Below are 114,409 nucleotides of genomic sequence, written 5' to 3'. Positions count from 1 at the left end.
CGCCCGCGCCCAGGGCGAGGGTGCCCAGGAGGCCCCGCAGGCCCCGGGGGCGGGGAGAGGGGCAGGGCCAAGTCGCCCGGAGACGGCTGGGTCCCCGCAGTCAGTCGCTCCCACACAAGGTGGCATCCCAAGCCCCACGGTCCCTCTCTTCGATCCGCACTGGAAGCCCTATCCGCCCCTCGTACGATCTGGTGAAAGGCGTCGCGGGTTCCTGATCCTCACTTACCTGCGGCCTCCGACTCAAGCCGAACACCTGCTGCGCTTCACGCTGGAGAACTGGAACCTCCGTGACCACCTGCGCACACCCACCCGGATCCACTAGGGAAGAAACCACTTCCGGTCCCGCGACAGCCTAGGAGGACGTAACCCCGGCTGGGAGGTACAAGTGGGTGACGCCATCTTGTACGGAAGCAGCCAGGGCTGCTGTTGTCGCCCTAGTTTTTCCACTGCTGAACAAAGGAGATAAAAATGGGAAAGATTTAGCGTTTCTTCAGAAAAGTAGTATTTTTGTTTTTGTTTGTGTGCATGTTGGTTTGGGTTTTAAAGGGAGAAGGCTTTGTAATCCTCACAAATGCATTGTGGAACATCTGTCATTAATTAGCTGGAGGAGTGTTTCTCTACATTAATTTTCTTAACTATTAGTTGATGGAGGTAAATAGGAGACCTTTAATAATGTATTCCTCATTAGCAATGTATTTTATCCTTTGCCTAACCTAAAGCCATTATAATAACTTATGCCATCTTTTGTAACAGTAACCACAATACCTTTCATTTATGTGTGAAATCGATCATCAAGCCAGTTTTTATTAGCAATCTTTATTATATGTTATATTAGCAGTCTTATTTTGTGTGAGGAAGCTTATGTGTGTTGTGTGCTGTAACTTTGTCATGGAATTTATAAAACAGGAGAAATGAGATGTGCATAAATAACCAGGTAAGGTGTAATAATAGCTGCATTTGTTGGCTGTGTGCTCACAGTGTGCTGGGAACTTTACAAAGTATTTCACACATTTTAATTTATTTAATCCTCATAACTGCCCCAGGAGGCAGTACTATTATTAGTGCCATTTCACATAAAATGGAGAAAGGTTAAATAATTTTGTCAAGGTAACTCAAATTTAGCATTGAAGCTGGGAATCAGGACTTAATATATCTGATTGCAAAAACTGTTGCCCTCATCCTCTACAATATATTGCTTCCAATACAGGAAAAAAGGGTTGTAAGTTACATTAGAAAAATACCCACAAGGAGGAAATTTTCAGCAATTGTACAGGATTAATCCCTTGCATATTTATCTCCCCACTCTTGCAACACCTGAAAAAAAAAGGGGGGGGGGGTAAAAAGGTCTCCATTAAAAGGGCACCATGCTCAGTGAAATAAGCCAGAAGGAAAAAGAAAGATATTGGATGGTTTTATTTATAGGAGGGATATAGAGGAATTAAGTAAGGGATCAGGAAATAATATTAATAATAATAAATAAATAAATATAATAAATAAATAAATAAACACAATTAGCAGGCAACTTTAAATCAGAGACTTTCTGCAGGGGAGGTGGAGGGAGAGGGATCAAAACAGGGGAGGGAAGAGCAAAGGGGACTACAGTGATTGCATCTTGCAGATATATACACTTAATATATCAGAAAAATTAATTCTGAACTTTGAAAAAACTGATAAAACAGTTCTGTGAGATTGGTCCAGGTAAAAGAGAAATAGCAATAAATCAGTAACACTAGGACTAAAAAGGAGGACAAACCAAAATTAGGAAACTAGAAAATATGGTGAACAACTTTATGCCCCCAAAAAATCATTAGATGAATAAAAAGACAAACCAAAAATTGGGAGGAAATATCTGCAAGATGCAAATCTAATAAAAAAAATTTCCATACAATACAAAGAACTTTAAAAATGCAACAATAAAAGACCACATTAGAAAATGGGCCTCCCCAGTGGTGCAGCGATTGAGCGCTGGGTTGCGAAGCTGCCCGCGGCCTTGCGGCGCCGGTTCGATCCCCGGCTGCTCCCCGGCCACCAGAGGAGGGTCCCACATGGCGCGCAGACCTCTCCTGCCGCTCGCTGCTCCCCTCAGCAGTGTACTTCGTCAGTCTGCCTGCTCTGCTCCCCGCTCTGGATCTGGTGGATTCTCTCACCCTCCCGCGCTTCTGACTGTACCCAGTGCTTGTATAAACAAAACAAACAAATAAATAAATAAATAAATAAATAAAAAAAAGAAAGTGGATGAAAGACACCTCACTGAAGAAGATACATGATGTCCAAACAAACATATGAAAAATGGTCAGCCTGACAGGTCTCTAGAGAATTGCAAACTAACACAATAATGATATATCAGTTTACATCTCTTAAAATGGCTAAAATTCAGACACTAGCAACACTAAATGCTGGTAAAGTCATATCTAATAGTCAGTTTCCTACAAACTGTGACAACATAGTTTTAGCATTCAACTCTGCTATCGTGCACTTAAGGTATTTATCCAAATGCATCAAAAACTTAGGTCTACACAAAAAACTTCACATGATTTTTATAGCAGCTTTAGACATAAGTTGGAAGCAATGAAGATGTTCTTCAACAGGTGAATAGATAACAAAACTCTGGTGCATCCGTGATATGGAATATTTTAGTGATGAAAATAAATGATCTGTCAAGTCACCAAAGATATGGAGGAACTGTATATACATATTGCTAAGTGAAAGAAGCCAGTCTGAGAATATGTGTGATTGTGTGATTCTGACTATGTGACATTCTGGAAAAGGCAAAATGATGAAAAGAGTAAAAAGACCAGTGCATGCCAGGGGGTCCAGAGGAAGAAGGGAAGGGGGACTAAGTAGACCATAGAGAATTTTTTAGAGCAATGAGACTATTCTGTATGATACCTTGATACCTTAAAGGTAGATTTATGACACTCTACTTCTGTCAAAACCCATAGAACTGTGCAACACAGAGAGTGAGCCCTAATGTAAACTATGGACCTTAGTTAGTAATAATATATCAATATTGTTTCATTAATTCTAACAAATGTACTGCACCAGTACAAGATGTTACGAATATGGAATCAGGGGAGAGGAGAAAGTATATGGGAACACTCTGTACTTTCTGTTTGAATTTTATGTGAACTTAAAACTGCTTTACATATAAAGTCAATTAATTTAAAAAACCCAACATGGTATGAACTGCTTGATTTATCTAAAAATGTTTTATTCATTGATTCTAAGGACAACTTAATGCCAAGCAGTGGGACATCATGAACAGAAAATCCAAAAGGAACTGTGGCAGGAAGTGCTAGTTGCCTACCCGGTAGTCATTCTTCCCTTCTGCTTAGTAACAGAAATCAAGGGACATAAAAAAGTTGTATTTAAAGAATGCATTTTTCTATCTCTAGTGTGCCTTAGGTATGACCATGTAACTAAATTCTAGCCAATGCGGTATAAATAAAAGTGTTTGCATAGGCTTTTGCCACAGACTTCTTTTGCCTTTTGTCTTTGCCCTTCCATTTTTTTCTTGTTTAGACTGGAAGTAAACAAGAACTGGAGCTCCAGAAGCTCTCTGCCGCTGCAGTAGTACTTTGAACATGGAAGCTATGTGCTCAGGAAGGGGGAGTGGTGAGCCTGAAGAAGCTTGGATCCTGATAGCTTCTCTACTTTCTACACTAGCCCTGAACTACCTACCTTTGGACTTCTTTTACATGAGAAAATAAGTTATTTTAAGCCATTGCCATCAAGTCTTTGGTACCAGCAACCCAACCCAACCTCTAACTAATAGAGGCAATGAAAGATACAAATAATAAATGCATGTTAAATAGTCTGCTAAAACCTGTTGAATACTGTGACCAACGCTGATGATATACAATAAAGGTGGAAACTCTTTACTGGGATTTGTTTAGTTTGTTAAAGATAAAGGTCAAAAATTAAAGGAAATAAGTAGGATCTTTCTGAAAATCCTCTCACCTTTCATCAAAATGTTATCCATCCTTCCTACCCACTGATCCCTTCTATAAATGTTGGCAAAGTTATTAGGTACTATACAGAATATAAAAATGTGTAACAACTCAAGTTTATAAGGTAGCTGGAAACACAAGAGGAATGCTTTAAGTGAGAAAAGATATACTTACTGGTGATTTAGGGAGATGATAAACTTTTTTTCTTCTGAGGAAATGGGAAGAGACAATCACTTGAGGAAAATACCTATATTCATTTACAAGAAATTCATGAAGACCCCTAGAATGAAAATCACACACACACACACATACAAACACACACACACACACTGACAAGTGAATCAGTATTCCTTTTGCTCTGCATTGAGTTGTGTGCTGGGAACCTGACCTGAACTGCTTTGTGGGGTAAAAGGGTGAGGAATTGGAAGATTCAGGGAAGCTATCAAAGGTCACTCAGAAGGAGTCAGCAAGGCTTCAAACTTCTTGAAAGAAAGAGGAAAAAATCTGTTGAATACAGACTTTCGGAGAGAAAGAAATGTTTGAGCAAAAAGAAATGTATGTTTGGGGAGCTGAGTAAGTTCCCTGCTGTGGTGTGTGTGTTACCTTCTTTCATAGGTATAAGGGTGGGGAGGAAAGTTCTGCCTATCACTCTAGTTTACTTTGGAAAAGGTCAATCAATCAGATTAACATTAGATTAGTAGGGGGGAAAGACCTTTAATTATAGTTTTATGGAAAATCTACATGGATGCAGAAAAGCCAATGGGGAAAATGTGCTGAGATGGATAAAGGACTCTGCTCCAGAATGTGAAGCAGTATTCTGCTTCCTTCATTGAGAAAATCTTCCTGCAAAAATGTTGAAGGAGGTCTGATGGCTTTAATGGGAAGTAGAGAGCAGCTCAACACTGCACATTTCAGACAACGGTAGTGATACAGGGCAGCAAGGGCACTAAAACTGGCCAAGGACAGTGCCCAAATAGTTTAGCAGTCACCATCTGAGTTCTTTACCTGAGCGCACAATTGTAAGACTACTCAGGTATAGAGAACAATAATGGAATTTATTTAAAAAAGAGTTATTGAGGCCACAAATGGCTATTTACCTCACCCAAAGTCATGTCCAGTGTTTGTCCTAAAGACAAACACTCCCAAGATGGCATCTTCCCACCACTGGACTTGGAGCCTGTGGCAGCCAGACTATAGGCCAGGTTCCAATTCACAAAGACAGCAGAAGACACAACAGAAGATGCTCACTGGAGTTGCTGAGATGCCCCAGCACAGCCCCAGACAAGTGACACTCAAAACAGCAGCTGCAGCAGCTGAACTACCTAAAAATGTCCATGTTTACGCAGCTCAGAAAGGCGCTCGGCTCCAGGTCTTTGTCTTCCCTGTCAGGCTATAACAGCAGCAAAACCGGGAATAGTTTCAGTCGTTTGGCTACTTGCAAGGCCTCGGAACTTTTCTTTCTGATATTGGCTGCTAGAAGCCTCTCCACATCCTTCAGTGGCCCGCAACAGCCTTCTGGAAAATCAGCATGGTGGGGTCAGAAATCACTGACCCCAGAATCGCTGAAGATACGAAAACGCTGAAATTCAGAAAGCTGAATCCTGAACACTGAATCCTGGGGGCTCCTTCTGTAGTCCCTTATATTTCTTATCAAAGTCTCCACCCTCCCCCCATACTTTCTTTGCGTTTTTCCTGGGGCTATACATCCTCACCAGCACACCTCTCCAGGGGGCAACACCTGTAACACCACCAGTTATAACAGGGGAAAAATAAGCTATTTCCAGCAATTCTTCAGGTGGTGAGTCCATTCAATACACCAATTACAAGTTCCCAATTTAGTTACTTACCCTAGAAACCTGTGAAATGTCTGATACTCCTGCCTCACCCTCATCCTTTGGTACGTAATCTGGGTAATTGTCTAACTCTGCTCGTTATAAGGACATTGTGCTTGCCTTCCAGTCCATCAGTCTTTGCTCTGCTTTGTAGTACTAGCCTAAGACTCTGCAGTTCACATTTTTCCTTTGGAAGACAAGGGACTTGCTTCTTCCTGTTCACTTCTGTTTCTGTCAGTTTCACCCAGGCAACAGTTTATACCAGCAGCAGTAGTTCCAGCTTTGGACTTCTCTCCATCAGAACAAATTTTCTCAATCCGTTGAGACACAGATACCAGTAGCCAGTGCCCCTCCTCAAGTTTTAAGTGCCAGTATTGCAGAGGCCATGCCTCTGAGCTAATTCATTTTAAGTTAGGCGCATGTTCTCCACAGGGCCTTAGTTCCAGCTCTCTAAGGTTGTTCCTACCAGTGTTTGTTTGATCCCAGTAATTCCAACCTTGACCCTTTATTTCCCCATTTACTTCTTGCAGTTACTACTTTCAATTCCTCAATATCTATGATAGCTCCAATAACTTTATATTCATTTTTTTTTTTTTCAGTTAAGATAGCTGTTATGGGGCCTCCCCAGTGGCGCAGCGGTTGAGCGCTGGGTTGTGAAGCTGCCCGCGGCCTCTGCGGCGCCGGCTCGATCCCCGGCTGCTCCCCGGCCACCGGAGGAGGGGCCCACATGGTGCGCAGACCTCTCCTGCCGCCCGCTGCTCCCCTCAGCAGTGTACTTCGGTCCTTCTGCCTGCTCTACTCCTTGCTCTGGCTCTGGTGAATTCTCTCACCCTCCCGCGCTTCTGACTGTACCTAGTGCATGTATAAACAAACAAACAAACAAACAAACAAATAAATAAACCATGCCTCTATTGAAAAAAAAAAAGTGGTTGTAGGAAAGACCTTGAGAGACAGGATTTTGGGTTGACTTGGTCATATCCTTAGACTCAAATGAAATGTTGAGCAACCTGGGAAAATGGGATGTAGTGACATCATAAATAAGCAACTTATTACCTTTAGTCATTTGTGTTGAATGCCTACTAAAGCAAGTGCTTTGGAGTCATTTGACTGTTTGATAATAAGGGTGACTATAGCAACTTTAGGTTGTGAGTGGCTTCATTTTCATGCACTGAAACTTACATAAAGAAATTAGCCTCTCTCCACCACCTTTCTCTGCATTGGGAGCAGCTCTTCTGCCACAGCTCCTTTTCCTTTGAAAATGTTCACCTATATCAAGTTTGACTCCACCCTCTTCTTAGTTAAGAGCAGCTCTCAGCTGCTGAGATCATTGTCTGTTGGGGTGCTGAAACAACTAAAAACACAGATCAGAGCAACAACAATTTGGTAGCCCTACCTCCTCCGGTCCTCCGGTCAACTAAGATTCTTCTTAATTGATGTCCCTGAAATGGCAGTGGTTTATTCTTAGTTGACCCTTCTAAACCAGTGCCATTTCAGGGACATCAACACAACAGTCATGTTCATTGGTGCTGAGATGGCCACAGTAGTGGTGGCTGGCTCTGGGGTTGGAATTGGAAATGTGCATGGGAACTTCATCATTGGTTATGCCAGAGTAGGTTAAGAAACCTACTCTGAAGCAACAGACCTTCCTCTCGACCATTCTGGACTTTGCCCACTCAAAGTTCTTGGGGTTCTTTTGCCTGATGGTCTAGAAGAAAGTCTGATGGTCTAGAAGAAACCTGATGATTGCCTTTCTCATTCTCTTTGCCATGTGAAAGAGCCATCTACACCTCCTATAGTTTTTTCTCCCCTGTCTCATCTGCCCTGTATATTTCTTTTCCTGTACCTCCCCAGGCAGCTGGGGAAAGTGGTTGGCTCAAGGTTTGACAGAGGGAAGAAAAATAAATACTGTATTAACAAGATGTTTTTAAAAATTAAAAGTTCAAGTCATTAAATATTCAGTTTGAGTCACAGTATTTTGGGGTTATGGCAGCCCCAAAGAATCCTGTATTTCTTTTATATGCAAACTAATCTTGCTGAAAATGAAATAAATTTAATTGTTCAGCTTTCAGAATTACAAAATAAGTAGATTTCATAGCCTTGTCAAATCTCTCTAGTGAAAGATAGCGCATTAGTTGGGAGGACTATGACACTGAGACTTGGAATGGGGAAATTTGGGCTAATTCAAAATTAAAATTCTAGAATGGGGCCTTTTCTGGTGGCCTAGGGGATAAGTCTCAGTGCTACCACTGCAACAGCCCACCAAGATGGCCTGAGTTCAATCCCTACGAGGGAGTGAACACACATGGCACAGCAGACCTCTTCTATCTCACCCGCTGCTCCCTTTAACAGTGTATTTCAGCAGATCTGCCTGTTCTGCTCCCCATGTTGTCTCTGGTGAATCCTTTCATCCCCTTACCTCTGGCCTACACCCCAGTTCTTCTATACAAAAATAAATAAAATCTTTTTTTGGAAAGGTTCTAGAATGGTTTGAGCTGACTGAAACCAGATGGATCTGGTTCAAGCCTGTTCAGGCTGGTTGGAGCCATTTGGAGACAACTGAATCCAGTTGAAGCTGGTTGAGTTTGGTTGAGCTGGTTTCGGCCAGTTGGAGCTGGTTGGAGCCTGTGGGAGCTGGTTTGTGATGGTTATAGTTAGTTGTAGCTGGTAGCATCCAGTTGGAGTCAGTTCCAGCCAGTTGGAGATGTTGGGAGCTGGTTGAATACAGTTGGAGCTTGCTGGAGCCAGTTTGAGCTGGTGTGAGCTGGTTAGAGCTTATTCAATCTGATAACAGCTGTTTAGAACATGTTATAACAGACTAGTGACAACTGGAGCCATTTGGATCTGGTTGGAACTGGTTACAGCCAGTTAAAGCTGGTTGTAGCTAGTTGAAGCCTGTTCTAGTTAGTTCCAGTGAATCTGGTTGGAGCTGGTTCCAACCAGTTAGATCCAGTTGTATCTGGAGCCCGCTGCAGCCAGTTTGAGCTAGTTGGAGATGATTTGAGTCAGTCTGATCTGGTTAGAGTTAGTGCAATCTGGTTGGAGCTGGTTGTAGGCAGTTGTATCTGGTTGGAGCTGTCTGAGCCAGTACAAGCTAGTCTGAGCAGGTTGGATCTGATTCAAGCTATTGTGAATTGGTTCCAGCAAACTGGAAGAGGTTCCAGTGGGTTAGAGCCCTTTTGAGTGGGTTGTCTCCATTTTGAGCTGGTTTTAGCTGGTTCCAGCCAATTAGAGCTAGCACCACCTGGTTTGAGTCCATTAGAGTTGGTTTGAGCCAGTGGAAACCAGCTGGAGCCAGTTTCAACCAGTTTGAGTTGGTTTGAGCTGGCTGGATCTGATTGGTAGATATGTAGCCTATTGGAACAAGTTTTGGACAGTTAGAGTTGGTTAGATCTAGTTCAAGCCTATTTGAGTTGATTCTTGCTGGATGGAGTCAAATGAATCCAGTTGGAGAAGGTTCCAGCCAGTTCGAGTCTGTCTGAGCTGGTCGTATTTGGTTATGGCCAGATGGAACTGGCTCCAGCCTAGTTGAGCCCACTGGAGTCAGTTGTATCAAGTTCAAATTGGTGCCAGCTGGTTTGGGCTGGTTGGTTACAATTCCAGCTGATTGTGTGTGGCTCCAGCTGGTTGGATTCAGTGTGAACCAGTTAGGTCTAGTTTGATTGGTTCAAGTTGGTTCCAATTGGTTGGATCTGGTTCCAGATGGCTGGATCTGGTTTGAGCTGGTTTGAAACAGTTGGACCCATTTAGAGTTGTTATGAGCCAGTTTGAGCTAGTTGGATGCTGCTTGAGCCAGTTCTGGTCAAGGAGAGGAGGTTCTATCTGGTTAGATCATTTTGATCTGTTTTGAGGTAGTTGGAGGTAGTTCTAGCCGGTTCAAGTTGGCTTGAATGATTTTGAATTGGTTGGATATTATTTATTTGTTTGTTTTTTTGTTTGTTTTGTATGAGTCAGATGGATCTGGTTCAAGCCAGTTTGAACTGTTTCCAGCCAGTTGAAGTCATTTACATCCAGTTCTATCCCATTGGAGATGGTTGGATCTGCTTGTAGCCATTAGAGGCAATTTGATTCCATTGGAACTGGTTGGATTCAGTTCCAACCTGATTGAGATGGTTCCTGTTGGTTGGAACTGGCTGGAGCTGGTTCCAGGCTGTTTGAACTTGTTGTAGGTGATTGTAGTCAGATGGAGCTGGTTGTACCTGGTTCGAGCCTGTTGGAACAGTTGGATCTGGTTGGAACAAGTTCCAGCCAGTTTGAGGTGGTTGTAGCTGGTGGAATCTGCTTGGAACCAACTGGAGCTGGTGGAGCCTGTTTGAGTCAGTTGGATCTGGTTGGAGACTGTTGGATCCTGTTCCAGTTGGTGCAAGCTGGTTGTAGGTGGTGTAAGTTAGTTGGATCTGAAGTTGTTTGCATCTGATTTAAATTGGTTTGAGCCAATTGGATCCAGTTGAAGCAAGTTCCAGCCAGTTTGAGAAGGTTGTAGTGAGTTGGATCTAGTTGGAGCAGGTTCAAGTTGGTTTTAGGTGTTTGGATCTGGTTGGAGCTGTTTGAATTGATCAGATTGTGTGGAGCTGATTGGAGCCAGTGGGATCTTTTGGGAGCCTGATCCAGCTAGTTTGAGCTGGTTGCAGCTGGTTCAATCTAATTAGAGCTATTTAGCACACACTAGAGCAGACTAGGGGAGGTTAGAAGTGTTTGGAGCTGGTTAGATCTGGTTAAAGCCTGTTGGTTACAGTTTTGGATAGTTGGATCTGGTTTGAGCTGGTTCTAGGCAGTTGTAACCAGTAGGAGCTGCTTGGTGCTGATTCTATCTGATTACAATGGGTTAGAGTTGGTTCAATATGATTAGAATTGTTTTAGAGCACGTTAAAGCCGACTAGAGGAGGTTAGACTTGTTTGTTGCTGGTTGAATCAGGATGGAGCCAGGTGGATCCAATTGGAGCTGGTTTGATACAGTTGTAACTGGTTGGAGGCTGTTGGAACTATTTGGAAAAGGTTTCAGCTAATTTGAACAGTTAGTAGCTGTTTGGAGTGAGTTGGAGCCAGTTGGAGCTGGTTAGAGCTGGTTGGAGCCAGTTGGATCCTTAATGTCTGCAATAGGATTCTCCCATTTTAATTTCTCACCAACATCATAATCAAAATAATATTCAGGCACTAAGTCTCTATCAAAAGAGTTTATAACAACTCAATTTAATATATGTAGAAAATGAGACATCATGTACTTTTATACAATACCATAACTGTTATTTCCTCATGTGAAAAATGGAATACTTTCTTGATAGTGATATTGAGAACATTAAATGAATAAATGGCATCGGAACAATGCCAGATATATAATACATGCTCAATAAATGTTAGCAATGATTATATTGTTGAAATCTAATATTTACTGCAGGACTATTTGTAAAGGCAGGACAGGACACAGTGCAGGTTTTCTGATTCCATGCAGACCGGGTAAAGGAGGAGTCAGAGTCCTCAGTAGTTTTGCAGGTTTTTTATTTGGGGTTCACCAAGCATATGGCAGGCAGGGGTGCTGGTCTTCACTCCAGCAAGTCTTCACTCTATCTGGGCTCTCTAGCGTTCGTTCTGCTGCTTCTCGGCTTCTCTTTCAGCTTCTGCTTCGGCTTCTACTGCTGCTGCTGGTGCTGCTGGCGTCCCCCCATGACGCCGCCCTTAAAAGCACAGTCTTAGCTCAGCTGAATCCCATCTACCTATGCCCACACCCTATTCCAGGTGCCTGCCATCAGGCATGCATTCAGGACAAGGATCCATCATCTCTCCTGATGGCGGAAGGGCAGAAAAGCCTGACATTCTCTTTACCCTACACTATTTTATTTAAGTCTGTCACTGTCACATAAATACTATGAACGCTGGTCAGGATCTTCTTTGTTGCTCACTTTCATATCCCTGTGTCTACTTAGGGCAATGGCAGATACTGGATGCTCAATCAACATTTCTTGAATGAAAGGATGATAATTAAAGTCTAACCAAACAAGATTTATAATTAGAAGCTCTTTTAAAGTATGTAAAGTATTTTTAAAAACTATACAGGGATATAGAAGTGTTAAAAATTTCAATGGTAAACTTTGGTGCTAACTATAAGCACGATAGGACTCTTGGGAAAGGAAAACTAATGTGGTTGATTTGCTGGGGAAGGGATTAATGGAAAAAGTAGACCTCAAAGTATGTACAGGATTTGGAGGGTTTAAGAGAAGATATAGTCCAAGCTGGGAGAAGAGTGTCCATATATGGATACATAGGGAAGAACAGGCTGTCACTCTGCTTGGTAGATTTGTAGTGAGGCGTAACAGGAAATATTATTATAAATATGATAGATACAAATCATGGAGGGACTTGGCAAGCAGACAAAAGAGTCTGGACCAGAAACCAAAGAGAAAACAGAGAGCTTGAGCAAGGACATTTTGGAAAGATTCCTCACACAACAACTGTGAGCCAGCAACTCTTATTGATACTGTAGATTTAATGTTGAGCAAAACAAAACACAAATGGGAAGATAAGTTTTCTGAGATCCCATGGGCTTTATCACTTTGTGATTTGAATAATGATTATTAAGCTTATAGATAACTAGGTACATCACCAATTCCAACTTAAATGGAATCTGTAGTCAAGAATGTTAGCTATATTTACCTTATGGCTTCATGCAGCTTGTTCAGAATGAAAGGGGAACACATTTAGAAATACATGCAGTTCATTTTCAGGGGTTTATCCTGAACCTATAAAGACAATTTAAATTTGACTTCTACATCAAAGAATTTTCTTCTTTCTTCTTGGGCATATTTTACTTTGGGAAGGGTGTATTGTCTAATTTTATTTTCTAAGTGGTGTTTAGCACATTGAAGGCATTCAATGAACATTTTATATCCATGGCACCATCTCTGATAAAGCAAAATCTTGGCTATATGACTACATACCCAATGAAATGAACAATAACTCTTTTTAAACAGTTTCTTACACCACTCACTAGAGGTTATTTATGTGGAAACCTAAAATTAAAAATAAGTAAAAACAGCTGGCTCATGATGATTTTGTCAGGAAAATTTCAAATATACAAAATCCAGATGGTTGGCATGGAATAGTACAGAAAATATCACTGAGTAAATATCAAATGAATAATCCTGGCCATTGAGAATTTCTGTCCACTTTCACTGCACAAAGGTTAGAAGAATGAAGAATCAAGCATGCAAAACATGAACCAAATGTCTGGAAAGATGGAATATGATTTAAAATTTTAACAACAAAGAGTCTTCTGTCTTTAGCTACTGAATTATTTCAATTATTATATAGCTTGGGAACTCGCTTCAAAGTGTGTGAAAATACTGCCTTTAAAAAATGATTAGAGCGCCTCCCCAGTGGCGCAGTGGTTGAGCACTGGGTTGCGAAGCTGCCTGCAGCCTCTGCGGCGCCGGTTCGATACCCGGCTGCTCCCTGGCCACCAGAGGAGGGTCCCACATGGCAGGCAGACCTCTCCTGCCACCCGCTGCTCCCCTCAGCAGTGTACTTCGGTCCTTCTGCCCTCTCTGCTCTCTGCTCTGGCTCTGGTGAATTCTCTCACCCTCCCGTGCTTCTGACTGTACCCAGTGCTTGTATAAATAAATAAATCAATCTTAAAAAAAAAATGCAGGAAAAAAAATGAATTAGAGGGGCCTGTCTTGTTGGTGGCTCAAAGGGTAAAACACAGCACTATGAAACTATCCACAGCCACTGCAGTACGAGTTTGATCCTTAGCCAGGGAGCTACCCACATGGCACAGAAGACCTCGCCTGTCTTGTACTCTACTCCCCTCAGCAGTGTATTTTGATACATCTGCCTGTTCTGCTCCCTACTCTGTCTCTGTTGAATCCTCTCACCCACAGCATCTCTGGCTTGCACCCCAGCTCTTATATGCATAAATAAATCAATCTTTAAAAAAATGAATTAAAAATCTGAAAAAAAAAAAGAGAAGACTCACATTACTAAAAACAAAAATTAAAGAGTTGGTATTATTACCAACTTTACAGAAATAAAAGGGAATACTTTGAACATGCCAATTAATTATATAACCTAGATGAATAAATAAAAACATGCCAACTGCTAAAACTGAACTAAGGAGAAATAGAAAATTTGAATAGAAGTATAACAAGTAGGGCCTCCCTGGTGGCACAGGGGTTAAGCACTGCACTATGAAGCAATCCGCAGACTCTGCAGCCTGAGTTCAATCCCTGGCCTATCAGGGATCAACCCACATGGTGCAGCAGACCTCTCCTGATTCGCCAGCTGCTCCCCTCAGCAGTGCGTTTCAGTCAATCTGCCTGTTCTGTTCCTCACTCTGTCTCTGGTGGATCCTCTCACCTCCCTCATCTCTGGCCTGTGCCCCAGCTCTTGTATGCATAAATAAGTAAATCTCTTTTTTAAAAAAAGTATAACAAGTAAAGAACTTGAATCTGAAATAAAATCTTCCCATAAAGAAAATTCCAGTGAGATGACTCCCCTAGTGGTCTTCTACCAAAACTGTGGGGGTAAATTAACATTAATCTTTCACACACTCTTCCAAAAAATATTGGAGGATGGACTTCCCAACTCATTCCATGAGGCCAGCATTATCCTGACATGAAAATCAGACAAAGGCATCACAAGAAAGCTAAAGATGAACATCCCTATGAATATAATAACAAAAATCTTCACAGAATACTAGCAAAGTGAATCCAGTGACATATAAAAGGTACTGAACACCATGGTGAAGTAGGCTTTATCTCATGAACTTAAGACTGGCTTAAGATTTGAAAAACAGTGTACATAGCATACCATATTATTTTTTTAAAGATTTATTCATGCACACAAGAACCGGGGTACAGGCCATAGGCGCGGGACGGTGAGAGGATTCACCAGAGATAGAGCAGGGAACAGAACAGGCAGACTGACGAAATACACTGCTGAGGGGAGCAGCAGGCGAGACAGGAGAGGTCTACTGCAACATGTGGGTTTCTCCCCAGCCAGCCAGGATCGAACCCACGCTGCAGAGGCTCTGGGCAGCTTCACAGTGCAGCGCTCACCTGCCTACACCACCAGGGAGGCCCAGCAAACCTTATTTTTTTTGTATTGTTTATATTTATTAGCCATTTCAATATAGCATATCATATCATAGAATTAATGACAAAAACCATATGATAATTTCAAAAGACAAAGAAAAAAAGCATTTGATAAGATTCAATAAACTTTCAAGGTAAAAACATTCTACAACCAGAAATAGAAAGGAATTTCTGCAGCTTGTTAAAGGGAACTGCATAAAACCCACTGCTAACATAATATTCAATGGTGACTAAAAGACTAAAATCTTTCCCTGTAATATCAGAAACAAGACACGGTGTCTGCTCTTATTACTTCTATTCAACATTGTACTGGAGGTTCTAGCCAAGGCAATTAGTTAAGGAAAGGAAATAAGACATGCAGATTAAAAGGAAGAAGTAAAACTATTTCTATTAGCATATGATGTAATTTTGAATATATAAAATTTAAGAAATTCACAAAAACAATTAGAGATAATAAATGGTTTCAGCAAGTTTGAAGGATACAAAGTCAATGCACAAAGAATTTATTATATTTCTATATACTGGTAGTTCAATGGAGGAAAGAATATTCTTTTTAAAACATAGCACTGGGATGACTAAATGTCCAAATGTAAAAGAATAAAGTTGGACTCCTACCTCTCACTACATTCAAGAATTAATTCAAATTGGATCATAGACCTAAATATAAAAGCTAAAACTAAAACTCTTAGACTAAAGATAGGAGTAAATTTTGTGACCTTGGATTAGGCAGTGTTTCTTATGTATGACATGGAATGTATAAGTAACAAACAAAAAATAGACAATTGGACCACAACAAAACTAAACTTTTATGTTTCAAATGATAAAATCAAGAAAAGACAATGAAAAGACAAGAGTGGGAAAAGTATTTGCAAATCAAATCTAATAAGGGACTTGTGTCTATAATATGTAAAAAAACTCTTACAACTCAGCAATAAAAACAATTAAAAATGAGCAAAAGAGGGCCTCCCCCGTGGCACAGCGGTTGAGCCCTGGGTTGCGAAGCTGCCCGCAGCCTCTGCAGCGCGGGTTCGATCCCCAGCTGCTCCCCGGCCACCAGAGGAGGGTCCCACATGGCGCGCAGACCTCTCCTGCCGCCCGCTGCTCCCCTCAGCAGTGTACTTCACTCCTTCTGCTTGCTCTGCTCCCCGCTCTGGCTCTGGTGAATTCTCTCACCCTCCTGTGCTTCTGACTGTACCCAGTGCATGTATAAACAAAACAAACAAACAAACAAATAAATAAACATAAAAAAAAAATGAGCAAAAGATGGGAATAGACATTTCTCCAAAGATAAGATGTACAAATGACCAACAAACACATGAAAAGATATTCAACATCAAGAGCCATGAGGGAATTTCAAACCAAATTCATAATGAGAAGCCTCTTCACCCACTGGTATATATGTAATAAAAAGGATGGACAGTAGCAAAGACTGATGAGGACATGGGGACATGGGGGAAATGGGCATAGTCATGATGTGGTTGAAGTGGCCTTGTCCTATAGATCTCGTTACAGGGGTCTGTATTGAAAAATATAACTGCTGTGCCTCCCTGGTGGCACAAGGGGTTAAGCACCGCACTATGAAGCAATCCACAGCCTCTGCAGCATGAGTTGGATCCCCAGGCAGCCAGGGAGAAACCCACATGGCAAGGCAGACCTCTCCTGTCTCACCCGCTGCTCCCCTCAGCAGTGTACTTCGGTCCATCTGCCTATTCTGTTCCCCACTCTGTCTCTGGTGAATCCTCTCACCCCCTGCATCTCTGGCCATACCCCAGCTCTTGTATGCATAAATAAATAAATCTTTAAAAAAAGAAAAACAAAAAAAATATAACTGCTTTCCCCAAAATTAATATTGACTGTTATTTATTTGAAATTATCAAATTTAAAGCTTAAATGACATTACAGTTAAATTACACATATACTTGAGACATTGATCTTTGTCAAGATCTCTTATCATGAGTAAGTTTACCTTAAAATTGAGAATATTCTTAAACAAAAACTTTTCTGAGCATGTTAGTATCCTTATGTGTAATTGTTAATATACTAAAATTTAGTAAATATTTGAAAAGGTGTTTAGTATTTTCTTATGCTAAAAAAAATCATTTTCTAATGTCTGAGCATTTCCTAAGTATTTAGTCAGTTTTTAAAGATTCTTCACTCTTTCTTCATTGATAGCTGGGCCAAACAAAATAAAATTCAAAGAATAATGAATTCCTGGGAATTCTACCTTTGATCAGTATTTAACCCATAGTGAAACAATTAAATAAGGATTTCCAAGTTATGCTATTTCCAATCTCAGTTTTTTCAGAATGAATGTTTAAAACATCTGAAGGCTGCCTAAGTATGAACATTAATGTAAAGAAATCTGTAGATCTCAGTAAGAAAATTAAGAATTTTTTATTTTTCCCCTTTCTCCACATATTCTGTGTAGAGGAGATTACTCAGGAGTCAAATTTCATTTGTTATTCTTACGCAGTATAGCCAAATCAGAAAGACCAAGCTCATGTGGTCACTGAAGTTGATTAAATGTTGTTATATAATTATGTATAATGATACTAATTTGTGATTAATGACACAAGGGACTATATTAAGTTCTTAATAAAAACAAATAGATATCAGGGGGCTTTATCTTCTAAAGCTGAATTATATTATAGGTAGGGTTGCCAAATTTAATAAATACGGATTTAAAAATATAGGATACCCAATTCAATTTGAATTTCAGATACACTACATATAATAAGTATAAGTATATCCCAAATATTACATGGGATATACTTAAGCTAAAAATGATTCCCTGTTTATCTGAAACTCATACCAAACTGGCTATCCTGGATTTTATCTGCCAATCCTAATTAAGGGTAAAAGGGAGGATTTTATGTACTCACCTTACAAAAAGCTACCCAGAATCAGAGTAAGATATAAACAGGTTTAGTGGTACCACATTTTTGTCTGGTTGATCAATGAACAGCTAAGGAAGTTTCCAGCAAAGTCCTAGAATTGGACTGGCATGTGACCAGATCCTAGTTTATTTTTAGGGTGAGGTAAATGGGACAGCTCATTCTAGGATTAGGGGAAAGCGAGTCACATTTGAAGTTGTAGGAAAAAAGATATGCGCTTAAGAGGAGAAAAGAGGGTGGGTCACATATGTGACAAGGCCACTTGCACCACATCATGACTGTGCCCATCTCCCCCATCCCAGGCAAATAAGGTGTTTACAGGGGATGTCCTATTAATTGGAAGGAACCAGAGACTCCCTTATTTGAATGTGTGGGCTAAGTCAAGCAAAGGAACAGTGAGACAAGCAATTGGACTGGAAATTGTCGCCCTTGGAATGAAATACAGATACCTTAAACTCAGTGCATTAAAAAAAAAATAAAGTTATTACCTTTCACTTCAAATTCCTCCATACTTCCTAAGTTCATTCTTGTATTCAACAAATATTTGAACGGCCACTCACTGCCAGTACTGGCTGGCCCTGGACGTATACGCACAAGCAGGACAGACATGCTCTCTGAGAGCTTACAGTACAGTGGGGGGCAGGGAGGGACGGAGACGGGACACTATGATATAATCATGAAGCTAAATGTTTACTTATGCATTATGATATTGCTATGAAAAAAAGCTGTTGGGTGCTAAAAATCAATAGGTTGGCATGCTACTGTGATCTTTACAAGGCGCTAGTATAATGAACAAACCCTCTGAAGCATCCTGAGAATAAAACTTTTTAAAAGGAAACTCCATACATTTTCCTTTTACGGAAACAATATTCTATTAAAACCATCATTTCTGGAATTGGTGGATTCTGTTTAATTCAGCAAAATTTGTTACAACCTTGACTTTTAAATTAGACTCACTTGGTTATTTGTTACTAGTGTGATTAATCTTTTCAAGATTTTGCTTGATGCATGTGACTGTCCTCCATGTTCATGCAGCTGTGCCATCTCTGGTGCAGAGGGTGAAATTCGGCTAAATTGAAAGGGCAAAACCGACATACCTGGCTATTCCAATGGCTTATTACAGTTGAATGGCAAAGGAAAAATACACTACTTCTAGGAAAAATACACTACTTCTAGGAAAAATACACTACAAGGGGACTTTTTATTGTTATCCGATAGCATTCCAAAGCATTTAACACCCAGTCTCTTCACTGGGGTCAATGAAGGCTCCCACCAAAGTGAAGTGCAGCTACTGCTGGCCTTGGCACGCAGCTGCTGGTTAACAGCTGTACTGCCTCTTGAGCTTCACACTCCAGAACTGGACGAGGAGAGCTCAGTGCACCAATTAAATAACATATATTGCGATTTTCAAATAATGCTTCTTGTGTCTTGCAAACGTACCTGGAACTAATGGACAGAAGTACTTTCTGCTTCTCAGAGCTTTCTTAACTCGATTTTGGCAATTTTCTCACTGAAGAATCGCTTTCTCCCATATACCACTCCATTATCTACCAGTGAAACAATTTCGCTTTTTCCACTGAAGGACTAGAGGAAGGGCGAGAGAACTGAATTTTGGAGGGGGAGGGGTAGCGCCAGCAACTTCTGGGGGGCTGAGGAGGGGGAAGGTCGGGTACACTGACAAAATCCCCACGCAGTCTCCCCGCACTGAGCAGCCTTCACTCCCACATCCCTTCGCATAGGTGCTCAAGGATGCGGCGAACGCAGGACGACCCCCCACCTCCTCACCACCTCAGGCCGCGTTTCCCGGTCTGAGGAGAGTTGGGGTGGGGGGGGGTGTGTGGAGACCCGAACCCGCGCGGGCGCAGGGCGGGGTGAGGAGGGCGAGCCCGCAGCCTCGCCGCCACTTTGATTGTTACGCGCCTTCAACTTCCCAGAGTGCGGCGCCCGGGGGCTGCCGCGGGCTCTCGGGCCGGCGCGACCGGGGTCCCGAGCGCCCGGTAGCTGCGGCGGGAAAGCCGAGGCGCCGCCCGCGGGCCCCCGGCCGGCCGCCCGGAGGGGGAGGGGCAGCGCCGCCCGCGGGCGCGGGGCTCGGGGCCGGCGGAAGGGCCGCGCGGCGCGGAAGCGCGGCCGCAGCTGAGGATCAGCTGCTGGAGGAGGCGGAGAAGGGGAGGGAGGAGCCGGGGGGGGGGGAGGGAGGGAGGCGGCCGTCAGGAAGCCGCGAACGCCGCCGAGCGTCTGCACACCTCGCTCTGTCTGCCATGGCTGGTTAAAGAACCGTCCGGATCGCCGCGCGGGGGGAGGGCCGGGTGGGGGAGCGCGGCGGCCGCGCGTGAGGCCGAGGGAGGGGCGGCGGCGCGAACGGCGGCGGCGGCGGTTCCAGCATGAAGAGGAGAGCTGGCCTGGGGGGCAGCATGAGGTCAGTGGTGGGCTTCTTGTCCCAGCGGGGCTTGCATGGGGACCCCCTGCTCACTCAGGACTTTCAGAGGAGACGCCTGCGGGGCTGCAGAAACCTCTACAAGAAGGACCTCCTCGGCCACTTCGGCTGTGTCAATGCCATTGAATTCTCCAACAATGGAGGCCAGTGGCTGGTCTCAGGTAAATCAACCTCCTTCCCCTCCCCGCGCCCCCCGCCCCCCTCCCCTCCTCGCGGCCCTCGCCCCCCCTCGTCCCTCCGTCCCCACCCCCTCCCTCCTCCACCCCCCTTCTGCGCGGGCAGAGTGGGTGTCAAATGAAAGCCCCGGCGGCGGGGGGAGGGCGGCGGGCGGGCGAGGAGGGAGAGGATGTCTTCAGTAAAAAAGACCTAAAATGGTTGACAGGTCCGTAATTCGCTTTATCCCGAGTGGAAAGTGCTGGCTCCTGAGGACGGCCCGGAAAGTGTGGCTTGGGCAGGGGGGCGAGGTTACCGCCCGGCAAAGTTTGACGGGAAACTCTTCCTCCGCGCACTTTAAAAGGGTGCGGGGGGCACTTGGGGGATGTGGAGGGGGAGGAGGCCGAGCGCGCCGCCGGCCCGGGCAACTCTCGCCCCCGGGGCCGGCGTCCCGGCCGAGGGGCCTCGGGGCCGAGGCGGTGACAGGGCCTGACGCCGGAGGGTCGGGGCGGCGACCCGTGCCGGCGGGGGCGGTGAGGGGGAGCCGGCGGGCGGGCGGGCGGAGGGCGGTCGCCCGCTGCGCGCCCTGAGGGGCCCAGCTCCGTCCCCGCGGAGCCGCGGGGGCCTCTTCCGCGTCCTGTTGTTATTATGGACTCGCGAGTGCCGGGGCTGAGGGCACTGAGGGGCGCGGGTGTGAATTTGAATGCGCAACTTGCGAGGCAGGGGGCGGGCGGGCGACCCCGGGAGGCGCGTTGGCAGGAGCCTCGAGCCCGCACCGCCCTTCCCCGCGGCTGCCGTCGCAGGTGGTCTGGGCGCCTCCTCCCTCCCGCCTAGCTGGGCTCGGTTGCCCCCGGGTACCCCCTCCGGTGTGGGGGAAAGGGGCGAAATCGAGGCCGGGGCTCCGGCCGGGCTGTGTAGGCCTCGCTCTCCCGGGGCTCCTAGCGACAGGCCGCTGAATCGATAGCCTATTGCTCCCGGGGAGGCCCGGGCCGGGCGGGCCGCGGCGACAGCTGCCCCCGGGGAGGCGCGCCTGCTGCCGTTGGGGGCGCTCGTCCCGGGGGTCGCGGGACCGAGGCTGGGCGAGCGGGGATGGGCGTACGCTAGGAGCGGGTCCCCAAAACTGGGCTGAGGGGTGGAGGGCGAAGACCCGTGATCTGGCGTTTCCAGCCCGTCTCCTGCCCTGCCGGGTCCCGTTGCCTGCACTGGGAGGGAGGAAGGGGCATTCCAGGGCTGGACGTGGCGCTTCGCTGCACCGAGGCCGGTCCCCGAACAGTTTTCTATTTTACGTCAATGGGCAACTCGCCAGAAACTTCTGGGATCACGGCAAAGCATCCGTCTTCTTCGCGAGAAGCGGTCGGAAGTGACACGGGGCAAGCCTGTCCAATTTGGGATTAGCAGAGATGAGATATGTGCGATCATTTCACGATAAACCGACTGGGGTTTCTTCGGAACGGACTTGACTTTGCCACCCCGGATCATTTTCTCTTTGATAGGTAGATTTTGGCCCTTCATCATTCCCTGAAGAAACCTGATATTTTACCTCAAGGCATACCTCAAACAAAAGCTGCCTTCCCCCACGCCAACCAGAATTCCAAGGGCAAAAATGGGGGTGATCATCTCTTAAAGCACTCACAGCCCACCTCGGCACCCCCCCCCGCCCCCTTTGCTTCTTCAGTATTCATAATATTCCTGTCCCCTTCCCAGACTGATGTATTCCAACAGAGATGTTTCCAGACACAAGTAAACTCACCCTCGTGGGTGAGGAAATTTGGTGGGGTATTCTTTAACACACCGAACTAATACTGTTTATTAAATCGGAAGTACAGTCATATATTGCCCGATTTACTATACTATTAATAAATAACAGATTTATTAAGGTAGTCACGCACCACACAACTCACTCATTTAAATTTAACACTTTTTTTTTTTTTTTTTTTTTAGCATTAAAAAGTTCTCTCCATCATCACCAGTTACTGTTGTGCAGGATCTTCCCTGTTTCTCAAATGAACTCCATTTTCTCTGGTCTTGCCCAGTTTATTTCCATTAGTTTAAATCTGCTCTGTAGAAGAGGAAGGTTCTTTCCAGAGGACAGTATCTGGCAAACCTGTGGTCCTGGGAATTAATTTTCTTCCTTTCCTAGTTGTAAGAAAAGTAGGATGTGAGCTTAGTTGCACATCTCCAGCAGTGCTTTCTTGAGCCTAGCCTTCTTTGCCGCTTACTCCTCCCCCTTCCCTTACACTTCCTCCTGCTCAGTTTTTCCTGTTTCCTTTTTTTCTACTCCCGTCCTTGTTCCTTCCTTCTGCTTTTTCACTCGCCCCTCTCCTTTTAGCCCTGGTAGACTTAGTTTATTTGTTCCCTGAACTACGAGTTTAGTTTAAAATCCCTCTTTACTAGTCATCTTCCATTATGAGTATAATTTATGCTAACTTAAAAGTTCCTCCTGTTTGCTTCAGATAAGGAAGCCCGCCCCCACCCCATTGGGAATCATAAATACACTTTAGCTTGTTAAAGCTAATTAAATTTTGTTCTGGGAAGTCCTTTGCAAATTTAAAACTAAAGTGTGTGATTACATTTTCTTTTTTTCTGTCACTGTCTTCTTTGAGCAGTTAATACATGAGGAGAGGGGTACATAGTATTTTGAAGCTAACCTGTTTCCAACTTTTCACAGTAATGGGTGATGGTAATAACATTACTTTTTTTTTAAATTTTGATACTGAAATACATTTTATTAATAGAGTGCTGATACGGTATGCCAATTTAAATACAAAAAATAGTTTTTAAACTTGACAATCACAGATTTGACAATAAGATTACTGTTATGCATATTGTTGGGACTGGTTAAAACCCTCAGGAAGCAGTGATTAAAAGGATAGTTTTTTTTCATAGTTTGTTCACTGTTTTCACTTCTTAATTGTTTGGGCAAGCTCACATTTCTTGTAAGTGACACATAGGATTTGTATAATTAACTAAGACCTTGAGCAAACACAATAGTTAAGTGATTCCTGTGGCCTTAATAAATGCTATTTGTTAAAGATGCCATGGATTTTTTTTATGCTAACAGCTAGCACCTTTTCCAGAGCTAATCCCAGCAGATATTAAGATAAAATCAGGAAGAAGAAAAGGTGCTCTGCTGAGAAGTGAGTGACAGCAACAAGTGGGAGAAGGGTTTTTTTTGTTATTTTAAAATATTAAAATACTGTAACCTAAAAAGTATTTTTCTTTATCACTGATCAGAAAAAGGGCATTGGTGTGATATCATGTAAGGCAGTGTGGTATAGCAGACACATGGTTAAAATCACTGCTGTGTGGTTTAATGTGTAGCCCTTAGTCAAGTTGCTCCTGTTCAGTCTGTTTCCTGATGTATGCAAGAGGAATACCAGTACCTACCTGAAGGGCTGTTGTGAGGATGCCATTAGGCAAAGTATAGGTTGGGGAAAAAACTCAGAAAATGCTGAGTTTGTTTTCTTTCTATTTTGTAGTTATTACATTAATAGCTGATACTTGTTCTTACAGCATTGCTACTGGACCCTGTGCAAATGGGACAGCGATGATAGTTTTGTAACTTTCTGTTGTGGAATGAGGAGGCACAATCTGGTTATGGAAAGGGCCTGGAATTTGGTTTCACATGATTTGAGTTGGAGGCTCTATCAGTCATAAATTGTATGAATTTAGGTAAATCCTTTTGTTAGGGGGAAAAGGATGACCCAAAGCTATTTCCATATAGGCTTTGTGGACTCCACCCCCACCCCAGGTCAAAGCCAAAGACACTGGGAACTCCAAATCCCATCACCACCAAAGGGAAGGTGGCTGGGACCTGAGGGTGGGGTTAAACAGCCAGGTGGATAGAAAAGGCAGACATGTGGACTTTGGGGGACCCCATTTTGGGCTCTCCACCAGCTCGCAGCGTCCGGCCAGCTCTGAGAGTGACTTTGGGTTTCCAGGTCGTCGGATCGGGTAGGACGCGTTAAAGACTTTATTTCCCTATTTTCTCCCTGAGTTGTACATTTTCCTTATTTCCTTTCCTCTTGTAAATAAACCTTTTATTAACCTTTTTGTGTGTGTCTGTAGTAGAGTATTCATAAGTCCCTTTAAAGCGCGCGGGTGAGGACCCACAGCCAGGAACCTGTTTAATATCAGGGTTGCTCTATAACACTTTCATTCCTCATCTGTAAAATGGGTAACAATGCCCTCACTACCTAATACCTGTCTTATTCAATGAAATGTTATGTGTGAAGGTACTTTGTAAACTATACGGGTTTGAGTAAACATTACTTTTTATGAAGATCAGCTTATGCTTCATGATGACAGTCTTTTAGAATATTTATGTGTTGTAGTCCTTTGAGGGTTGAGTGATACTATATGTTGAAAGATAGCATCAAGGAGGTTATGCGAGCACACATATTTAGGGGAAATCCTGGATTTACCTTTTATGTCTTTGATTGTCAAGAAGGTTAAATTGCCTCCTCTTATGCTTCTCCTTTTCCCTAGAATGGATTCCTTAAAGTCTTTTCTTCTTTGGGAAGAAGATGAACATCTTATTGGGATCTGATTGGAAGACCAATCAGAATGTAGCTCTTTGTAAGTCTAACTTGGGTTGTAACTCTACCTTCTAATATCTTGTAAATGGTTTGTGCAGTAAACAAACATATTTAGCACTTTGGTGATGAAAGTTGCTGGCATATTGTTTCCTCTGAATGGATATTAAAGGCGTTGGAACCTGTAGAGCTAGCAGATTAGTGGCTCATAAATATGAAGTTTTGAGTTACAGTGAAAGATTATGATCTCTCTTTTAATGCTTATGACTAAATGTAGGAAAATCATCTTGAGAAATTTTTCAAATAATACCAACTATATGGTTTCAAAGTGTTAAGTAGGAGTTGTGAATGGGGAGAGGTATTTAATTACTTGCTCATTCAAATAACTATTTCTCTTTCCATTGGTGATTATAAAATATATATAACATATATAGGCTTTTAACAGCTTATTTTACACATATATGGAGAGTACATATATTATTATATATATTACATATTTTATATATATAGAGAGAGAGTGAGAAGAGAAAGAGAGAAAGATTAAGAGCATGAATCTAGTCAGACTGCCTGGGGGTGAATACAAACTCAACTATTTGCTAACTTTGACAAATCACTTATCTTCTTTGTTTCCTCATTCATGTAATAAGGACAATAATACCTCACATGGTTGTGGTGAGGCTTGAATGAAATAATAGGTGTAAAATTCTTAGCACCAGGGCCTTGCTGTTGGCTCTGGTTGCAACTGCTGCTGTAATTCTTGTTATTGTTTTTGTTTCACTTCAGCCTCATTAAAAGCATTTAGGAGATTGACACCTTCAACATCAAACATTCATTACACTTGATACATACAGTAGTATATTGTGAAAAGGTGAGAAAGTTCTCAATGAGATGAACTGTTAAAAATGCTTTTTGAATAAGTGTGATTCCACTCATACTGCCTTTTATTGTAAAACATTTTTTGCCTGAAATAATAGCTATGATAATAACTATATGCTTAATTTGAACCCATTAATTACCAATCATTTTTCTATTGCCAAATCACTATTTGTATTACATTTGATGGAACCTTTTTTTTTTTGTAAACTTATCTAAGAGCATATTACTTACAGGTGAAGTGTTTGACTTTAGCCAGAAAATACTTGAAATGACTTTATTGAAACGTCCCATCAATGAATTTCTTGGTCCAGCTGTTTATCAGGAGAAATACGGCCATTGGTACAGCAGATGCCAGACTTTGAAAAACTTTGATTGCGCATGTATTTGACAAGGTGATGAAGGAATCAATTTCTGGATTTTCTGAGCTTTCTAATTAGTGATAATCCATTGCTATGAAGGTGTTTAATTTTATTCTTTGGTCCAGTTATTAGTCCAACAAATAGTTATTCGGTGCATATTATTTATGACAGCAGAAACTGTAAGAACAAAGATAATGAATCAGATATAAATCATGCTCTTAAAAAGCTTACAGATGAGTGTTTACTTATCTGTAACATTATCTCATCCTTTTTTTGAAAAAAAAAAAAAGATTTATTTATTTATGCATACAAGAGCTGGGGCACAGGCCAGAGATGTGGGGGGTGAGATGATCCACCAGAGACAGAGCAGGAAACAGAACAGGCAGATTGACTGAAATACACTGCTGAGGGGAGCAGCGGTCAAGACAGGAGAGGTCTGCCTCCCCATGTGGGTTTTCTCCCTGGCCGGGCAGGGAGGGATAGAACTCGTGCTGCAGTGGCTGCTGATTGCTTCACAGCGCGGTGCTTAACCCCTTGTGCCACTAGGGAGGCCCACAATTTTAACTTTTTCCTCTGCTTATGATACTTTGATACTCGATATTCCTTTGTTTTGCAGTACTTAATACAGCAAGAATCCTCTTGCCTTTGAGCTTTGGTAGGAAAGAAAGCTCATAGAGATGGCCTTGTAGCACATTGCTATGATAATTATAAAGATCATATCATAAGGATAGAATAACATAGACATTTTCCCCATTTACTCAGTTAATGAATTGTTACCTATCAAAGCTTTCCAAATTTAGAAGTATGCCTGGGTGTGTCACTTCTGCTTTAAAACAATCTAGTGAGGCTTAATTGATGACTGTCAGTCTCATTAAGCATTGTTAGCATGTCAAAGAATAGTCCTGTGTTCACTAATGTTCAAAGGATATTCACTGACTTCTCCTATGCCAATGCAGTTTTGATTACATAGAGTTCCTAAGAAGAGCAGTGGCCCTCAGTTATGTATCCTGGCCACTACATTGAAAGGTGTTAGCCCAGGTACAAATGTGTGATCACGTACTGATTAGTGATAGATTTAATAGTAAAGTAGAGTCAGTCATTTAGGTTGGGGACTTTATTGACCAGTAAAATTTAAGACACAGATAGATGCTGCTTTTCTGAATTCCAGGTTTAGGAAGTTTTATTTATTTGCTCATGGATCCAGCAGGGCACACAGAGCATGCTTATAACAGCACTTTCATAGCTAATAGTGCTTCATTTACATTTTTTACTTTTTCATGATTTCAAGAAGAATTGATTTTAGATAACTTAGGATGGAATTTAAACCTTTTAAGGCAAAATAAACTAAAATCTTAATTTAAATGATTATATAGGTTAAAAAGGGATCAATTTTAAATTCAATTTTTGGTACCTTTTTATATTAAAAAAAGTGTCATAATTAAAAACTATTAACCTGTTAGGATTAACCCTTGGAATATTGTGAGATTATGAAATTGCCTTTCTCTTCTACTCAAATCTGTCCTTTAAAAATTTATTAATTTATAAGGACTAGGTTATTGTAGTCATAGTGTAAGGTGCTGTTTAGGTGATCTTTGAATGATATTTAAAATTTAATAGTAACATTTATTTTTAGACATTTTAGGAACATTAACTAACATGTATAAAATATTTTAAATGTATTTCTTGCTTAAGGTGATAATACATTTTTAAAAGTCAATTTTATTTTTAAAAGTCAATTTTAAACAAAGAAAACTGGTGAATATTTTATATGGATATGGCAAAAACAAAAGGTGGGCAGTCTTTCATGAGCTTAAATCCATATCTTTATTTTACGTACAAGGTATTGGAGATACAGAGAGGTGAATTGTCCAGAGTGGCTCCATTAGTCCTTGGCAGTCAGGACTCTGGGCTCATTACTCCCAGGCAACTTCTAAATCGCCTCTTTATGTTTTCCTTTCCCTTTTCTTATAGGGACAGGTCACCTTTTCTGGCTCTCTTTTAATGAATTGTTAGCAGTTTCCTTGCACATGTACAACTCCAGTTTCTTCTCTTAGATAATCAATTGTATTTGTGTTTTGCTGTAAATAAAATTAACTTGTATCACACAGATATCTTGTGCTTATTTATGCATTAAAAATATTTAATGAGAACACACTAAGTGTATTTAATTTTATTAATAACTATATAATAATCATTTTAAAACACATATTTAGCATGTGCCAGGCCCTTCCCTAAACACTTTATAAGTCTTATTTTCCACTTGGAAAATAGCCGGTGTTATGTATAGTCTAAAAATATAAGGGAATTTGGAAGTTTTATATTAATTATCATAACTAAGTGCAAAGGAATCAAAAAAGACATTGATAAATGCTGAAGGTTCTATAATGCAGATAACAGGTAGGGCATTAGTGGAGAAAATAGATATTAGAATTAATTGTTTCTGGTTAAAATGAAGTGAAATATAATTCTAGAGAGGAAAGTAGATTTTTATTACTTGGGTCTTTGTAGAGAATTTGGTTCCAATAGCTGCTTCCTAAGTTTTTCTTCTTTTCAGCTTTAATACTTATTGCCACTGCCAACATAATATAAGCTTTCTGAAACTTGTTTCTCATCTCACATGCCCTGCTGATCCTTCAAAATCTGTATTGCTCCCTAGCATTTACAAAATTAGGAAGGCTTCTCCTAGAATTCAATTGAGACAGTCCTGTTTATAAAAAGTAGTGCTTATTAATGAAAATAGATAATATATGAGTAAGTCATTTATCCAGCACATTTATATACATGATCACATTTAATACTTAAAAGAAACTTTCCTAAGGTAGTGATTATACTATGATCCTTATTTTACATATGAGGAAGCTGAGGCTTAGAGAAATTGAAGCTTGTGAAAGCTGTGGTGGAGCTGCGCTGTCCAACCTGGGTTTGTGTGAATGTGAGACATGCTCATAAATGCTTTGAAATTTTTAGAATGTTACATTTAGAAGGATCTGACTTTTCCCCTATATATACTCATCTCTTGCGCTTTCACTCTTGATACTTTGCTAATTGCTTTTCTTCCTTTATGTATAAGCAGAGAAAGGGGACTAGGGTTGAGGGGACGGATGGAGCTGTGGACTTGGAGTCAGTAAGCATAGTTGTGGTCACAGCTTTCGTACTCACCCCTTAACGATCTCTGTTGCTAGAAATCACTTCACCTGGGTTTGGGTCTTGGCAGTCATTTAATGTCTCCTTTCTTATACTTTGTGTTTTTTTTCTGGTTTGTTTCCATAGTCTACATGACAAACTTCACCCTGGATTGAAATCACTTTAGTCTAATTAGCGACAGATGTACTCTGGTTACCAAATTGATACCTCTTCTCTATTAGCCCAACTGAATATATGTATTTACTGAGTCTGCAATTTGAGTTTGATATTTGCTGAAAGCATGCTGATTGAATGCATTTGGCTGAGTAGCAACAGAAACCCGTATCTTCGTAATTATGAATGGGGAGAAAAGGTCTATGCCTTGGACATACATGGACAACATTCTTCAGAATAAAGTTCTTTTTTAAATTTTTTTTTTTTAATTTTTGCATAGAAGAACTGGGGTGTAGACCAGAGGTACAGGGAGGGGGAAGGAGGAGAGGATTCACCAGAGACAGAGTGCGGAGCAGAATAGGTGGATTTACTGAAATACACTACTAAGGGGAGCAGTGGGTGAGACAGGATAGGGCTGCTGCTCCAGGGGGATTAGCTCCCTGGCTGGGAATCAAACTCAGATGGTAGCTCTGGACTTAACCCCTGGATCACTAGGAAGACCCCACAATAAAGAACATTTTGGAGAAAGGTTTAAGCAATGTAACATGGGATTATTTCCCCAAACAGCAGTGGTAAATGATTTGGAAGCACTTTTTCACTGACACAGTATCATAAAGGAAGATAAGACTCCTACCTAGACCAGATGATAAATGGGAGTAGTTCTTACTGAACTTGTAGTGTTCTTGTAAGTAAAATTTAACCTTTGTCACCAACAACTTCACTCTCATGCCTTCTGTGAAAAAGAAGATATCTCATTTCTAAGATTATTTAACTGATTGGGTGAACAGGGAGGGCTGCTCTGTAGGTTCTGGTCTTGGATTCCATTTGCTTTTCACATCAATTTTCCTAAGTCAGGAATTTAAGGAAAGACATGACAATAGTAGTTTGTCACTTTAGTTATCTGCTCTTCCCATGCTTTCATGTCACACTTGCCTTTTTTGTTTGTTTGTTTGTTTGGTTTTTCAAGATTTATTTAAACATACAAGAGCTGGGGTACAGGCCAGAGATGCAGGGGATGAGAGGATTCACCAGAGACAGAGTGGGGAGCAGAACAAGCAGATGGATCAAAGTACGCTGCTGAGAAGAGCAGCGGGTGAAACAGGAGAGGTCTGCTGCGCCATGTGGGTAGCTCCCTGGCCACCCAGGGATCAAACTCGTGCTGTAGCAGCTGTGGAGGCTGCGGACAGCTTCATAGGTTGCGTCTTAATCCCTGCCCCACCAGGGAGGCTCACACTTCCCTTGTTACCTTACTTGTTCCTTGCACCTTGCAGTGTTGAATGCCTGAGATTATATCTTGTACCTCTCAGGTCACAGAGTTGGTATGCTCGGAGATCAAATCCATATGCTTTGAGTACTGTTTTCCTATTAGTACCAATTTTAAAATAGAAATTATATTTCAGCAGACTGGGATTCACAGGAATCAATGAGAAAGGCCTCTGAAGTAATTGACAGGTTTATAATAGATCCAAGTGGTAGAGATGTTGGCAGAAAGGCTGATTCCCATCTTCGCCCTTTGTTTCTGTTGGAGTTCCTGCTGTTTGATTATGGGAGGTAAGCTTGTCTGATATCATTGATCAGGTAACTCTAGTACCCCTGCCTGCCTTGTTGCCTGCTAGGGTCCTTTATGACTAAGGTGACTGTATATTTCCTAGTTTACTTGGGACTGTCCAATTTTCCCATTATCCTGGCATAATATGAGTGCTCTTTTCATTCTTAAAAAGGTTCTAGTTTGGATTATAAATTATATGGCCATTACTTAGAATCATCTGAGTTTTCTGCTACTCTGGTAAAATGGAAAACCTCATATCTTAACTTCTCCCATTCACCATTGAATACCTGTGGTGGAAAAGCTTCCAAGCCTCCATTCTTTCCATGCCAGGTCTTTCAGCTGACATTTTTATGGTACTGGATTGAGCCTGAAAGGCAAACTTTTTGTCCCGTCTTACTAGAAAGAAAAAATTAAAAAAGCTAGAGTCATGAGGAAAATGCGAAGTTGAGAGGCTAATAAACTATTTCCTTTCTACATACATTCTCTTAATGTTCTTATTCTACTGTTTACTTGTGCATTTTTAATTTTTTTTTAAATCTCCCTGTGTGATGTTGCTTTTTTTTTTTTTTTAAGATTTATTTATTTATACAAGCACTGGGGTACAGTCTGAAGCGCAGGAGGGTGAGAGAATTCACCAGAGCCAGAGCAGAGAGCAGAACAGGCAGACCGAAGAAGTACACTGCTGAGGGGAGCAGCAGGTGGCAGGAGAGGTCTGCGCGCCACCAGGCATCCAACCTGCGCTGCTTCGCAACCCAGTGCTCAATCGCTGTGCCACTGGGGAGGCCCTGTTGTTGCTTTTTTGCAGTTAATTTTGAGGAATGATCTGTTGAATCGGGATATTTTTCCTGAGGTTATATCTTGTACTTCTCAGCACACAGAGTTGGTATGCAATGTCATCAAAAGTGAATATGACATTGATATTAAAATCACAGTGCGGGCTTAGTTTTGCAGAGTATCTATCCTGCACCAGAGTTCATTTGCAGTAAAAGTTGGCTCCCTCGAGTGTATAGATTGACCCTGAGAAGGGTTTTCAGTCTCATTTTTCAGGTATGTGACCATTTGACTGTAGAATGTCTTTAATGTTGTAGAATATCATCAATAAAGACATTTAGGAGATCTGGATTAGAGGTATGATTTTACTTGTGTCACTTATGACCTTAGGCTACTGATGTTCTCTGTGGAATAATAAAATTTCATTCCTGAAAAGGGCTAATGATCATAACGCCTTTAGAAGGACACAGAGAAGCAAAGAGATAAAGTGATGCACTCAGTAGCTCACAACTAGGAAGTAGTTAAATCAGGATTAAAAACTGGATTGTCTGATCTGTCTTTCCTGGTGGGGAAAGATTTGAGGTTCTGCATTTATAAAGGACTTATTCAAGTAAGGTGTTAAACTCTTCCAGTATACTTTATCTGGAGTTTATTGTCTCTGTATATGGCTGCTTTGATTAAGTTGGTGGCCCCCCATTATTTTACAGATGAGTAAGTAGAGATTTAATTCTTAGCATGTTGAGCTACATATGTCTTTACTTTGGGAAATTTGTTTCCATCTAAGAACATTACTCAGGAGGAGAATTTTTTATTTTACAAATTCAGATAGCTGTCAAAGTCTTGTTACACAACTTTCCTCATTTTGAATTCCCCTTCAAGTATTGTGTCTAAATTCCAGTTGTATCTTTTGTGTTACTACTTAAGGCCAAATGACTGATTGGAGTTTCTGAGGATTGATATCTAAGTAGCTTCAAAGCTTTCTCTCTCTCTCTCTCTCTCTCTCTCTCTCTCTCTCTCTCTCTCCCCCTCTCTCTCTCTCTCTCTCTCTCTCTCTCTCTCTCTCTCTCTCTCTCTCTCTCTCTCTCTCTCAACTTTGCTTTATCTACTGTACATATTGCTTGGTGCCATAGATATCTGAAACACTTATTTTGCCTTATATATATATTGGCGAGAAATAGCTGAAATTTGGATGTTTGACAGCCAGCTTCAAGTGACCTTTGATTTAGTCTCAGAGTTGACATCTCTGTTGCTACCTGCTCATATCTTTCTAGAAGGACTAAGAAAACAGTGGCTCAATATTTTAGAATTGACCAAAGAGGGAAAAAGGCTTTATTATGTTGTAATATTGCTTTTATAAAAGTCAGGCCAGCAGTGTACTTATTAAAAAAGAATTTAAAAATCAGCAACTACTCAATCAGTGAAAAGCATCTATGATATAAGCAGGAGAGCATACTGTTCGGATGAATCCTCTGGCAGAAGAGGGAACTGGACATGAAAACAGCCTGTGGTCTTGGTCAGTCTGGGAATACTTTACAGTGTACCATCCACTATCAGTAACTTTCCTATAAATCCTTACTGTCCTTGAGGCCCTAAGAATTGGTTTTTAGTGTTTTCCTAGTTTTATTTAAGGAGCTGCCTTTATTCTTGAACATTTCACTAATTCCGTAGTTTACTATTGAGAATTTCCTTTGAATCATATGTCATGAGAATATGGCACTTATGAGACAGACTTCCCATTTATTCATGTTAAAAAATATAGAAAATTTTGAAAATGGGGATACTTAAATAAAGAAGTATCCCACCTACTCAGGATAATGATTTTTAACACGAAGGATGGACATAGTTTAATCTTTTTTGTAAGCACATGTACATAAAAGCAGAATTAGGCTATTTTGTAACTTTATTAATATTAACATTTTTGTTATTGAATAGGTTTCAAAAGCAGGTTATTTTTTTCAACCTTAACAGTATTGCCTTTTTTTTTTTAATATATAGAATTTCTACTTTTTTTTTTTAGATTTATTTATTTATTTATTTATTTATTTATTTATTTATTTATTTATTTATTTATACAAGCACTGGGTACAGTCAGAAGCACAGGAGGGTGAGAGAATTCACCAGAGCTAGAGGGGGGAGCAGAACAGGCAGACTGTTGAAATACACTGCTGAGGGGAGCAGCGGGCAGCAGGAGAGGTCTGCGCACCATGTGGGACCCTCGCCAGTGGCCGGGGATGGAACCAGTGCTGCAGAGGCTGCAGGCAGCTTGGCAACCCAGCGCTCAACCACTGCACCACCGTGGAGGCCCAGTATTGCCATGTTAGACTGGATAATTCTTTATATGGGGGTTGATCCTGTGTGTTGTAGGATATTAAGCAACATCCTGGCCTCTAACCCATATGTGCCAGTAGCATCTCCCCAGTTGTGACAACCAACAAAGTCTCCAGACATTGCCAAATGCTCCCCAGGGGGACAGAATACCCTAGTTGCGAACTGTTGTTCTACAGCAAAAATCCTCATGTTCTTTGGTCTCAACACCTCTTTACCCTCTTAAAAGTCATTGAAGACTTCAAAAAATTCAATTTGTGTGGATCACATACTTGTCAATTTTAATTTTTTTTTAAAGATTTATTTTTATTTATTTATTTTATTTATTTATACAAGCAGTGAGAAGCGCGGGAGGGTGAGAGAATTCACCAGAGCCAGAGCGGGGAGCAGAGCAGGCAGAAGGACCCAAGTACACTGCTGAGGGGAGCAGCGGGCAGCAGGAGAGGTCTGTGTGCCATGTGGGACCCTCCTTCGGTGGCCGGGGAGCAGCCGGGGATCGAACCAGCGCTGCAGAGGCTTCCGGCAGCTTCGCAACCCAGCGCTCAACTGCTGCGCCACTGGGGAGGCCCTGTCAATTTTAATTTTATTGGAATTTAAAGCTGAGAAAGTTAAAAATTGATTTATTTGAAATTAACAAACTAAGAATAGCTTAATAAAACATAACTATATTTTTCCAAAATAGTAAGAGAAGTAGCAGTGTAAAATTTTTCCAAATCTTTCGAATGTTATAATAAACACTTTGGAGCCACTTTCATTTAACCTTTTGTGAAATATTAGTTTAACTGAAATACATGAAGAAACTTCAGCCTTGCACAGATATGTAACCTGAAAAGGGCAAAAGTATTTTAATGCCTTATTCTTTGATACTATATCAAAACTTTGACAAATGGAAGTTTCAAGATAAGTTGCTATCTAGTATCTGAAGCCTTATCAGAGAACTTTTCATAGTCTGTTACATTAAAATCCATTCATATACCTTTATTGTATACCCCTCATGTTGCTGGTTTCTTCTGGAAAAATTGGGAGATAGGGCAACCTTAAGCCTGCATTCCTCTAAGGCTATAACTGGCTGAGTAATGGCTTGTCTTTAAAAAAGGGTTGTATGTATCATCATACGGAGTATTAAGGTATCTAGTCTGGTTGTAATTTGATAGATAAACTTATTTTAACTGCTTCATCAAGAATATTTTAAAGTGAAGCTGACATGTTTTTACTACCATCTGTAGCAGTTAAGAATACACTCATAACTAGCAGTCTACCTTTTTAAGGCACCAGTAGTTTTACCCACCCTTGCTGGGTACCTTAATACAATGTTAACACCATGAAAAAGGCATATGGCACTTAGTGTTACTGTGAAGATAGTTTGACTTTGCATACCTTGGGGGGTTCATGGAACACACTTAGAGAACTGTTGTAAAGCATGCTGTTAGCAACATTGTATTCTATCAAGGCCTACTTCAGAATTTAACCAGTTCCCTCATATTCTATTTATTTTTTGCTTATATCACAATTCTTGTAGCTAAGTCTTTGAAATTTTATTTTTTCCCTTAAAATAAAATTTTAGAAATGACCTCTGTGTCAAAGGATATGAATTTTTTTTATTTGTAAAATACATTTGATGTATATTTGTTCTCTAATATGGTTGATCTAATTTATTTAAACTTGTACCAGTGTATTATGAGATTGCATCATGCCTGTTTCCCAGGCATCATTTAATCTTTGCCAGTTCATTCAGTATATGAAAATTATATCATTAAAACATTTATTATTAAGTTCTCATATAACTGGCCCTAATAGTGAGGCAGATTTCATTTACCATAAGTTTTGACATCTTGTAGTCTTACTTTAGGCTGATTATAATGTAGCTGATTAAGTTCTTTAAAAGGAGCTGATTAGGGTGTAACTTTCTTTGTTAAAATACTCACATTCTCCTAATACCTTTCAAGATTAATCCCTAGTTACCTTATTTGTATTTGGGTATCAAATCGAAGCCTCAGATTTAGAGACTCCCTCTTAAGGAGGTGTAAAGCTGTTTGGCAAATTATTTAAATTTTGGAAGTCTAAGCTAAACCTTTTTTTAAGATTTATTTATGCATACAAGATCTGGGGTGTGGTAGGGGTGGGTGAGAGGACTCACTAGAGACAGAGTGAGGAGCAGAACAGGCAGAGTGACTGAAATACAGAGTGACTGCTGAGGGGAGCAGTGGGCAAGTCAGGAGAGGTCTGCTGCAGCATGTGGGTTATATCCCTGGCCGGGGATTGAACTCGTGCTGCAAGGGCTGCTGGTAACTTCACAGTGTTGAGACTTAACCCCTTGCACCACCAGGGAAGCCCTCTAGTTGGGTTATTGCTGCTGCTACAATTCTTGCTTCCCACTTAATGTAAAGTGGGAAGCTGGGAGTCAGACTTTCGTCATTGAGGCAAGCCAGTGTCTCACTTTTCACATCTTTAAAATGGGGATAGTAAGTTTCTGCTTTACTTACTTAATTGGATATGTGGGAAAATGAATTATAGGCAGATGAATGGACTCAGCTTTCAGAATAAGTGTACTGTGTAGGGCAGGGAAGTTGATGCCTGTAGATGTTAACCCTCTTGTGGCCACTTCTGTGGTGAAGAGCAAAATTCACATGCTACCAGCTCCTTATCTTTCCATACCTACCTACCTGTACTCACCATTTGATTTCTTTCTCCTGACTTAAAGAAGTATTGGACCCCAGTTTGTGATCTTGGGTTAACTACCCTACCTTAACTTATCCATGGACCAAATGTTAGCCTGCACTGATGCTTGCATTATGCAAAAATCAGGTTGCTGACTTCTCAAAAACTTGGAAGATCTGGCAACTTTGAATCTGCATTCCTCTATGGCAATAATTGACTGAGCTGAGTAGTGACTTGTCCTTTAAAAAGGGTTGAATGTCTTGCAGTCTCCATTTAATCTGACAGTTTTCACTTCGGTGTCTGGCCCCTGTTGTATTTCAGAGGCCAGATTTTTAATTATTTTTATTTTATATTTATTTATTAGATTTATTTATTCATGCACACAACTGCTGGGGTACTGGCCAGAGGTGTGGGGGTAAGAGGATTCACCAGAGACAGAGTTGGGAGCAGAACAGGCAGACTGACTGAAATACACTGCTGAGGGGAGCAGCAGGCGAGACAGGAGAGGTCTGTTGTACCATGTGGGTTTCTCTCTGGCTAGCCCGGGATTGAGCTCGTGCTGCAGAGGCTGTGAATTGCTTCATAGTGCAGTGCTTAACCCCTTGCGCCCCCAGGGAGGCCCTAGATATTTATTGATTTTTTTTTAAAGATTTATTTATTCATGCATACAAGAACCGGGATACAGGTCAGAGGTGCGGGAGGGTGAGAGGATTCACCAAAGACAGAGCGGGGGACAGAACAGGCAGACTGAAAGAAATACACTGCTGAGGGGAGCAGTGGGTGAGACAGGAGAGGTCTGCTTCGCCATGTGGGATTCTCGCCGGCCAGCTGAGATTGAACTCTCACTGCAGAGGCTGCAGACAGCTTCACAGTGCTGTGCTCAACCACCTGTGCCACCAAGGGAGGCCCCCTAGATTTTTATTTTTGAGAGGAATTTGGTCTCTGGAGCCAGATTAGCTGGATTCAGACCACAAATCCCACTCTTGGTAGCTATGTGCCTTCAGATTATGTAGCTTTTCTGTAGTTTCATCTGGAAAATGAGGACAATTATCTACTTCATAGGATTGTTAAAAGGACTAGAAGAACCACTACATGTAAAACCCTTAGGATGGTCCCTGACGCCAAGTAAATTGAGCTGATGTTAGTTTAGCTATTGCTTTGAAGTTCAAATAGCAGAATAATTAGCTAACATTTATCTAGCTCCTACTGTGTATCAAGCAATGGGCCAAGCTCTTTACACATTTCTCATTAATCCTAACATAACATTATAACATAGCTAGTTATAGTCTCATTTTGCAGATGAGAAGATACAATTTGGAGTGATTAAGTAACCTGCCTAAAGGCAGATAGCTAGAATAAGTGATAGCAACATTGAGAGTTGAAACTATGCATGAGTATCCTAAGTCTTTGTTATGGTTGTTTTTTAAAATGTGTCAAGCAAACACTACTTTTTAAAAACAAGTCTTTGGTTTTGAATGTTGTGATGCCTCATCCCATACCCATTTAAAAGATTTATTTATACAAGCACTGGGTACAGTCAGAAGCGCAGGAGGGTGAGAGAATTCACCAGAGCCAGAGCGGGGAGCAGAGCAGGCAGAAGGACCGAGGTACACTGCTGGGGGGAGCAGCGGGCGGCAGGAGAGGTCTGCACGCCATGTGGGACCCTCCTCTGGAGGCTGGGATCAGCCGGGGATCGAACCGGCGCTGCAGAGGCTGTGGGCAGCTACGCAACCCTGCACTCAACCTCTGTGCCACTGGGGAGGCCCCCATACCCATTTCTAAAATAAGTCTAAGTGCAGAAGTGGCAGGTTGGGTAAGTGAAGATTTGTGCTCTTAATGTTTTTGTAAATGATTTGAGGAGAGAATACATATAAATACTCCAAATTTATATATATTAGTTTTTTCAGGTAATGAAATGTTAAACCAATGTGGATAAGCTGTCGTCAACTGTGGAGTAAGTAAGCAGAAAGGTGGAAATAAATTTCAGGATAGATAAGTATAAAATAATACATAAAAATAATAGACTGTGTGTAAAATTATATAATTCTAGATATTCAGTAAGGCCTTGAGAGTCATATTAGGTGATTGTTTGAAAGTCAAAAAGACCAGCAAGCATTTCACATCCACTGGGATAGCTATTTTCAAAGAAAAACCAGAAAGCAACAAGTGTTAGGATTGTTGATAAATTGGACTCCTGCATATTACAGGTAGAAATGTAAATTGTATAATATATGCATTGTGGAAAACAATGTGGCTGTTTTTCTCAGAAAATCAAGCAAGATTATAGTATGGTACCATTTCAATTCTGGATATAGACTCAAAAGAATTGAAAGCAGGCACTCAAACATGTATCTTGTAATGCCATATTCTCAATGGCATTAATCAAGATAGCCAAAAAGTGGGAGCAACCTAAGTGTCCATCAACAGATGGATAGACGAAACGTGACTTAAACACACAATAGAATATTATTCAGCCTTAAAAAGGAATGAAATTCGGACACATGCTACAACATGGATGAACTTTGAAGACATTATACTAAATGAAATAAGCCAGTCTTCAGAGGACAAATATTGTATGAGTCCATTTATTAGAGCAGACAAAGTCATAGAGACAGAAATACCACTCTAAAGGTAGAATGGTGATTGCCAGGGAGAGTTGTTCAGTGCGTACCTATTTTCAGTTTAGAAAGATGAAAAGATTCTGTAGATGGATAGTGGTGATGGTTTGCAACATTGTGAAATGAATGTGCTCAGTGCCACCAAATTCTACACTTAAAAATGGTAAAAAAAACAAAAACAAAAACAAAAACAAACCCCACCAAAATGCTAAGCATCCCCAGGAACAACAAAATGGAGATGCATGAAAAGTGCTGCATAAAACTATGTAACACATGCTCATTTGGATTTCTTAGTGTTCTGGCTTCTACACTTTGGTAGAAGAGACCTACAATTTGGTTTTAGGCTCTAGGCCTTGCTCCTTGGATTATTAACAAATTATTTTGTTTCTCTGATCCTCATCTGGAAAAAGGGTCCCTATAATCTTATCGAACAGTGAAGATGTATGTGCATAAACTTCTATATAAATGTTAATTATTTTCAATTTTGAAAAAATAGCAAAACAAACTTATCTTCCCTTCACTGATGTGGCTGGGCTGTGTGACACATAAGCTATTCCTTTATATCTCTTTGCAGCCTTGTAGAACTCAGGAGAGGAATGGTCAACACAAAAGAAGATTTGGCTTCACAGGCTGTCGATTATATATGTGTGTGTACATGTAAGTATGTGTGCATGTACACACACATTATATGTACATCTCTGCTTGTCTTTTGCCCTGCTACTGGATTTCCTGAGAAGGCCCTGTGCTGACTGCCCCACAGCAGTCAGGCTGAGGCTAATTGTACAAGCACCCAAGTACTGAGCTAATGGCTATGGCTTAAAGGATCATATACTCTTTACTTGAATTATTTGTTGGTCAGCTTCCCTGAGTGCAACTATGCCATAAATCCCTGTTTTTTTGAGTTGACTAGGTGATTCACAGAGAAAAGTAGAGCTTTTTACATACTCTGAGCTGATATATCCTTGCATTACCTGCCCCCCCACCCCTTTGCTTTGTGAGGTCCCCTCTTTGCTTTGTGAGGTCAGAGATTTGGGCACAGCTGTAACTATTTCAGTTGTGCCTCGATTTGCATCCATTGTGTTTTTTTGCCAACACATGGTTGAAAAGTGTTATCTTTGTAGTGTTTTTAATACCTTGCCTAAGGAAATACATGTGCTTGTTTTTATAGGATAGTGGTGGAATATGCACCATATATCTTGAGGGCAAAGCAGAAGAAACAGGCCCTGTCATGGCATAATTTCTGCCTCCGAGTCCAATCTCTTGTGAACTTGGGTTGTCATCATTTTAGATACTAAGGACATGTCATTTAATTAATTAATTAAATTATTCCAGTCAGTGAAAGGGATACTTTATTGAGGTCTTGGGGCCATAGGGTTTGGGCAGGAAGCACCCCTGTGGGCAAAGGAGGAGGCAGTCGTGGGGCCTTATTTGACCTTCTTCTCAGGGTGCAGGTTGTTGGTGTGGCTGTGACCTGGTAGAAGGATGGCTCGATTGATGTCATCCCTCAGGTGCAGCACCCAGTACAAGATGGACTCTTTCTGAATATTGTAGTCTGAGAGAATGCAGCCATCCTCCAGCTGTTCTCCAGGAAAGATCAGATGCTACTGGTCAGGTGTGATGCCCTCCATGAATTTTGTATTTGACATTCTCAATGGAATCACTGGGCTAGTCCTGGCGGTGATGGTCTTGCCATTTAGGGTCTTCATAAAGATTTGCTTCTCTGTGTCTGCTACTTGGCTGCCTCATTGATGAGAAAGATGACATGCCATTTTAATTGACCCAAAGATACTCTACAAATAACCATGCACTTTTTTTTAAAGATTTATTTATGCATACAAGAGCTGGGGTACAGGCCAGAGGTGCGGGGGTGGGGGGTGGGCGGAGAGGATTCACCAGAGATAGAGTGGGGAACAGAACAGGCAGATTCACTGAAGTACACTGCTGAGGCGGCAGCGGGCAAGTCAGGAAAGTTCTACTGTGCCATGTGGGTTGCTCCCTGGCCCACCGGGGATCGAACTTGTGCTACAGAGGCTGTGGATAGCTTCACAGGTTGCGTCTTAACCCCTTGTACCACCAGGGAGACCCTAACCATGCATTTTGAATTACTGAGTATTTATTTGGCAAAATTAAACCATCCTATAATGCCTAGAATAAGCTTTAAAGATAATGTCCTCTGGATGATGGGGGAAGACCCTGGGCTGAGGATGGCTATGAGTGCATAGATATTGATAGTCTGTTTTCTTTTTTTATTGAAATTTTTAAGGATGTTGCAATTCAAGAGCCATAGGTCTTAGTGAATAACTTGTAGGTGCCTTCATTTATATTTCTTTGCTATGAGCATCCCAGCCTATCTTGCAGAGTCTTGCTTCTTTAGTCTGTTTCTATCATGAGCATTAAAAAATCCCCCATATATTTCATTTTATGACAATGTTCAAACATATACAAAGTATGGTGTATCTACATTCAACAGTTATCAGCATTTTATTAATCCACCTCTCCTCATTTTATTCTGAAATAGTGAATGGAAATTCTAGATATATACCATTTCACCTACTTCAGTATACATCCCTAACTAATAAGGATTATTTTCTTTTTTAACATTACCACAATGCCATTATTATCCTTAAGAGATGTTACAGTACTTCCTTAATATCACGAAATATTTAAATATGAAGAAGAGATACCAATTAGATTTTACAAAACACTGATAATTTATTACATTTGTTTCTAGTCTTTTTTTTTTAAGAAAAAGCTTTACAGATACAATTGAAGCCCCCTTCTTATGATATGTGTGTTTTTAAATGTGATATTGTTTTGTTTGTTCTTTTGTATTTGTTCTTTTTTTTGTTCTTTCATTTATTACTTGTATAGTATATACTTAATGTCATCCTGTATATTCATCTAAAATTTGCTTTTTAAACTTACCATTAGGTTTTCAAGGCATGGTTAGGGATAAGCATGCATGTCAGGGAGGCCCTAACCATGCATTTTGAATTACTGAGTATTTAATTTGGCAAAATTAAACTATCCTATCAATGCCTAGAATGAGCTTTAAAGATAATGCCTTCTGGATGATGGGGGGAATTTCCAAAAATTGGCTATTGTAAACAACCTAAAGACATATGAATGGGTAAAGAAGACGTGATAATATATATATTTAGATACTAAGGACATGTCATTTAATTAATTAAATTATTCCAGTCACTGAATACACATACACACGCACGCACGCACACAATGGAATAATACCCAGCTACCAAAAAAGGTGAAAACTTGCCATTTGCAATAACATGGATGGAACTGGAGGGAATTATATTAAGCAAAGTCAGTCAGAAGGATAAAGACAAATACCAGATGATTTCACTCACATGAACCTAAAGAAAAAAAACAAACAAACAAGGGAAAAGACACAACTGAAAAACATACCCTAGAAATTCTGACTGCAGAATTGATGCTACCAGAAGAGGAGGATGGGGCTAGGGAGATGGAACCCAATGGTCTATGGTAGAGGATTATGGATGCTTTGATAGTGGATATAGTGTGGTTGCATTTATCTGAAGAGGTGTGAACCTATACCTCTAAAACATATACAGTATTGTATATGTTTGAGGTCCATGTATTTTTCCTCAAATGCTACCAGTTCATCTTTTTCATAGCTGGGTAATATTCCACTGACAATATGTTTTTCTATCCACCCATCTGTTGAAGGGCACCTGGGTTGGTTCCATGACTTGGCAGTTGTAAATAGTGCTGCTATGTATATAAGTATAGGTAAATTTTTTTTGTATTAGAGTTTTCATATTTGCATAAATACCTATTGCTGGATCATATGGGGAATTTCCACTTTTATTTTCTTGAGAAGCCACTATACTGTTTTCCACAGGGGCTTGCATTCCCACCAACAGTGGATGAGAGTTCCTTTTTCACTACAGCTAAATAACATTTGTTAATTCTATTCTTTTTTATATGGACCATTCTCTCCGGGTTGAGGGGACGTCTCAATGTGGTTTTAATTTTCATTTCTCTTTTAATAAATGATATTTTACATTTTTTCATGTCTGTAGGCCATCTCACTGTCCTCTTTAGGGAAGTGTCAGTTGAAGTCCTTTGCCCATTTTTTGATTGGATTGTTTGTTTCTTTGTTGTTGAATTATGTAAGTACTTCATAAATTTTGGAGATTAACACCTTGTCAGATATATGGTATGTAAATTTTCCACATTGTAGGTTGTCTTTGTTTTGTGATGGTTTCTCTTGAAGTACAAGGTTTTAAGTTTGATATAGTCCCACTTGGTTTGTTTTTTTTTTTGCTTTTGTTTCCCTTGCTGTTGGGAGGGGAATTCCCACATATATATTTGTGGCAGACGCCTTGTACTGTGTTTTTTTCAAGTATTTTATGGTTTCGGTTCTTATGTCCAAATCTTTAATCCAGTTTGAATTAAGTTTTGAGTATGGAGTTAAATATTGGTCTTGCTATATCAGTTTTTTTTTGTTTTTTTTTGCAAGTGGCTATCCATATTTCCCAGCACCTTACACCTTCTCCATTTTATGGCTGTACCTACTTTGTTGAAGATTAAGTGTCCATGTTTATATGCATTTATCTCTGAGCTTTCAATTCTGTTCCATTAGTCTGAGTTTCTATTTTTGTTCCAGTGCCATACTGTTTTGATTACTGTTGCTGTATAATATTGTTTGAAGCCAGGAAGTGTGATGCCTCCATTTTCCCTCTTAAGATTTTTTTTTTAGCTATTCAGGACCTTTTGTGGTTCTCTATGAATTTGATAATTGTTTGTTCTATTTCCTTTAAAAAAAAGTCATGGGTGTTGATAGGTATTGCATTAAATCTATAAATTGCTTTGAATAGGGCCATTTTGGTGTGTGGTCTCCATTTTCTATTTGATGAAACTCAGGAGACTAAACTCAGGAGATTAAAATGAAAACATAAATGAGTAGAAGAAACAGGTGAACCTCTTAATTAATTAATTTATTTTTAAAGATTTATTTATTTATTTATTTATTTATTTATTTATGCACACACTGGGTACACTCAGAAGCGCGGGAGGGTGAGAGAATTCACCAGAACCAGAGTGGAGAGCAGAACAGGCAGAGTGACGAAATACACTGCTGAGGGGAGCAGCTGGCGGCAGGAGAGGTCTGCGCGCCATGTGGGACCCTCGCCCAGCGGCCGGGGATCGAACTGGCGCTGCAGAGGCTACGGGCAGCCTCGCAACCCAGCGCTCAACCGCTGCGGCGCGCTGCGCCACCGCCACCGGGGAGGCCCTGCCTCTTTATTTTTTAATTGTTTACTTTTCATAAAGACACTACAGAGAAGTATTTCTCTAATATTAGATACATAGTAGCAAAAGAAAGATAGGTCCCTGACTTGTGACCTCAGTGTTGGGGAAAAGCAATAGAAGTAGGGATTATGAAAAGCTAAAGTGCTTATGGCCTGTCTAAATATATTAATGAGGTATAAAGTTCCTTTGTGTCACTTTTCATTAAAATAACAAAACCCTTAATCTTTATTTTCACAACCTTAACTTGTAAGAGATACAGGATTTCTTGTTTGCCAGAAAAAGTCATGACGTATTTTTTCAAGCAAAAATACGTCATGACTTTTCCAACCACCCAATAGATATACCAGCCCAGGCCAGAGAATTCATAGTTGAAATAGGCAAATCATAAACCTGGAACACTATGGGGCACACTTAAAGGATCATGTCCAGTCAACAATGAAATACTTTGGAGGAGGACACGGAACTTGATCTTGCCCAATAATGTAAGGAAGAAGGAACCTAAGAAACAAAGGAACTCAAGGAGCAAAGGCAATTTCATTCTAGGGGAGGGAGAATAATATTGATTTGGTTGCCATATCTTCATTTTTTTTTTATTGTAAAAGGAAACATGTTTCTTGCAAAAATAGGATGGGAAGGCATAAGGCTAAAATTAAAATGTTAAAGTTTCTGAATAATTTTACCCTAAAGAATTGCAAACAGGAACTTGGGTATTTGTTATACCCATGTTCTTAAATTGTTATGCAAGCATTATTCACAGTGGCCGAAAGATGGAAACAGCCCAAATGTCCATCGATAGATGAATTGACAAACAATGTGTGTGTGTGTGTGTGTGTGTGTGTGTGTGTGTATGTGTGTATGTATGTGATGGAATATTACTCAGCCTTTATAAGTATTGAAGTTGTGATTCACACTGCTATATGAAAGACATTTTAAATGAACAAGCCTGACCAAAAGGGACAAATATATAATTCAACTTACATGAAGTGCCCAGAGCAGTCACATTCATAGAGGCAGAAAGTAGGATGGTGCTTACTAGGGGGTGGGGATTGTTATTTTCATTTGGTGCAGGGGATTGTTATTTTCATTTGGTGCAGAGTTTCAGTTTGGGATAATATATAAGTTCTGGAGATGGACAGTGATGGTGATTGTACAACAGGTGCAAATATACCTAATGCTACCAAGTTGTACTCTTAAGATGGTTAAAATAGTAAATTTCATGTTATATATATTTTATAATTTAAAAAAGTCTCCAAGCCCTATTATTAGAGGTGGTATCCATTATGAATAACTTCTTCAATGGCTTTCCAGATATGTATAGATATGTAAGTTTAAACATACTCATTTAATGCCTACTTTTGGTGGCACTCATTTAGGTAACTGGGGAGTTCCTCCTTGAACCAAATTAACAAGAGTCTTTGCTGTCATGGAGCATTGCTTTACTCAAATGGATGTTGGTACACATACTGTTTTACACCTCATTTTCCCACTTAACAAAGGGCTTTGGATGGCTTTCTGAGTTATCCTTATAGAGCTACTGATTTAGTGGCTCCATGGTATGCTCTTGTATATGTGCTATAATTTGTGACTCTCTTATTGAATGGAGAAAAGGGAGGCAGAAGCAGAGAGCTTACTATGTTTTGTTGCCAATGCTTGCTCCTATTGTAACTTAAGTTTTTATTAGGAATATAATATTGGTAGACTTGTTACTAAGTCAAGCAGTGCCAAATGTGTAAAGTAAAATTAAAACCCTCCAATCTGTCTTTTACTACTCTTTTAATACTATTCCTTAGAAATAGTGTATCCAATGTTAACAGCTTGTTTATCCTGCCATTTTTGAATGCATCTGCAAGTATAAAGAATATGTATAATATACATATTTAATTATTGGAGCTGATGCATGTAGTGTATTGTAATATTGCCTAGACTATTAAGAGTAGTTATACACGGGTAAGTGCTGGACTGAGCTTTATGAGAGTAGGGGTCTGTCTAGATCTTGCTACTATGACAGGCAGATCCTTACTTGTCATATGTACAGTGTTCCACATTCACTGAAAGTGCGTTGAAAACTAGTGTTCCACTCAAGTGTCAAAAAGACAAAATCTTGCCATTTGCAAAAACATGGCTGAAACTGGAGTAGATTGTTTATGCAAAGCAAAATAAGTCAGAAGGAGAATGACAAATACTGGATGATTTTGCTTATATGTGAACTATAAAGAAACAAAGCAAAGGTACAGACAAGGCTAAACCAAAACAAGCCCTGGGAATCCACCTGCAGAACAGAGGGAAGGGGAGTGGACGCAAAAGTTGGAGGACCCATGGACTGTGGTGGAGGGTTGTAAGTACTTTGGTGGTAGACATGGTATGGTAACATACAGTTGATGAGGTGTGAACACCTACACTTGTAAAATATGCAGTGCCATAAACCAATTTAACCTCAATTTTTAAAAAAAGGAAACTAGTATTCTAGCAACATTGCTTTTAGAATTCTTTCATTATCAGCATTTAGAAACCAAATCAGGTTCTATTAATTGAGGAAGAAAGGGCAGGTGGAGACAGTAAAAGGACGGTGTCACTGCTTATCCTTGCCATTTTGGTGTGCCTATTTAAAATTTAATTCCTGTGGAAAAAATGAGTGACTTAAAGGCCATGTGTCTACTGATGGATAAGGGACTGGAACCCTCAGTTTATGTACCTGGGTCAGAATCTCATCAAGTTGGGGAGATGAAGTTTTAAATAGGATGGGATTCAAGTTGGCAAAACTAAATGTCAGCTGTTTTAACTTTAAATTCTTGCTTCTTTCTCAAGGAGGAGATGATCGCCGGGTTCTTTTATGGCACATGGAACAGGCTATCCACTCCAGAGTCAAACCCATACAACTGAAGGGAGAGCATCATTCTAACATTTTTTGCCTGGCTTTCAACAGTGGAAACACCAAAGTATTCTCTGGAGGTGAGAAGAAGGGAGATTTCCACCTTGGGAAATTCACATGACTGGGATTTTACAGGAGTGCCAAAATAACTCCCTTATTTTTTTCTTTTATCTCATTGAGCTGTGGAATTACTGATTCCCATAGCTTATCTCTCTGTATTACAGCAGTTTAGATACATGTATTAGAGTAAGTTCTCTCTCCTTTCCTCCCTTTCTCCCTTCTGCCCTTCCTCCCTTCCTTCTTTCTTTCACTCCACTCTTGCGCTTTCATTCCTTGGTATAAAACTTCATATTGCAATCTGATACTCAGGAACACACTATTTTAAGTTAAAATAGTCCCTAACTTCAGTATGTGTTGGATACCTTTTTTTTTTTTTTAATTCTATTTTATTTTTATAGATTTTAAAACTTATAACTCAAATTGATGCCATGACCCCTAATGACTCCCATTTGAAAATCATTGTGTTAGGGCACAATTGGACTGACTTGTGCTTCAGCCAGCCTCTTGGAAATAGAGTTCATCAACCATTTCCTTCCACTGAATATATATGTCTGTGTTCCAAAAGCAATTTAAATGCAACAGATCTAAAATCAAGATTGTTGGTCCTCTCCTTGCACAAAAATTTCCTCTTGTTCTCTGGATTTCCTTTCTCAGTTGTTATCACCATTCACCCAATTATTTAAGCTTATTAGCTTTAACTTTAAAGAAACTGCTGACACTTCAACTTATAAAAATGACAATTTTACTTGGTCTGATCTAATAGAAATCTCAGTTGTCCTCAGACCTGCCTTTCTTTCATATATTCATCTTGTTACTTTCCAACTAGACTGTCAGATCTATGGCGAAAGCCTCTCTGTTCTCTGTACACCCACTGCTCTGATTAAAGTCCTCTCTTTGGCCTCAACTATTGCAGTGACTTTCTGTGATTTCTGCTACTGGCCTCTAACCATCCTTCTAATTCATTGCTATTATCAGTTTTCCTTTAGATTCAACCATGAGAATCTCTGCCTTATAGTACCCACAGGATAAAGACTAAACCCCAGTCTACCTCTCTGGCCTCATCTTTCTTCCTCTGAGTCTTATACTCTAGCCCAATAAAACATTGCCATGTTAGGTGCACTGTGCCTGTGTGCATGGTATTCTTCCTTGGGTCATGATTAGATTTTACCCCTCTCATCTTCCATTGGTAAGAGTTTTGAGTTATTTGAATTTCTGTTCAAATGTTTGCTTCCCCATGAAAAATTTTCCCCTTCTGCCACATGATTGCTCCTTTATCAGTGTCTCCACTGCTACAAAATAACTGATTTTGTTGCTATTGATTGTGCAGTTGGTCTGTGAGTTCTTCCAAGAAACTTAGAGCCTCAGTACCTCATGCTGTGCCTGTTATTGAGTAGGAATTAGTAGAGGTTTGATTTACTTGGTATGTACCCATGACAAAACTTACTTAGTTTACATTTTTAAAATGCAGGTTTATTAGGAAAAGGAGAAAGAAAAAGAGAGGCACCTGTATAGTCACAGGTGGGCAGAAGAACGCCACAGTTGATAGCCAGAATTTTAAAATATCCTGGGCTACATCCTTACTGATACTTTTACTTTCTATTTAAGTGACCATTGGCTCTATGTTCAACAGAGTGGGAAGTTTTTTACTTATTGTTTTCTCATATTCAGGTTTTTATTTTTTACAATATAAACCATTTGAAAGTAGGACTAGACCATGAATATAGTATTTTTAGGTTCCTTGATGAAATAAAGAGAAATGCAAAAAAAAAAAAGGTTGTGGATAAAAACTTTCCTGGCATTTAGAATCACATTTTAGTGTTTTAAGAGATGATGAGGATACGGATAGTATCAAACATGTATTGGGGGATTACAAAGTGGTTAGCCTTATTCTGATTGTACTTGATTTTCACAATGACTTTGAAATGTAGGTACACTTATTATCCCTGTTTCACAAATAAAACAGTGAGACATAGTAAATTTACAGATTTTATTCCAGGTCTTAGAGTTAATAAGCATTTTGCTTTAAAAAAAAAAAAAAGAACTATCTTATATGAATGAATTGATTTGCCTGTGGTTGTTTATCTTTTCCTTAATGGTACAGGTGGTTTTTTCCACATCATCCACTGGATAATATATTTTTGGAAACTTATTATGTTATACCTGGTTGCTGTCATGCTTTTTAAAATTCTATGTAGGAATGTCTTATCCTCAAATTATTTTTATAAACCTTTTTTCTAATTTACACTGTTACTTTGTATTAATGTTCATTCTTTTCATATGTTTTCCCTGAAGTCTTTAAAATATTAAATTGTTTTGTGGGTAGGGACTACTTTGAAGGAATTATTACATGTCTGCTTGTTTTTCCTTTGCAGGAAATGATGAGCAAGTTATCCTCCATGATGTTGAAAGGTAAATAATTTGTTGGTATGTGAAGGTGATTGACTCTATTTTTTCAGATGAAGAGAGGCAAATATTTCTCTAGACTGAAATAATTTTTGAAGAAAATAGCACAAACCAACTGTTCTTTTCCAAAATAAGAGTCCTGTAATAGTTTTGAAATAAAATTTTGATTAAAACAAGAAAAATGATTATAAAGTTGGCATGAAATTATAGCTTTCAGGTGAAAATTTGAAGGGCAAGGTTTGAAGAGAAGGAAATATAATAAAAATAATTATAATAATAATGATGATGATAGCTATTATTTATTGAGTTCTTTCTAAGTGCAAGACACTTTCATAAGTGCTTTGTATATGTTAATTCATCTAACCCTCACAATTTTATTAAGAGATAACCATAGGGCCTCCCAAGTGGCATAGGGGTTAAGTCTCAATACTGTCAAGCTATGGTCAGCCACTACAGCATGAGTTTAATCTCCATCCATGGAGCTAACCCACATGGTGCAGCAGACCTCTCCTGTCTCGCCCGCTGCACCCCTCAGCAGTGTGTCTTGGTGGATCCACCTGTTCTGTTCCCTGCTCTGTCTCTAATGAATCCTCTCATCCCCTGTACCTCTTGCCTACACCCCAGTTTTTGTATGCATAAATAAATAAAATAAATCTTTTAAAAAAGAGAGCGATAACCTTATAGTCTCACAGATGTGGAGACTGAGGCATGGATTATTAGTTAACTTGGAGCTAGAAGGAATTATGCTCAGTGAAATAAGCCAGAAGGAAAAAGAAAAATATCGGATGGTTTCACTTGTAGCAGGAAAATAAGGGAACCAAATAAGACAACAGTGTAAAAAAATAACAGTATAAAACACAACAAAGCAAAAATAGACAATTATAAATCAGAGACATACTGCAGGGGAGGAGGAGGGAGAGGAATCAGAGGGAGGGAAGAGAATAGGGGACTGAGGTGATGGTGCATGGGGGCATTGGGGAAGGAAATTCCATCGGGACTGCTTCTGAGGGGGCGGGGGGAAGCAAATATTGTTTAAAAATGAACAACGATGTTAAAAAAAAAAAAAAAAAAGATCAAGTGGTGCTGAATGTGAACTTAGGCAGCATGGTCTCTTATTTACCATGCCTGATGAATAGGAGGTGCCTCTTACCTCTGCCGGCATCAAATTTGACTGCTTTAAACCTCCTTTTCTTATTAGAGTTCAAGTATCACACCAAATCTATATACAAGCAAATGCATTCTGCAGTAAATGAAACATGAAACTCATCTATTGTGTCACTCTTGAATATGCTTATGCAGGCAAAAAGTAAGCTTATTGTGAAGTCTATAAAAAGCTTATTAGAATTTTCTTTTACCTGAAAATTGAATACCTATTTTTTAATGCATGTAATATCCTTTGAATTTAGCTAGATTGACTTTCCCCTGGAAATGAAAGAGAACACCATCCTAGGAACTAGAGGACTGGGACTCTGCACTTTGCCTGTGTACCTCTTTCTGCTCTCTCTCTCAGCAGTGAGACCTTGGATGTGTTTGCTCATGAAGATGCTGTGTATGGCTTGTCAGTGAGCCCAGTAAATGACAACATTTTTGCCAGCTCCTCAGATGATGGCCGGGTTCTCATCTGGGACATTCGGGAGTCTCCCCATGGAGGTAGGATAACTGCAAAAGATTGTTGGATTGTATTGAAGAGTTTGATGTCAGGCTCACTGCATACTCAATCTATGACCTGAATAATCAGGATAGCAGTGATACAAAGGGAAAGTAACCTCACATGGGGGCATAGATAGATGTCTTTGGAGGTTCCATCTTTCCCCTAACTTGTCTGAAGTGAGGCATCTCTGCCAGTCGTTCTCCAGCCACATGTGAATCTCCACAAACCCCTGTGCATGTAGTAAATGCCACAAAATTTTGCTGTATACCATCCTAAGAAGCAGAAGATACAGTGCCGCTTTACAGAAGGCAGCCACCAGGAGTCACCTCTGGGCATGGTGCTGGCTACACACATAATCTTCATTAATTACAGAGAATGTGGGTGTTAGACACACTTTCTATATCCTAGTTTCAGCTTTGTTATTTTACAGAAATAACCACAGAACCTCCTTTTAACTGTGTATGGGAACTTAAGTAATGGCAAGTACTCTCTGTTTAATGTCTGGGTGAGTTTCTCTCCAAATGCATTTTTGAGTCTCTTAAGTATAAAATGAAAAACTTGTTTTGTTGAAGTTCCCCAGGAAATGCATCTTTTCAACTCATTTCCTGTAGAGAGATCTCTGTCTGTAACTCTGCCTGTCTTCAAAGACACTTTCCTCCAGTGCTACCCTCAGTGCCACCCTCACCAGCTCCCTGGGGGCAGCTTTGCCATGATATACTTGGATACATAGAATTACTACCTTGCCTGCATTGTCTCGCAGGATCAGGGTCTTTGTATTATTTTATATTCTGAGCATTTAACATCCTGGGCTGTGTTCACTACTGAGGCTAAAGCTCTGAGAGCATCTTGTTCTTAGGGTCAGGCAGATAAGGTAGCTGTAAGCAGTGCTTGGTAAGTGAAATTCTTTGTCTGAAATGCCTGGTGGTGGAGAGGACTGAGAACTCCCCTGCCCCGAGGCCTATGAAGTATCTTGTGTGGAAATCATAGACTGGGAGTGTTTTCTGTCTGTAACAACTTCCACTGACGTATATCCTCCCACGTAGCAGTGATTCATATCTCACCTGGAGCCAGCTAATATATCTAAAAGATTTAGATTTATTCCAGTGTTGGAATGAAATAATAAAAATCTAGACTGAGGTTATTTTCTTTTCAAGTTAGGAAACTGTGTGTACCAGAAAGGTAAATTGCACTGTTACTTTCTTTTATCTTTGTTTTTTAATTTGATTTAGTCTTAAATATTATTGATGTACCACTTTGCGAGTACAGTTTCACATCTCAATATGTGTATATGCTTCACTCACCACTAGATTGTCTTCATTTTTTGTCATTGGCTTACTTTGTCTTCATTAGATCTATGTAGTTTTAATTTTTAAAATTAGTACATTTGGATTAAGGTATAATAATCCTACCAGTAATTGGTCATACATTTTTTTTCAGCTCATGTGGAATTCATTTTCACTTACTGTAAAGCAGCTTGCTTTCCCATCCGCAGTGACCATTTCTTTTTTTTCCCACAGGATCTGAGTAGGAACTATATATATACTTCTGAGTGTTATAGCTTAAATTTTGTTTAAGTTGTGATTTTCAGATTTTCTGTGTACAGAAAGTGTGTCCTAGGACTTACGGGGACCTTGTGTAAGGGTGACTGCCAGCATGACGTACTACTCAGACCTTTGGGTGGTTATTAAAGGGTGTGCTTCTACTTGCTTTAACATTCCTGCTGTTTGCCTTCCATTGGCCTGAAGGTGCTTGAAATGAACTGACATAATTTCTCTCTTCACAGAGCCCTTCTGTCTGGCAAACTATCCATCTGCCTTTCACAGTGTCATGTTTAATCCTGTGGAGCCCAGGCTATTGGCCACAGCCAATTCAAAGGAAGGAGTGGGACTCTGGGATATTCGAAAACCTCAGAGGTGAGCCCCTTTATTCTTAAACTATTAAAATTGGCCAGTACTCTCAGGCAATGTGGTCAGCCAGCAAAGGTTGTGTTTTGAGATCCTGTTCATCAGTTAATCTCAATTGTATGTCTCCTGACATGTATTGATCTCTCTGAAGCCATAGAAGCCCTGTTTCCAATGGGCAGGCGGTGTGAAAAATCCACACTGATTGCTGCAGAGTGATATAATCTGAATTCTAGACAGGGGCAAATATGGGCAAACTTATAATGACTTGCTTTATAGATGACTTACATGCATCGTCACTTCCTCTGGAAATTTGACATATAGGTCACTTCTCATTTTGTAAAATAATATTGTAAAATCATATGAAAAGTAAGTGAAGTTGTGACTTAATTCATGCGGTGCCTATGAAAGGAACTATGAATTACAGATGATATCTTCCTTGGTGATTTTTAGTGCTTACTAATTCTTTCCATACAGCAGTCAGAGTTGATTAAAATTATTGCAGCAGATCTGATGGCCCAGAGGGTGTCCCTAGTATTGTACAGAGTTCCTTGAGGCTATGTAGGGCAGCAGAGATTTCTCGTCCCCTCTCTTCTGCAGTATACTGGCTCTTGCTTTTCTATGCTGCTGAAATGCTTATGTGTAGGGATCGTGTTTTCTGCTAGGAAGACTATCTCCTGTGTGGAACTCTGACATTTTCTCCACTTCAGGCTCTTTATGAACAACTGTTCTGCCATGTCTAGTTATAAAAGGCAAAATGCAAGATTTGGACTAGTTACATCAGCCTTCTCTCAACCTACCATCTCCCATACTTATAATTATAATGAAAAGCTGGCAACTGGAGTGGGGCCATGCGCTATTCATTCCCAGTGGAAAGCTTGAGTAGTTCATGATGTCAGCAGTATCTTAAAAGAAGAAGGGGGTGCTGAGTGTTCTAATTCTTGTGCTGTTTTCCCCCATCTCCACCAGTTTCCTACTGTGCATTGTATTTGGGTTCTTGTCTTCTCACTAAACATGGATTCTTTCTTTTTAAAAAAGCATAGGAGAGATAGTTATTTTATTTTTATAGTAACATTAGATTTAGGGTTTATGTCCATAGAAGTGAAATGAAAACAAAAAAAGAATATCACATGTCAAGATTATCTTCTTTTTTTTTTTATATATTTTTTTAAATGTTTGTACATCAGTATAGTGGTTCTTCTTAGTCTCTAGTCACTCTCTCCAAAGGTAACTTGAGTGAATGGTTTCTTATGTGTGTTTTCAGAATACAATTTAATACATAAAACAGCATGTGTATATATCCTTTAAAAAATTTCAACTAAAGGAACCTTTTAGTTATACCCACTGTCTTCGAGTATGTTTTCACATCAGATCTGCACATATTTTATTTTTTTCACATTTTTAAAATATTTATTTATTTTTACATCATTTTTTCATTTCTTATATAAATTATTTTATTTTATATAATTCTTACATCATTTTTCATTTTTGCATAATGTATGCATTTACCCAAAGGATACGGAAACGTTAATTCAAAAGGGCACTTGCACCCCTATGTTTATAGTAGCACTATTTACAATAGCTAAGCTATGGAAACAACCCAGATGCCCAAAAATAGATGACTAGATCAAGAAGATGTGGTACACAGCACATTTTTTTAATGACTGCATATTCCATTTATATGATGTACTTAACAACCAGGACTTCTTGTTTCTAGTTTGGGCCATTATGAAAAATGCTACATTGAACCTAATTACACATATATCTTTCTTTTCTTTTTTTTTTTAAAGATTTATTTATTTATGCATACAAGAGCTGGGGTACAGGCCAGAGATGTGGGGTGGGGGGTTAGAGAATTCACCAGAGACAGCGTGGGGAACAGAACAGGCAGACTGACTGAAATACACTGCTGAGGGGAGCAGCAGGCGAGACAGGAGAGGTCTGCTTCGCCATGTGGTTTCTCCCTAGCCTGCTGGGGATCGCTTCATAGTGCGGTGCTTAACCCCTTGTGCCACCAGGGAGGCCCACATATATCTTTCTGACTTTTGCAAAAATATTTGTAGGTAATTGCTACATCAGTGGGGTGTATTTTTATATTTTTGTTGATATCAGATTGTCCTGCCATCACCAAAGACTGCACTGATTTGCAAACCTACCAGTTGCACGTGAAAATACATGTTTCTCCAGACTCTGTTTCAAATGTTTCTGGGCTTATGGAGGGAAATATTATCTCCTTGTTTAGATTACTTCTTCAGTTATGGGTGAGGTTATGTGGTTTGTTTGGTAACTTATAGTTTTAAAAGCCCGTAGGGGAGAATAGTCATCTAAAAAAACTAATTGGTAATCTTGACTGATTCCTTTCCTGGAATAAGAGGAGGAGCACACTACCATGGGAACTAGGATGTCTTTACCTGTTTTTTTAACTTTTACAAGGTTTTATGGGTGAGGCAGAAAAGGGCCATGATATACTGTTAGAGTCCTATTCTTTGATCTACTACTGATGTTTGTGGATTAAGTAATAGAATTTTTCTGTTCAGATTCCCTTAGTATAAATTGGTATGGGAGAAGAAGAGAAAGCTCTTTTGTCTTTTTCCATGTAGGATTAATTATGCTGAGTTGTAATAGATGATTTTTCTCCTGTACACAGCTGCCTGGAAACCCCGAATCAGATCTTGGGGCAATTCTGAATCCCCTGGGAGGATGTCTGGAACACTATAGATCTATGTTACCTAAAGTCTATAGGAAGTTTAGGGGGTTTGTGAACCCTTTATAATTGCAGATAATATTGTAATTGCTTGTGTATTGGAGTGAACACACAAAGCATTTTTTTGTAAGGGTAGGGAGAGAGCTTTTACCAGGTTCTCATTGAGACCCTTTGCCCTAGGAGGATAGGAGCAGTTAGGTGTTCTAAAGATTCTTAATTTAAAACCTATTGTGATCCCTTACCAGCTTATAAGTGACTTCCAATTCATAATAGTTTAGGCATATGAGTGAATTCTGTGCCTATTCGGGAGACCCCCTCCTAGAAAAAAAATGATCTCCCTGAAACAATAAAGAGATCTCACATAAACTCCTCCCTAGCTTACCCCATTATTTATTCCATGCTGGAATGACTTCTCTGGCCTATTACAAACCTAAGCTGTACCCCTCTGCTTTTAGCTTGGTAGCCCATAGGAGTGTGAGCAGGGTCACATTTGTTCTACTGCAAGCCTGAAATAAGCTGATTAGAGGACTGGTTGGTAGAATAAAACATCAACTCTTAAAAAGACTTTAGTTATCATGTGGTCTTGCATCTCAGTGTAGAGATTGAGAAACTAGCATAGTGAGGTAAGGGGGTGCAGAAGAGTTTGATGATTTAGAGTTGAAGATCTGAAGCTATACATCCCGGATACAAGTGAAGGCAAACACCTTAATAGTCATGTGGTCTTGAGCAAATTACTTCACGTCTCAGTGCCTCATAATAATAAACAGCAGAGCCTCCCTGGTGGCGCAAGGGGTTAAGACGCCACCTGTGAGGCTATCCGCAGCTACTGCAGCACGAGTTTGGTCCACGGCCAGGGAGCTGCCCACATGGTGCGGCAGACCTCTCTTGACTCACCCGCTGCTCCCCTCAGCAGTGTATTTCAGTTGATCTGCCTGTTCTGTTCCCCATTCTGTCTCGGGGGAATCCTTTCACAACCCCCCCACATCTCTGGCCTGTGCCCCAGTTCTTGTATACATAAATAAATAAATCTTTAAAAAAATTAATAGTGACTAATATTTTTAAGCATTATTTGCTAGGGATAAAGACAACTGTATGAATGATTCCTTATTTAATCCTTACAACAATCCTATGAAGTGGGTTCTATGATTCTTTAAGAATAAGAAACATTTCCTTGTTTTAAGATAAAGAGGTGTAATAACCATGAAGAAGTGAAATAACTTGTTTGTGTGTGTCATATTTTCTCTCTTCCCCCTCCCTCATTTTTTTTAAATCAAGTAGGGTCTATGCACATTTTGGTTTTCTTTCATCTATACCTCCTTTGCAATGAAACTTTATCTGAATTCCTCTCAGATTTTTCTAATATAAGTCTGTCATACTCTGATGTCTGAGTCCTTTAGACTTTTTGCCTCTAAAAGTTAAACCCTTTTTCACTATCTTCTGGTCGAACCCCAGCCTATATGCTAGATTTCCAAGTTTCTTGTTCTTTTAACCCTGAAAACCTGCATGTTACTTATTTTGCTGCCAAGTTTTAGAGACTGAGACTGTAAACTGCCCATAGGACAGATCCAACCCAGAGATTTTTGTTTGGCCTACATGATGTAATGGTGTTTGGAAAATTCCACAGAAAAACCACAAATTCTAGTATATCTTGAGAAAGTCAGAGGATCTGATACCATTCAACCTTTATTCCTATATGACAGTGGTCAGTCGGACCTGAGTTATGTTCCTTTTTAAACCTTTAGAATGGTTAAGGGATCTACTACTCTTTGATGTCTTTATTTTTTTAATTTTTAAACTTATTTTCTTACATCATTATTCTTTTTTGTACAATATTTGTACTCTTGTATGTCTTAATCCAGGTGTACTTTATTGATTTATGTCACTTGCTTGGCTCTGTGGTCATTGGAGTTTGAAAGGTCTGCTTTGGGGATTTAGTGGTATTGAATGGGCTAAAGGGTGGAAACTTGAGTATAAGAAACTAGAGACTAGAGAATGACATCACATACATAAATATACACTTCATGTTTGGACAAGGTTTCTTTTACTTCATTTAGATTATGTCCGCTGATATCTTTTCATGACCATCCTCTCCATTTTAACTGCCAACATCTCTCAATTAGGTCTTACTTGGACTTTTGCAGAGGCCTCTGAACAGTTTACAGACTGAGATCCTTTAATGTCTAGAGAACTGAGGAAAAGTAAAGTTTCCCCTGCTTGTTTTACCCTTTTTATTGCCTGTTTTAGCTCTCTGCTCATTTAACATCCCTCTCCCTTCTCATATTCTTAGTTTCTGTCAATTTCTGTCAGGAACTGTTAGTTCTGTGACAGGTAACAGTGCCTTGCTTTGACATGGATAATAGAGTAGTTCTTTCCCACTGAGAAACAAAACGAGGACAAGCCAAAAATTCTTGTAAGACTTGCCTTATGAGCTGGTGTTTTTACATGTTGTATAAATGACAACTGTGAAAATGGGAAATGAATTCAAATTCCTACTATTAGAAAGAAATTATTCTTAGGACCTCACTTGACTTGAGAAACTTACAGGCTAAATATCCTGTGGGACCAGTGCCAATCCCATAGAGACAAATAAGTGTACTCATGGCCTTCTGAACAAGCCAGACAATCTCTGCCACATTGCATTTGAGGGTTTGCTCATGATTAGGGGAAATAGAGCCCAGTGGTTCAACTTCAAAGGCTAGAAGTGACATTCATGCACTGATGTTTATTGAAGTTTTAAATGAGGTTCTCTGGACTCTGACCTCTTCTCTCAGAAAGCAAGGCCATCAGGGTAGACAAATATTATACAAAAAGTATTATTCATGAAAAAGTAAAAAAGTATTATACATGAAAGAAAAAAAGTTGATTTGGATTTCATTAAACCTGAGAACTTTTGTTTATTAAAATATCCATTAAGGGAAAACATAAGCCAAAGGACAAGCCTTAGTCTGTGAAGAAATATTCATAATACATTTATTGAGCAAGTATTCATATTCAGAATATAAAAAGAATTACAAATCAAAATTGAGAATAAGACTAAATTTTTAAAATGAGCAGAAAATGTTGAACGTAATCTTCACAAAAAGATGATACCCAAATAGGGGCCTCCCTGGTGGTGCGAGGGGTTAAGACGCAGCACTATGAAGCTGTCCGCAGCCACTCCAACATGAGTTTGATCCCTGGCCAGTGAGGTGACTCACATGGGGCAGCAGACCTCTCCTGTCTCATCCATTGCTCCCTTCAGCAGTGTATTTCAGTGGATCCACCTGTTCTGCTCCCCACTCTATCTCTGGTGGATCCTCTCACCCCCCACACCTCTGGCCTGTACTCCAGTTCTTGTATGCATAAGTAAATCTTTAAAAAATAAAGATGATACCCAAATAGTCCATAGACATTGGAAAGGTTTTTCAGCTTTATACTCATGAAGGAAGTACAAAACAAGACCATAGTGAATTATCATTAATGTAAACTGAATGGTTAAAATTAAAGAGACAATGTCAAGGGTATGGAGCAACTAAACTCTCATAAATTTCAGGTGAGTGTAAATTGATAGAATCTCTTGGGAAAATTTTCTGTCAATAGCTACTAAAACTAAACTTACTGGGCCTCCCTGGTGACACAAGGGGTTAAGACGCAACCTGTGAAGCTATCCACAGCCACTGCAGCATGAGTTCAATTCCTGGCCAGGGAGCTACCCACATAGAGCAGCAGATCTCTCCTATTTCGCCTGCTGCTCCCCTCAGCAATGTATTTCAGTTAGTCTGCCTGTTCTATTCCCCGCTCTGTCTCTGGTGAAGCCTCACCCCCCACACCTCTGGTTTGTACCTGCTATTGTATGCATAAATAAATCTTTTTAAAAAAACCCAAAAACTAAACTTATGATTTCACAATCCAGCAGCCTCACTTTTAGGTATATCTAAGAAAAATATTTCTGCTCTAAGACATGTCCAAGAATATTCATGGCTGCTTTATTCATAACAGCCAAACGCTGGAAACAATATTAGTGTTTATCAAAGGAGAATGAATAACTGAAAGTAGTCATAAAATAGAATATTGCACAGACATGAAAAAAGGTGAACTATAGATACACACATTGACTTAGATGAGCCTCATGCCACATAATCATATTAATATATATACTATATGATTCTATTTGTATGCTCTTCAAGCTAGACAGGTTATGGAAGTCAGAATAGTGGTTACCTCAGGACAGGGAAACTTCTGGGATTCTGTGTCTTTATCTGGATGGTAGTTTCAGGGTGTATACTTATGTATTAATTTATTGAACTGTATGTTTAGAGTTAGTGTATTTTATTATCTCTTAAAGTAATTTTTTTTTTTTTAAAGAATCCGAAGTCACTATTGTCTTCAATAGTGGGTATTTACCTTCTTCCCTATGATACTAATGGTTGTTACAATATCACCAGCTCTTTAGGGAGCTGACTTGAAGGGGAAAAAGGAGAGATAAGAGTCAGTTTAGATGGTATTATAGAAAACTGCAACTTTAGAAAGACTTGTAATTGTTGGAGTTTAGGTATCAGAATGATTAACTCTAATCAGGAGACATGCTTTCTGATTAACCACTCCTCTCTTCTCTCCACCCCTACCCTTTTATCCCCTCCTCTCTCCTCTCCCTTCTCTCTCTCTCTCTCTCTCTATATATATATATATATAAATTTATTTATATAAATAAAAAATTTATTTGGCAAGTGTTCCATCCACCAAAACTGGCAACAAGTTTGTTTTCTCCCTAGAACTGTATTCTTCTTTGTTTTTGTTAATGTCATTACTGCTCTTATAATCATTCTGGCTGAAACCCCAGAGCTCTATTTGACTTTTCTGTCTCTCCATCCCTTTGCCATAATCAGCCTTGCTCTATATTAGTGCCTGCCCAATATTTTGAGTTCTTAAAGCTCCTTGCCTATTTCAGACCCGTATCACTTTTACCAGAAGTTACTGACTGTACTAGCTTTTTAACTTCCTTCTTGTTATTGACATATAGCACATATCCTCAAATGTCACTTTTGCCATTTCCCCCACCAGCTTTAGTGTCTTCTCATTGTCTTTGTTCATGGTCATATCCACAGAACATAATGTGTGTGGGGTGCTCTAAGAAAATGTTTTTTTTTTTTTTTTAATGAATGTATGACCTACTTTACTGCGTAAAAGAGAAACTCCTTGAGCAAGCACTCTGTGCCTTCTCTTGTGCCAGCATCCTTTCTCCTCGTGTACTCCTCCTCTATAAACATACATACACATAGAGAAGAATTTCTCCTTTTTTCTTGATTATTACTTACCTGTTCAGTTCCTTGTTAACCCTTCACGGTCCGGGTCAAATGGCAACCCATCAGGGAAAACTTCCTTGCTAAATCCCCCTGTTACACACTCTTAAAAGCTTCCTTTCCTTTACTCATGACCCCAACAACCAGCACAGTTTTGGCATAGAGTGTGTAAGAAAGCTTTCCCTTTCTCTGGAGGAAGAGACTGGCCTATTCAGAGCCTCAGTAAAACTTACAGTTTGTGGCATTCATGTTATATGTCTCAGCTGAGGCTTTTACTGTCTTTGATTATCTTTTAATGTAACTGTATTTTCTCTCCAGCAAATCAGTATAAGGTATTTGATTTCCTTCCCAGTGCCTAGCTTCTCAAAAGGAGGCATTTGCCCTCAGCTGTGTTAGTACTTTCCATATTTTTCTGAGGATTTTTAAGGACAGTCACATTTTGTTCATATTTAACTTCTACTGCCATACATAGTGCTTAAAATGTTATGGAATCAATATAAATATTGAATGTGTGCAGTGTTAATTAATACTCATCCCCAAATAGTCTCTATTTTCAAAGTTAGTTTTCTATAATGTTTTCTGGAACTGTTTATTCCCTGAGTTCTATAGCATGAGTCAAAACTTTGTCTTTAAGGAATAAATCCTTAGAAGAGGTTATAAGGCTTGCTGGCTTTGAATACCTGTCAATTAGTTATGTGGGGAAGACTTGGGGATTCTGCCAACGTTGCTTTTGAACTTTGAGGCCACAAGGTGGAGCTCTAAAGCCAGCTTCATCTGTTGGACCCTAGTCAGGTTCTCAAATGTTACAGAGCATCAGAATCACCTAGGGAGCTCTTAAAATGCTCCTTCCTAGGTTAAGTTTTTGGACTGAAGTCTGACATAGGAGTATGATATTTTAGAAGAAATACGCCAAATGACTTTGCAACTTTGTGTATCCTGCAAAACAGAAACTGGTTATTAAGAGGTCCTGTTGAATTTGCTTCTGTGTTTACTAGGATCCAGGCTCTATGGGCTTTACGTCAGAGCTTATCTGTGTCCTTTCCTTCTCACCAGGCACAAATGTACTTTTTATAATAAGAGACTTAGGCTTAGGTCAGAGCATCTGGGGAATGTCTGGTAAGAGAATGGGTGTTCTGGAAGCATGCAATATTTAGTACTCCCCTATTCTAGTTACTCAGGGGGAGGCAATATCAAAACCCTTATTCAAGTGATCTTTCTTATTTTAAAACTTTTTACTTCTTTCTTTTTTTTACTTTTTTTTTACTTCTTTCTTTTTAATGAACTAAGAAATCATCCCTGAAAGTATAATCTTGACCATTTCCTTTAAAAATTTTTTTGTGCTAAAAATAATTCCTCAATTAAATAGAAGTAGAATAGTAAGATGAACACCACTATACCATAACCCAACTTCTGAAGTTGTCAACCATGGACAGTCTTGTTTCATTTGATCCTCATCTGTAGCATTCTTACTTAATTACCCTGTATTAATTTCCAGATAACATCCTATTACTTCCTCTGTGGATACTTTAATATGTATCTCTGAATCTCTAAAAGATAATCTTTAACTTGAGGCAAAATTCACATAACATTAAATTAACAATTTTAAAGTAAAAATTTCAGTGGCATTTAGTACATCCACAAGGTTGTGCAACCACTCCTTCCATCTAGTTCTAAAACATTTGTATCACTGCCCCCCCTCCAAAAAACCATTAAGCAGTTCTATTTCTCTTTCAGATTACTTTTTCCCCATCCCCTTTGCTTCTGGCTGGGTACCACTAATTTGCTTTCTATCTCTTCGAATTTACCAGTTCTGGGTATTTCATACATGATATGACCTTTTATCTGACTTCTTTTACGTAGCATAATGTTTTTGAGATTCATTCACATGGTAGCATGTATCAGCACCTTCTTTCTGCAGTAAGAGTTCAATCTCTGCCAGCCGGCGAGAATCCCACATGGCAAAGCAGACCTCTCCTGTCTCTCCCGCTGCTCCCCTCCGCAGTCTATTTCAGTCAGTCTGCCTGTTCTGTTCCCCGCTCTGTCTCTGGTGAATCCTCTCACCTTTCCACGCATCTGGCCTGTATCTTGGTTCTTGTATAAATAAACAAATCTTAAAAAAAAAAAAAAAACTTAAAAAATACAACTACAATATTATCACACCTAAAAAATTAGCAATAATTCCTTAATAGCATCACATTTAATTAATGTTTACTTCCTCAATTGCTTTATAAATGTTTTGTTACAGGTGGTTTTTTAATCAGAATTCAAATAAGGTCCTTACAAAACAATTAATTGATAATGACTTCTGAGTCTCTTTAATCTATAAGTACCACTGCCTCTGATCTTTTTTCTTACAGTTTTATTTGTTGAAGAAACTGAACTATTTATCTTATTAAATTTCTCACATTTTAGATTATTTTGATAATATTCCTATACTGTCATTTAGCATGTTCCTCAGATTATAGTTTTACCCTATACATTGATGCTAGATTTAGGGACTGGAACAGATTCAGGTTTTATTTTTCGGTGGGACAGGGGGGTGGGAAAATTATTTCATGCCTGGTGTTATATACATCCTGAGGAAAGATAAAAATATGTAGTTTTGTCTTACTTTGTTTTAAAATACGTTGACTAACTTCTTACTATAGTTTTTTAAAAATATAAGTGATACTGTGATGATATGGAGAAATTGGATAACTCATACATTGCTTGTGGGGATATATAGTAGTATAGCTTCTCTGGAAAAGAGTTTGGTGTTTCCTTTATAAATTAAAAATAACATATCATATGACCCAGAAATTCCACTCTTGGGCATTTATCCAAGAGAGATGAAAACTTATTTTCACACAGAAAACTTTACATAGCAACTTTATAATAGCCCCAAATTGGAAACTACCTAACTATGGTTGTTAAGTTAAACTACAGTACATTCTGCTATAATATACTACTTGGTGATAAAAACAAATGAACTATTAATATACTCAACAATTTGATTGAACCTTAAGAGAAAATTATGCTTTGTGAAAAAGCTAGTCTCAAAAGGATACATACTGAATGATTCCATTTATATAACTTTCATGAAAAAACATAATTTTATACAAATGGGAAGCAGATTAGTGGTTGCCTTGTATCAGGAATGGGGTAGAAGGAGTGGCTATGGTTATAAAAAGGTAACAGGAGTGAGTTTTGTACTGATGAAAGCACCTTAATCGTGGAAGAAGTTACAAAAGCTACACACATTCACACATACACACACGCATGCATACACGCACATGTATAACTTACAAAACTTGGTGCATAGAACCTTGCATATTTCTTTGCAACTTTCTCTGAATATGTAATTATTTCAAAATTTATTAAAAAATGCAAGTAATATATAGCATTGACCTTTTAAAACAGTCAATAAAGCTAAAGTCCTTTCTATCTTTTTCTTTCAGTCCTGCTCCCTCCCTCCATTAGGGGTCTGAAATGTTAGACATTTGTGGTAATGTTTCCAGAACTTTTTGTTTTGTTTTTTGGTTTAATATACTTACACAGGTACTAATAGGTATATATGGTATTGTTTCTACATTCATGTATGGTTTTCACACAAATGACGTACTACTATATAATCATTCTTCAACTTTGCTTTTTCACTCACCAGTATGTATTGGGAATTTGTCCACATATTAACATATCCAGATTTATTTTGCTTCATTTGGGAGTTAACTGTTCAGAGCAACTCTCCTTACACTCTGTTCAGAGGCAGGGTATAATTTTCTTCTAGGAAGTCTTTTTTTTCTTTTAAAGATTTATTTATTTATGCATACAAGAGCTGGGATACAGGCCAGAGATGAGAGAATCCACCAGAGACAGAGTGGGGAACAGAACAGGCAGATTGACTGAAATACACTGCTGAAGGGAGCAGCGGGTGAGTCAGGAGCGGTCTGCTGTACCATATGGGTAGCTCCCTGGCCGGCCGGGGATAGAACTCATGCTGCAGAGGCTGCGGATTGCTTTATAGTGCAGTGCTTAACCCCTTGCGCCACCAGGGAGGCCCCTAGGAAGTCTTTGGTGACAGTTTATGAAAGGCATGTCTCTCATAGTACATATTCCCGTTATTACAACACTGTTGGTTATCTTGTTCCTCATTAGTCCTTGACAATGTCTAACTCATGTTATTTCATCTTTTAATACTATCCATGTACCTAATACAGTGCCTAAAATAGTTAGCAGGTATTCAGAAGTGTTTATAAATAAATGTATACATGAATAAATGAGTTACCGAATTACAGGGAAGAATGCAAAGTGACTAACTTAGACGAATCCTTCTAGACTTAATGCATCTCAGTCAGAGCTTTTCTCTTGCTGGGCAGAATAATCCTGTCTAGATTATAGAATTGGTATACACATTATACACAAAAATATTTTGGAAATTAAATTTAATGAAAAACTTGCTTCTAGGGTTTTTATATTGGTATAATTCTCTAGTGTATTCATAGTGTGAACAATTTATTTTATGGTCACAGGTTAAACTACTAATATTTTTATCTGAGTCATATATTTTATTTCTTATTTCACTTTCAATAATCTTGGCTTCATTTATCCATGACATTATCTATGTGTGAAAGATTTTGCCAAGAACATTGCTGATGTTTGTGGAATCTGCATAAAATCCCTTGTTTTGACTTTATTTTCTGTTCCAATCATATCACTTTGTCATTTATTTATGGATTTTTTGGAAGTAGAATGGCAGATTTATAAGAAACAGAAAAGCTGATCAAAGATGTACAAGAAAACGCAGAAAAACAAATCAGTGTCCTGTGTGATATAATCAATGAACAGAACCTCGAAATTGAAGCTTAAAATAAGAAAATAACAGGGCCTGCCTGGTGGCGCAAGGGGTTAAGATACAGCACCAGTTTGAACTCCAGAGGAATACACATAGGCAAAACACTCCACAGTATAGATTTCAGAGCTATCTTTGTGGTTTCATCTCCAGCAGCAAGGAAAACAAAAGAGAACATAAATAACTGGAACTGCATCAAACTGAATAGCTTCAGCACAGTGAAAAAAACCTATACTAAAACAAAAGGACATCCTACCGAATGGGAGAAAATACATATAACAAGGGACTGATGTCAGAGGTCCATAAAGAACTCAACAAAAGGAGTATACGGCTCAACAAAATGAAAACAAATAACCCCATCAAAAAATGGGAAGAATAACTGATCTGAGTACTTTTTCAAAGAAGACAAACAGATGGCCAACATGTACATGAAAAAATGTTGATCACTTGTTTTCAGGGAAGTATAAGTCAAAACCACAAGGAGATATTACACCTGTGAGAGATGGCCCATAGCAAAAAAACAAAACAAAACCAGATAACAAGTGCTGGCAAGGATGTGGGAAAAAAGGAATCCTCTTAACTTTTGATGGCAATGTGGACTATCCAGCCCCAACAAAAACAGTATGCTGATTTCTCAAAAGATTAAAAGTGGTCTGTGGTACAACCCAGCAACCCAGCAATTCCACTTCTAGGTGTCTACCCAAAGAATAATTCCAAGGGAAACGCACAGCACTGTTTACAATAGCAAAGCTATGTACACAACCTAAGTGCCCAAATACAAATGAGTGGAAAATGTAGCATATTATACAATCAAGAAGATGTAGTATATTATACAATAAATATTACTCAGTTTTCAAAAAAGATAAACTGTTGCCATTTGTGACAACATGAATAGAGCAAGAGGGGATTATGCTAAGCAAAATAAGTCAGAAAGAGAAAAGCAAGGGCCTCCCCGGTGGCGCAGCAGTTGAGCGCTGGGTTGAGAGGTTGCCCGCAGCCTCTGCGGTGCCGGTTCAATCCCCGGCTGCTCCCCGGCCACCAGAGGAGGGTCCCACATGGCACGCAGACCTCTCCTGCTGCCCGCTGCTCCCCTCAGCAGTGTACTTCGGTCCTTTTGCCTGCTCTGCTCCCCGCTCTGGCTCTGGTGAATTCTCTCACCCTCCCGCGCTTCTGACTGTACCCAGTGCTTGTATAAATAAATAAATAAATAAATCTTTAAAAAAAAAGAAAAGAGAAAAGCAAATAGTGAGTGATGTTACTTGTATGTGGAATATAGAGAAACCAGACAAAAAGGGGGTGCTAAAACCAAACTAAGAATGAACTCTAGAAAGCTGGCTATAGAACTGAGGCTATCAGATAGGGAGTGGGAAGTGGAGGGGTGAAAGCAAAATGGGGAGAAAGCACAATGGACTATCCTGGTAAAACTACAGTTCTTATAGGATCATAACTCTGTTCTAAGTCAGGGATTATTAAATTGCTACTTCATGATCCATTAGATCATGTTTATCAGATGTCTGTTATGTATCTGCCACTGTTTAAAACACCTGTGATACACAAGGAAAAGATAAAAATAGGAAAGGACAAATAAGAAACAGAATAAATACATAAAAAATACGTAGTATGTAAATGATTATTCATGACTTAGAAAAAATTATAGCAGGCAGGGAGACAAGGAGTGTTGGGTAAGTTGCAGTTTTTCATAGGTTATCAGGAAAGACTTAGTTGAGGAAGATATTTAAATAAAGAGGTAAGTAAATAAGCCATGCACAGATCTGGGGAGGAATATTCTGGACTGCTGGATTTGCAAGTGCAAAGGTCCTGAAACATATATGATGTGTTCTAGGGACAGTAAAGAGGCATCATGTGGTTGAAGTAGAGTAAGGTAAGAAGAGTGATAGGTGGGATCAGAGATAAAAGGGGTGAGAATAGAAGGTGTATTGTCTAAGGTCTTGTTGGCATTGTAAAGAATTTGTTTTCACTGTGATTGAAATGGAGGATTTTTAGTAAAAGAACGATGTGATCTGATTAATGGTTCAGGATCCTTCTGGCTGCTTTGTTTAGGATAAACTGAAGCATAGGTCAATAGTGGAAACTTGGAAACAAGGCAGGAAGCTCTTTCAGTAACCAGTGTGGTATGAAATAAATTTCATTGATCACAAGTATTTATTAAAGAAAACAATAAGGCGTAGAAAATGAGTACATTACATATAGTAAGTGGTATTTATTGCTTAATGAGTTTGATGCAATATAAAACATACAAGGGGTTACACTAAAAAAGTTTGAAAGCCATTATTTTAAGATTTTTTTTCTGTTACTGCCAACTAGAGGTGACTTTGGGTTTTGAACACATTCTCAGTGAGTGGCTCTGTATGAAACACTGTCTTCCTGTAATGGTATCTTGTCAGCATTTTTTCTCCCCATTCCTTTACGTTTCTCTATTCTCTTTTTTTGAACTTGTTGCCTAAGATTTTATTAGAAGTTAACTAATTGTGATTTTTTGTTTTCAGACCTTCTTGACTTGGGATTTTTCCCAGACTTGACTTCTTTCCTCCTTAACATTCCTCTAGTTTTGTGGCCTTGTAACCTAAGAGTCAGTGCACCCACCGCAGTTTCTTCTCCTGCCATCATGAACTGCCTGTTTTTTTTTTTTAATTTAAATTTTATTTTTATATTCCCCATACAATTACAACCCCCTTATTTTTGCCCCAAGCCCTCCTTTCCCCGCCCCCCACCCCTCATAGAGTGTCTCTTATTCATAGTTATTTGTTGATTTTGATATTTTCTTTCTTACAGTTATTTTTTTTCCTGGTCTCTTATTTAAGTATTCTAGATTCCTGCTATGAGTGAGACCATCCGGTATTTTTCTTTTTCTTTCTGGCTTATTTCGCTGAGCATGATCCCTTCCAGCGCCATCCATGTGGCTGCAAATTGCATGTGTTTATCTTTTTTGAATGCTGAGTAATATTCCATGGTGTATATGTACCACATCTTCTTGATCCAGTCATCTATTTTTGGGCATTTGGGTTGTTTCCAAATCTTAGCTGTTGTAAATAGTGCTGCTATAAACATAGGGTGCAGGTGCTCTTTGGAATTGATGTTTCTGTATCTTCTGGGTAAATACCTAGGAGTGTAATTGCTGGATCATATGGAAGCTCTGTGTTTAGTAGGTCCAGAAATCTCCACACAGCTCTCCATCGTGGTTGGACCAGTTTGCACTCCCACCAACAGTGCAGGAGAGTTCCTTTTTCTCCGCATCCTGGCCAACATTCGTTGTTGCTAATTTTTTCAATATGTGCCATTCTCACTGGTGTGAGATGGTATCTCATGGTAGTTTTGATTTGCATATGAACTGCCTGTTTACCTACATATCTTCCCACCCTCTCCTTCTGCACTGTGACAGTTGCTGTAGCAACTGCTATCTCAATCTCCCTCCTTCCCCTGTTTTTTTTTTTCTTCCACCTACCAACCAAAGTTTTATATACTATAAGATCAGGACTGCTGCTATGTGATATAGGTCAAAAAGTAGGACCAGGAATAGTTTTCAGATGAAGATTAAATGACTGCTTATGAAATACCTGTCTATTTTCTACAGTTTGGGGTAAAGGGGGGGATTTAAATAAAGTCATTCCGTTTGGATGAACTGAGATGACTTAAATGTTGAGTCCCTAATTCTATGGAAAAGTTATGAGTATCCAAGAACAAATCTGTTGTGGTACTGTCTCTTGATTCATTTTAAGATCTTGGTTGGTTTTGTGCGATTTTGGGGCTCTCTGGACCAAAGGTAAAAGCTTGGGCTCTAGATCACTTCAGCTCTGGTTATGTCCCTGTTTTGGAAGATGGTGATTAGAAACAATACAATGCCTGCTATTCATATTTGCTTCCTGGAGGGATTGGATATGCCATTTGACTATCTAAATATGTCTTTATCAGAAATTTAGTCATTGCCTGTTGTTGACCTCAAACTAAAATTTTCTGGTTATTCAAAAAGGGAAGGAAAGTTTAGCATACACACTGAACCTATAATCTATAGCTCAAATCAGGAGGTTTGCAGGGAATCATGTTCTTGTTACAGGGCAGAGAGAGGGGTACCCCAGGGCCCGCCAACCTGCCTGCTCTAAATAGGTTCTGCCATCTACCACATCAACACAAAACATGAGACTTTAAGGGGAAGGAACTTTAATACAATTAGGAAACAATACAGGAAAGGCAAAGTATATAGTTTCTAAATCAAGCACCCAAAGTGACCCATCCCCTCGTGGGTAGAAGTCCACCCAAGCAGGAGTGGCCCAGAACAAGGCCCCAAAGCCATGAGTCTAAAGCATCTTCCAGCGGGGACCCACAGAAAAGGGTCAGAAACAACCAGACAAGTCTGAAAGGAAAAGAGCAAAATAAAATGAAGACAAAAACCGCCATTGTCAACTCCCCATGGGTCTCACCCACATCTGTGTCACCCAGTCCACGACCAAAAGGCAAGCGCAGTTTCTTCACGTGTCTCTCAGCTCCATGTGCCTCCTCCAGGTCTCCTTCTGGATCCATCCTTCTTCCTCCTTCCTCAGTCTCCTCTGCAGCTTCTTCTCTCTCTGCTCAGCTCCACCCTCCTTTTGGGTGGGTCAGGAAACCTGGAACCTCCCCCTTTCCCGGGACTACCCTGTTACATTCTGAGTAATATAACTTTGTTCAGTCACAGATCATAAGGTGTATTTCTCAGAGTGGTTGTTCAACAGTTTTCTAGAGATCCCTCTAGAGAAGTCTTAATCTTGAAACTAAGTGTTGTATTAAAAAAAGAGTGAGAATTCTCAGGTCCTTTTCCTTTACACCACTTATATAAAAATGAAATGGTTAAAAGAGATTTTTGGGGTGCTGAACACATTTGAGTGGGACTGTTGTAACTCTCTGAACTGGTTCACTTTTTGCCTAATTCTGATTATTTGGTAATATCTGTAATATTCTTTGGGTTATGTTATAGGAAGTACAAAATGTCCCACATTCTTAGGTCATCCTATAAAGCAGAAGCTGTCCTAAAGCAGAATGGGGTTGGGGGAATTCCTCCCCACCTGTAGGACCTCATTTTCGCCTCTCTGGTTTTATGTACCAGCTCTGATGTCTGTGAATTGGAATGGCAGTGCCTTGATTCCAGGTATTTTACAGGTCTTAGGAAACTTTCATGTAGAAACTATAAGGAAATTCATGTTGATGGGCTTTAGAAATTCTTGTTAGTATCAACAAATGAATTATTTAATCATGGACTTATGGAAATCTAGGTTCATGGACTCTGATGTTGGAATATTTATTGATACCCTTTCTTGTGCTGGACATGATACACTTTCCCTGAAAACAGGTTCGCCCTGTTTTGCTTTTGTTTCAAAACCTTGGCCTTAAACAAGTACTTAAGAAAAATTTGTTATTTTACTTTGCCAGACCAATGAAGAAGTCCAATTGAGTATTTCTTTGGGTGAGCCTTTCAAAATACTCTTTCATCTCATTGGGGTTTGTAATGGTGGCTATTTCTCAGGAGGGGTAAAAATAGTGACATCTTTACTGCCAAGATCAGAGTCCACAAAGCAAGTCAAGATTGAATCATTCTTGTTGTATATAGATATCCTCAGCTCCCTAAGAGGAAGTTAGAAACTTCCCCTTCTGGGAAGTTGCAGAAGAGAAGACAAAAATATTTCAGAAGTTGTTGATAGAGTCTAGGAACTCTGATCTTAAAAGGATTTAGAAGTCCTTTCGGCTAGTAGACACAGAGCAGTAAAAAGTGCTATGTGATGTGGTTGGCTTTTCATTGAGCCTCCAGTAATCTTCTCTTCACCTTTTCTACCCACCCCCACTCTCTGTCTCCCAAATTCCAAAATGTAGTCTTGTTTCTCAAATTGTGGTTTGAAAGTCACTTGCATCAGAATGAACAGGAGTTGCTTGTTAAATTCAAATTCATAGACCCACTGCCAAGATTGAATTAGATAGCTGGGGATTGAGCCTGAGAACCAACATTTTATAACAGAGTCCTAGATGTTTTCTCATGCACACTGCACTTGGAACCAAAAACCACAGGATCTCTGACATAATCTTTTTATCTTGACTATAAAGACAAATTGCTTCTAAGCCTTTTTCTTCCTTATGAGCTAGATCAGCCCAACTGTCCCTATCAGGAGTAGACAGTTATAGAAGTCCTGCTGAGAAATTAGTTAACATAGGTCACACTCTGGATTTCTGGTGCTGTTCCATATCTCTGGAAGGAAATGAATTTTGCACCCAAGCTCCAAATATTCAGTGTTAGTAACTTGCTCTTTAGATTGCAACCCTAAGGATTCTAGGAGCAAGATTCTGATATACATACCCTCTCTGTGAGACATAGGAGTTTTCTGCCCTGAAGCATAGTCAAGAGAAAAATTAGTTATTCTCTTGGAGCTCACAAATAGACCTTTTTAGAATGATCAGATTGCCAAGTTAGGTCAAGAAGCTTTGGTGGAGATGGGCAGAGTACTATAGGCCTGACTAGGATCAGCAGAGGAAGATCCTGTCAGAGGCCCATGCTTTTCTATCAGGGATGCCTGAGCTGATGCAAACCCCTGCTGCTATGGCTGGTGGGACTGGCTATGTGTCTTCTTTTTTTTTTTTTTTTTTAATTTATAGAGGCATGTTTTTATTTATTTATTTGTTTGTTTGTTTGTTTTGTTTATACATGCACTGGGTACAGTCAGAAGCGCGGGAGGGTGAGAGAATTCACCAGAGCCAGAGCGGGGAGCAGAGCAGGCAGAAGGACCAAAGTACACTGCTGAGGGGAGCAGCGGGCGGCAGGAGAGGTCTGCACGCCATGTGGGACCCTCCTCCGGTGGCCGGGGAGCAGCTGGGGATCGAACCAGCGCCGCAGAGGTCGCCGGCAGCTTCGCAACCCAGCGCTCAACCGCTGCGCCACCGGGGAGGCCCTGGCTATGTGTCTTTTTATTGAGTCTTGTTTTCACCCTCTATTCCTCTTCAGTTCTATAGATGCTAGTTTATTTGCACACTCCATACTGATCATGAGTTGAAAGTCTTTTGTTGCTTTTGAGCTTAATGTTTAGATAATGCCTGTGACAGCTAGGGCACTCTGTAAAGGAAATGCCTAGGCTCAAATAGCACCGTCATTTATTTCCTGCGTGTGAGTGACCGTGGCTTGTGTTTAGGACCATTATAAGAACACAGTTCTCTACAGGGATTGTCATTTGGGGCCCGCAGGAGTACTAGGTTTTTCCTTGATTCTTGGCATTCTAGCGACTGTTTTCTAAGTCTCTTCTTTCTTTCCTTCCATTTTAATCATGAGGGGTTTAAATTCTATTTTGCTGAAGTCTTGTTTCCACACATAGTTGCAGTACCAGAGCGTTCCTCCTGCTGGTGAGAAGACTGCTTTGCGGGACACAGGACTTGTTAAAAGGCAGGGAGAGGGGCACCCCAGAACCCCCTAACCTGCCCACTGTAATAGGTTCTGCCATCCCCTGCATCAAGACAAAACATAAGACCTTTAATGGAAAGTAACTTTAATACAATTAGTGAAAATACAGAAAAAAAACAAAGTTTCTAAAACATAATTTCTCAATCAAGCACCCACAGTTACCCATCTCCTCGTGGGTAAAAGTCCACCCAAACAGGATTGGCACAGAGGTAGGCCTGAAAGCCTGCCACGAGTCTAAAGTACCTTCTGGGGCCTCCCCGGTGGCGCAGCGGTTGAGTACTGGGTTGCCAAGCTGACTGCAGCCCCTGCAGCGCTGGTTCGATCCCCGGCCCCCGGTGAGGGTCCCACATGGCGCGCAGACCTCTCCTGCCGCCAGCTGCTCCCCTCAGCAGTGTATTTCGTCAGTCTGCCTGCTCTGCACCCCGCTCTAGCTCTGGTGAATTCTCTCACCCTCACGTGCCTCTGACTGTACCCAGTGCTTGTATAAATCAATCAATCAATCAATCAATCAATCTTTAAAAAAAAAAGTACCTTCTGGCAGGGACCCATAGAAAAGGGTCAGAAACAGTCAGACAAGTCTGGGAGGAAAAGAACAAAATCAAAATCAAGGTAAAAGCGGCCATTGTTAACCTCCCCGTGGGTCTCTCACCTACATCTCTTTCAGTCAGTCCAGGACCAAAAGGCAAGCACAGTTTCTTCACATGTCTCTCTGCTCCACATGCCTTCTCCAGGTCTCCTTATTGCTCTCCATCCTGCTTCCTTCCTTCTTCAGTCTCCTCTCCAGCTTTTTCTCCTCGCTGCTCTGCTCATGCCCTGGAACCTCCCCTTTTCCTGGACATGTCCTTTCAGGGCCTCCTTTTCCCATTAGATATTTGCTTTTTTATTCCCTTATCTTCCACATCACTCTTGGCCCTACCCACCCCCAAATGTGTTATCTCCATTCAATATTATGTCTCTTGTGGTAGCATGTAGCTCTTTAAGTTTTCATTTGGTAAAACTTCTTTATTAAAAATGCTTCAAATTTGCTAGGCTGATTGAATTTTGGTATCTTGAGACCCTTTCCAGCACTGGGATTCCCTAGCACTTATAGACTTTTTCCCCCTAAAGCTACCAGAACTCTTTCTTTTCATAACACGTTTCTGTGTGAGGCAGAGTGAGTGAGTAGCTCTGATGTGGCACTCATTTCTTCAGCATCCCCAATGCATATGCTTAATCTCACTTTCCTGTCGCTATTTCAGTGCTCTAAGAATTAAAGACAATTTGCTTGTGATACTGGCAGTGAGCAGCCATCCCTTCATCATAAAATAGTGTCCAGATAATCTAGGATACTGACTACTTAAAAGATAGAACACATACAGACATGCTCTGTTAATTAGCACTATATATTTGTTACTGTTCGTGGCCATTCTTATTCACTATAAATCTGAAAGTATCTTCTGAGTCATGGAAAGAAATATTTTGGAACCATACTGTGTGATAATAAAAAAAGTGTTATGAATATTATGAAACTACAGAAAAATACTAGGTGAACCAGGACATACAACTCCCTAGTGAAGGTACATAAATGAATTATAAATATTAACCAAAGCCATTTCTGTCCTCATTGTTACCTTGTAGCACACTATCAAAATACCTTTCTGCCAGAATTCAATGTGCAAGCCTGATAGACGCGCCTGCGCACATGTTGAGAAGAAATAAATGCCTTGTGTTTTACAGACTTTGGTCCAGCCTCATGCTAATCTGTGTGCTTTCTGTCTTTCAGTTCTCTCCTGCGCTATGGTGGCAACCTGTCCCTCCAAAGTGCCATGAGTGTGCGATTCAACAGCAACGGGACCCAGCTCCTGGCCCTGAGGCGTCGTCTGCCTCCTGTGCTCTATGATATCCACTCCCGTCTGCCTGTGTTCCAGTTTGACAATCAGGGTTACTTCAACTCTTGTACCATGAAAAGCTGCTGTTTTGCAGGAGATCGTGACCAGGTAAAGCGCCCTCTGCCAACTGCATCCCACACTTTCGCTTTTCTCTTGTATTCTATACTGGTCTTTATTTCTCTGTAGCATCATGTCAGCTTGAAACAATTGAGTATAAACAGTGTCTGGATGTTCTGGTTTAATAGCTTCTTTATCATAGCTACCTTTGGGTAATATGAGGCACATACCATAAATCAAGACTGGTTACAAATCAGTTCTGAGCAACCTGGCTCTACCCATGTTTGTGAACAGATTTTAAGATTCAAAGAATGTGTCATTTCCAAACAAAGGAGGCAGTCAGTGGAAAACTAGCCTGTCAGTGAGAGAGATTTTTTTTCCAACAAAACACAGTGATGAATGAAACACCCTAAATACCATCCAAGGGACATATATCCTAAATGGCCCTTTGGGATGGCATTTTCTGGGAGGGAGTGGGCTGAGCAGCTTTGTTTGAGAGACAGCCAGATGCTGACTCTTTCTTTTTATTGCTGGCATCAACCAATCTATGAGTTTCCAGTCTCTTCACAGACTCACTGGGAATTGAGATACTGATGTTGACTTAAAGCTGATAGTTTAAAATCATAGTCGGCATTTTGTACTTGCCTGTTTTAACCACAAAATTTCACTGGGTGTCAGTGAGTCAGCCATTGGACTTCTTGGAGTAGTCAAGCTAAGTTTTACATTTGCCTTTACAAGTATGAGGAAAGATTGATCAAATTAGTAAAATTTTTTCTTCTCATACACAATAAATGTTATTACTCCTTCATATCTAGATTAGAAATAAAGAAACCTTCATCTCTTATTAATATTTAGTGTTCTCTTTGAGTATATCAACTGTATCAAATTTTGATAGCTAACTCTCATGTTGCGCGCCACCTCTTTAAAGTTATTTGTGGACATGAGCCATAAACACAACAGGTCTTTGACAACCTGTGAAGACCTGCTTTATGAAGACAGAAACTAGGATATTTTCCCCTGGACTAGGGTACGAGAGACTTCCGCTTATCATAGCTTAATGGTTAGTATATGTAGTAGAAACACAATAAATGCTTGTTGAATTGTATATTACATAAGCTGATATAATCTTTAAAGTTTTCCTGGCCAGGATTTTTTTTTTTTTTTTTTTTTTTTTTGTAAATAGAGGATACCAAAATTCAGAATTTATATTCAAATTGAGTCTTAGGACCTGCTAGCTGCAATCCACAATGGAAACCACTAGGTGGCCTCAATTATATAAGTGATGTTTCTTGAGAGGGCAGAGGGTCTGAATGAATTCATTTTTTTTTTTTATAGAGGCATGTTTTATTTATTTATTTGTTTGTTTGTTTGTTTTTGTTTATACATGCACTGGGTACAGTCAGAAGTGCGGGAGGGTGAGAGAATTCACCAGAGCCAGAGCGGGGAGCAGAGCAGGCAAAAGGACCGAAGTACACTGCTGAGGGGAGCAGCGGGCGGCAGGAGAGGTCTGCACGCCATGTGGGACCCTCCTCTGGTGGCCGGGGAGCAGCCGGGGATCGAATCGGCGCCGCAGAGGCTGTGGGCAGCTTCGCAACCCAGCGCTCAACCGCTGCGCCACCGGGAAGGCCCATGAATTCATTTTTTTTCAGCCAATTTGTTTCTTTGGTGGGAAGAAGCAGTTTTTAGAGATGATCAGATTCATAGTAGGTAATTGTCTGTTATGAAATGAAAGTTAATCTATGAGCTGTGGAAATGACAATTGAGCTCTTCCCTCACTCTTATTTTTCCTTTCTTCCTTGCTTTTGTTGATTTTCCACCTTTCATTGAACAATAAAGAACAGTTATTAAATGTAATGGCTTATTAATGCCAGAATGACAGGAACTGAGGGAAAGGTGAAAGAGGTAAAGCAGAATGGAGAGTGTGTTTTCTTTCATTTCCTATATTAGCAGCCAGACCTTATCTGCATTAAATCCTTTTTAAAGACCCAGAATGGAGGCCTCTAGCCAATATGTAGAGCACCTACACCATGGTTTTTTTAGCCTCAGCACTATTAACATTTTGGTCATATAATTCTTTCTCCTTTGTTATCTGGGGCTGCCTTGTGCATTACAGGATGGTCAGCCTCATCCTTGGCCTCTACCCACTAGATGCCAATATTATTTCCTCTACATTTGTCCCCCAGACAACCAAAAATTTTTCCAGACATTACCAGGTATTCAGGAAGGGAGGGGATTGCCTCTGGTTAAGAACCTATGACTTTGATTGTAATTACCCATTTGCCTAGATATGGCCATAGGCAAAACCACAACAAGGTATTTTGTGGTGGTCTTGAGTATGTATGTTGGTTTTGTCTTTTGGGTTATATATAATGATTATATATAAAATTATTATATATAAAATATAATAATATATAAAATTTCGAATGGTTTTTGATTTTACTCTATATAAATTTGACAATTTTTTTTTTTGTGACTTGTGTCTTATGGGAAGAATTTATGGGTACTGTATCCTGACAAACTAGATTGTCTTATAGTTGAGATAAGTAGTTTGCCTTGGAAGGAGGGGGATACAGAGTTATTGAATCTAACTTTGGACCAGTTTCAGAATTAATGTTTTTAGAGTCTGTTCATGTTACCCATATAGATTATCACAGCCATATAGCCTCGGGAAAAGGAAGTACAGAAATTTAGTTTTGACTGTTTTATTCTTCCTTTGGGATCTAAGAAATGTGGCTAATCCATTGTTGTCTTGTCTCCAATGCCTAGTGCACAGTGAGAACATATAATAAATATTTGCCGAAGCAAATACTGAGAACTTTGTTACCGTGTGGTTTTTAGCTTTCTGAGCCTAAGTTTCTCAACTGCAAAGCAGGATTGATAAGTACCATTTTTCCTGTTCAGGTTCTAGGAGCTTTGGGAAGATGAAACTAATCTACTGAATTTCCAGCTTTCTAGTGTTGCACGGGAGCTAAACTTGTCTCATTCCTAGAGCATGTTTCTCAGGGTTGATTGATAGATGCTAACGTTCCACATGCAGGGTTAAAGCAGCAGCTGTTATGGTTTACAGTATGATCTTTAGGACTGACTTGCATACTTTGACTAGTTCAGACAGTGTCCTTTTTGCTGCTTTCAAATTCCAAAACCTACCCTTTCCTTATATTAGTCTTTATTTTTGATCTTGTTCTTGTGTACTTTGAGAATAGCCACAGTCAGAGGCTCTGTGCTCTGGAACTCTTCATTTAGTCATAGGCTGGGTAACCATCCCAGAGAGGAATCTGAGAATTTCCATAATAGGAATGAACATGGTCAAGAAAGGCAGCAAGTGACCTATCTATCTTTAATTGCAATGAGGTTAGTCACTCCATACAAATGGACCCAAGTATCATGCCAGAGAGCCTGTACTTCTTTTTAGATTATCCTAGGTTCACTAGGTAATTCATTTACCTCAAAATGAAATGAATATTTCAAGAATTTGACTCAGGGAATAAAGTATGAAATAGGTTCATCCTAATTTTGTATCTCCCCCCCCCCACTACTGCCACCATTGTCGATTAATTATAATTATAGAACTATTAGAGATCATTTTATATAGATCCTCTTCTGATAGATGAGAAAGCAGAGACTCAGTTTAGATATTTAAGTTAAGACATATAAATGTGCAGCTTAACTATTGTTATTGTAGAATTGGAACCCAGATTTCTGAACTCTCAGTAAAGATCTCTTCACATTGCAAATGGCATCTTGATGCCAACAGAGTAAGGCAGGTAGCAAAAACAAGTGAATTGGGCTAGAAGTAAAATAGGGAATGGTGGGGCAGTGACAAACTAGAGAACCTAAATCTAAATCCAAATAAATCTTTGACTTAGTTTCAGTCCACAGATACTGCAATGGCCTCTGGTTAAAAAAAATTAAAAAAAAAAAAAAGACTTTTTTGTGAAGTCTCCTGGTTTTTAAATATTGTAACAAATCCATACTTTATTGTATGGATAAAAAAATCTGTGCAACATATTTATTCTTGTCTAGAGCCACCAGTTTAAAATCTCTGTGCTTTAACAGGATGTTTTTGTTTCATGTTTACTTAAATGGTTTATCACTAATTCCTCAGTGAGTAGAGACTTTTTCCTCACTCATGCTAAGCCCTTTCTAACTTCATGCCTCCTTTATACTCCCCCCACCCACCATCTTTTTTTTTTTTAAGATTTATTTATTTATTTATACAAGCACTGGGTACAGTCAGATGCACAGGAGGGTGAGCGAATTCACCAGCAACAGAGCGGGGAACAGAACAGGCAGACAGACGAAGTATACTGCTGAGGGGAGCAGCGGACACTGCAGGAGAGGTCTGCGTGCCATGTGGGACCCTCACCAGTGGCCAGGGATCAAACCGGCGCTGCAGAGGCTGTGGGCAGCTTCGAAGCCCAGCGCTCAGCCGCTGCGCTACCAGGGGAGGCCCCCACCCACCATCTTTAAAATAAGAAGGCAGATATTTACTGAGCATCTACTGTATGTCAGGCAGTGTGGTAGACACAGTCACATGACTTCCAGATGGCACCCTCTTTTAAGATTTTGCATTCAAAGCCTTACATACAATCTGACTTCCCTTTCATTTAAGTATAATCTTTTAATTATTTAACTGTAATCAGTTCTATTATCAGTTAAGATTATATAAGTGACATTAGATTGGACAGCATCAGAAATAATTAACCCCAAATTAAGGCTTTAACTTTTATTTAAGCCAGTTCACCTTCTAGTCTTGCAGTAGAGTGAGGAAGCCTACAGTAAAACACCATTTCTTCCTCTGGAGGCTGCCTGAAAGCTGTGTTTTTCTTGCTTTCATATCATACTTTGATTTTGTTTGTTTTTCTTTTTCTCCCTGAAGCCCTGAATGTACCTGGGAGACAGGTACATTGTGTCTCCCAAGCTTCACACTTCTCTGTGCATGTTCTGTGAGCCAGTCTCTTAATAGGGTTATAGAAGGCCAGTTTTCCACCTGCTGACTTTCCTGACACACACTTGTAAGACAGCACTTGGCTTTTATTCTCTGTCTTTCATAATTCCTTAAATGGCTCTTGTCCTAGATTGTGAGAGTCCAGCAGAGAGTTCAGGCTTTTAGGAAGTCTCTCAGGCTACTAAGTCTATGTGGCCTGGAAATAGACGGTGTGATCATTTTTAAATCTTTTCTTACTTTTGTCACATCTATAACCTGACTTAATAGTTCCCATTTTGCTGAAAATGGGATGGAGAAGGAAGAAGAAAGTATGTTTTCTTGAAAAGGCTGAGCACTGGGATCACTTACATGAGTGTTTCTGTTGAACATGGTAGATGGCAGTGCTCCTAAAATCATGATAATTAAATCATCCTATCTCATCCCCTGGAGAAGAGAGTTGACTTGTGCCTTGTGACTTCAACAAAGTGGCCTTGAGTACATAGCCTGGCCTCAGACATTACATCACCACTTAACCTCTCTATGTTGACATAGTATGGGTATAACAGAGGTGTAGGAATTAACCAGTAAGAGTCCGCCAAGCCAGTGAATCACTCTGTGAAGTTATAACTTTGCTTTTTGTATAACCCTGTACAGTCCTGACTAAGCTCACTTGGGGACCTGGCGTGCCATATGTTCTCCTCTCCCCGAAATAAAAGCAGACTTTTAATAAGGGGAAATTCAACTCTTGAGTTCTATCCTTTGACTTGTTTTGTGACTGTAGGCTAATATGTTCTTCTCTTACCTTTCCTTTATACATTAAATATATTTAACTCTTTATAGTTCTAAAGCACTCTAATTTCATATTGAATCCTCCCAGTGATGTTTGAGTATAATTGGGTAAGTTTCATTTATATGTGAAACTCAGATCTGGAGTAAAGTGGCAGATCTAATTGGTAGAAGAACCAGGACTAAATTCATTCTCTTGCCTATGATTGCATTTACCCTCTTCCTCACAGGCATATTGCCACTTGTGTTATAGAGATCAAGTGACAATCGAGTCTTCCATGGGCTGATAGAGGAAAAGCTGAATACAGAATGTTGTGACAAAGGAATTCCTTATTGTGTGTATTATTTTAGGTGGACATTTTAGGAGACTTTAATTTTTTTTATTAGATTTAGTTATGCATATAAGAGCTAGGATACAGGCCAGAGATGTGGGGGGGGGGGCAGGTGGTGAGAGGATTCACCAGAGACAGAGTGGGGAACAGAACAGGCAGATTGACTGAAGTACACTGCTGAGGGGAGTCAGGAGAGGTCTGCTGCGCCATATGAGTCGCTCCCTGGCTGGCCGGGGATCGAACTTGTGCTGCAGAGGCTGCAGATTGCTTTACAGTGTGGTGCTTACCCCCTTGCGCCACCAGGGAGGCCCAGGAGACTTTTATTTTAGAAAGAGAAGGTAGTATGGAAATAACTTGTTTATTAACTCAGTCATTTATAACTCTTTTGAATCCTGAATCACCTTGAATATCTAAAAGCTATGAATACTCATTTTAGAAAAATGTACATATGCACATAGTTAAGGAATTTCTGGAACTCCTGAAACCTAGGATTCTACCTATGAATAAGATCAACTTTTAGTCCATTTACTGTGCAATTTTAGAATTTAGAAAGCTTAAAAGGCTTTGGAGTGTATATGCTGGCCTGCTAGATAGATCTGGTTTATAATTGTTTAGCTGAAAAGGAACAATCGGTAACCTGATTTCTTAGGAATAAATGGAATTGATGTGGTGACAGAACATGGCAGTTCTCTTTTAATGTATAGTGCTTGGCTAGTAGTCTGGGCTTTAGTAGGAAATCCCTGGTAGATAACTAATGAAGGGAACAGAGTATAACCTTTCCTGTTCCACCTGGTCCCTCCTCCTTAGAGTTTTTACTTTCAGTAGCTTTGCCTCTTTTGGGGGAGGGGTCTTCAAGCTTTGGCAAAAAGAAGGAAAACCAGGGCCTCCCTGGATGGTGCAGGGGTTAGAGTCCAATCGTTATCAAGCTGTCGCTAGCCACCATGGCATGGTTCAATCCCCAGCCAGGGAGCTAATCCACATGGCACAGCAGACCTCTCCTGTCTCACCCACTGTTTCCCTCAGCAGTGTATTTCAGTAGATCTGCCTGTTCTGCTCTCCACTCTGTCTCTGGTGAATCTGCTCACCGCCCTCCCCACCGACACCACCACTGGTCTATACCCTAGTTCTTGTATGCATAAATAAAGAAAGAAAAACTTAGCTTAAAAAAAAATAAAAAGGGAAGTCATGTTCTTTCTTCTGAATTGTTGGAGACCTTTGGTATATGAAGAATAGAACTACTCATAAGCAGACTGAAGTGAGTGGTGCTCACAGAGAAAAACTGAGGGCCACAGAGAAGAGATTGATTGCTAAATTCATCTTGCCCAGGTTTCCAGGAGAGTTTTACCAAATAAAGATTCATATTTAACTAATACAGGCTCCTTTTACAAGCAGTCATTGGAGAGTTAGAACATTTTTTATTTTCTACTGATTGTTTGACTATTATTGGCTGTCTCTATGGAACATTTCTTTATTAATAGAAATTTTCCTACTCAGAACCTATAAAGGTTAGTTATTTTAATAAACTGAAAATTCCAGGAGCCTAATAGAGCTGAAATGGCAAATGGTCTAAAGAAGCAAAATTAGTGTAACTTCACATACCAAAAAATGGTGTAATCTTACGAGAATGCATTTTTGCGTGCTTTTATTGGGAGTCAATGGAATTCTATTTCTCCTGCTACAAATAAAATAAATCTATGACTTTGGCCATTTCCAAAGAAGAATTTCCCTGACTACTTTGGATGGTGTTTTTGATCAAAGATCTATTATCATTTACCAGTTGGCAAGTCTTTTTCTGAGCGTAGTCTTCTAGAGAGCATATCACAAAATTATTCAATCACAATTTTCCCCTCTAACAAGAGGTCAGGGGACAGAAGAGGTGTGTTTGACTTAAGTGTTAAATAGCAGTTTCTGATGTTACTGATCTAGTCTAGAAAGCCATCTGGTTTTTCTATCGTAGTCAATACAGTTAATTAGACAGCCATGCCATTTACTGGAGAATGATTAATCAATTACTGTGGAAGAAGCATTGGAGAGAATTGTGTAAGTTGATAAGTGCTCAGGGAATAGTAACTGATTGTATTTCCTTTTCCATCAACGCTTGTTGGTGAATATCAAATGCTATGCAAATACATATTCATATACTGCATGCACACACACACACATATATATATACATGGAATTGAGCAGAGAGATTTCTCTGTTAACAGACTGCCCATTAAGACTGCCCCTGGTGGCGCAGCGGTTGAGCACTGGGCTGTGAGGCTGCTCCCAGCCTCTGCAGTGCCGGTTCCTTCCCCGGCCGCCAACAAGGGTCCCACAAAAAAAAAAGAAAAAAAATATTTTGGGGGGCCTCCCTGGTGACCTAGGAGTTAAGTTTCAGCACTAGCACCACAGCAGCCTGAATTTGATCCCAGGCCAGGGAGCTAACCCACATATGGCACTGCAGACCTCTCCTGTCTCTCTCACTGCTCCCCTTTGCAGTGTATTTAAATAAATCCTCCTGTTCTGCTCTCCACTGTGTCTCTGGTGAATCCTCCTATCCCCTGCGCCTCTGGCCTACACCCCAGTTCTTCTATACAAAAATAAATAAATAAATCTTTTTTAAAAAAAAAAAAAAGAAATATTTTGGGTTATTCTTGGAGTATATCAGGTAGGTAGATGGCCTGTCTCTCTTGCCTTATAAAAACACTTTCCTTTTCTCAATGTGGATTTTGAGTGGCTGAGGGAGAGGGGAATTAAAAAACTGTATATATATCCATTATATTTATAAAACCTGTGAGGCTTTAGAATATAATTTTTTTAAGATTTTTTTATTTATACATACAAGAGCTGGGGCACAGGCCAGAGGTGTGGGGGGTGAGAGGATTCACTAGAGACAGAGTGGAGAACAGAACAGGCAGATTGACCGAAGTACACTGCTGAGGGGAGCGGGTGAGTCAGGAGAGGTCTGCTGTGCCATGTGGGTTGCTCCCTGGCCAGCCGGGAGATCGAACTTGTGCTGCAGAGGCTGACAGACAGCTTCATAGGTTGCATCTTAACCCCTTGTGCTACCACGGAGGCCCTAGAATATAATTTATAGGCATTTATATGTATTCCCTATTTGTCCTTTTCTTAAATGTTTAAACATTAATCCTTGGGCCTCCCTGGTGGCACAGTGGATTGAACGCAGCTCTCTGAAGCTGTCCGCAGCCTCTGCAGTGAGGGTTCGATACCCGGCCGGCCAGGGAGATAGCCACATGGCACGGCAGACCTCTCCTGTCTCACCCGCTGCTCCCCTCAGCAGTGTTTTCGTCTCATCTGCCAGTTCTGCTCCGCACTCTGTCTCTGGTGAATTCTCTCACCCTCCCATGCCTCTGGCCTTCAATGAACCTTCAGTTTATTAAAAAGTTCTTGTGACTTGGGTGACTATACAAGGGTTATCTGTATATTTAAAGGCCTGGGTTTCTCTTGACATTCAACTATATGAATGCCTCTGCCAATAGAAAAAGGTCTTTCTTGAGAGTATGTGTAATTTGAGAATGCCAAAAGATGAAGAAAGGGGCAGGAATTCTTGTATTACAGCTGACTACTGGAGTAGGAAGTGTTAGGTGAGTGTTCCTATAAGGGTAATAGGTCATCAGAAGACTTGTGGGCAAATGACACAGTGGCAGAATGCTAATGCAGTTGTCTTTTTTTAATGGTGATGGTTGCTTCTGAAATCTGTTGAGAGGAACAGTTGTTCTGTGCCTATGCTTGAATAAGTTAATATCCCATACTGACAGTGAATTAGATAAAATGCACTAGGCTCAGGTTCACTCTTCTTAAAATGACAAGGTTGCTTTAACATCAATAAACAGACTGCCTCTTTGGACTGGAGAATGAATGAACAGGGAGATGGGTCAAACCAGGCCAAATTTTAACCATTGTGACCAACTGGGAGGGATTATGGATGCTGTGGATCCACATATCAATTTATGCTTATTTTTGCTTTGGTATCACCCATTTTACCCACAAAACCAAATTACTTAATTATGTTTTCCAGTTTCTGAAGTAACCTGTAGGTCTCCCAACTCCTCTCCAACCCAGAGTATTTTTGGGAGTAGACCTTCATTGCCTAGATAATGAGCTATCTAAACCATAGCTCCTTTTTTGAAGCTTTTCATCTCAGTTAGGAAACAAGGCAAAAAGACTCAGATGAAGTGAGATTTTAATTTGTCATTTATTTACTCCTCACTGTTTAGAATGAGGTCAAAGACCTAAGAGAAGGTAGTAAACTCTTCATATTTATATCCCTACTTGGCCATAAACTTGGTATCGTCTTATTTAGTTTTTTTTTCTGAAACTTAACAATAATTTTTAGGATTTTTCATGATGATGTTTTAAATGTGAATGTTGGTTTTGAAGTCTTACACCACAAAAAGGAATAGAAATGTTAAACATGGAAATTTTGATTCACCTTTTTTTCTATTATGTTTCGATAGCTTACCTGTTTATAAAGGGCTGTTTGCTGCTGAACCTTGTTGTTATCCAGGCAAGAAGTCCTTTACTTTGGGTCAACTTCATATTTAACACCAGATTCTCTATGCAGATACTGTTTGAAAGCAGATAGTAAAATAAAAGAAAGAGGGAGAAACCTGTAACTTCAGTTTCATCACTTGAAGTTCAATTTTCTGATTAATTTGAATAATTATTGTGTTTCATAAATTTGGAAGTAACTATGTACTTTGGTTTCTTTGGGTAGTGGTTGGTGTTGGCACCATTTCGTTTTTGTTTTCTTGCTCATTCCTTGCATCCCACAACAATTGGTTAAATATTCGTGAGCTTGCCAATGAAGATAATCCACTAGCAGGCTACAACCTGAGTTTGGGAAATGAACCCTTACAACACAGCTTTGGAAGAAAGGAATCCTTCCAACTTGTGTGATGATGTTAATTATATCTTTGCACTTAGCCTACTTGAAATTATCTTTATTTCTGTAATTTTTTTTTTAACAGAAAGGCAAAAGAGCTCTTTTGGCTACCATATATTTTAAAATAACCCAAGAACTCTTGTCTCTTATCCTGGAATGTTCTTCTCACAGATATCCATATAACTTACTGCCTCAATTTCTCCAGGACCTGCTCAAAATGCCATTTTATCAGAGAAGCTTTCTGTGACCTCTGTATATGAAATGGAAACTAAACACCCCCAGCACTTTCTAGATGTGCTAACCTGCTGGACACATTACATCTACATAATCTTTTAACCTCTTTTTCCCTCCATCCAGTCTCATATATGCATATGCTTTTCTTCTCCCCACCCAATAAAATTTAAGCTTCGTGAGGGCAGGGACAGGGCCTTTTTTGATCACTTCTGTGTCCTTTCCCTAGAACTGTGCCCTGCACATAGTAGACATTCAATAAATATTTGCTTAATGAATAAAGGGATGAATTCAGTTTTATTTCAGTCTCCCACAGTCAGCACTATCCTAAGCAGCCAACTTTTAATGTTGGAAGCAGCCCAGTAGACAACCATGAAATGCCATAAATGAATTCCTCAAGGAAGTTTTGCGATTCCAGTGCGTGTGAACTCTTAAATGGCTTTACTAGACAGCAGCAGGTCAAGACCCCCTCTTTGGAAGCATTCCCTGTGGCAGTTCCAAAAGGAAGAGAGGACCAGGCGTTGCCTTCATCCCTTAATGGAAGTCTGTACATTGTACACATTTTCTACATATTTTAGGAACTGTCACACTAAATCCAAAAGGCCTGAACTCTGTGGGAGTTATCTAAATCATTCTCTCTGGGAGTCCTCTTTTACCTTCTCTTGGCTTTCCCTGGTGAATAGCTGAATAAATAAAAGAATACTAATCCTGGGCCTCTCCGGTGGCACAGCGGTTGAGCGCTGGGTTGCGAAGCTGCCCGCAGCCTCTGCAGCGTTGGTTCAATCCCCAGCCGCCGGGCGAGGGTCCCACATGGCGCGCAGACCTCTCCTGCAACCCGCTGCTCCCCTCAGCAGTGTATTTTGTCAGTCTGCCTGCTCTGCTCTCCACTCTGACTCTGGTGAATTCTCTCACCCTCCCGTGCTTCTGACTGTACCCAGTGCTTGTATATATAAATAAATAAGTAAATCTTTAAAAAAAAAAAAAAAGAATACTAATCCTTCACAATGAAATAGTAAATTTATGATGAACCCAGCCTTGGTTCACTCTTCTTTAGTATTTTTTTGTTAGTTTGTGGAAGATATGAAGGGGAAAGGATAGCAAGAATTCTATATAATGTTTTATAGGCTCTTTTAAACACAACCTGAAATGATGAGATGTTGGCTAAAAAGTAAGTTATATATCATTTATATATATATATATATATATCTTATATATATATATATATATAAATTGCTAGTGAACACTTTTTTATGTTTCTTGTTCTTTACCCCCTCTGTATGTCTTAACTTGGGTTTCACTTTCAGGTGTAAGTAGTTTATTTGGAAATGCAGGAAACAGTAAAGGAATAAAAAATGAGTTAGGGAGATGAAGGATGATTTAATGAGCCAAATACAGCTATGGACACTTGGAACTTGGATCTAAGGGGAAGAGTATAGAATACTCTTCAGATCTGGGGACTGGAAGCTGTGATATTAATACACCAATTCTCTTGAGTCGTTGGTTGAACCTGCAGCCTCCTAGGCTTTGAAGAAAGCCTCAGAAGAGATATATGGCCGTGGCAATTGGAGATCAAGAAGTAAGACCTGAAGAATAGGAACAGGGTGTCGAGGACTGAGCTATTCCATGTCCCTGTTAAAACAGTAGACTGCACACCATAGCTTTTTTTTTTTTTCTCTTTCCTTTCACCTTTTTCACCACCTCTTTACCTAAAGCTGGCTTGACGCTTGTCTTGCCTCATTGCAAATCACCAGGCATCTTACTTCTTATAATAGCATGGAGTGCTTTCTACTTCATGGCATGGTAGTCACATACTCAAATGAATATTTTCTACTTGATTTAACCCCCTTGGGAGCCCAGGATTTACCTGTATATCTTTTTAAGTACCAAAGTGCCTGGTACTTATATTTTGATATAGCAGCCAGAAAGGACCAACACACTATCCGAGGCTCATTTAGTTATAAGAGTCTGTGATATCTCTGTGAAAGGATGGTGGAAGCCAAATCAAAGCTTAAAGTTCTTAAGTTGCCAAGTCATTGCTACTTGACAAGTGACTATACATAAACATGCTCCTGGAAAGGAAATCCTAAAGACTAATCCTGTACACCTCAATTTAAAAAAGTTTCCTCTACAACATAAAAAAAAACAACCAAACAACTAGATTTTTTTTTTTTTATAGAGGCATGTTTTATTTATTTATTTATTTGTTCGTTTGTTTGGTTTTGTTTATACATGCACTGGGTACAGTCAGAAGCGCGGGAGGGTGAGAGAATTCACCAGAGCCAGAGCGGGGAGCAGAGCAGGCAGAAGGACCGAAGTACACTGCTGAGGGGAGCAGCGGGCGGCAGGAGAGGTCTGCGCGCCATGTGGGACCCGCCTCCGGTGGCCGGGGAGCAGCCGGGGATCGAACTGGCGCCGCAAAGGCCGCGGGCAGCCTCGCAACCCAGCGCTCAACCACTGCGCTACTGGGGAGGCCCCAAACAACTAGATTTTAAAAAGGCACAGGACTTGAAAAGACATTTCTCCAAATATCACATACTTCCACTATGCCCTAAACCAAATCATCTGTGTTTTCATAATAGTGTTTTCATAATCTTTAAACGTGCTCTTCTTTGCCTTCTTTGTTTTGTTCCTACAAGGTTTCAAGTGTTTGAGTCTGGTAAATTGATTTTTAATGATTGCAAAGTAATTAGTGAAGTATTACATTAGCCACAAGATTGTGTGTATGTTAGACTACACTTTTTGAAATTGGTGTCATTTTTAAGAAAGAAGTTTTCTTAAGAAAACTATGCACTTCTTTTTCAAAGGAAATAGGTAGATGGGGTATGAGGCAGGAAGTATTACTATCCTCAATGTAATTCTGTTAATCTTTGGACATAAATGAGCTCTCAGAGTCGCTCATTTGCTGGTGATCGACAATGTTTGACAATGCTTTTGTGAGTCCTAATTAGAATAGATCTCGCTTAATCTCTTTTTTTTTTTTTTAGATCAAGCAGTTTGAAGCAGCCACATGAAGGGGGATTGCTTATACCCCTGGCACTAACATGTGATAGGATCGACAGTGATTTCCTGCTCAAAGATGTCAGTTGATAGCAGGAAAGTTCAGGATACTTGGCCTTGCATAAAAAATCTTTGGGAAGTTCCTTTTTTTTTTTTTTTTTAAAGATTTCTTTATTTATGCATATAAGAACTGGAGTACAGGCCAGAGGTGGAGGGGTGGTGAGAAGATTCACCAGAGAAAGAGTGGGGAACAGAACAGGCAGATCAACTGAAATACACTGCTGAGGGGAGCAGCGGGCCAGTCAGGAGAGGTCTGCTGTGCCATGTGGGATGCTCCCTGGTCAGGGATTAAACTTGTGCTGCAGTGGCCACGGACAGCCTCATAGGTTGCGTCTTAACCTTTTTGCGCCACCACAGAGGCCCCTAAAAATTCTTTTTGAAAAATTATAGTAAATATACATAACCTCAAAGTTACCATTTTAACCATTTTAAGTGTACAATTCTATAGCATTAAGTACATTCACACTCAAATTGTTATGCAGTCATCACAACTGTTCATCTCCTGAACTTTCTCATTTTCCCAAATTGAAACTCTTTACCCATTAAACTGTAGTTTCTCCCTTCACCCACTCCAGTCTTGCACAAGTAACATTCTGTTGTCTGTCTCTATGAATTTAACTCCTCTGCGAACCTCATATAAGTTGAATCAATCATACAACATTTGTCCTTTTGTATCTGGCTTATTTCACTTAGCACAATGCCTTCGAGGTTTACCCATGTTGTAGCATGTCTCGGAGTTTCTTTCCTTTTTAGGCCAAATAATATTCCATTGTATGTATTACCTTGTTTTGTGTATCCATCTGTTAATGCATTTTTTTTTAAAGGGACTTTTTTTCAAAGATTAATTTATGCATACAAGAGCTGGGGTACATGCCAGAGGTGGGGGGGTGAGGGGATTCACCAGAGGCAGAGTGGGGAACAGAAAAGGCAGATTGACCGAAGTACACTGCTGAGGGGAGCAGTAGGTGAGTCAGGAGAGGTCTGCTGTGCCATGTGGGTTGCTCCCGGCTGTGGATAGCTTCATAGGTTACATCTTAACCCTTGCGCCACCAGGGAGGCCTTGTTAATGGATGTTTTGATTACTTTTACTTTTTGGCTACTGTGAGCATTCTTCCATGAACATTAATGTACAAATATCTCTTTAATATATACCTGGGACTGAAATGCTGGGTTACATGGTAGTTCAGAGTTTAGCTTTTTGAGGAACTTTTCCTCCTGTGTTCCACAGTGGCTGCACTATTATACATTCCCACTAACATTGCACAAGGGTTCCAGTTTTTCCACATTGCTTTCTGGATTGTTTGTTTGGTAGTAGCCAGCCTAATTCTGTGAAGTGGTGGTCCTATGGTTTTGATTTTCATTTTCCTAAGCATATTTTTGTATGCTTATTGGCCACTTGTATATATTCTTTGAATTGGATTGTTTTGTTGCTGAGTTTTAACCAATGAGCCTTTTGATTTGCAAATACTTGTAAAAGGGTAGTTTCTGTGTGGTGCCTTATGAATATATGTCTATCTTATTTTTGAAAAATCTTTCCCTATAAAGATACTATCAATCAATATATAAATAATACACTTATGTGTTTTTGTCTCAACAGTATATCCTTTCAGGCTCTGATGACTTCAACCTGTACATGTGGAGAATACCTGCAGATCCCGAAGCAGGTGAGAGTGTGTGTATGTGTGTGTGTCTACATATATATCTATATATATATCCCTAATATAAACCTGCTGCTATGTTGACTCTGTTTACCTTTTTCATGCCGTACCCTGAAAGAACATGTAGCAACAGAGGAAGATATTTCTCTGTTAACATAATAATAAGTTTATTGGGAAAGTAACTAAAGGAAACTTTATTTATTTATTTATATAAGTATTAGGTATAGTCAGAAGCACGGGAGGGTGAGAGAATTCACCAGAGCAGGGAGCAGAACAGTCAGAAGGACCGAGGTACACCGCTGAGGGGAGCAGCGGGCAGCAAGAGAGGTCTGCGCGCCATGTGGGACCCTCGCCTGGCAGCCAGGGATCGAACCGGTGCTGCAGAGACTGCGGGCAGCCTTGCAACCCAGCGCTCAACTGCAGCGCCACCCGGGAGGCCCTAAAGGAAATTTTAAAATAAAAATTAGAATCCAGATTTAATTATAGCCTTCATACCTAGCCTTATATAACACAATGATGCTTAGATTTTTTTTCTTCAAAAAAAATTTTAGACTTCATAGATCTTTGGACTTCGTAGATCTCTTTTATGTCCTTTTTTCTTTATTTCACACCTGGACTATTTCTGTCTTGCTTTTATATGCTTTTCCTTTATTATGCATCTCCACATTCCTGCTTATTACTCTACAAACCGTTGTTAAGCCTTCTTTTATTTGGCCTCCCTGATGGTGTTAACTAAAGGGAGACTAACTTTGTTGACTACTTAGTGGACTCCTGGTGATTTAGCCCAACACAGACATCAGAGGAATTGGGAAGAAATGTTTTGCATTTGCTCTAGATTTACTGTGTAAAAAAGGCTGCAGCTTTCTTCAAATTTGAGATTTCAAACAACATAGATCATTCTTCATTTTTTATAATATCTTCACATGCTTAGTTGAGTGTTACATTGTCTACTATCTATTGATTTTAAAAAAAGGTGTTTTTTTTTTTATTATAAGGACAGCATAATACAGTGATCTGCTCCAGGTGAGATCTAGCATCAAACTGGAACATGACCATGAGGAAAGTAATAGTGAACTATGCTGAGAACTGATACAAAGTGTGTCTAGTGCTTAAAGTTTAGGGAAATTGTTGGCTTGCCTGTTGCTGACTTAGCAATATTGTTACCAAACATGTGCCTTTCAAAACTTACCAAGGGCCTCCCCAGTGGTGCAGCAGGTTGAGCCCAGCGCTGTGAAGCTGTTCGTAGCCTCTGCAACGCTCGATTCCTGGCCAGTCAGGGAGATTCCCACATGACACAGTAGACCTCTCCTATCGGGCCCATTGCTCCCCTCAGCAGTGCTTTCCATCCATCTGCCTGTTCTTCTTCCCGCTCTGTCTCTGGTGAATCCTCTCACCTTCCTGCACCTCTGGCCTGTACCCCAGCTATTGTATAAATAAAAAATAAATCTTAAACAAAACAAAACTTATCAAGCCCACTTTTGGTGTATGTAGCTTATTGCTATGGTCTGGTTACTAAGGAAGTTGCTAAAGGCCATTTTCCCCTTCTGGAGTTTGGAAGGCTAGAGTGAAGCAGCTTACCCGTGAACACACCAGACGAGAGAACAGTAGTGTGTCTGAACAAAAAGTGATAATCTAGCACCAGAGGTCATTCTGTATTAAGTCGCCCAACACCATAAACCCTAGAGTGATTAGCTGAGAATAATCTTTGCACTTATTTGTAACTTCTGCTTGATGTTGAAAATTTTAAAATTATTAAATGTAACTTTTGAAATAGGAAAGTGCATCATTTTCATTCCCCCCAAGACTATTTTACTCAGGAATCTATTTCATGTTTGTATAAAAAGAGACAGGGAAAGAATTAGCAATAGCATTGTATTTTTTTCTTTCTCTCTGCTAATTTCTGTATTAAGGTATGGGTTATTGTCAGACTGGCTTTGTAAGTAGGCAGTTATGTAATGTATGGGTTGGCAGGAACTGATAGCTCATTTAGGATTGCAGTACTAAAACATGGAAGTAGGCACTCAGATTTCCAAGGGTAATATAGGCACAGATGGTTTAAAGAAATACATTTCTAGATTTTCAAATTCCCCATGTGATCTTTCATAAAATATTCATAAGATAGTACCCATTTCTCCTTTCTCACTCACCCCCCCTTTTTCCACTTCACAAAAAAAAAAAAGAAAAGAAAACCAAAGATAGCCCACAAATTTCTGACCATTTGAACCTTAGCATGGTTGTATTGCCCTGAGATATAAAAATCTGAAGCATCCTTTAGGGCTATAACCCAACTAACCCTTATCTTCTCCTTCATCCTAGGCACTTAGAATAAATTACTTCTCTTTGTATGGAATAGGTTTTTATAATAATTAAAAGTGGGCCGGAATTCCTGGTGGCCTAGGGGTTAGTCTCAGCGCTATCACCGCCATGGCCTGAGTTCAATCCGCAGCCAGGGAGCTAACCCACATATAGTTCAACAGACACCCCCTGTCTTGCCCACTGCTCCACTTAGCAGTGTATTTCAGTGGATTCACCTGTTCTGTTCCCCACTCTGTCTCTGGTGAATCCTCTCACCCCCTGCATCTCTGGCCTATATCCCAGTTCATCTATGCAAAAATAAATAAAAATCTTAAAAAAGAAAAAAACATTAAAATTATATTTGTTTTGATCAATAGTATTATAGTAATAATTGTAATGGTAACTTGAATCTAAGACAACAATATAATACTTGAAGTCTTATTTTAGGGGCCTCCCTAGTGGCACAGGGGCAAAAGTCTTAGTGCCATCAAGTCTTATTGCCAGCCACTGTGGCATGAGTTAGATCCCTAGCCAGGGAGCTAACCTACCTGGCACAGCAGACCTCTCCTGTCTCACCTGCTACTCCCCTCAGCTTTGTATGTCAGTAGATCCGTCTGTTCTGCTCCCCATTGTGTCTCTGGTGAATCCTCTCACCCCCTGCACCTCTGACCTACACCCCAGTCCTTGCATAAATAAATAAATCTTCAAAAAATTTTAATTTGTGTTTATATTTTTGTTGGTAAATTATAAAATTTTCATACTACTATATTAGGCTGAGCTTTGGGGAAGTAGAAAAAGTGGGACTATTTTGAGAAAAAAAGAAATATGAAATTTCTATTAAAAAACTAAAAACAATGAAATTTCTATTAAAAAGTAACTTTAGACTTCAGATTCCACTTAGAATGCAATAGCTCGCTCCCACTGCCATAACCACAAAAATCGATTACAGAAGCCATATTTTAAAAGATGTCAGTGTGCTTTGGTGACAAAGTATGCTAGAAGAACTAAGTTCTAAAGAGGGAAGAGCTCTTCCTAGCTGAGCATAAGATGCTGGCCATTTTCTTTCTGAGGGGACTCTATGTATAGGCTGCAGTCTGGGCATCCTAGACAGACTAGGGTCAAAGAAATTAATTTTTAATGGCCATGTTGATTAATAGGATTATGGAATCTAGAGAGACCCCAAACACCTGGCCAGTCTTCCCAATAGGACATTTGCTAAGTGCTGGTGTCACACAGGTTGCTAAGTGGCTGGACTGGAAAGGCAGAATGAAATTCCCACAGCGGTACAGTGCTTAGGAGTTAAGTTGACCTAGTGAGAGAGGCCTGCTTCGCAAGGCATTTGCCAGATTTTGAACCTGTATGACAACGGAGGATAAAGAGTTTAGCTTAAAACCACTAAAGGAGAGAACATTAAGAGCAGAGAACAGACTTGCCAGACTTTCCATCAAAAGCCCAAAAGGGCTGCACTTGCAGATGGGACTGGACCAGAAAGCCTGAGTGAAATATCCTGCAATCTCCTGGTACTTAGGAGACAAACTGATTTGAGGAAGAAACCTGCAATAAGCAACCCCACAGTCTTGCCTTTGAGATCTTTACAACCAGAAGTAGATTTATTCTGGCTAAAGAACACTAACTTGATTCTTCCTGATTAGATCGAGGATGACCAGCCATTTACCTTATTTTATCGAGAGAGGAATGGGTAAGCACCATAAGAAATGAGCTTTATTTTCTGTATTGGTCTGCTAGGACTACCATAACAATATACTACAGACGGGTGACTTAAACAACAGAAATTTATTTTCTCATAGTTCAGGAGTCTGAAAGTTCAAGACCAAGACTCTGGCAAGTTTGATTTCTCCTGAGGCCTCTCTCTGATCACCTTCTCAAATGACCTTTTGTATGTGCATGCACATCTCTGGTATCCCTTATTTTTATGAGAACACTGTCTTACTAATGTAAAGAGTCCTACCCTTATGACTTCATTTAACCTTAATTACCTCCTTAAAACCCCTGTCTCTAAATATAGTCACATTGGTTGTTGGGCTCTAACATATGAATTCAGTCTATGATCATATCTATAGTTCTTTTATATTCGATATCTAGCATGCAGTAAAAAAGTTATGACATTAAAATGTGACCACTAATAAGTAATGGGGAAAAAACAATCATTGGTAGCTCAACCACAACACTATTCAGAGATGGAATTTAACAGAGAGGACTTTAAATATTATCAATATAACAAAAATAAAAGGAAAGATGGATAAAATAGAGAATTGCAACAGAAAATTAGGATATATTTAGAAAACAAATGTAGAGATTCTAAAACTGAAAAATCTGCCTAAAGCTAAGGATTTATCAGATGTGTTTAACCTACAGAAGACAGATTTAGTAAATAGAAGATTTGTCAATAAATATCCAAATTAAAGGGCAAGAAGATATAATGGAAAGAGCAGAAAAGAGTGTAAGAAACATGTGGAATACAGATGATCTCACATACATGAAATTAAAGTACTGAAGGATAAGAGAAAGAAAAGAGGTAGTGGCCTCCCTGGTGGCGCAGCGGTTGATCGCTGGGTTGTGAAGCTGCCCGCAGCCTCTGCAGCGCCCATTGAATCCCTGGCTGCTCCACGGCCACCAGAGGAGGGTCCCACGTGGCGCACAGACCTCTCCTGCCACCCGCTGCTCCCCTCAGCAGTGTACTCGGTCCTTCTGCCTGCTCTGCTCCCCACTCTGGCTCTGGTGAATTCTCTCACCCTCCCGCGCTTCTGACTGTACCCAGTACTTGCATAAATAAATAAATAAATCTTTAAAAAAAAAAAAAAAGAGGTAGACACAAATTTCTCAAGCAAATGAAATGTAACACCTAATGGTACCTAATAAATAAGTTAAACATTTGAAAACAAAGGATAGTGAGAAAAAGCCCAAAAAGAGCCTAAGAAAATGAATAAATTAGCTGTGAATAAGGAACAATAAAATTGATGGCCAAACTATGGAATCTAGAATGTAATAGAATAACATCTCTAAAGTCTTAAAGAATTAAAATCTGTCAACCTTGAATTCTGTATCCAGAGGATATATCCCTCAAAAAACATAACTAACACAAAGACATTTTTAAAGAAGAAAATACATAATTTTAATATAACCAGATAGCATTCCTCAGTGAATTAATACATCTAAATACTGAGCATTGAAAGCAGATAACATGGCCAAAAGAAGACAATTAGACATTATGTGCCTGATGAAAGAAAACACTATCTGTAGTCTTGCAAAATCAAACAACTCTGAATCCAATCAGAACTTGGGATCCATCTTTCAGTTGGCAGGAAGTACAGAGGAATATACTGCAGTACAGTCTGAGTGCACAATCCACAAAATCCAAACCCTCAGAAACTATAGGTCAAATGAGGCTTGTTCTTCAACATTCTGATGAAAAAAGGAAGGATAGGAGGAAATCTGTTGTTTAAGAAATCTAAATAGATACTAAATTTTAAAAAAAGACAAAAGTAGTTAGGGATGCATACTTAGATAAAATTATTTAAAACTGCAGAGAAATGATTAATATACAAGTCAGGGTAATAGGTATTTTAGTATGAGTTGTTGTATTTGGAATGAGCCACAAAAAGACCTGGATGGCCAGGAAAATTCCATTTCTTGACCTGGGTATTAGTTATTAGGATGTTCACCTTGTGAATTTCATTAAGCTATATTTTTAATGCTGTTTTCTATATCTTTTCTTACTCCTCAATGAAAAATAAAAGATAATAAATAACCTTGGTCAAAGAATAAACCACAATGAAAAATTTTAACTGATTGAAAATGAAAATGACATCCCTGCAGACACTGTAGGGATACTGTACTAGTGGTCTACAAAATTTTGTGTCCACATACCTACCCCCACAATTTTTTTCTTGAGTTATAACTTACATATTTTAAAACACACTTTTGTGAGGTAAAATTAAAACCTCTGCTAGGATGCCCACTGTGATAGGGTGCTTGTTGCCCGAGGGTAATTGCAGTAATTAGAAAGTTCTTCCTGGTATCTTGAGTTGTGGCTTACTGAAAATGGACCTTGTTGTCCTTCCTCCTCAGCCTTTTATGCATTTGAAAGTGGCTTCTAAATCTTCTGAATACCAGTGTGCTACCTGGTATTTCAGAAAATATGCTGGGGCTGACATGATTATTTGGAGGTCACAGAACTCATGATCTTCTCCAGAGATGGTACCCTCAAGTTTATCTAGCATTTCTTCAAATAAGTTTCTTTGTTGTACTGATTTCTCACCTCTGGATTTGTTCAGCCTATGTTTAAGGATTAGCTGAGTAAATTAAACAGATGTAGTCTGATTAGACTGGAGAAAATCTTTGGCTCCTTGATATGAATGTGCTACCTGGTATTTCAGAAAATATGCTGGGGCTGACATAAGATTATTTGAGGTCACAGAACTCATGATCTTCTCGTACTTAGAGTTCGCTAAAAGCCCATCATTTCTACGTAGCCTGGATATGGTTACTGGATCCACATCCTTTACTTAGTGTTTGGGTTTCATTATACACAAAGATAGGACCTTATCATTATCTCTCTTATTGGGTTCTCTAATTGGTAGTTGAGGAATTTCACTGTATTATCCTTTAACATTACAGCATCAGTCTATCACAGCAAGTCTTTCCCTTTGATGGTTATTTTGCTCTACATGTAAATAAAGCACCTTTTGGCCTTATTTTTAGCAAACCTTATCTTAATTGGGAATTCAGCCTTTCTGCCACAATTCTGACAACTCACCCACATTCATTTCTTTATACTTATTCATTTGACTATTCTTTCTTACTCTTTATTCACTCATTTTCTATTTTTATGATAATGTACTTTTTACCAAAGCAATGCAGGTATATAACTTTTAAACCAAATATTATTACAATGTGTTTTTTTAATTGTAAAATTCCTTTCTCTCTCTATAACGTGCACTTATTTTTGCATTTTCAATTTTGGGTGTTCTCTATTGAGTTTCTACTTTTGAAATCAGCCAGTTTAGGAATCTTTGATCTCTTATCTGGAGAACTTTGCCTGGCAATTGAACCGTGGTTCTGAGAGCCAAATTAGGCGACTAGAGCTGTGGCTCACACATATCTATTTTTTGTTTAATCCAACTCACAGCTGTACTTGGTGTCCCCAATCCAGAACCTCTTTAGGTGAATTCCTGTTGGCAATTCCAGGCCTCTGCTTATGTGGAGCATAAGCAGGCCAAGTGGGCTGGGGGAGGGAGTGTGAAGGTTTTTTGTACTGGCTTTCAGTCATTCTATTTTCAGCCCTACTATTCACCCGGGTTTCAGTGACACTTAGTTGGCACCTCTCATTTCTATATGTAATCTGTTTTTAAATGTTGGCAGTTAATTCATAATTTAAAAAAATATTCAGCCAGGTTCAGCAGGCCAAACAAAACATAGAAGAGCTAATGTTACCTTTGGGTTCTAACTTTGACTGCTTAGATGATGAGCGGCCTGTCAGGAAATTCCTAATCTAACCCACTACCTCTTTGACTTAAACAAGTATGGAAGGGGGCTGACCTTGCTCTTTCTATGCATGGCAGTTGAATGTAAAATATTATGCAGGTTAATGTAGGCCTGTGGGCTTGCTGTTTGTTCTATGCCCTAATGGTATAATCAGAACTTGACTCTAGATGACAAGCAATCAACATTTATTGAGTGCCTGCTGTGTGCCTCCCAGTGCTTGCCACATGCTGAGAACACTAGATGGAGAGCAGTCCTGAAATGTGAGCCAAAAGCAGGGTCATCTTTTTCTTTTCCTCTTTCTTGTTCAGGACTGTCAATTACTGGGGCTTTTTTTTTTTTTTTCTATACAAATGCCAAAGAAGTGAAATGTATTTATAAACAATAGTGATTTAATGAATTGGCTAAAGCATTGGGCTTCCTAGTAGACTAGGCAGTGATCATGAGATGTAAGACCCATACCCACTGTAAGACTTGCTACCTGCAAGATTAGGCTTGGTTTTGTTTGTTTGTTTGTTTTTTCAGTTGATGTATATTAACAACTCATTTCTAAAAACCTCTTTAAAAAATAGAGGAAGGGGCCTCCCTGGTGGCGCAGGGGTTAAAGACAGCACTATCAAGCTATCACCAGCCACAGCAGCACGAGTTCTATCCCCAACTGGCCAGGGAGCAACCCACATGGCGTGGCAGACATCTCCTATCTTGCCCACTGCTCCCCTCAGCAGTGTATTTCAGTAGATCTGCCTGTTATGCTCCCCACTCTGTCTGCTGAATCTTCTCACCCCCCACACCTCTGGTTTACACCCCAGTTCTTATATGCATAAATAAATAAATCTTTAAAAAAATAAAATAAAAAATAGAGGAAGAAATAGCTCTGGGGATTTTGCTGTGGCAAATAAAAATCCTGTCAGAATATTTCACACCTTCAAAATATATAGGAAAATCAACTGTTTTTATGTGATAATTCTGAAAATAAACAGACCAAGAGTTTATGGATAGAGCTAGTGTGGTGTATTAGAAGGAGAGATAGGCCTAAAATTGTTGTCTGACCCTCAGTTTCTTCTGTAAATGCCTCTTTCCCTTCCTCACCCCATATCAAGAGATGATTTAAGTGTCTTGGAAACTTTCTGAAAATGATGTGCTGTCAAATGTAAGGTATTGTCATTGATGTGTAGAAATAAGATTAGTATCCATTAGAGTTATAATTTCCAAAACATTTTCTCCTTAGTAACTTAGGTATGGAAGTAATTGATTTGGCAATGTGTGGCAGAGGTGGGTGTCTCCAGAAAATATTCATTTAACTCTATCCTCCCCATTTCCCGTTGTTGGAAAGGGCTTTAGGGCTTTCTTTTCATAGAATAGAGTTGCTTTCTCTGAGATGTGCATCTATGCTGAGACTTTACTCTTTATGGAAAGAAATACAATGTAATAGGGTTGGTAGGCCAGGGTTTAAGTCCTGATTAATTAATTGGAGGCTTTGGAAAAAATGTTTAATCATGCCAAACTTCTGTCTCTTCATCTATAAAATAAGAATATTAACAATAGAAACAAAAATAGTAATAATATCTGCTTTCAGAGGACTATTGTGAGGGTACTCAGAAGCTACCCAGTGATTATTATTCCTCATTAAGAAAGTATTCTCCCTTTTAATATTCCTCTGAAAAACTCTATAGAAACTGGGCCTCCCTGGTGGCGCAAGGGATTAAGCACCACACTATGAAGCAATCCACAGCCTCTGTAGCACGAGTTCGATCCCTGGCCGGCCAGGAAGAAACCCACTTGGCAAGGCAGACCTCTCCTGTCTTGCCCACTGCTCCCTTCAGCAGTGTATTTCGGTCAGTCTGCCTGTTCTGTTCTCCACTCTGTCTCTGGTGGATCCTCTCACCCCCCGCACCTCTGGCCTGTACCCAGCTCTTGTATGCATAAATAAATAAATCTTTAATAAAAAAAAAAAACTATAGAAACCAAGATATTATTCTCCTCTGGTGCTCTCCCAAATGGTGAGTTAAATTTTTTCTTACATAAAGGCCACTCTTGACTCATCAGTAGTTTAAGGGGGAAGTTACATGACAAATTTTTCCCTGAATGGAGGGGGAAAACATGCCAAGTCACTGCAGCCACCCCCACTGCCAGTGGGCTGATGAAGTAGGCTGGAAACAGCTGTAAATGAATTTTCATGGGCCTGCATATGTGAGCATGCTCTGTCTTTTCTACTTTTTCTAGACATGCCTTCGCTCTCATGGGCCAGGGCATCTGCTTTTTCCTTCCATTTATTTGGAGGAACAACAGTTTTTAATTTTTACAAGTAGTTGGTTGCAAACACATGTGAAATACAGATGATAAAAGAAGAACTTAGTATAATTGACTTTTCTGTGCAATTAAGTATTGCTTTCTGTGGAGCTCTTTAGCTTTACTGACAGCACTGACTGTCCCCATCTGGCTTTTCTTAATTATCAAATGTTATGTGATCCCCAGGAAGTAGCCACTGCTCTCTTTGTATTGCTGGTACCCTTGATTGTTGTACTTTCCTTATGGTTTGAAACTTGGGGACTCTGGGAATGTTCACTTGGCTCTTTCAGAACTGGAAAACTCTTTTAGATATAGTGAGGGAAAGTGGTAGTCCATTGTCTCTCTTAGCAGCAAACTCTTAATTCTATAAGTGGAGTCAGGAATGAAATAGATTAATTACCGCAATAGGTGCTTGACAGACTTTAGTGTTTCATAGCTTTACCCTCCCTCAAATCTTGCTCCACAGAAAATGAATGGATTTACTTCAGTTTGTTCACTTAAGGAGTATTCTTAGATAGATATTATGCAAAGTTCTGTGGGTATTTAAAGATAAACACTTTCAAGTCTCCCTGGTGGCCCAAGGGGTTAAACATCGCGCTATGAAGCAATCCGCAGCCTCTGCAGCTTGAGTTTGATCCCTGGCCAGCCAGGGAGCTACGCACATGATGAGGCAGACCTCTCCTGTCTCGCCCACTGCTCCCCTCAGCATTGTACTTCGGTCAGTCTGCCTGCTCTGTTCCCCACTCTGTCCCTGGTGAATCCTCTCACCCCCCACACCTCTGCCCTGTGCCCCAGCTCTTGTATGCATAAATAAATAAATCTTTAAAAAAAAAAAAGATAAACACTTTCTTGCCCTCAACCTCCAATCTAAGAGGGATGAGAAAATGGTATGTGTATACATGCACACATACTCAACTTATAACTCCAAAGTCCATGAAAAAAGACAATTAAGGAAGGCTAGAAGAGATTTAGAGTATCAGTTAAAGTTTTCATGGAATTTATATTTCAAAGTGTAACAGGGTGGTCCCCAGGAAAGGGGGAGGTTCCCTGCCCCACCCAAGGGAGGGTGGAGCTGAGCAGGAAGAGAAGCTGAAGAAGAGACTGAGGAAGGAAGCAGGTTGGAGCCAGGAGACCTGGAGGAGGCGCATGGAGCCTAGAGACATGTGAAGAAACTGCGCTTGTCTTTTGGTCGTGGGCTGGGTGACACAGATGTGGGTGAGACCCGTGGGGAGGTGACCATGGCAGCTTTTATTTTGATGTTGATTTTGCTCTTTTCCTTCTGGGCTTGTCTGATTGTTTCTGACCCTTTGCTGTGGGTCCCCACTGGAAGGTGCTTTAGACTCATGGCAGGCTTTGGGGCCTTGCTCTGGGCCAATCCCATTTGGATGGACTTTTACCCACGAGGTGACGGGTAACTTTGGGTGCTTCACTTAGAAACTAGACTCTTTGCCTTACCTGTATTGTTTCCTAGTTTTATTAAAGTTCCTTCCCATTAAAGTCTCCTATGTTTTGTGTTGATGCGGCGGATGGCAGAACCCATTTAGAATAGGCAGGTTTGCGGGGTTTGGGCTGCCCCTCTCCCTGTCCTATAACAAAAGGACTGACGGATTGGTAGAATTTTAACCCCTTTATTTTTATGCTCTTACAACAGTAAAAATGCTATTTAAAAAATCTAAAATTGACAGTGGGAAGATGAAGAAAGATCAACAGTTGGATAATACATATATTAGAAAAGGGAATACACTAATGGAGGTTGGTTTTTTCCTGTATGTTTCTATTCTGTAGTCTAATACACTAACATCTCTACTCATTCATAAAATATGTACTAAAAAACCTACTAAAAACCTGTGTTAGGTTCTTTTCTAGAGGCTTTGGGTGGACTATAGCAGAGAAACAAAAGCACTATCATCAAAAATGTATATTCTGGGAGGGTGGGGGAACAAACAATAAATGATATGGTACCTTTAAAAGGTTAGATGTGCTATGGGAGAGAAAAAGTAGAGATAAAGAGGTTGGGAAGTGGTATTGTGGTGGGGGAGGTTGGGAATCAGAGGAATGTAATTTTAAATAGGGTGTTCAGTGTAGGCCTCATTGAGAAGGTTGTGTTTGAACTAAAACTTTGAAGTGGTAAGGGAATTAGTCATGAAGAAATCTGGGGGAAGAGCATTTCACTAGAACCATTGTGAAGGTTCTGAAGTGAGAATATGCCTGGTGTTTGAGAAATCACAAGGAAATCAATGTGTTGGAGCAGAGTAAAGAAGGGGGGAATAGTAGATAAAGATGTAAAGCAAGTGGGAACACAGAGTGTGTCCAATTATGTAGGCTATTACTCTGAGTGAAATTGGGGAGTCACTAGAGAATTGTGAGCCAAGGATTGATTTGATCTGACTTAATAGCATCACTTTGGCTTTTGAGAATAGATGGTGGGAGTAGGGCTGCCAAGTATAGAAATGGAGAGAACCAGTAGGAGTCTCACATAATACAGGTGATTACCTAAGGTAACAGTGGTTGTAATCTAGATGTAATCTGAAGGTAAAAAGCACTAGGATTTCTTGATAGATTAAATTGAGAAAGAAAAGGGGAGCATGTCCCTAACATTCAGATAAAGATGCTAAATACGGTTTGGATATAGAGGTCTAGAGTCAAGGGAAAGGTTTGGACTAAACATAAAAATTGAGTTTTGGTGGCATATGGGTAGTTTTTACAACCTTAAGACTGAAGGAGATCAGCAAGTCAGTGAATATAGCTAGTTAAGAGAAGGGACCAAGTACTGAGCCCTAAGGCATTCTAATATTAAGAAGTCAGAGGATGGAGCCAAAAAAGGAGATCAATGAGGTAGCAAGAAAATGAGGAGAGGATGATCTAGGACTATAAGTGGAAAAAGTGTATCAAAGGGAGGCAATTACGTTGAGTTTTACTGACAGGTCATATGAGATGAGTAGGATGAAGATTGAATCAACCATTGGATTCTTTGGTGACTATCACTAAATCCAATTTTTATAATTCAGGGAAGGAATTGATAATTAAAGAGATTTGTTGTCCATTGTATAATTTGAATAATGACTAATACCTGATTTTTTTTCAATTTCCCCCTATGAAAGTAGTACTCCTTTATTTGTTCATCATCTTGCCCTATCAGTGCATTCTGCAAGGATTTTCTTTGATGCCCCAATACAGAGCTACAAGATGAAGTTTTCCCATGAAATGCTGAAAGTATCTTCTAATCCATAATCTGCCTTTTTTTTAATCTGACCAAAAATGATTTTTTTATGCCCACTCTTAACAGTGTTCTTCACTAAATTCAGTTAAACATTTTCAGTTTCTCATATACTTAACTTTGTTCTTGGTATCTTGGATGTGTTAATATCTAAATCTGAGAAGATTAAGGACATTTACCTTCTTCCTGAGAACCAACAGTCTTTCTTTGAAATGCAAATTTGTCTCCTGCCTGACTTATTTTCATGTCTTCCATCAGCCCCTTTCCAGCCATCTGGTTCCTGTTGCTGGTGGGACTTGTCCCTTCCTAATTTCAGTGTTGCCCATTTGCCAGTTGGCCAGTGCACAGGTTGACCTATGTATAGTGAACTGTTGATGGTTGCTTAGAAGCAGCCTTGTTCAAAATTTGGGTGCCTATGTTCTGTGTGGGTGTGATACCTTTTACCAGTGATGTTGAACCTTTGTGCTTATCTCAAGTTCAGAAATGATGACATCTTTGTCTGTTATAAATTCCAGGCCTGTGGTACTTTTCTGAGTCATTGAAGAAGGAAACCTGTAAAATGGTCCTTAATATACAGCTTTCTTTCAGTGACCTCTTGCTTTTAATCCATACATGGTAGCTTTACAGCCTGTTTTCTAATTCAAATTCTCAATACTTGGGCTCTGCTTATTATTAATGTGACCCAAATCTTTATTTTTAATTTTCCCACATACCTAGAGGAGAAAAACAGTTTCATCATTATTTTCCCACTGATTTTTATGTTTGTTTTGTTTGCTGTCTTCATCATAGAAATTGAGGGCCAGTGGATCAGAGATTTTGGAGTGTGTTGCATTTAAGCAATTCCATGCTTCTGGTTCTGCATGTCCCTAGCTCAGCTGCCTAACTGTTCCCAAGCAGGTTACTCTCATTTTGCTCATGACTGGCCTTTTCTAAGGTAACACTTGGATTCTATCTTGGGGATCAAAAACTTGAGAAATATTTTAAGTGGCTGTGGCTTCATTGACAATGGAATTGCAGTGGGTGGATGTGGGCAATGCTTAAAGGCTAAATAAAGGTTCTTGGTAAGAGCACATATGCTGAGAGATATTTCATCTTCTCTCTTTCCATAGCAACTTTATCTGTAAGCTTAAACATTTCTGCTGGTGGTATTAGTTAATAAAAATTTCATTCCAGTTCAAGCTGTTTGTCTGCCATTGCTAGAACCTATTTACTTTCATCTATTTTATTGTTTGATTTTTGTTTCCTTCTATCTTCCCAGGTGGCATTGGTAGGGTGGTCAACGGAGCCTTCATGGTGCTGAAAGGGCATCGGTCTATTGTTAACCAGGTCCGATTTAACCCCCACACCTACATGATCTGCTCTTCTGGTGTAGAAAAGATTATCAAGGTGAGGTACCTTCCTTCCCCTCTGTCCTCTTGGAGAAATTATTACAATTCAATTCAAAACCTAATATCATATTAAAGTTCTATTAGAATTCTCAATTATTTTGACATATTACAAAATACTGGGAAAAAATGATATTAAAAGGTATGGTTTGAGACCATTTTAAAAAATGTGAAACATAAGGTGTCTTGTAGATACTATCTTTTGTGCTGCTACATTTCCAATGACCTTTGATCTGGAATCTAAAAGAATTCTGGAGGCTGCCTGGTGGTGCAGGAGATCAGTCTCAGCACCGTGAAGCTATTGTCAGCCACTGCTGCTGAGTTCGATCCCCGGCCAGGGAGATAACCCACATGGCACAGCAGACCTCTCCTGTCTCCCCTACCGCTCCGCTCAGCAGTGTATTTCAGTAGTTCCACCTGTTCTGCTCCCCACTCTCTCTGGTAAATCTTCTTGCTCCTCTCACCTATGGCCTATGCCCCAGTTCTTATATTCATAAGTAAATGAAAATAAATCTTTAAAAAAAATAAAGAAAAAGAAAATGGAATGAATTCTGCTTTCTAAACCTCATCTACAGATTAGGAAGCCACTATCACCTCAGTTACTCAATGTGTACTTTGCATTAATCACTGTGCTAATGTGGCTCGTATATAAATCACTACCAGAACTATAGTTAAATTGTCTCAGGACATATCAAAAACCATTGAGTGTTGATTGAGGCAAGACACTTGCATCAACTGTACATTGACTGAATAAACTTAACCCTGCTAAGGAATATTTTTCTATCTTGCAACTGACAGACCCAACCTGGCCTGTGTACATAGAAGGGTGGCCCACTGCCCATCATTCACAATGCTAGAAAAAATGAGATCTGAAAAAAATGAGAGTTCAGGGCAAATGATGAATTGTTGGAACCCTGTTGACAGTTGACTTTTAAGTAAACTAAATGATAATAGTGCAGAAAGTTAAAACTTCTCATTTTTACCCCTAAAATGACATTGAAGATTTCAGGGGGAAGTGAAAATTGGTTTGTGATAATTTGGTAGTTCTTTTATTTACTTGTGTTCTTTTTTTTTTTTTTTTAAGATTTATTTATTTTTATTTATACAAGCACTGGGTACAGTCAGAAGCATGGGAGGGTGAGAGAATTCACCAGAGCCAGAGCGGGGAGCAGAACAGGCAGAATGATGAAGTACACTACTGAGGGGAGCAGCGGGCACAGCTGGAAAGGTCTGCATGCCATGTGGGACTCTCGCCGGCAGCCGGGGATTGAACCAGTGTTGCAAAGGCTGCGGGCAGCTTCGCAGCCCAGTGCTCAACCGCTGCGCCACCAGGGAGGCCCCTTTACTGTGTTCTTAAAAATCAATCCAGAGTTAAACGAAGTTGGTTTTGAGGCAGGGGCTGCTAAGTATGGGTCAGTATTTTTATTTGCCCTTAGTTCAGCTTTATTATTTAGGTCTCTGTTGATCCTATGGATCAAGGCTGACTTTCATGATTACATAGTTTCCCTTGGGCCCTACAATAGTACTTCTGGATAATTTTTCTTGCTACAGATGCACAAATTTAAAGTAAATTAACATTCTGGGGCTATTACACAGTTAATTAGTGGTGAAGCTAGGAGTGATCCTGTCCATTGGTCTTCCCTATGCACTGTCACATTCACCGTGCTAGTGGGAGGGCAGCAGGCAGCCCGATGCCACTGCTGGGCTTGACTGTCTCAGTGGATCTTTACCTGGGCAGTCCTTGAATTGGCTTGTCTCTTCATTGCTTTCCTTCTTCTTTGGCCTATGACTAATGGATTGGCATAGCAGGATGCCTTCACTAAGCCCGCTGACATCATTCTCTTTCTCGGAGAGCTCTGCTTGGGCATCTCCTTTAGAAGAGAGATTCCTGTTTGGCCGTGCACTCTAGGATGCTTCTGTGCTAAGTCTCTCCAATTACTGTTTAGTCAACTGGAGTCCTTACTCTAAAGGTCATAGGTTGGAAACTAGCCAAGTTCTCAGAGAAAGAAAAAATGTTTTCTTTGTGAGGTTATCCAGACTGGACTACGGAATTCACTGCTTCCAGGTTTCAGTAGGTCTGACCCCTACCTCACCAGGAGGCATACTCAGCCAGTTGAAACCTCAAGTCAGTACAGTTAGTTCTTTGAGTCTGTTTCCCTTCTGTCAAGTGAGGATGCTAACAGTGACTTGCCACCCAACCGTACCTTGTGAATTACCTGTGCCTGATAATTTCTGATTATTTTAATAAATCTCACTTTCCTGCTTGCTATTTCTGAGAGGATTAATAACTCAGAGTAGTATCATTTCTTGTCCAACCTGAGACCTGCTTTTCTCTTCACCTCTCTTTCTGTTCCACCTTCTCTTGTCTTATCTTTTTTGCTGCCTTCTGGCCCAGAGAAGAATAATTCGTGTTGTGGGGCAAGTCTCTTTTCACATGGGTCTTCTCACATGGGGTCTTCCAGCCCCCTAAATGCCCATACTTGGCAAAAGAGCAGGCTTATTTTGTAGTTAAACATAAGGTGGGCGTCAAGATGGAGTGCATGCTGGCATTTTTTTCTCAAAGACCAGTATTCATTTATTAAACCATATTTGTGATATACCTATTATGTGCTGTTTGTGCTAGGCCCTATAGGGAACACAAAGGTAAAGAAGGATAACACACATTGCCCTTGAAATGATGACCCAATAAGAGAGACAAGAAATAAAGATCGTGAAAGATGCAATATGTGCACAAATGGAAAATGCAAACCAAGAGCTGGGGAGGTTTCTTCGGGGGTATCTTCAGGTTTTGAAGGATAAAGACTACAAAAGGGAGAAAAGGAGTAATGCAGTAAGGGCATTCCAAGCAGAGGGTATGGAGGTTTAATCATTACACTGAGTAGTAAATATGTATTGGTCACACCCCTGTGTCATAGGCTTTGTGCTGATAAATAAATGCTCAGAAGCAGGCAGGTATGGACCTGTTGAGAAAATCATCGCCTGATCAAAATGAAAAGCACAAGAAGGGAGAGCAAGGTAGAAGTCTGGGACGGTAGGACGGAGATAGGCCCAGAGGATCTTGGAAACCAAATTGGAAAGTATGAGGAATCATAAAAAGCAACTTAAGACCTTACCTATGCAATTTTTCTAAATTTAGCATAATCGTGAAAAGAGAGAAAAGGGCTGAGAGCTACTGACAAACACGTAATAATCACCTGAGAGTAGATCAGAACCATTGTTACTTCTTTCCATTTTGATAAGGTTTGAATAAGAACTGAACTGCATCTGACTCCTCCTGAGCTAAACTTTTCACTGGACTTGAGAAACTTTTCACCTCTCCCCCCTTTTCCAAGAGCCTTGCCCCATGAGAAGACATGTCTAGCCACATTAAAAAGCAACAGGAAACTGTGTTTTTGTTGCTTCACTTGAGTTGTTGATGTCAGTATAGAGAAATAAACAACTTCATAAGTGTTTAAAGTTGATATTTCAAGGATGGAGGATCAACATAATAGAGAGATGGTCAGTATTTCTGGTGTTTCAAAGCCTGGAGATAGAATAAAATGTTCTAGTTGAGATGTTGGCCAAATGAATAAGAAAGCACTACATTTATTGGTGCTCTCCTATTTGTTGTGTCATTTCTTCATTCTCATTCCACCGATGAGAAAGAGACTCAAGGATAGGTTGCCCTTTGGTCATTTGCCCAGAGCCATGTAAAGTGATAGAACTGGGCTTCTGCCTGTTCTATTCTACCTACTTCCACAGCTCTGTACAGTCCCTTGAGGATTGGAGGTTGGCTTACTGGGAAGGGGATTTAGCTTTTTTCTGAGTATAAGGATTGTATGAAACCGATCTAATTCACTGTGTAATGAGGGAACTAAACTTCACCCAAGGTCACCAGCCAACTAGGGGCAGAGTGGGAATCCATACTTGAGTCTCCTGCTTCTTGGTCCAGCATTTTGTTCCATTACTTCAAGCTTCAGGAATGAAGGTATACCTCAACTTAATGCATTCCAGAACTCAAATAAAAGCTGACTTTCAGTGTTATGATTTTCATTCCTAAAGTGAAAACTTGGTGGGGGGATGGGTGGTAAGAGATTAGAACCTAGAAACTGTCTTGCCGGTTAGTTGGACCAGCATCTCACCATTATTATTTTACGGTCTTAGTTTTTGTGAAATACATATGGATTTATCTTCATATTAAATGACATGATTAGTAGCATTTTGTCATTTTTTTTTTTAACTGGGGAAATGACAGAATGTATAACAAGACCAAAAAACATGCCTCTTGGACCTCTCAGCTTCCTTTGTAAGCCACAAAACTTTTATTCCCTAAGCCATCTGTTCACAGAGATAGTCCCCTTATTGGAGGCTGTATCTAAATGTTTCCCAAACATTGAGTCTCACAAAGAATTTGAGAATTTCTAGACAAAACCTTTATTTACTGCTATTTATTTTATGCTGACTATATTCCAGTGTTTTTAAAAGTTAGCTGTCCCCATCCCCCAACTCACACACTTACTTACTCATTCATAAGTGCTTGTTAAAAATGAAAATCCTGGGAAGAGGGGACCCAGTGGACTATGGTAGAGGATTATGGATGCTTTGGTGGTAGGTGTAATGTAATATATATCTGCAGGGTTGCGAACCTATACCCAAAATCATGTACAGCGTTGCAAATGAATAAGAATAATGCAATTTTAAAAATGCCACCAGATATATGGATCAAAATAAGAAAGGAAAAGTTAAAAAAAAAAAAAAAGCAAAATCCTAAACCTAACCATGACTTAATCAGAAACACTAGAATGGGGTTTAGGTATCAATATTGACTTTATACTTTAGGTGATTCTCACGCACTCCAAAGCTTGAAAACCACAATCTTAAAACTCCCTGGGTAAGGTTATGAACCTGGAGAAATGCTAGACTACCTGAGGAGTTTTGGGCATGGAACACAGTTGGAGTGAATCTGTGTTGGGAATTTCTATAAAGGACCTAATCTAGAAGGTTTAATCCCTCTTGAACAGGGAACCCTTTTAAAGAGATCTCACCTCCCAAGAGTTCCAAGTAAAGCATGGCAGAATTAGGCCACAGGAAACTTTATCCCAACATAGCTTTGGGGAAACAAAACCATTGTCTTCATGGAGAACAGGGAATGAAGGGTCACTGCTTTCTGGGTTGGGTGCCATCTAAAGATAGACACCAGCCTGTTGGGGGGGGAAATGCCTGGAATTGCATCTGAGTTGCCGTAGCTATTTCCTGAATTAACTAAGTTATCCTGTACTGCTCTGTGGACCAGTCTGACAATCAGGTGAAAGTTGATCATTCTCATTTGTAGTAACAGCTTAATTACCTTGAATTTGATTTTTACATAACTTGTTTAGTATGTAAAGTTGGACTTCTGTGTTTAGCCCTGAGTTTGAATCTTAGTTTTGCCACCTTTAAACTATAAACCTATGTCTCTGATCACTGAATAGAGGGGAATTAAGAAATGGGACCACAATCTGGGTGGAAGAGGGTATCCTACCTATTCTGCAGCTAACAGAAGAGTTGGGGAGCAAGTCAGAAGCTTCCAGGTTAAGAGAACCCAGTTTCCTGGGTAACTGATGCCTGCATGTCCAGGAGTGAACTGCAGTGTAGGCAGTTGGTTATTCTTATCAAGCTCCAGTAAGCAATTCCCATTAGTTAAAAATAGAAATGTTAGAGTTGGGGAGAGGTGGAGTGAGATATAGGCTGAAATATGAACTGTCACAGAGGACTGTCTGCCGTGTCTGTTTTCATTTTAAAAAAGTGGTACCTCTGCACAGCTCAATCTTCTGAGAGTTTTGAACACATTGCTCAATCTTCAAATCAACCTCCATTCTCTGAGATTATGAAGAGGGGGTTTTGTCATTTTCCATACTACTAATAAAGGAAGCTAAGGGGAGGAGGCTTATAGGGGAGGGAGTATGTAATTATCCTGGGCCTAGAGACCAGGCCTCAGGTCTCCTAACTCTAGGCCATGTTTCTCCCCCATCTGACTCTAGAAGCCTTAGTTTTCACATGTAACCCATATAATCCATCCTGGTGTTTTTAAAGTTGGTTAGTAACTCCTGGCTACATGACAGGGAGGATCTGGGGAAGTTCCCACCAGCTTTCGAATACTTTCCAATCAGTCCTTGTTGGTATTGTTTTTTACCTTCTGTGCAGATCTGGAGCCCCTACAAGCAGCCAGGCTGTACTGGAGACCTGGATGGTCGGATTGAGGATGACTCCCGCTGCCTTTATACCCACGAAGAATACATCAGCCTTGTGTTGAACAGTGGAAGTGGCCTGTCTCATGACTACGCCAACCAGTCTGTGCAAGAAGACCCCCGGATGATGGCCTTCTTTGACTCCTTGGTGCGCCGTGAGATTGAGGGCTGGAGCTCCGACTCAGACAGTGACCTTAGCGAGAGCACTATCCTCCAGCTGCACGCAGGGGTTAGTGAGCGCTCGGGCTACACTGACTCTGAGTCCTCCGCCTCGCTGCCCCGTTCCCCTCCGCCTACAGTGGATGAGTCCGCTGACAGCGCCTTCCACTTAGGGCCCCTGCGGGTCACCACCACCAATGCAGTAGCATCAACACCACCACCACCCACGTGTGAGGACGCAGCCTCTCGCCAGCAGCGCCTATCTGCGCTGCGGCGCTACCAGGACAAACGCCTCCTGGCCCTTTCCAACGAGTCTGATTCTGAAGAGAACGCCTGTGAGGTTGAACTGGACACAGATCTCTTCCCTAGGCCACGGTCACCCAGCCCTGAAGATGAGTCCAGCAGTTCCAGCAGCTCCAGCAGCTCTGAGGATGAGGAGGAGCTGAATGAACGCCGCTCCTCCACCCGGCAGCGGAATGCAATGCGTCGCAGGCAGAAGGCCCCACGAGAGGAGAGACCTAGTGTCCCCGCCAAACCCACCAACACCTACATTGGGGAGGACAACTATGATTACCCCCAGATCAAAGTGGATGACCTCTCCTCCTCCCCCACCTCATCACCTGAGCGGAGTACTTCCACTCTGGAGATTCAGCCTAGTCGGGCATCACCCACTTCTGACATTGAGTCAGTTGAGCGAAAGATTTATAAAGCTTACAAGTGGCTGCGCTACTCCTATATCTCCTACTCAAATAACAAAGATGGAGAGAGCTCTGTGGTGTCTGGAGAAGCAGATGAAGGGAGAGCAGGAACCAGCCACAAGGACAACCCAGCTCCTTCTTCCAGTAAGGAAGCCTGTATAAATATGGTCATGGCCCAGAGGAACCAGGACCTGCCCCCAGAAGGCCGCAGTAAGGACAATTTTAAAGAAGGGACTTCTGCCAGAAATCCCAGCAATGGCCCAGGTCATGATCATGGCAGCCATCCTTGGGCAGAGGTGCCAGAGGATACCTATCAGGACTCTAACAATGGTGGTTCTGTAGAACACTCCTTTGAAACCAAGAAGCTCAATGGAAAGGCCCTGAGCAAGGCTCTGAGCAACCGGGCTGAGGAGCCTCCCTCTCCTCCTATTCCTAAGGCATCTGGCTCCGCTCTCAGCAGCGGGTCTGGCAACTGTTCCAGGACCCAGTCTGATGACAACGAAGAGAGGAGCCTCGAAACCATCTGTGCCAACCACAACAATGGACGCTTACACCCCCGCCCCCCTCATCCCCACAACAATGGGCAGAACTTTGGGGAACTGGAGTCAGTGGCCTACTCTTCCCCAGGACATTCGGACAGTGACCATGATAATTTGTCCCTGACAGGGACACTTCTACACAAAGATTGTTGTGGGTCTGAAATGACCTGTGAGACCTCGAATGCTGGAACAAGAGAGGACCCCACTGAACCCCCAGGCACAGACAACAACAAGGCTGTTCATGGCCATAGTGTCCTCAAAAGGCACCGAGTTGAATTGGAAGATACAGATTCAGAGAATTCCTCCTCAGAGAAGAAATTAAAAACATGATAAATATAAAGGGAAAACAAAAGGCTACAAAAAGTAGCTTTATTAAAAAAAAAAAAATCCTGTTTAGTGAACACAGAGGAAAGGAAAAAAAGTATTAAAGGCACATAAAACCAGGGCCTGAAATTTTGTGTCTGATGCTGCTCCCTTCTATTTAACAATGGGTCTGAATGTTTAGCAGGCCGTTGGCTTGTGCTGTGTTAAGGGGAAAAATCCAAGTGACTCCTTTCCAGTGAGA

The 114,409-nt window shown here is 40.1% G+C and overlaps 1 protein-coding gene across 2 annotated transcripts; it reads left to right on the top strand.

Annotated features, from left to right (window-relative positions):
• Window positions 1-20,140: 20,140 nt before the first annotated feature.
• Window positions 20,141-114,174, top strand: DCAF5 (DDB1 and CUL4 associated factor 5; the record flags this gene model as incomplete). 2 transcript variants are annotated; one of them, XM_084239950.1, is made up of 9 exons in its annotated part: window positions 20,141-20,354; window positions 47,435-47,578; window positions 49,931-49,967; window positions 51,475-51,611; window positions 53,396-53,525; window positions 75,513-75,726; window positions 91,494-91,560; window positions 106,116-106,243; window positions 112,405-114,174. In XM_084239950.1, the coding sequence occupies 9 exons, from the start codon at window positions 20,141-20,143 to the stop codon at window positions 114,172-114,174; spliced, it is 2,841 nt and encodes a 946-aa protein (XP_084096076.1). The 2 variants fall into 2 exon arrangements, with proteins under 2 accessions (XP_084096076.1, XP_084096075.1); XM_084239949.1 differs by having other exon boundaries at window positions 51,472-51,611.
• Window positions 114,175-114,409: the final 235 nt, after the last annotated feature.

This window comes from Talpa europaea, assembly GCF_964194135.1.
Source record: "Talpa europaea genome assembly, chromosome: 8".
Taxonomy (NCBI): Eukaryota; Metazoa; Chordata; class Mammalia; order Eulipotyphla; family Talpidae; genus Talpa; species Talpa europaea.
This window is presented reverse-complemented; position numbering and strand designations above follow the sequence as displayed.